The sequence below is a fragment of the Sciurus carolinensis genome, chromosome 15 (genome assembly GCF_902686445.1).
Source record: "Sciurus carolinensis chromosome 15, mSciCar1.2, whole genome shotgun sequence".
NCBI lineage: Eukaryota > Metazoa > Chordata > Mammalia > Rodentia > Sciuridae > Sciurus > Sciurus carolinensis.
In genome coordinates, this window is record NC_062227.1 from 39628626 (window position 1) to 39772804 (window position 144179).

The 144179-nt window shown below is 33.3% G+C and overlaps 1 pseudogene; it reads left to right on the plus strand.

Moving 5' to 3' along the window:
* The first annotated feature begins 137446 nt into the window (after positions 1-137446).
* Positions 137447-138553, plus strand: LOC124965366 (actin-related protein 2/3 complex subunit 1A-like; annotated as a pseudogene).
* Positions 138554-144179: the final 5626 nt, after the last annotated feature.

Genomic DNA, 144179 nt, shown 5'->3' on the forward strand with positions numbered 1-144179 from the left:
CATTTTTGACTTTGTAGTTTTTCAGAGTGTCCCAACAATGCTTTGTACAATTTTTATAGAGAGAAATTACTATGGTTTTTCACTAAGGTTTATGATGGTTAATTTTGTATGATGGTCAACTTGACTGGGTTAAGGGACCCTCAGGTATCTGGTAAGAGATTATTTTTTAGGTATGTCTATAAGGATATTTCCAGAAGAGATTTGAATCAGTAGTCTCTGAAAAGATTTGCCCTCACCAATGTGGGCTGGCATCATCAAACTGTTTGAGGGTCCCATCCGAAGAAAAATATAGAAGGAGAAAGTAATTCTCTCCTCTTAGAGGAGCTAAGACAACTCTCTTCTCCTGATTTGGGACATTGCTTCTCCTAGTTCTCAAGCCTTCAGACCAGACAGAATAACATCACTAAATTTCCTGGTTCTTCAGCTTTCGGACAGCAAATGGTGGGGCTTCTCAGCTTCCAAAATTTTGATCGTTTATTTCCATAATAAATCTCTCATGTATCTACCTGTAGCCTATTTTTTTCTGTTTCTCTGGAGAATCTTGACTAATACAGGTCTAGTAAGGTTGGACAATCTGTAAACATAGTATGCTTCCTTTGGCTGGGCAACCTAAAAAAGAAAGAGAGAGAAAGAAAGGAAGGAAGGAAGGAAGGAAGGGGAGAAAGAGAGAAAGAAAAAAGAAAGAAAAAAAGGGGGAGGGAGGAAGGAAGGAAGGAAAGAAGGAGGAAGAAGGAAAGAGAAAGAAAGAAAGAAAGAAAGAAAGAAAGAAAGAAAGAAAGAAAGAAAGAAAGAAAGAAGAAAGGAAGGAAGGAAGGGAGGGAGGGAAAAAAGAAAGAAAAGAAGGAAAGAAAGAGTATATATATAAAGAGTATATATACATATACACTGCAGGAAAAAGAGTCATTTATAGAAGTTCATACAATTCATTTTTTTTTATTTTTAGTGCAGAAAAATTCAAGGTAATAGTTTCAAATTAAACACAATATGTAAAATGCAACTTTTTAAATGACTTTATATCTAAAGCTTATTGTTGCATTTTTTGTACTATATGAAGTGATTGAAATAAGAAATGCCCGAAATAATGTTTTTTATAATAACACTGATTATTTCTGGTTGAGAGGACTTGAGGGAGGTTTCTTTTTAACTCTATACTGCTTGAATTTTTAATAATGAATGCAGTTCACATTTATAATAAAAGCATGAAAATCATTGATATTGAAACAAAAATTTGAGAAATGTTCTACTCGTAAATGTGAAGTGTATATGAATTGGTAAAACAATTAAGTCAGCAACCCCACTTGCAGAAATTTTGCTTATAGAATTTAACAGCAGTATATTTAAAAATTTCAAAATCACATTCACAAATCCTATGGTTGACAAAAGAAAAATATTGGAAAACCTGTTCATGTCATTTAATCAGAGAACAAATATATTAAATATGGTCATTTCCTACTTTGGTATACTTTGCAACCACTAAAAGTAATGAGGTAGATCAATGTGTTTTAACATGGAAGACTGTGATAGACTAGGAAAGGAAATTATAGGAGAGGATTTATTGAACATTTAAAACGTGCTAGAAATTGTTTTACCACTTTTCATGTATAAACTTGGGTACTTCTTAGCAGCACTATGGTAGCCATCAGGTTACACATGAACATGCAGAGTCACTGAGCATGTCTGTTACCCATTTGACAGAGGAGATTATAGCACCCTGATTCCATTGCCTTTTCTTGTGACATTTTACGTGTATCACCTTCAACATTAGGGATAGCATGTGCAACAGAATTCCATGTTCATGTGAGAAAGAGAAAGTGTTTGGAGACACAGACAGAGCATGAGAAGTCAAGTGCAAGACCTATTGTATGTGTAAAAGAATCTGTGCCATGTTGTCTCGAGTTGTTCAGAAAACTATCTCACCACAAGAACTTTACTTCTGTATGATAATTTGCAATTACTTTGTTTGCACTTTTTTGCAAATTTTAAATGGTAATAGATCAATAATTAAAGATTTAAGTTATTCTTTCATGGGCTGTAACAGCCAGCTGAAGTGAAACTGCTTGGGTTAGTGTTACTGAAGATTCTGGCAGGTTGACACAGGAGAGGTATTGTGTCAAAGTTGGCGAGTTGTGCCTTGCTAATCCTTTAACTACACTGAGTAAGCAACAGAGCATGATTTTGTTAGATTTCACTCCCGGTATTCCAATCTTAGCTGGGGGCATTTTCTGTCTCCCTTAGATAAGACCCCAGTGCATAACACTGAACTGTCTCAACCTTTGCTAATCTGAAATGAACCTCAGAGGAAGTGTCTATGTGTATTTATCTGCCTGAAAAGAAGACCCATTTCCAGAAATACTTTTGGGTATTTAAAAATATTTTGAGGCAATGTATCCTGAGTACTATAAAGCCTTTGAAATTATGACTTTTAATCCACCATAAAGTTAATCTACTAAAATCAAAACTTCTCCAAAGGAATATTGCACTTATTTGTTAGACATTTTAAGATCTTTAGGTATAGATTATTCTCATTATATGAACTTTTATTTCTGTTGCTAGTTAAAAATCTCTTTAGGAAATGTACTTATTCAAATACTGAGGCAGCAGATATAGAAGATGAGCTTGAGCATCAAATGTGTCCAAAAGAAGGAAATGCTGGACACACACACACACTCTCAGATGATGAAGATTATGTATAAGGGGGACAGAAGACAGCTGAAAGTGTTTACCTGGCATAGCTAGAAAAATGTGAGGAATAAATAAATAGCATTGTACTGGATTATAACCCAAAGTATAAAATAAATGTCCATTCATCCATGCTGATAGAAATACTAACTAAATGAATAATTGAGAGAGAAAATACAATTTTTTAAAGAACTCAAAACAATTTACATAGGTAGTCTGTTCTGATGGAGATAGAACATAACTCCAATCCCTCAAATGTAGACTGGGCATAGTGACTGCTTCCAATTAGTACAGTGTGAAAAAAAGAGAAGAATTAACTACAGTTTAAACCTGACAAACATTACCTCAGCCAGGTGATCAAAGTCAACAAAAAGAGTGGTAAGCCATATTCAGTACATGTGCCCTTTAGGTGACATAATGAGAATGGAAGTGTAACTTTGTGGTTTTTCCCAAAACAAACAAAAACTGATGATCCTGATGTTATCATAAAGAAAACATCAGAAAAAATCCCACCTAAGCTACATTACAAAATACCTAACCAGTATTGCTCCAAATTGTCTAAGACATAAAACTAAGATAAGTCTGAAAATCTATTAGAGCCACAGAGATTCTAAGAAGATGTGATCATGGAATGTAAAGTGGTATTGTGAATAAAACCTTGGAAGAGAAAAAGGATTAAGGAAAAGCAAACAATATTGAAATAAAATAAAGACTTAGTTATTAACAATGTAGTACTAGTGTTAGACAGAATGTATCATGTCAATGCAAATGTTATTGATAGGGTGAAATAGGTGTGTGTTATGTGAGATCTCTATTATCTTTGCCTCTTTCACATAAGCATAGATAAATCCTAAACTATAATTAACAAAAATTCCTGTTCTAAGGCATGGAAGTGTGACTTGAGATAACAGTAATGTACTATGTATTTCAGAAAAGCAAGAAGAAAGAATTTTGAATGTTTCTACCAGAGAGATTGTAAATGTTTGAGGAGATAAATGTATTTATCCTGATTTGAACACTGACTTATGTATACATGTATGGAAAACATCTAATGGTACCTGATAGTTATAACTTTAATGTATCAGTTAAATAATTAAAAAGGTTTTTAAAATTAAAAATCCTAAACCTAAAATGCATTAAGTAATAAAAAATTTAAAGTATTTGTAGTTTTTGAAAGGAGATTCCATTCTTGCCTGCCTTTCATCATTTCACAACAACTTTCAGTCAAGCAACCAACTGGCAAGCAGCCCAGCAAGAGATTCTGTAGCAAAACTACAGCTCAAGGAACGAGAAAAGGAAAGGTGCCTCTGGTTGCATTTGTGTAACTTTTTATTTTTTTTCCTAGCTCTTTGGATACAGTCCTGCAGATGATCATTTGAACAGCATGGCATACTGTCATTGTCTGATGCATTCTAAATCTTAGCATGCAATGACACAACAGATTGTGACTCTCATTCCAGAAATGCAAACAGCATTTGAATTGATGACTCCTGATCATCTCATAGTGATGATCTTTGTGTACAAAGTGTTGGCAAACTGACATGGGAAAGTAATGAGTCACTGCCACCTTCTTATTTTGACTTTAATTACTTATATTTTACCTTTTAAAATCATTAAACATTGTTTCCCTACTTTTTGTCAATCAATACTTAATAATACTTAATAAAATTATTTAACCAAGGTAAAACAAAAGAGCAAAAGTTTTAAGAGAATGAAGTAAAGGAACAATGTCATACTGTGGCTGACCTTATGGACTTTGGTGATGAGCAGAGTTGGAAGCCGGCCCCAATTCTGTTCTCAATATTTCAGTTGATTTTGGCCAACCTATATAACATTCCCAAATTTCAGTTTCCTCATCCTTAAAATGGACATGATAATAATACCAATTATGAGTTCATTTGCAGATCAAGAGACTGTTAACACATCTCAGTGAAGTCAGTTCCTATTACAAAATAAATGATACCAGCTAGATTTATTGGTGCATGTTTATACAAAGATAGGGATGCACAAATCTTTATGTATGAATGCATGCACACACACACACACACACACACGTGACTAAGTGAAGAAAATGAAAAGAAGGTTGAGTAATGCAACATGCTTGTTCATTCACTCAGCAGCCCCTGCTAGACACTACAGAAGTTAGCAGTCTTGTGAGTGACACAAACCAATAAAGAGATTTATACAGTGCAATGCTTTAAGAATCATAATAGAGTTATAATTATAGGAGAACCAAAGGAGGGATGAAAGGTAGACTTAAGTAGTTAGAAAAGGAATGCTGGCGCTGCTGGGTGAAGTTTGCCTGGAAGCATGAGGAGAGACAGAAAGAGAACAAAAATGTCAAAGGTAAGAAAAAGCTTGGGTGCTCAGGGAATTGTGTATAACTTGGTTTGTCAAGAAAGAAGGAATACTGATGGAAGTGTATGACAGAAGGGTTGGGGAAGGTAGACTTAGGCCAGAAGGTATAAAGCATTATGTAAAAATAAATTTCACTGCACCCATTGGGCTGTGGGTTTCAAACTGATAAAAGCAGAGCATTTCTACTTTTTAAAGAAGTAACTAATTAAGTATATATTTGGAAGGCTTAGTCCCAGAAGTAATACTCAAAATGAAAACTACAATGAGAAAAAAATGTAGTTTGAAAGGTATAAGGAATTCATCTTCTAGTCTTGATTTTGAAGGCTTCATCAAAAGCACAATGAGGCTTCCTAGTTTATATTCCACTGTTTGTAGCTAATGTCAGATGGCTGTCATAAAGAAGGAAATCAGTGATTTCAAAGTCAGACCTTTGCATACTAACTAGTTGTGTGAACTTAATCAAGTTTTCTTTTGTGCTTCTCAGTCTCATGAAACTATGCAAGAATACAATTTACAAAACATTGTCAAGTATTAATGGTCCTTACCTCTCATTATAAAACACAAAATTATGTTTTTTATGGCAAACTTTTCCTTCTTTTAACATTTTCTTGTTCACAGTGTATTCATATCATTACTCATTTATCCTTTTTTTTGATGTTGAAAAGCAGTAAAATCCCTTTTGTGAGTTAAAATGTCTACATGATAAAAATCTGATAGCACAAAATGAATCAGTGAATCCAGTTCCAATTTATATAACCGGAAACACTTAAAGAAAAGATTGAGAATAATCAGAGGACTGAAAATGTCACCAATAGGTTCCACTCATTTTAAAGTCCTTTTTCAAAAGTGGAGAAAAGAAATGCATACTTTTATATCACATTGAATTATAAAATATTGAACTATAAGTGAATATATTTCCACTCACTTTTCATCTATTATCATAGATTTGATTTTTATCTTCCTTTAAATATCTAAAACCTATATAAAACTCATCAAGGGTGTGACTGAACATGCTCATGGTCCTGCAACTCTGGAGGCTAGGGCAGAAGGATCACAAGTCCTAGGTTAGTCTCAGCAACTTAGCAAGTCCCTAAACAAAGTAAGACTTGGTTTCAAAACAAAAACAAAAACCAGAAAAGACCTGGGGATTGGGGATGTGGCTCAGTGGTAGCACCCCTGGGTTCAATCCCCAGAACCAAAAAAAAAAAAAAAAAAAAAAGTCATCCATATTTTGTGATTTGTTTCTTTCTATCAGTATTGAAATAAAGTGTTGCTAGATGTCCATTTAGGGATAATGATTATGTGTTGAATTAAAATTTGTCGATTTAAATTGTCAGTCTTTTGGTTACCCTCATGTAGCCCAGTTCTACATGCCCCCACTGTAATAAAATACCCTTATTTTACATAGTTTAACTGCAGAAGAATATTTAGACATCAATGTGTGATTTTTAACTTATCAAAGTGTTCATAAATAAGTTTAGCACCTGAATTTGTTTTTATTTTTATTTGTTCTTTTTAAATATACATGACAGTAGAGTGTATTTTGATATATTATATATACATGGAGTAAAACTTATTCTAATTAGGATCCCCTTGTTGTACACGATGCAGAGTTACTCTGGTCGTGTATTCACATATGCACGTAGGAAAGTTATGTCTGATTCTTTCTACTGTCTTTTCTGCTCTTATCTCTTCTCCCTTCCCTTCATTCCTCTTTGTCTAATTCAATGAATTTCTAGTCATACCTCCCCCACCCTTATTATGTGTGAGCATCTACATATCAGAGAGAACATATGGCCTTTGGTTGTTTGGAATTGACTTATTTCACTTGGCATAGCACATGAAATCTTAACACATGAAATTCTGCATGATATTATTCAAAACCAACAGTATACATAGTGAATTTGCTTGTTATTGGAATCCCCTCACTCCAACAGAGAAAGACAAAACCCACAGTCTTGTTATTTTGTACTAAAATGTATGTGGCTAGAGTCAGATGGCTGGCATGAAGAAAGGGATTCTCTAATTTTGAAGCTAGACCTTTGTCCTGGTGTATCTGTCTCACTTCCTTACAACCACCTTTATCAAAGCAGTAAATTTCTCAGATCCCAAACTTTTCCATGAATTAAATAGGAATTGAAGTGACTTCTTTCCCAACAATACAAAGTTTTTTGTAAGGACTCAATGAAATAATACATATAAAATGTCTAGAAAGTAAAAATCACTCTTTAAATGCACATACTTGTTATGAGTTATTTATTTCTAAATGATGTATTACTGATTTTGTATCATGGCATATTAATATTGGAGTAGAATTGGTAGCAAATATTAAATAATTTAAATGTTTGGAAAGGTAGGAAATATCCCTGGTCATGCAATAAAGTAGTCTTTAATTTTACTCATTTAGATTCACATCAATTACACAGTGAAATTCTGTAAAAAACATTAGGTGGCAATACACTGGTTAAGTTGATTTTTATTATGCCACTTAATTACGAGTTTATCAGAAGAATATGAATTTGAGACCACAAAAAATACAATACCAACATATTGCACATATACACTCATATATATTCAATTTTAAATTAATCTTCCTTTAGAAAATTATATCAGTTTGGCTCAAATAGTATTATATATTCTTGACTTGCCTTTTAAATTTTATTTTTCAGAGTGTATATGTAGAAATCATTAAATGACAAGCTAAAAATGAATTGAAGATATATAATGTCTCTCTCTATATAGATCACAACCACTTTACATATTCACTTACAAACTTACATTTAATTACATATTAAAATTACAATAAATATATAATGATAATAAAATAAATATATAATGATATCCTTATGTTGCTTTGAGAAACACAACATTATTCTTAAAGGGAAAATAATTGATTTGGCTATGCTATTCCTATGAAGGATTCCCTAAATTAACATTGGTATAACTGACATTAAATTATAGGCTATATACATATAGTGCTACATTGGTGATCAGAAGTATTATGCAGAACTTGATTTACTGGGTTTGAATGCATGTATATGAGTAAACGATTGTTATTAGAAATGAAGTATTTATCTGTACACGGTTGCAATTACCAGGTTGCATATATTGGTCAATTTATGTCGGTGCTGGTAATAAATGTGAAGTTTATCATTTTAAATGTAGAATCAATCTAATGTAGTATATAGGCAATTTTAGCACTCAATAATTGAGATTCTGTAAAATCAACTTGCCATTTGGATAGTGATAGATGGAACAGCATGGAGTTTATGTTTTAATTACTTCAATATCTCACTGACATTAAAATGTCCCTGTTGGCAAAGGATAGGGTTATATAGTGCACGTGTACTCAGTAATCTACCAGTTGCACAGCCAGTGTTTGGATGGTGTCTAGTATATAAGAATGAATGCTTTGGTCTTTTTCATGAAGGAACAAAGATATTCTTACCTACTTTTCTATTTGACTCATACCCTGCTGGGATCTTGTCAAAACTGAACTATGTATTTCTTGATGAAGAGAACACACTCTTTAGAGAATTTACTATTTCAATGGTAAGGCTGATACTGGGAGGAACATGTGTGTTTTGTTCCATTTCTTGGAGAAAACATTGATGACCACAGATGATCAGTAGAGTGGGCCCATACCTCAAACTCACCAAAGCCTCATGCTTACACCTCTGAGCACTTACTGTATTTGTTTATTTTGGAAAAATAAACTCTTTTGCACATGTTGAGTTATTAATCTCTGTTGAGCAGGACTATTTCTGCTGTTAGTTTGTGATTTCTCATATTTTTACAAGTCCTCCAAGAATCTTTCCTCTTTTAAAAAATAATTGTTTTACATATTTAATATATTTTCACTATTTTGAATTTTAGTTTGAAAGTTATTAGTGTGCCAATTCCATTTTCAAGTCAAATGCAGAGCTGTATCTTTTCCTTAAAACTTTCTCAGATGAGTCATGCTGATCAATTCCTTAATATCACTGAAGACCAGGAGAAGCATTGGTCTCTATACTTTTCTGCATCATAATTTTGTCTCTACATTGTCAAATGTGCCTACTCAGAACATTTGTATCTTATTCTTAGTCCTCTTGTGTTTTTTTTTTTTTTTCTTTTCCTCCTGCTTTTCTTCCTCCTCCCCCTTCTCTTCATTTTCTGTTTGTTTTGTTTCACTACCTATTGCTGGAGCTAACTATTCTGATAAGTTTAATCCAGTCTGAATATTTGCCTCTATAATTAATCCATCAAAAGAAGCTACTATTATATAGACAATTAGAAATGCAATGTTTCTTCAGTGCAATCTCTAACCTTTCCCAGAACTGGGAAAGCATGCTATTCTCTCTCATTTTCATTATTGATTACTACCAGAGAAAGCAGTTTTCTACATTTATACATTTGTGATTTGTGACTTGTCTCTCTTTTTTTTAAAGGATTTGTTTTTTAATTTTTCTTTCTTTTGATGATTTTTAGCATTTTCAGTGGTCATGAGAGGGGAGAAGAGTCAAATTATCTTTATTCTCACATCTTTAAAGAAAGCATTCATTGATATCTTTTGAAGGGTCATGCATTTGTTTGGGCTTAGAAATGTCTCTTTCGGGAATTTAATTATATGAAAATAGCTGCAGATGCATGCAAAGATTTGTCAACAAAGATGTTTGCTAGAACACTGTTTATACTAGTGATAAACAGGAAACCAATACATTGACCATATGTCATTAAATGACTAATGATTATAGAGTAAACATAAGATGAAATACTTTCCCACCATACAAATCATATTGCAGAAAGGCCATACAATGAAATTCTATGATATCATAAAATCATTTACTTGGCAGAATCTCATTTACTTTACACAAAATGAGAATATGGATATAAATTTAGGATATTAATTGATAGGTAATATACAGATGTGAGCAGTGGAAACATGAGGTTAAGGGAATACTTTTGTGAACTGGGCCTACTGTGCTGACCCCACATGCTTTCTTTTAAAAAACAATCTAATCTATCTACAGCCCTATCTGGCTTAAGTCAATAGGATGTGTTACATTTCTCAACAAACTACATGTTATCTATAGGAGAAATGCAGTCACAAAGTGCTGATGAAGAAAACAGAAGTCACCCTGAAGGGAAGGGTGATTTCTGGGACTCTTACACTGACCAGATTCCAGAACTCAGGGAGATAAGGATACTTCCCCTTAATCATAATATCGGTAAGAACAGGTTCTAATTATAACTGCATGGGCTGCAGTGACCTTGCATTGTCTTGAATCTTCATCATACTCACTGGGAACTTGAAAGTCTGGTATCATCCTACTGTCAGTCAAAAGTCAAGAGGTGGATCTAGACAGGATTCTATAGAAATTGTCATGTTTCTCCCCCCCAAAAAAATCAAAATAAAATAATTTGGAAGGCAGCAGCAGCCTGTTGTTCTCTCTGAGAGGACCTACTTATACCTTGAAAGTTTTCCCTTTTTCCTTTGTGTATCCCTTCTAATAAACTCATGCCTGTTATTCTTGATTGAAGGGACCTCTTAGAGAGGACCACTGTACCTGACTCAGTTCTGCGGTAGACCCTTGCCTTGGAATATTAATTATCAAAAATTATGTTCAGTGATGGACTACAGGATGCCAATAATAATTTAAATGAAAACAAAAATCTTATAACCATCCATCTCATGTATTTTCTAAATTTTTGTTAGAGGGTTGATAAAATGATCTAAATAAGGTATCTATAAACAGATACCATGTCTATAAGGTACAAAATTAAATTATCTCCTCATAATAATAAATTCTTCAGCTAGGACCTTCAGAAATTCATATTTTCAGTCATACATACAGCAGTGTGATCTGTTCAACTGAATGATTTGAGATGTCTGTTCATAACCATCAGGGTGAAGGACACACTCTCATTTCTCTTTTTATTTTTTCATATTCCATTTGGCTAAAATGCCAAACGAGCAGTGTGACCTCTTTAGTACCACACATATCAGAGTAACTTCCTAGGAATTAAAGTGTTGTAGACTAAAACATCTTTGATTAGAACCTGGTTTAAATATCTAGTTCCTATACCTCAACTGATAAATGAGAAAAACAAACTTTTATTTTCTTTATGTCCTCTCATTTATTTTCATTAAATAGGCCAACATCTGTGCTACCAAATACAGCATGTAGAAGTAGAACATTCTCTAACTGAGACACCAAAAGGTCAACCTGACAGAGGCCAAAGTTAAATTCTAAGAAAGGAGGCAAATGCATTAAGAAGAAAGCAGAAGTATTGGTTCTTTCTCTTCATTTGCTCATTTGTTCAATAATTTATGCACACCAGGACAGATTCATGAATACATAATTTGGCACATTTCAAGTTCCAGTCATTGGAAACCCTTCTAAGTTGCCTCCTGTGCCTGCTTTAAGTAATTCCCTGTTATTAATTACATTATTATCGAATTATGTCCAAATATATTGGTACCACAAAGGTTTCAGTCTTACCTTTCCTGTTTCTTGCCCCTACTCTAAATTAAACCATTTTTCCTTGGAACCCTTATTATTAAAATACATTTTTTTTCTGTGTTTTATTCTAGGACTTATATAGCTGCATGTTTACATTTAAGTCTAAGATCCATTTTGAATTCCCTGTGGTATAAAGCAAGATATATTTTGAGGTTAATTTTGTTTTGTTTTTTGTTCATTTGTTTGTTTCTGATTATCTGTCCTTTGCAAACCTACGAATATTTTCTTTTGTTTCTAATTTGCTGTTTAAAAAGAAAAAAAAAAACAACAAGAGTAAACATTGGATTTTTTCAAATACTTTCTTGCATCAATTGAAATGATTACATGATCACCCTCAATCTGTTAAAATTGTGAACTACACTGACTTATTTTCACGTGTTGAAACAGGCTTGCCTCCAGGTGATGAAACCCACTTGGTTGTAGTGTATTACTTAGTTTATATTTTGCTGGATTTGGTTGCTAATATTTTGTTAAATACTTCTGTTGTTCTTGAAAATGTGTGCATGTTTACTTGTATAATTGCTCAGGTCCATTTAGATTCTCTCTTCCTTGAACATCATTTTGATGGTGTATATATTCCAAATATTTCATCCAGGTCCTCAGACTTGTGAACATGGAGTTGTTCATTGTATTCCCTTATCATATTCTTGAGTGTTTGGATTCAATAGTGCTATTCCCTCTTTCAAAACATATTGTGAGATATGTATTTGAGAGTGGGGAGGTAGTTGGTATCACTGGGCTATAAGGAAAGTCTGTAAGAGGGTGTCAATTCCATATAAATACAGACTCAGGAACTTCACACTCTCATGATACTCCATATTTAATGCTTAATAACTTGTTAATTATCTCTGACTGAATGTGCTAATCAATTTACATGGTGTTTAGTGGCATTTGGTCATACTAGTATCTGATCACATTTTTCTCTATAGGTACCTGTCTCACTCCAAATTTTAATTAACTAATCAATTATTATTATTATTATTGGTATGGGGGATTAAACCCAGGGCCTTCTAACCACTAAGCCATATCTACAGCCTTTTTTAGTTTGAGACAGGGTCTTGCTAAGTTGCTTAATGCCTCTCTCAGATGCTGACGTGGGCTTTAACCTTGAGATCCTCCCATCTTAGCCTCCTATGTCACTGGGATTGCATGCCTGTGACACTGTACCATGCAGGGATTTCAATTTACTTATATGTCCTACAATTTAAGTTCTCTCAAAAATTCAGAAAAGTCTTTCTTTTTCAACCCACGCCTTGTTATAAAGGTAGGCAAAACTTTCTTTTTAACTCTATAAATCTTTTCAGGCAATAGAAATCTTTAATGTATAAGAAATAATCTGGTGATTTAAAAAATTAATATAAAACAAGAAAATTAAACATTGGTGATTTAAAAATTAATATAAAACAAGAAAATTAAACATAGCTAGAGAAATGAGGTACCATGAGGGCTCAGAGAGCAAAGGAGGAAGGTTAGGGTTATTAGACCGTAGAACTTTTGGAAAGTGGTCACAATGCAGTGAGGTTTAGGGCTCAGACTTCCAAGTTGAACACACTGCCAACAAGTGCTACTGTCTGAAGAGATCAGAGTAGTGCCTGTGTGGAGTTTGGATTTATACCGCTTGGTGGAGGCCCTGACTGGCTAGTACCACAGCAGGGCTAGCGTGTGACTGACTATGAGTACAGGGGAGAAAGTAAGAAGGAGATGGCAAACAACTGCAGATATTTTAATTACACATCCATGTCAATAAAATACTGCTGCTAGGGTGATGTTGAGAAGAAGAGTGAGCAAATTAGGAATATTATGACCACTCAAACTCCTCCAGATTTCCTGGGTCTTTGTTTCTAGTGCTTGCTGTTAGCTGAAATGATACAGGTAGGAAGCAAAAAAACAAAAAGCAGAATCCCACCCCGGAACCATCAGAGATGTACATGATGTGGAGAGAAGAGAAAATAGCTTAATGATCACAATAAGCACAAAAATGTACATGTGTTACTTTAAAAATATGTTTATTCTAGGCCAAAGAAATGATATATATATATATATATATATATACATGCACATATATGTAATTTATATATATACATATATGTAATTTATGTTTATATATAAATTTTATATCACACAAAATGAATAAATTAAAATATGTACCTTATTATAGCACTTGCTTTTAAGAGGAAAAGGGATTTAAGAGAGAAAGAGACAAAGAGAGCTATGACTAGTTCTATTTTAAATCCTGTTTTTCTTTTCTTACTGTTTAGTTTTGTTTCTTTGTTTGTCTGCTTCACCTTGACAGAGAAGAGAGCCAGCTAGAATCCACAAATCTAAAATTTTAAGACTATTAGAATGACCTACCTACTTCACCAGATGCATCCTCTGAGGGCAGGATTCTCCATAGCATAATAACGACAGCTTTGAAAAGCATATCATTAGAAATGTAATAACATATTCTCAGTACATCATGTCACATTCTGGGTACATTATCCTTCTGCTGTGTGAATTTGATTCCCATTACCACAAAGATACAAAACAAAGAGAACTAAACTTTAAGAGTTTTATTTGTTTTAGGACTAATGACTTATCATTGCTAATTTTTTAAGTCAATATTACACAGAAAGAAGATAGGACATTTACATATCTACCAGTCTTCAGTTTTTCTGGATTCAGTCAACTTTGAATTATTGTTTCTAGAACTATTTTATCATAGTTTTTTTCTCTTATGATAAATCATTTAAGTGTTACTGTATAAAAAGTTATAAGCTTTCCCAGAATATAGAGTATGCAATTCTTTATATATTGGAACACAATGTTAAAAAATAGTACACACTAGCAAAAGAGACATAAAGTATGTGAGCTGTATATTGTAGTGTTTAGTAGCTGTCTTTGCTCAGGATTTTAACATTCTTGCAGGTCATTCACATGTGTTTAATCTATAAAACTAAACCATCAGAGACAGACATGACGTGCACACTTTCTTTAAGCTGCACCCAGAAAAGGCGGAATAATCAGATTGTTAAAAATGGACATAAAGGGGATTCAAATAAAATTTTTTAACCAAGTGTTGTTCCAGATATCACAGCTGCAAATCCAACTGTGTCTATATTCATATACCCACTTATTATACCTTAAAATTACTGAGTGAATTCCTGCTGTTATGCAGAAGTAAACCTGCATACTAGATGTGTATAAGCTGTCACTTATAATTCAAAGACAAAAATCGACCAAAATTAAAACTTTATCAAACACATTTTTGGTGGTGGAAATGGAAATGCCTATTTGCATTTTCAATACAGAAACTTGACTAAGTTTTGTGGCCTAACTTCAGTTACACAACTTTATCTTAATTATTACTTTATCTTAATTATTACATTTCACTGAAAAAAAGAGTAAGATAATATTTTATTATTTTAAAAAATATGAAGAATATTTAGTAAATAATATATTCTTATATTTACATTGGAGTGGAGAAAAGTTAATCATATTTTTCTTGCTATGTGTATACATCAGTTTACATGATTTATAAATTATAGTTTGAATAAAAATTACATGAATGTGCATAATAGTAGAATTATTTTCTTATGAATCTTCTTCACTGATATGTTCCACCAAGAGATTACCTTTTCAAAAGCACAAAACATATAGGCATGCATTTTGAGTTCTAGATCAAAACCTAGGGATGCTGCAAATGCTTGAGATCTACTCAGGAGGCTGAGGCAGGAGGATCCCTTAATCCCAGGAGTTTGAGACCAGCCCGAACACCATAGTGACACACTGTCTCAAGGAAACAAAAATACATATATAATTTCATATGAAATAAATAAATACAAACTTAGTAATGAAAATGATAAATTCACATGTGTAAGGAGTACCAAAATCATTTGCAATATAAAAAGTGCATTAAAATATGGATTTTGAAATACAGGGATAAATGTTCAATAGCACTTTTAAAAATATAGAAAGAAACACATAATTAATAATTTTTAAACTGCTTTTCAGTTATGTTATTTCTCTGGAAACATTATTTGGTACTGTTAAGAGTACATGGCAAGCACTTCATATAGGCTTCTTGAAGCAAACATTTCAAAATTGGAGATTTTAAACCAAGAAAAATAATAGTACTCTACTATATTATAGACTGTTTTGAAACAGTGTAACAGTGAATAAGAGAAAATACATAATTTTATTGTGCACCTAAAGGCTTCAAACCTCCATTTGAAATATTCTAAATGAAAGCTAATTTAACAAAGAAGTTTATGCTAATACTGCTGAGTGCAATGAAAAGGAAGGAGAAGCAACATCTGCTGAACCTTTAAAAGCATTGCAATGAACTGAGATTCTGTTAATATATCATTTTCCATATATTTCAAAATTAAAGTTACAAAAAGTATTTAGAGTTAGAGAATAGAATTAGTGCCCAATATCTCAGAAAATCACTCAAAAAGTACCACATTCAACTCATTAAGTGATAATTACTGCCACTTCATACTCAGGAGTTGTCTCACTATCATGTTTAGCAGGAATTGCATTATAATGGAATAAGAGAACAAAACAGATGATGGATTTTCTGATATGACACATAAGTGAGCATTGCATTGGGTATAGATTTTTGGTAATTATTGAAAGTAATCAATAATAATATAGAACATTACATTTGAAACTTTTTATCTTGTGTTTGTAATACTAACTTTAAATCTAGTCCATTGCTTGGGACCCAAATTCCCCATGTATTCTAATTTTCCTTTTAGGACAGAGTAATTCTTTCTTCTACCCCAGGCATGCACAATGTAGGAGATCCTGTAGCCATGAAACACTTACCCCAAAGTCAGCTAATATCCACCTGACTCACATGTCATTGAAACCTGGCACCTTGCTTTTATTCACAGTTACAAAATATAACAAAATTTAAAATTGTTCAATGTGGCTTAACTGTTCATATACATGGGGAGATTTCATGTCCTCTCTATTACATCTCTAAAATTATGTGTCTTGGCAATTCTGTCAATGTCAAAGGACAAATTGCCTCCTGCTGTTCCAGTTAGTTCCCTTTCACCACCAATGTCGGAACCCATCCTGAACCCATCCTCCATCCTTCTAGAGACACTTTCTTCCCTGCAACCACTACAAGCAAGAAAGATTCCATTTAAATTTTTTAAAACTGTTTTTGAAGAAAAACAACCTGACTCAGTCATCTGTTGCCTTTGGAATTTGTTCAGCTGCAGGAGAACAGAACTATTGTTACTGGAAGACCAATGACTTTGCTAAAGTGATTTGGACAGATTGAATAGCTGGAAGGGCATGGCTTTCAAAATAGAACAGACAGGCAAGACAGAGCACAAGAAATCTGATACTGAATGATTACAGAAAGAAGGCTTCACTACCTGGACAGTCAGGTCAGACATTAGATGATTAGTCAGGTCAAATAAGTACTTATTAGGGATCTTAGGAATAGAAAGAACATTGGATGATGAGCTCAGTATAATAGCTCATTTAATTATTACAATGTTAGCTTAATTTACAGATAAAAAAACTACTTGATTTTGGATTAACAGTAAGTTTAAGGAGAAACTGTCTTTAAACCAAGACCCTATTATTTGTATTTTTAGCTATTCAGAGCACACTTCTTATGGATAGAAAATATTATCAAGTTTTTCACATATAAATAGTATATGAAATTTTCCACATAGAGATGCTATAACTATTTTTCAGAAAAATCTACAGAAACAGTAGAAAAATATAGTGTTATTTGAGAACATACTAAATTTTATCAACTTGGGTATATAATTGCTTTCAGTTGTGAAGGATTTTAAATTATTTTTCTGTTACTTCATTAGCACAACTAAAATGGCTCTTACACATTTAAAGACTCATAAGATATAATTTTATCAAATCAAAAAAATTTAGATAAGTAGGAAACCAGTTTCCTAATTTATTACACTTGGCTGAATTAATTTATGGAGTTTTAAATTTAAATTCTATATTCATTCTATCTTATATTTGTAAAAAATTGTAAATTGTAAAAAGTTTTTAAATCATATTTGTATTTTCAGCAATAGTAGAAGTGGTCAAAGTTTTTTATCTTTTATCTTTACTAATGTTGCCAAGAAGCAATACCATGCCAGCTGTGCTGGTGCATGCCTGTAATCCTAGCAGTTTGTGAGGCTGAGGGAGGAGGATTGCAAGTTCAAAGCCAGTGTCAGCTACTTATTGAGGCCCTAAACAACTCAGCAAGACCCTGTCTCAAATTAAAAAAGAAAAAAAAAAATTAACAAGGGTTGGAGAAGTGGCTCAGTGGTTAAGCACCCCTGGGTTCAATCCTTAGTACCAAAAAAAAAAAAAAAAAAAAAAAAAAACAGAAAGAAAAAAAATTCATGTAAACAGGATATTTAAACTTGATTTTAAGAGGATCAAGAATAATTTTCCAAATCTGCAATTAGTAGGAAAGAGAATGCATGCCCCTGTTGTAGACAGAATAACCCCTCCCAAAATGCCCACATACTCATCCTGATTCTAACCCTAGTGACAAAACTGACATTTCAGATGTTATTAAGAATCTGAAATAACTAAATTATCCTGGATTTATCATGGTGAACCAAATCACAGGGGACCTTAAAAGAGAAAGTAAATGAAATTGTGATGATAGAAGTGGAGTTCAGAAAAATGAAGCCAAGAGCTTAAAAAGTGGGCAGTCTCTAAAAGCAGGCAGAGTGTTCAAATCTCCTACTGAACCTCAAGAAAGAATCTGATCCTGTTAATAATTTTAGACTTATAACCTCAAAAACTGTAAGTTAATAAAAATGTACTGTCTCAAGTCACAAAATTTGCAATATTTTGACACAACAGCAACACATCCAAATGCAATAGAACATAGTATGGAAGAGAAAACAGCTACCAGCTACTAAAAAGGCAGTGACCTCCAGGAAGAGCTGGTTGTTAGCTGAGTCAAACATGACGGAGGAGTTCCACAGCACATGGTGAGAACAATGGGGAAAAACTTTTAGGAGATTGGAAACAATGGAAGTTGGGCTCAAAAAAAGGGGGCTATACAAACCTGTACAGCAATAAGAGTTCTCAGGAGAGTAAGCGTGAAATGGGCTGGGCTTTCCATACCTTACAAAATGAATAAGAGAAGACACATGAGATTCATACTGATGGTCATAGGAAGCCTTTCGATGGTGAATTAGAAAAGAAAGAATGGGCTTCCAAAGAATAGTGTATTTGCCCATGAGGTCTTAGAGAAAAAGTGAAGGTGGTTTTAAAATGAGTATCTAGGACTCTCAATCTCTCTTCATTCTACTCACTATGTAAAATTCTAGGACTTTATGTCTCATTTTTTTCTTTTTTTTTTTTTTTGGACAGCATAAAATTTGAAGGACTTGATGATAAAATGAATAATATGCAGACACTAGAATCTGAGAAGCATACGTAAATTGACTTTATCATATGAATTTAAAAGGGTGTATTTAGTGGCTTTGTGAGATTTTGAAGGAAAGAATTTTCCTGGTTACTGGAATGCCATACAGAATCTTCCTTGATAAGAAGGAGTGATAGGTACCTCAAACTTGTATTGAATATCTCTGTTTGAATTTAGTAGAGAAAAAGGATTGTATGAGGTGCTGTGCATAAGGAGAATATGATAAGTATCAATTTCAATAATAAACTGTGAGTTTTTTTCTCTGTTTTAAAAGTCAGCATTTTAGGAATTGAGATATTTCACACTGACCTTTGGGAAAGTAAAATTTTCATGTGTATTTTTGCAGGGCAAAATATTAAGTGATATGGGTTACTCAAATATAAGGTAGAAATCCAAAAAGACTTAAGCAATTAAAATGCAATTTTAACAATAGGATTAAAAAGAAGAAAACATGTCTGATGATTCCTCATTTTCTTTCCACTTGAAAAATGAATGCCTTATTTCACTGCAAGCTTTCGGTACAATATGTTAGTCCATGAATTTTGTAGAAGATGAATCCATAGGAAATTATCAGAGCAGCGATATAAGTCCCAAAGCCTAAATTCAACAGCAGTTGTACATGTATTAGTTCAGCAAGCAGTACTGGATTTTCACAAACATGCTGACTTATGATGACCAAAATGAGAAATGAATAACTAGCAATGGAGCCTGAATAGCAATAAGTGGAAGTCGGCAGATGGTGTGTGAATATCACACTGGCACTGGAAAATAGCAGAACAGACAGCCATGCTTACTATGATGACAGATTGACTGACTAGGAAAAGCTTGAATGCACTTGTGGTGTTTTCCCTAGTGTTTTAATTGGAGACATAAAAGTTCATACTAAGCACCATATCAGTTAGAAATGAGAAGTCGAATTCAACTTAGTATAGGCTTTATGTAGTGTTCAATTTTTTTTTTTTGAGGGTGGAGTGATCTATATACTGACTAATTAGCATAGAAAAAGAACTACTTTTCCTTTGTTAAAAGATTCTAATGTTTTTAGTGAATGTCCTTTTAAATAAAACAAAGTGACCTTAAAGGAGCATGAATATTATACTACTGACTTTACATGATAAACTGCTTATGATAAAATGTGATGTTTAATTATCTTTGAAGAAAATATAGCCACTGAGGTGATTTTGGCACAAACATTATTTGTCTCTTCCTTACTTCAAAAGTTTGCATTAAATCATGTGAAAAATATGGTCTTTTTCCTGGAATGATGTTCCAATTTGTCTATAAATTTGTGGGCATGTCAAATGTGCATTAAGAAATACAGAATTCCCAGGCAGGCAAACATCATGGTTTAAATGATCAATGACAAAACAAAATACATTGGAAACATAAGGAAATAGCCATCCAAGAAACATATTGATAAGATGATTTGAAAATGTGATTTACAGATGTGGAAACAATATGTTTTGTATGTGTTTTAAATATTATCACTTACCTTCAAATAATTATGGAAAAGATTTTTGACTTCATAAAATCATTGTGTTTCTTCTAGCCTCTGCATATAAACTATGAATGATGGAGAAAACCAGACCTTCAAATGTGATCAGACTAAGTATGACAGGATATCAATATTACCTAAAATGTGTTCAAGACAGTGTGATCTTGCCTCCATAGAAGCACTAACCACCTCCTGCTCTTCAGAATCCTGATCCACTCACAACTCACAGGAATAATTCCTTTCAAAAAAATTGAATTCTCTTTCCTATTTAGTAGGATATTGAAAACATTTTGAAAAAAAAGCATAATCAATGTCTGAGTCAGTTTTAAAAATCTTTACCTTATAAATCAAATTATCTAGTAATTTTTATTATTTTGATGAATTTATATGATGCTTCAAATGTTAGCATAACAATGTTTATAGCAGCTCAGTTCACACTAGATTGTGGAACCAACCTAGATGCCCTTCAACAGATGAATGGATAAAGAAACTCTGGTATGTATACACAATGGAATACTATTCAGCCAAAAAGAAAAATAATATTATGGCATTTGCAAATAAATGGATGGAATTGGAGAATATCATGCTAAGCGAAATAAGCCAAGCCCAAAAAACCAAAGGCCTGATAAGTGGAGAATAATATATAATGGGGGTTGGGAAGGGGAATGAGAGAAGAATGGGGGAACTTTAGAATATGTAGAAGGAAATGAGAGGGAGGGGAGTATGAAAAATGGTGGAATGAGACAGATATTATTACCCTATATACTTGTATGATTACACAAATGGTGTGAATCTACATTGTGTACAACCATAGAAACGAAATGATATACCCCATCTGTGTACAATGAATCAAAATGCAGTTTGTAAAAAATTAAAAGCTAAATTTAAAAAAAATGTTAGCATAAGTATGTTGATATTGCTGTCATACTAGGCAGAAATTTGAGTTTGGAAACTTTAGAGATTATTTGGTAGGATTTTCCTCTTTCAAAATGAAAATCTAAAGGAAATCTAGTCCATCATTCCAAGTGATAAATATTAAATTGACCAGTTCATTAAGGTAGTGTGTTTTTAATGCTTTTCTGAATCCCATACATTTAAATATGTGTACCTAGACTTGCACTAATCTACAAAATAAATTTGGATGTATAAAATCTGTTCAGTATTTGATGATAACTCCTTTTCCAGTGTTTAGAGATCTTTTTATCTGCAAATTGTAGCTAGCACCCAATAAACTTGTACTGGCTGTATAAAGAGTTGCCATTTTTATAGTTATTTAGTTAGACAAAGTCACAAACAGCAGACTAAACACTAAACTTTCATAGAACAAGTATAAGGACCAATGTAGTATGTGCTTTTCACTATGTACTGGTGCAGAGATGAAAGTTGTAAGCAAATGTGATTATTATGTTATTACCCTCATCTCATACTTTAAAACAGAGTGTTTTGCAAATAGTAACTCATAAAATCCAACTGTCAAATTGTCTTCATATCAGTTGCAGTTTCTACAACATATTAGTCTGGGTTACTCTTATTGACTGATATAATAACTGAGTCAACAACCACATGTATTTTACATAATTTCAAAGTAATATCAGGTGTCACTTATCTTCAATATACTTGAGACAGTTCTTATAAAGAATAAATACAACATTACAGCCAAGTTTTTCCTGAATAAAAGGAGTGGTTAGATGAATTACTATAAAGACTTGCTAAGAAGGTCAAGAAAAAGAATGTCTTATTTTATTATCAGAATTTTAAAGTATCACTGAGATCAAGGGACTATTCTCTGAACTGAAATCAGGTGGTTAAATTTTGAGAGACATAGATTTTTTTTTTTTTTTAGGAAGTAAATTAACCTCAGAACTGAGTGTTCAATCAATTCTCAAATGAGAACTAGCATCTATCTTCTTTAAATAGTAAAGCAAGTTAATAAGGAGAAGAAAAGTAAGAAAGAAAAAGTGAGGGAAGTTATAATGCTATATCAAATAGGTTAGTAAAATATATTGCATTATAACTTTAGTAAGTTGTATTTTCTTTGAACAAAACATATTAAATATAAAATCTACTGGGCAACACCTTTATTTGAAAACATGCACAGACACACACACACACACACACACACACACATGCAGTGAGGGAGAGAGAGAAACACACATTTATTTCTTATTTGGAGCACTGTAATTTGGATCTTGAATGCCTCCCATTGGTGCATGTGTTTATGATTTATTAACCAGCCTGTGGTGATTTTGAGATGTCATGGAACCTATAGGCATTGGGGCTTATTGGGAAGGAGTTAGGTCATTGAAGTCATGCCCATAAAGAGGATATTAGGACCCTACCTCTTCTCTTCCTCTCTCTTTGCTTCCTGGACTCCATGAGGTAAGTAGCTTCCTCAACCACGTGCTCCCACAGTGACATACTACCTCATTACAGGTCCAAAAGCAATGAACTAAATGACTCTAAAATGAGCAATGATTTTAAAACTGTGAGTCAAAATATATACCTTTTCTCTTTTTGAGTTGATTTATCTCAAGTATTTGTTATATAAATGAAATCTGACCAACAAATATAGAGATACAACTGAAGAGTTAGTTTCTTCCCTAGGCTCTGGATGATAATCCTAGGGATGAATTTTTACACACTTAATTAGAATCACTAAAGAAAACCAAAAGCAGAACTGAGAGGTAAGCAGGACCCAAATTGAGCCACACTGAGTGAGAAATAAACTTTAGTGGATTGATGTTCAGGTGGTTCCCAGGGAGGGAATTTTGCACATTGGAGTATTCTAACAACTGGTAGAGCCAGTTCACTCTTTATCTGGGAAGGAACATCAGTAAGATTGGAGACACCTTCAGAAGTTGTGTTATTTTTATTGTCTGGGAAAGACAATCTACCCTAAATGGGAAAGAATCCAGAGAAGGCAGACAACTGCTGACTAAGGATGCATGCACATCCTTTGTGCATTTGTTCCCAAAGCTCAACTGCCTTCCTACCCATCACAGGAATTTGATTATAAACTTTTCCTCAAATCACATATTATGTGCAAAATTCCTTTAAGAATGAGGACTAACTAGAGCTAAGGAGTTCAGCTAGGACACATTTATCAAAACAGAACCTGATGATAAAAATAGACTAGGTTAGACAAATGAAGAAGTGAAATAGTCTAGCCCCACTCTAAACACAGAAAAGGAGGATATACAGAAGAAAGATTTTGAAAATGTCATCATAAGAAATGATAACCAACTAGATATCAAAGGCAAGAGCTGAGCAAATAATAATCGCATTTACCTGGTGAGCAAAAAAGCAATGAGACAAATCACTTCACCAAAATGTTTTCAAAATAGGTAAGACATACAAGTCTACTAGAACAGTATACTAAATTAGTTTTGAAGAAGAATAAGAGACAGAGCACTATGCCTATTGTGAATAATAACATAGATATAATAATAGTAAAACTTTTCTGTATTACTTAAAAGTGATCGAGTTTCCAGTGTATTCACACAAGCATAATAACTGATTAATTGATTTTAAAGATGAAGATATGGTGGACAGGCAGAAAATTTTGTCAAAATAGCCAAACTACCTGAAGAGTTACATAGATTTAATGCACTTCCTTTTAAAATTTCAATGGAATTCTTCATAGAAATAGAAAAAGTAGTCATGAAATTCATTTGGAAAAATAAGAGGCTCAGAATAGCCAAAGTAATCCTTAGCAAGAAGAGTAAAGCAGGAGGCATCACTATACCAGACCTTAAGTTATACTACAGAGCTATAGTAACAAAAAAGGCATAGAATTGACACTAAAACAGACATGTAGACCAATGGTACAGAATAGAAGACACAGAGACAAATTCACATAAATACTATTATCTCATACTAGACAAAGGTTCCACAAACATATATTGGAGAAAAGATAGCCTCTTCAACAAATGATGCAGGGAAAACTGGAAATCCATAGGTAGTAGAATGAAGTTAAAACCTATCTTTAACTCTGCACAAAACTCAACTCAGTGTTGGATGAAGGACCTGGGCATTAGACCAGAGACCCTGTGCCTACTAGAAGAAAAAGTAAGCCCAAATTTCCATCATGTCAGCTTAGAATGGATTTCCTCAACAAGACTCCTAAAGTTCAAGAAGTGAAATCGAGAATCAACAAATGGGATGGTGTCAGACTAAAAGCTTCTTCACAAAAAAGGAAATGATCAAGAACCTGAAGAGAAAGCCCACAGAATGGGAGAAAATCTTTGCAACCTGCACCTCAGATAGAGCACTAATCTCCAGATATATAAAGAACACAAAAAAACTTAACACCAAAAAACCCCCAAATAACCCAATCAATAAATGGTCAAAGGAACTGAACAGATACTTCACAGCAGAAGAAATATGAATGATCAACAAATATATGAAAAATGTTCAACATCTGTAGCAATTAAAGAAATGCAAATTAAAACCACACTGAGATTTCTTCTTACTCTAGTCAGAATGGCAATTATAAGAATAAACGCAACAATAAGTGCTGCGGGAGATGTAGGGGAAAAGGTTAAATTCATACATTGCTAGTGGGAATGCAGATTGTTGCAACCACCCTGGAAAACAATAAGGAAATTCCTCAGAAAACTTGAAATGGAACCACCATTTGACCCAGTTATCCCACTCCTCAGCATATAACCAAAGTACTTAAAATCAGCATACTGTGAAATGGTCACATCAATGTTTATAGCAGCTCAATTCACAATAGCCAAATTTTGTAACCAACTGAAGTGTCCTTCAACAGGTTAATGGATAATGAAAATGTGACATATACACAATGGAATATTACTCAGTTATAAAGAAGAATGAAATGATGACATTTGCCAGCAAATGACTGGAACTGGAGACTATCATGCTAAGTGAAATAAGCCAAACCCCAAATCCAAAGACCAAATGTTTTCTCTGATATGTGGATACTAACACATAATAAGGGTGGGGGAAGGAAGAATAGAAGTTCATTAGGTTAGACATAGGGGAATGAAGGGTAGGGAGGGGAGATGGGAATAGGAAAGAGTAAATGAATTGGACATTACTATCATATGTGCAGATATGGCTACATGACCAAGGTGCTCCACATCATTTACAACCACAAGAATGGGAAGTTATACTCCATGTGTGTAAAATATGTCAAAATCCAATCTGTTGTTCTGTATAACTAAAAAATACAAATAAATAAAGATGAAAATATGGAGTTGCTGTGAGAGAGGTAAAAATCTTTTTAATTTACTGAATATGAAATGTGTAATTTAAATATCCTATTAGTCATGGGAGACAGAAAAGGAATTTTTCAAGAACATTTTGGAACGTGGGGCATATGTGATAGTTTTCCACATGTCATACATTTTATAGCATGCAATTCTTTCAATCAGAGACCAAGAATAGCAAAATAGGTGCCAAGCTAACTCACACTCTAAAACTAAGCACTAGACCATAGTAGTGGTGCCCTAAGAAAATATGAAGTGCAATTTAACATTTATTAATACATTAGCTTGCAAACTACTTCTAACCTCATCACAATAAGGTTGAAGTTGCTTTAGGGAGAGAGAATAGGTAGTTAGAGAACTGCTGTATATTACGTGTATTTCTCTGCAGTCTTACAGAATAAAGAAGCCCTCGCTCACACACTCACCCCAAAACAAGTGTATATAGGGTGGGAGCAGAAGTATGCCCCCCCAAAATCAGAGAGCTTGTCATGTGTCCCCTGGAATGATTTGCAGGACATAATGACATATCCAAAGAGTCTTTGGCAACTACTGAGCAAAGACATGACTATAGTTGGAGGCATTTCCAGTTTTAGTGGGAAAAGAATTCAACTTATTATAAAGGACTGAAGTCAGGAACAGTTAGTGGATGATATGCATAGGGTGGGGAACGTGCAAAGGGTGTAGAATTTCCATGTGAGGGGTCTGGGAGCATCATTCTCCCACACATCAAAATATCTCCATACCCCATGTTTAAGGACACAGGTTTCATTACGTGGACAAGATTAAATCATTGAGTATTGGTGAATGACTATCCCCAACTCCTCTTCCTACTGCAGAGGTCAGTGGATATTGAGGACAGTTCCAATCTTCTAATGAGGTTTGGTTTTCCTGGTGACCAACCCTATGGGAAAACCATCAGGATCCCAACAAGAGAAAATGATATTCCTATCACTTTTACTGGTCAGGAAATTCCTCAGGTTTTATGAGTCCTGTACCAGGAACCAGGGATAAAGACCAGATATTTTCTTATCATACCACAAATATTATAACAACTGCCAACTAAATCTTTAATTTACAATCTTCTCACAAACAAAACCTTACACCCAGAACGATTTTGAGGGGTTGTCTGTTAAGTATGCAAAAGGCAACTTCAATAGTACACAAAATTTTAAGAAATAACAAAAATGAGAAATCTATACTGATAATATTTTATGTATTTAATATGTCTGTGCTCAAACACAGAAAAAACAAACAAAAGAAATGTAAATTAGTTTTTTGTCACCCATTAACAATGAGCCAATCTTAAAATAATTTTAGCAAACCAAATCCAATAAGCAAAGACAGAAAAGCATCATGATGAAAAATGTGTTATTTTAGGTTATGAGGCTGGTTCCTCATTAGAGAATTGATTTATGTAAATTTCCACATCAAAACATTAAATTAAAAAGATGTCTGAACTTCTTCAATGTATACAATAGCAACTTTTGTTAACAGTTAAGAACATTGGATACAAATATCTTTGTAAACTAACATTAGACTTATTTAATTTGCTAAAAAGTATCAAAGTCAGCACCCTAGGCTCCAACAATTTTGCTCTAAGCATGTAGATAAAGGTGATAAAATTAAGATACTAAACAGACATGTGCACTCCTATGTTATTGTGGTCCTATTCACTATAGCCAGGTATGGAATCAACTGAGTTATTCACTGATGGATGAATAAACACAAGCTGTTTTAAAAGCAGTGGAATACTAGTCAGCCATAAACAGGATTCATAATTTGTAGCAACATGATGGACCTAGAGATCATAATGTAAAATGGAATAAATCATGCATGAAAAGACAAATGTCACATAGTTTCACTCATGTGGAATCTAAAAAAGCTGAGCTCATGGACATAGAGAGCAGCCTAAGGAGGAAGACTGAGTAAGGGGAAAATGGAAAGACTGACACATATAAAGTCACAGCCAGACAGTGGGGAAAATTTCTGATATCCTATTACACTGAGGGGTGATTATTTCACAAAAGTGAATATTCAAAATAGCCAGAAGAGAGGATTTTGAATGTTCTCATCAAAAAGAAATAATAAATATTTGAGATGATGGATAATCTAAGTATCCTGCATAAATGAGATGAAATATCACATTGTGTCCCATAAAAATATGCAATTATTACCTGCCAATGGTTAAAAACTCCTTACAACAAACAAAATACAGTATTGAGAAGTAAAAATTTTCATTTTAGTATTAGAAACAGGAAAATATCAGTAATTATCACCATTTCATTCAACATTAAACAAAAGTAATAGATCATAAGGGTTAAAAAAATCAAAATTTATAAGGATTGAAAGAAGACAATAGTGTCAGTATCTTATGATTGGTCTATATAGAAACTCTTCAAATATCTACAGAAATAAAATAAGACCTAATGAGTTAGTTTGCCAATATATAAAATCAATGTTAAATGTGGTTTACTGCATTTCCATACTCACAAAAAATGTTAAATTTTACTTAAAAATTCCATTTATATAAAATGGCAATCATACCATGCATGTGAAAATAAGAAAGGAAAATGGCTTTAAAAAATCATTCTTTCTATTGTGAAATATTAAATAAGAATATAAATTAAGCTAGCTGCAGTAGGGCAGCATGTCTGTAATTCCAGCTATGCTGGAGACTGAGGCAGGAGGATTACAATTTTAAGCTATCCTGGGCAACTTAGTGAGACTCTTTCACAAAATTTAAAAATGCAAAGTGTTGTTCATATAGCTAAGTGATAAAGCACTTTCACAGATTTCACAAATCTCTTGGTTCAATTCCCAATACCAAACAAACAAGTAAACACCAGTGAAAAGTTATACTGATGTTCCTAGGTAGAAAAGTTCAATGATTAAAAATGTCAGTTTTTATTAGTCACTATATGTATTTGTAAATTCATTCTAAAAATCATATGGAAAAGTAAACCAAAAGGAAGAACCAAATGGAAATTATTTGAAAGCACACGCTTGATAAGACTCATTTGAAAATTGTGGGAGAGTACGCTATTGAATGGACTGAGACAATCAAGCAGTGGAATTTTAAAAAGACAGACATATATTTGACATATATTTAAAAAACAAACATATATGTGAGAAATTGATATTTAATACATGGACCAATAAAATTTAGTGATGGAAAGTATGAAGTTTATAATAAATTATTTAGGGGCCTATTAAATTTAATATATTTATAACTGAGAAATACCAATTCCACTCAGAAGTATATTTCCTATTTTAATATGCATTCCCTAATCAGTTATACTACAAATTCACCAGAATAAAGGAAAAATCAGTCAGCACTCTTGATATAGTGAACTAAAGAGAAACAACACTGTTGTTTCATCAAGAAGACAATGGATTAATTCACTGATAGGGATTAATGGGGTTATAACTATAGACAAGTGCTGAGGAGGAGGAGGGTCCCTGGGGATGTACCTTTCAGGGTTTTATGTGTTTTTCCTGGTGAGTGGCGCTCTCTCTGCTGCCTTGTCGCCATGTCCTGAGCTGCTTTCCTCTGTCCCCCTGTTCTGCCATTGTGTTCTGCCTCACTAGGGGGTCCAGAGCCATGGAGTTGGCTGCCTATGGACTAAAATCCCTGAAACCATAGCACGGAATTAACTTTTCTTCCTCTAAAGAGTTTATGTCAGGTCTTTTGGTCACCACAGTGGAAAAACTCACTAAAACAAATAGTAAGCACTACATGGTCATGAAAATGATTGAACATGACACTTCTTGAAAGTGTCTAAACCTTGTAGCTTGATCACGGTAGATGTGACGGAGTTATGCATAATGTGCATCAATGCCAGCTTGTCAGCTCAGTTCACAGACTGGCCCGAGTACCTCATAGGCAGGCTGGAGAAGAGTGATTCCACTGGAAAAATGTTCATTATTTCACATGAGGAAGGAAAAACATGGAAACATTAAACTGATTGATGAAACCAATTGATGAATAAATCTCTGTAATCCTGGAAATAGATGGAAGAGTAATAACCAAGGTAACCATCATGCATGCATTTATATTCAGTTTAATGAAAAATACTATCCTTTTGATGTTGGACTGTAAAAGGAAGCTGTAAAAGTTACCCATGACCTCCCTTCGCTTTATTTCCTTTAGCAGTTGTGAATCATGAATGATCTTGATGAATTCTCCTGTTGTGAAGGAGCTACGCTCAAAACTATTTTTAAAAGCCCCTCATATTTATGGAAGAGATTCCTGTAATTTTAAATATTTCATTTACTCTTCTTAAAATCGAATTTACCAAACTTTATTATTCCAATGGTGTAATTTTTGATAAAATGGGAACATTGAAAAATTTTACCAGTCACATTATAAAACTTGCTTCTGTACTATTTGGCCATAATGGATATAAGAACAAAGTAGTTGTCTTGAATTTAAGTTTCTAATTTATTTTAATAAAAATTAAGTTTAATGAATAAAAACTAATTTTAGTAAAAAAATAGTAAAAAATAAAGTATAAAAAGTGTCAGGGTAGTGTATGTATGAATTCATTTACATAACATTTAGGATAGGCAAAGATAAATATATAAGCTTATGTACATCTATTTATCAATCAGATAACACATACGTATTGATATGTCATTGTCATATATCATAAAATACAGGGGTATGTATAGAAAGATATGAACATAATAAAAATAACCTGTTTCAATGTGTTAATACTAGCTGTAAAAATGTTGAAGTACTTCTACACTACTTGATAAGTAGCTGTTACCCTGCACACTACAAGTGTCCCTCACCCAAATCATGCCACTTACCCAAAATGCTCAACTCTGTATCCTAGGGTCCTCTGAATGTCTTCCCTTTTCACTAATACCTTCTATCAGAGGCATATTTACAATGAAACTTAGGCCTGATGGTCCTTTATTTCATGAAAGCCTCATAGGTTCTGGTTTTGCATTTAGAATGAAAGACACACCACCCCATGAAATCATGCCTTCTTCCATTCTTATACAATCAGAATGCATTCAGATACAGCCCAGAGGACCTTTAGGTCCCTACTCCAGCCCTGACTAGCTGCATCCATTCTAGCTGTTGGGTGCTATAGTTTCAACAATTTGACAGTCATCTGTGGGCTAACAAAAGACAAATGCAATAGACTAAAAGCATCAAATTCAAGATAATTAATTTTCTGGGGAAAAGGGAGGGATAGGAGGGATCTTCAAAGGTTCAGGTATATTTTATATCTTTATAAAAATCATGAATGCATAGTTATTTTACTATTACTCATTAAGTTATGCATATTTCTTACAATCTTTTGATTGTATATTTCATGATTAAAAGATGTATATAAATATCAGAAAATGGATTTTAAATCCTCTAATAGCAATTAATCTATATGGTTAATATACTTCCAAAGATATTTGGATATGAAAGCTTAAACTTCTTTTGCTAAATGAAGTACCAAAGTTTAAAATTATTTATGGATGCGGAAGTCTTGAATTCAATAAGATATTCATGTTTCCTCTGAATGTAGTCACCTTTGCTGTTTATACGTAAAGCATTTTTAAGTTGCTGCAGCTTAATTTTACTCCTAACAGAGGGAGACTTACATAGTAAAGGATAGCCAAAGCTACTTATTAAAAATACAAATCTAAACTAATCCCAAGGCCAAATGTGTAAGAATCTCTGTGTTGGCCACATGAAAATGAATATTTAATAAGAGTCTTTGTGATTTTAATGGATACTCATGTTTTAGAGCCAGTCTGTTATTTTCATAGATGACTTTTTTTCCTTTCCTATTACATTATAACACTCCCAGTTTCTCATAGTCCTTGGACATTTATAATTTAATCTGGATAGGATTGACAGTGAAATTATTTTTGTTTCTTTATTATAAAGGAAGTCATTATATAAATTATTAAAATTATGATATTGGACATAATATATGCAGCCCTATCTTTAAGGTTCTGAGCTTTTCAGAGAAAATTAAGATTAAAATAAACAGTACAAACAATAAACTTTTTATTCTAACTTTTAAAATTTTTAGATCATATTGTGATACATATTATTACACAGTAGTATTGAAACTGATCTAACACTTGTTTTATTTCAACAAAATCTTCCAAATGATAATAATGTATAATAACAATATTACATAGAGTAATTGCCTTCAAAATTACTCATTATTGCCTTTTTCACATTGCATGCATCAGAAACTATAGTCATTAACTCAATTTTCATTATGGAAATATATTCAATTTTTATCTTGGTATTATTTTTATTACACAAAGTCCCATTAAAATTAGTAATGAACAAAATTGAAAAGGTGCAAATTATTCAACTTGTATGTATGTGGTAAATTTCCTTTATGGGAATTTCCTTTATTCAAGATGTGTAGCTCTTTGATCAAGTTCTGATTCATGGGCTAGTATTTTTGTTTCATTTTGGCTTGAGCAACTTGATATTTCATATAAAATTAGATTATTGTTTTAGAAGAAATTACAGTAAATTACGGTAAGACAAGAGGGACATTCATTTTAATGAACTAATCAATCATGAGATCTTTTTAATTGTATGACTGTGATTTTATCATATGATATAAAATGTTGATTCAGCTTATTGTTTTCAAAATATTAAGCCATCAGCTTATATAATCAGTACACATAGAAGACTTAAGAATCATTTTGTACTGCTCCACTATCTTCTGACAACTCCAGAAATTTCTGAGCAAATGGATATCCACTCAGAAATTTAAGAGTTGCAGGAAATTCATAAAGCTCTTGGGAAATTGTTTCTCATCTTAAACTGTCCCTAGAGATGGCATCAGAATACGATGTATCAATCTTATGTCAGTGCAGGGAAATACAGTCTATTCTGGGAGAGTTAGAAAGGATCACATCAGTTTCTGATTTCCATTGATAGCTGTCAATAAACACTATGTGCAGAAGCTCACAAAGCAAATGGAGAGTATAATGAGCTCTCTTGTTAAACACACTCTGCTTTTTGGAACAACTCAAGTTCAAAAATAAAATAAAATCACCTGTCATCCTTTAAATCTTGTCTCTTCTCTCTTCAAGGCAGAAATTCTTAAGAAAAGAGGGAAAAGATGTATTAAGCACCTTTCATATTCTAAGATTTTGATCTAATTGCACAGAAAAGGATAAGAAAAAAAAATTATGTATAGAAGGAAGGCATGATGGATGGGATGTTTAATTAATGTTTGTTTAAAATTATACACAAGTGTAATAATGAATCCTTTATCAAATAGCCCTGCTCAGAAATCAGTAATACAACTTCAGGCAATGGGAAACAGTGAACTTGTAGAAAAACCGACATTTGCACATACTTATGCATACATATTTATATGCATATATAGAGAGAGACATATTTATACACATAATTTCATATAAATATATGTGCTTACATATAATTTCATTTTAAATTCACATTAATAATATCCTACATTATAAGATAAATCTGAGATAAAAGAAATGTTATAGAAATGATACTTAATTAAATAAAATGATCTTATATCAATATGAAGGAGTAGAGTTATGCATTTCTATTTAAAATACATTAATAATACATTAGTAATTATTATTTCCATTACTTTTTAGGTAGCGAAACTGAATGGCTCAAACAACAAACTTGTATATTTTACCAGAGTACACAAAATTGCTTACCGTCTAAATCTGGCACATGTTCTCTGGAATAAAATGAATACAAAGCAATTGTTTGTGAGATGAATAAACTGAGAAGCATTTGCTGAGTACACTTTCTTTAGACAATACTTTAGGTAGAGTTCTCCAAGATCAATTTGATTGACTGTTTACAAGTTTATCTTCAAGAAATCAATTAACTTTAAAATGGGCTAGGTAATCCATGCCTGTTAAACTACCTACAAAACCACTAATTTAATCAGACTTCACACATGTGATTTGATACATGAATACTATGGTATATTAGCTAACCAACTAGATATTAAAGCTGTCAACTCCATAATCATTATGTTTATGCATTTATACACATTGCATAACATTTACATACATTATCCCAGTTTTAAAATAAGGTCTTTGTACCAAAACAATCATTACTTGGCCTATGTAAAGTCCATAAAAGTCAACAGAACCCAGACTGGAAACTCAGACTTTTCCCTTCTTACATTTATGTATGTAGTATTGATTTATATATTTTTTAACTGTAAAGTAAAAATTGCATAGATGTTTCATGTAAAACATGTTGTTTTCAGATATTTATATGTTGTAGAATGGCACAATTGAGTTAAACATATATTATTTCACAACACATTTTATGGTAAAAACACTTAAAATCTGTTTTCAGTGATATACAAAATATAATGTGTTAAACATGGTCACCATATTGTACAATAGATACCTCGATTTTATTCCTCCTGTCATTTTGTATCCTTGGAAAAATACCTCAATATACCTTCCCAACCCCACACATGATACAAGTGCCTTGTACCATCATTCTATTCTGCTTCTAGTTATTCAACTTTTTTGGATTCCACACATAAGTGATATCATGAATGATTTGTCTTTCTTTGCCTGGTTTATTTCACTTATTCTAATATTTTCTAGGTGCATACATGCCTGCTGCTGAAAACAGCAAGGTTTCCTTCATTTCATTTTTTAAGGCTAAGTAATATTTCATTGTGTATTTATAGTATATTTTTATGCTTTCATCCATTGATAGACATTTAGGTTGCTTCCCTATCTTGGACTTTGTGAATAATACTGACATGAATGGAAATAAAGAAATCTCTTTGACATACTGATCTTATTTCATTTGGATATATACCCAGTAGTAGGGATGCTGGATTACATGGTAATTTTATTTGTAATTTTTTGAAGATCTTCTATATTGCTTCTTTTAGAGGAAATTTCATTCTATTAATTTTTTGGAAAGTTTTAATTCTGTTTTCCATAATGACTATATGAATTTACATCTCCCTCAACACGTGAAAGAGTTCCCTTTCCTTCACATAATTGTTAAAAGTTTTGTTATTTTGATAATAGCTATTCTAACAATCATTAGGTAATATCTTAATTTTTTTTGTTTTTTAATTTTTTTATTTATCTTTTTAATTTTTTACAGACTACATTTTGATTAATTGTACACAAAAGCGGTATATCATTTTGTTTCTATGGTTGTACACGATGTAGATAAATACCATTCCTGTGTTTTAATTTGCCTTTTTGAACAATAATTATATTGAGCACTTAATATACTTGTTGGAAATTTGTATTTCTCCCTTGTTCTACTCAGTTTCTTTCCACCTGTTTTAATCAATTTAATCGCTTTCTTCCTATTGAGTTGTTTGATTTCCTTTTATATTTTGAATATTAACCTGTTATCAGATATGTGATTGGCAGGTACATTTTTCCCATCTCTTAGTTTTTCTTTTAAACCTGTGGAAGCTTTGTATGCTGTGCAGCTATTTTTTAGTAACACGTAATCCCATTTAGTTTTACATTCATTGCCTGTGCTTTGGAGTCAAACAAAGTTACTGTCAAACTAAGGTCATGGAGCTTTCCCTTTATTTTTATTCTCAGTAATCTCATAATTTTTATAGATAGTGTGAAATAAATGTATGATTTCATTGTTCTGCAAGTGGATTTACACTTTTCCTGAAACCATTTATTGAAGATCTTATCCTTCTACCATAATGTGTTCTTGGCACCCTTGTTGAAAACAATTGAATATGTGTGATTACATTTCTGGACTCTCTCCTCTGTTATACTGGTCTGTGTGTCTATTCTTATGTCAATGCTATTTTGATAATTATAGCTTTGTCATATATTTTGAAGTGAAATAGTATAACAACACTAACATTTTTTTTTCCTCTCAAGATAGCTTTGGTTAATCAGGTTTCTATGAAGTATACATTTTTTTTTCTCATGTTTCTATTTTCAACTTCAATATCCCTTTTACTACATCACAATTGATTAAATATAATTTTAGATATAAAGTAACACATGAATATACATGCAGACACCTTTCAATAGAATTAAGCTAACATATTATGATGTGTTAAGTTTCTCTTTCAAATCTTTATATTAGAAATTTTAAGTGAATGTTAACACTACTACTTCTATATTTTACCTTTAAAGTATAAAGAAATCTCATTTCACAGTCCACATATTTGAAGTTAAGTCAGTTGAAAAAATTCTAGCTTCTAGTATAATGTGTTTTCTTCCCTGGGTCAATTAGAACAATAATATCAAAAAAACATTGCAAAATGTTCAGAATCCTTTTTTAAAAGGAGGGAAGATACTAGTAATTGTGATAGATAATTTCAAAAATTTTAAGAACACTCACAAGAAAGAATAGATGCTGTTCTTTTCCTTTGAAGAGGTCCAAGACTTGATATCATAGAAAGGTTAATTAAAACTCAATTGTTAGGATGATTGTCCCCTTCACTAAGAATCCTTGCTTCAGAGATAAACTTAGGAGTACAACAGACTTGTGCTGGGTATCACTTCCATTAAAGGGAGGAAGCATGATTCAGGAAGGGGGTATATCCAACCACCATGCCCTCTTGAAAATTTCTGTAGACCAATGAGCAAACGCTGGAGCAAAGACTACTGCAATGAACAAGGTCTGGAGCAAAGATTACTGTCTTTACAAGTGTACTCTTTATTTTATTTATTTAGTTAGGTACTGGGCATGGGGGTGATCTACCATGAACTACAATCCCAGCCCTTTTTTTCTATTGTTTTAAATTTTGAGATAGAGTCTCACTAAGCTGCTGAGGATGGCCTTGATTTTCAATCCTCCTGTGTCAGTCTCCTAAATAGTTGGGATTACAGAAGCACACCACCACACCCAGATTAAAAGTGTTCTTTTAGGAATGAAAGTGATTAAGCTCCTGCTTAACTGATTTTCTCAGTTGATATCTAGGAGAGAATCCAAGAAAAATGTGTTCTAAACACATTTCTATTCTTCCACACTATTGATTCCTCTCTTTAATACTCCCATGTGATCCATCCATTTGTTCTAGCTCAGATTCTGTCCATGTTTTATCCATCCCCCACCTACCAGCACAGTTCAAGTCGTCCTCATCTGTTCTAGAATTGTTGGGATAGACTCTTTATTATCCTTTCTGGTTCCAAGATGGCTCACTGCAGTACTTTCTTTATATAGTAGACCATACATCACCCCTTTGCTATCAAGTCTTACTGCTCATACCTCTAAGTCGTATCATGGACCTCATATACTCAAATTCTCTAATAGCTTGCCATCTTATTCTAACTAGGATGAACCTGACATTATTTAATCATTATCATATTATCATTATCATTTTAATTGTATTTTTACCTATATCCTATGTCCAGATCCTCTATCCATTCACTTATTCTGCTCTAATTTTAGTATTCCTTAAACATGGGTGGTGCCCACTCACTTGAAGACCTTGAACTTGCTATTGCCTCTACCTTTTAGGTATTTTCAAGCCACAGAAAGACCTTCCCTGCTACTCTGTTTAAAAGTGCAATCCAAAATACAACCCTACTTTGAAACATGGCCCTTCCTGTTCTGTTCTGCTTTATTTTTCTTCATAGCATTTATCAATAACTGTTAATCACCTTATGTTTAAGACCTAGATTATCCTGGCATTTGCTAGGTGTTCAAATGAACATTTGTTTAATAAAAAATGATGATCAAAAACTACCTTCACTCTGCATCTTATAGAAGAAAAAGTAGGTCCAAATCTTCAACATGTCAGCTTAGGATCAGACTTCCTTAACAAGACTCCCATAGCACAAGAAATAAAAGCAAGAATCAATAACTGGGATAGATTCAAATTAAAAAGATTTCTCTCAGCAAAGGAAACTATCAGCAATGCGAAGAGAGAAACTACAGAGTGGGAGAAAATCTTTGCCACTCATACTTCAGATAGAGCACTAATTTCCAGAATCTATAAAGAACTCAAAAAACTCTACACCAAGAATACAAATAACCCAATCAACAAATGGACTAAGGAAATGAACAGACACTTCACAGAAGAAGATGTACAAGCAATCAACAGATATATGAAAAAATGTTCAACATCTTTAGTAATAAGAGAAATGCAAATCAAAACTACCCTAAGATTCCATCTCACCCCATTTAGAATGGCGATTATCAAGAATACAAGCAACAATAGGTGTTGAGGAGGGAAAAGGTACACTCATACATTGCTGGTGGGGTTGCAAATTAGTGCAGCCACTCTGGAAAGCAGTGTGGAGATTCCTTAGAAAACTTGGAGTGGAACAACCATTTGACCCAGCTATCCCACTCCTTGGCCTATACCCAAAGGACTTAAAATCAGCATACTACAGAGCTACAGCTACAACAAAATTCATAGCTGCTCAATTCACAATAGCCAGATTGTGGAACCAACATAAATGCCCTTCAATTGATGAATGGATAAAGAAACAGTGGTATGTATATACCATGGAATATTATTCCACCATAAAGAATGATAAAATTATGGCATTTGCAGGCAAATGGATAAAATTGGAGAATATCATGCTAAGTGAGATAAGCCAATCTCAAAAAAGCAAAGGACAAATGATCTTGCTGATAAGCGGATGATGACGTATAATGCGGGTTGGGAGGGGGGCAAGAATGGAGGAAGGAGGGACTTTATAGAGGGAAAAGAGGGGTGGGAGGGGTGGGGGGAATGAAAAAAATAACAGAATGAATAAAAAACTATTACCCTATGTAAATGTATGATTACACAAATGGTATGCCTCTATTTCATGTACAGAGAAACAAGATGTATCCCATTTGTTTACAATAAAAATAAATTAAAAAAAAAACTATTCTCATCCTACTTGTAACAATTAATGGTGATGGGAACCAAGTATTTATACATTATTTCATGTGGACATCAGTAAGAGTAGTTCAGATAAAGACTCATCTATAGTCAGAAGATAATTAAGAATGAAAACAACAATATTAAAATTATCCATGACATAAGAAAAGTAACTCAGAGGGCTGGGGAGATAGCTCAGCTGGTAGAGTGCTTGCCTTGCAAGCACAAGGCCCTGGGTTTGATCCCCAGTACCACAAAAAAAAAAAAAAGTAACTCAGAGTACCATTTAATAAATACTTACTCTGTGACAGGCATGTGGCAATTATTTAACATTTTTAATTCTCACTATGCCCTTAAATAAGTATTAAAATTTTTTTCTTTACTGAAAGAAATAGGTTTAGAGAAAGAAGTACCTAATCAAGTTTCTCTTCAAATGTCATTCCCAATTCTTTATCATTCCATTGCTTTGTGTAAATTAAGGGTAATAATCAATTTACAGGAATTATGCAACAGCTTCATAAATTTAACAAAAAAATTAAAATTTTAATCTCCAGTGAATATCCCCCTGATGCACCTGAATTTTATCCAAGCTTTAAAGAATCAGTCTCTAATAGGTATTGATTTAACTCTGTGATCTCCAATCTGTTCATAAAACATTATATTTAATCATTTATTTATAAATCTATTTACCCATCTATCAATTTTTTTACTCATCACTCATTCATTTACTTTATTAGATATTTTCTAATGATTATATAATTTCCTCATGGTTCATTTAAAATTAACAGACAGAATTTCCACCATCAGAAGAGTTCATTATACATAAACAATTCATCTAAATAAATATGTGAGTATTAAAAATAAAATTTTAATATCAATCAGTACAGATATCTTGGGGATTTAATCTAGTGTAGAGATTAACATACACACAAACACAGCAGCAACACTTTGGTGCAGTCACTTTGGAAAGCAGTATGGAGAATTCTAAGAAAACTTGGACCCACCTTTTGACCCAGTTATCCCACTCCTTGGTTTTTACCCAAAGGACCTAAAATCAGCAAACTACAGTAACACAGCCACATCAATGTTTATAGCAGCTCAGTTCACAATAGCTAGATTGTGCAACCAACCTAGATGCCCTTCAGCAGATGAATGGATAAAGAAACTATGGTATATATACACAATGGAATATTATTCCACCATAAAGAGGAATAATATTATGACATTTGCAAATAAATGGATGGAATTGGAGAATATCATGCTAAGTGAAATAACCCAAGGCCAAAAAACCAAAGGACGAATGTTTTCCCTGATAAGTGGAGGATGATATATAATGGGGGTGAGGATGGGGAAGGAGAAAATAATGGGGGAACTTTGGAATATGTAGAAGAAAATGAGAGGGAAGGAGGTATGAAAAATGGAATGAGACAGACATCATTATCCTATGTACACACATGTATGATTACACGAATGGTATGAATCTACATTTGTACAACAATAGAAACGAAATTATGTACCCCATTTGTGTACAATGAATCAAAATACAATCTGTAAAAAAAAATTAAAAGTTAAATAAAAATAATAATAATAAAAAGAATGAATAAACCTGACATTATTTAATCAGAGATTATTCTGATCAGAGCCTGGATAGTGCCAACGAGGAAAGACTTGTTCTTACTCAAAGTAGCAGTACACATGAAAGGACAGAGTCAAGAAAGCATGGGGCCTATTTGTGGGGATGTATTATGCTCAATTCATCTTTCTAAGGTGACTGTATTTTATCCTGAGAGAAATCAAAAAACACTGAAATGAATAGGAGACCAAAGTGGCTGAAAGTGTATTATTGGAAAATTATTCTTATGGTACTGTAGAAAATAGGTTAAAGAAAGCATCTGTTGATATCTGGCACCCCATCCCATGAGAGCAGATTGAAACTATTCACACCAACGTTGTCAATCACCTATCTGTTGTTGAATATAGTTTATATTTCTTACCCCTTAACTTGCTCTGCTTTCATATCACTATATATAAACTATACACATATATATGTATGCATTTATATACAAGCACCTATATATATGTATACATAGAAAGATGGGCAGTAAACAGCAAGAGAGAAATGATAAAATCCATGTGAAATAGCAGAATAAAAAAATAGACGATATCCTAAGTGAAGTATATTGGGATCAATCCAGACCCCATCTCAACTAGCAGGACTTATCTATGATGCAAGTAGATGAAGAAGTTTAAATTTTAAACTAAGAAGATTCATTTTTTCAGAAAACTAAAATGTAACAGGAATGTTATTCTTCCTCTGACAAATGCAACCAATTCTCAGAGCATGCTTTTAAATTTTAGGATGTCTCCCAGTGACAGAGAGGTGAGAAATCAAATATCATAACTGGTAGTCCAACTATATCCTTGTGTTGTGCATTATTTGTCTTTTATACCAATTCCAAACTTCACACACATTTCACATTACCCTACATACTCAGAATATCATTCTGATTAATGTTCACTATTTTTCTTCTGCCTGAGGTAATTTTTTCTTTTTCTATACACTCTTTTCTAAGCCCATCTGTTTAGTGACAAACCCACCTGCTTCAACTGCTCCTTTGTCTTTTTAAATTTTTCTTAGCAGTTTCTATAATTGCTGATAAAAACTCCCCATTGGAACTGTGATCTCATTTCTGTGAGAATTCAAATGTGTTTGACCTCTTTTCCTTCCTACACATTTCCATATGAAAGCCCAACACTCGTAAATAATGTTAGAACTAATAATAAAACTGAGAATATTAAACAAAAGATTGATCTTCTCAAAACAGCAGAGATGCACAGAACTTTGAAGAGCACTGAATTGATTTACAGCTTAGGGCAGAAAACATATGAAGACATAGCAATGGACATATATTACATATTGTTTTTACACAGTTCATCTAGAGGGTAAGGATAATATTTGTATTTCTCTTTAAAGACAGCAACTTGAAAAGTATTTTAGATTGGGAGACTGAGGCAGAAACATCACAAGTTTGAGGTCAGCCTCAACAATTTAAGGACATCCTGTCTCAAAAATTGTTTTAAATAGGGCTGGAGGCATAACTTGGTGGTAGAGAACCCATGGATTCAATCACCAGTACCAAAAAAAGATTAAAGAATAACTTTTAAAAAATCAATATTTATAATGCATATTATTGATATAATACATAGGAAAGGATTATGTAATAATTCTATGTAATACATAGGAAAGTATTGAACTAGAATATTTCCAACTTAGTTTTGTTTGATGTGATTTTTCCATTAAAACAATAAAAATTCTGTCAAGAGATTGAAGACTTTTTCCTCACCATTATTTATAAAAATTTTAAAATAGTAATCCTTCTTTTCTGAACACATACACATATACGAGTTAGGAAATACCAAAAGAGAAATGTGATATGATTTATTTCCAAAATCGTAAAATCACTACGGCCATCTATTATGATAAAATTCACTTTAGAAGCTTATGCTCCTTAAGAACAACTTTCTGATTGTGATATGGTGGCAGTGCCATTTAAAAGTGACACTTATACTTACCAGTTGCTTAACGTTTATTATATAGAAGTCTCAAGTGTACTGAAATTTCTCTGCTACAACCATCTGGAACAAAATAGTTTCTTTTGTAGGACCAATACAATTGCATTCTCAGAATGAACAGATATAAAGCATGTTTATTAATTCACGGTAACTATAATACATAAAGAACTTCATTTTTTAATCTATAGGCAGTTTGCGAAAAGAGGCTTTGCTGAAAGATCCGTTTCAAATAGGTGGTATTATTTCACTCTCCTATGCTCAAATAGATTTTTGTGCTTCTATGATACCTCTTTTAATCTTATTTTTTGTATTAGTGTTATGGGTGCATTTATCTGCCTTTTAAAGTACATTTCAAAAATGAGACATAAAGAATAAATTCATACTCATCTTTGCCTATCCTATGACACCTTCCAGACTGTTTTGTACATAAATGCATGATTATTCAAGTGAAAAATCAACATATATCATTCTGATATTTTGTAAATTCACTGTATGAGCTTAATAAATTAATTTTACTGTATTTTGTGTTGATGTCTTTTTTACATAGCATTTTACTTGTAGTATTGGAGTTCAATGCATTACTTTTCAAATGTAAACTTGGTGCAATTACCACAGGAAGTATGTTGCCATACATATTTTAAAAATACATATTAAAATGTATATTCATATATATGACTATATATGAATTATATTTAAGAGTTCTTTAGTGAACTATCCAACTTTTAGCTATTTAGGGATTTTTCCATTAAAAGAACCATTTTACATTTCAAAGGCCAAAGCTGCCATTTAGAGAAATGCGCATTTAGCTTACAGCAAAATTCTGAAGCTCTTCTGGTGAGAAGTGCTTAGATATAAACTGTGAAATGAGAAGAAAACTATATTCATTTTAGTTAGCCTATAACATGAGAGTTCAAACGGAAAAAAAAAAAAAAAAACAGTTCTCATCCACAATAAACTGTGAAATGCACTGGAAGTTGTTAGAGGTTATGCCAGGGGATTTATGGGGGCACAGAAACTCAAATCTATTACTGGTTAATTCAAAGGTGACCTAAATCGGCAGTGACTGAATGGCATTAACATTGCATCAGCAAGGCAAAGTAAAAAAAAAACAAAACAAACAAACAAAAAAAAAAAAACAAAAGCAGTTATCCTTCATCTATATATGATGGATGACTTCTTAAAATTAAAGTGTATGAAGGTTCATCATCATCCTATCATTATAGCAGTTATTGCTTTAGAAATAACTTAAAAGAATATTTATTATTATATTTTCAGCTAAGAGAACTGTGACTATCATGAAGTTATCAGTTCAAAGGACAACTTGAGCTCATTCTTTAGGTAAGAAAACTAGATATTGTTTTTCATATGAATTTAGTACTACCTTTCCTAGTTTGGTGGAGAAAGACATTGGCATCTTGATGAAGAGTGCTTTGGTTCTCTATATCGCTTTGGGTAACACTGCCATTTTGACAATATTAATTCTACCTATTCAGGAACTTGGGACATCTTCCATCTTCTAGTGTCTTCTTCAATTTATTTCTTCAGTGTTCTATAATTTTTATTGTAGAGGATTTTTTTTTACCTCTTTCTTTAGATTTATTCCCAGGTATTTGATTTTTTTCAGGCTGCTGTGAATAGAGATGTTTTCATGATTTATTTTTCATGACATTGGGGAAATTGGAAATTCTTATGTAGAAAAATGAAGCTAAACCCTTGTTTCCCACACTGCAAAAAATTCAACTTGCAATATAGCAAAGACTTAGAAATTAGAACAGAAACATTGCAACTACCAAAAGAAAGCAGATCAACACTCCATCATTTAGGAGCAGGCAGTGACCTCCTCAATAAGACCCCTAAAGTTCAGAAAATACAGCCATGAATTAATAAATGGAATGGGGATGACTTCAAATTGAAAAAATTAATAAATGAAAAACTTCACAGCAAAGCAAACAAGAGCATAAGAGAGAGCTTATAGAACAGAAGAAAATCTTGCCAACTAATCTTCAACAGAGGATTAACATTCAGAATATAAAATAACTAAAAAAAAGTTAATACCAAAAAGCAAAGTACCCCAATCAATAAATGGGCAAATGAACTAAATGGGTATTTCTCAAAAGAGGAAATACAAATGACCAAAAAATATTAAAATGTTCGACATCTTCAGCAATCAGAGAAATACAAGTCAAAAGTACACTGAGATTTCATCTGATTCCATTTAGAATGGAAATCAACAAGAATACAAATAATAATGAAGGCTGGTGAGGACGTATGTGTGTCGGGGGAACACTTTTACATGTTGGTGGGATTGTAAATTATTATATCTATCATGATGATTATTATAGAGATTTCTCAAAAGGCTAAGAATATATCTACCTTATGACCCAACTTTACCACTCCTTGTTTTTATTGAAAAGAATTAAATTCAGCATAGTACAGTGATAATGCATGCCTATGTTCATAATAGTCCAATTCAGTTAGCCAAATTATGAATCCAAGATACATGTTCATCAAGAGATGACTGGATAAAGAAAATGTGGTATATGTATACAATGGAGTATTATTTTTCATAAAGAAGAACTAAATTATGTCCGTTTTCAAGAAAATGGATGATTTTGAAGAATGTTATACTAAGTGAGATTAGCCATGCTCAGAAAGTCAAGGTTTGTATGTTTTCTCACACCTGTAGAAGCTAGAGAAGGAAAAGGGCAGTCATGAAATTGAAGAGAAATAAGTAGACTCAAAGAAGGAGATCTGGTGAGGGAAAAGAGGAGGGAAATCTAGGAGAAGAAGGAATGAAAGAGACCGAACTGTGATTTGGCATGATATAAACATATCACGGTGAATATCCTTGTTATGTAAAACTATAATTCACCAATACAATTTCACAAAGGGGGAGAATTAAAATAGAAATTAAAGCAAAGTAGGGGTTATAACTTGCTAAAATTAAAAAATGAACATGGATAACTAAAATCAATAAAGCATATATGTATACCTTAATTACAGGATAAAAATTAATCAACATTTTAAATAAGTTCAATATCATAAGCTTCATATTCTTTAAATTTATAACCAGGATAACATGGAAAAGACACAAAATTTCTATCTTGGTGCTTCAAACATTGTCACACATGCAATTCTATGCAGACTTTAAATATGTGTAATGTTACAGAATTTTAGCAGCAGGCTTTCAAGTGATGTGTGAAAAGAATTCTATTATTAAGCATATTAAGGCATGAAAATCTTAGTCACAAAATAAACCATGTACCAAAGCACAGATGAAATGCTGTAAATATTTGCTAGCATGAAAGAAGTGTACTATATTTTAAAGACAATCACAATAATCATGACCTTTTCCATTAAATGTGGTGTATTTGACTGCTACACATCGATTATTTCAGTTGATCTTTAATTCAATGACATGATTTCTAGGAAGCTATTTTTTGTTCATTCCAAAAATACAAGAATCCATATCATTTGATTTCTCCCAGGGAATCAAATGCCATTATTTAAGAATGCTATACACCAACTGTCAATAAATTCTGAACATCAGTGTATTTTTCCCTTGCAAGGTTTCACATTACATTACTCAGAGCCTGGCATTTGTTGCCTTTTCCTTCATACTTTAAAATCATCATTTACATAAATGCAACTAAAATTTGCTAATAAAATTTACCAATAAATGCAATTTTATTAGTGAATTCAAAGTTGAAAATAAGAGTAGGTGTTTTCTTTTTTGGAAAACTAATTGGTACTATGAATATTCAGGGGCCTTGTGTAGTATTTGTGAAAGGCATTCAACAATAATTATTGGGTGCTTAACTTGTGACTAGTCTCTAAAAAGCACTGAGGATGTAAAAGAGAGAAACATATAAAGTGAATTGTGATGGGCCACATGTAGTTAAAATAAAAGCTAAAGATTTTCTATTGGATCCATTCATTAAAATATCATTAACCCCATAACTAAGGAATAAAATTTAAAGTCAACTTAAAATAAAAGAAAAAATTAATGATATCTTATACCTATAGGCAGTTTATTTTAATAGATGCATTCACAAATTAAAATCAAGGAAATACATTCATAAAACAACATTGTTCAGGTTTAATATTGACTGCTTTTATAGGATTTGGAATTCATTAAATATGAGAAAGAAAAAGCCATATTTTAAAGGTAGTGTATAATGTTGCAGTTCCACATTACTACTTTCAGTGGAATATTATATCTACCACAAGATTAAGTATACAACTAGATTGCCATTAAGTACATCCTCAATTTAGAAAATGATACTCTTCTAAATGGAGTTAAAGTCTAGATTATAGGTAATTCATGTGGCAATTGATATAAGACATTACTCTGTACATCCTGGAAAATCCCTAAGGATATTTTCATTTAGATCAAACATTTTCACCAGAACTGAAAAAGCAAAATGTGTCCAGTGGAGAAACATCATCATTTATATTCAGGGAGAGAATGGAGCAGACCTCGAAATAACAGAAATCTTAATATATATTACATCTTTGGTAAATTAGGCAACAGAAGACCTGGAAAATAAGTTTAATTTTGAAATCTTTATGAAATAGTTTCACATGATACGGATGATAGTAATTATATGCAGTGGTACACTTTCCAATCCTTGCTGACACTCTTGAGCAGGAGAGAAGAAATCTCCATGTTTTGGTGCAGAATATTGACATGGACACCAGCAACAAAGTCATCCTTACTTTCATCATCAGCAAAACTAGTTGTCAAGCATGTTTTTATAGCTATATATGTATTAACTCATTTCACGAAGGAGAAATTTGATATTTAATGAAGAGAAAATGACTGGAGACATTCTAAATAACTTGCCCAAGGCAACACACCTGACTAGTAGCAGTTGGATTTCAATCTATGATGTCTAATTTCTTCCTATCTCAAAACTCATCACAGTATTAATTTAAACATAATATTTGGAATGATTAATTTTTAGGCTTATAATAAATGGTGAAAGCATTAAACAGTGAATCAGATGACTATAATATTCAATATAATGCAGTATTCTCCCTTTATCCACAATTTTTCTACAAATGGTTTCAGGGACAGTCCAAAAATATTAAGTAGCAAATCCAGAAATAAATAATTCATAAGGTGTAATCTGCACACTGATCTGAGTAGTTTGATGAATTCTTGAACTATTCTCCTTCCTCCCACCAATGCAAGTAAATCATTCCCTTATTTAATCTATGGTGTATATGCTACCTACACTTTAGATAGTTGGTAGTCATTCTGTTTATCAGATCAATTTAGTATCATCACAGAACTTGTGCTTATGTAATCCTTATATAGTAGACTAGCACTACATCAGAAAGCTAAAGTTACACTGTATTATCTCACAGCATTGTAAGAAGAGTGAATAAGATATTTTGAGAGAGAGCATATTAACATATTTTTATTACAGTATATTGCATAATTATTTGATTTTATTATTAATTTTTGTAATTAATCTCTTACTATGCCTGACACATAAGCTAAGTTTTATCATAGATATCTATATTATAGGAAACACACTGTAAAAAATAGGATTACATGACATCTACAATTTCAGGTATCCACTGGGATCTTGGAATATATCCCCCACAGATAAAAGGAAACCAGCACAGTTGGACTGTGTCGAAGATATTTATTTTAGAATAGAGATCCCCTGTACATGGAGAGACAATTAGGCTTTGATTTAGAATTAGTTTGGAAAAATTCTTTCCACTTTTATTTTTGAAGAACTCAGCTCTAACAGTTTTTGTCAGACTGGTTTTGTGGAGATACATTCTATGAGTTTTTGTTTCTCTGGGAAAGGCTTTATCTTCCCTTCATTTCTGAAGGATAGATTTGTTGGATACAGTTTTCTGGGTTAACATTTATTTTTTCCTTCAGTATTGTGAAAGTGTCATGCCACTCTGATATCAAGGGAATTTGGGATATATGTATGTATTATTTTCTTCTTCTTCTCCTCTTCTTCCTTCTTCTTTCACTCACTTTGTCCCACCATCCCAGATATGACCACATAAAAAAATTCAAATTGAGCAACAAATATAACACTTGTAGTAACTATGAAATAATATTTCTTTGAAATTTTAGTATGCTTGCACTGAAATTGAAATTTAATTGGTTAAGAATCTTCTCATTTTTCACCTTAGGGAGTTTGAACATAATAGTCTTGGGATAGATTTGGTTGAGTTAATTTTTATGGACTTTTGACCTGCCTAACCTAGATATATATAGCTTTCTCTAAATTAGGAAATTTTCTCTATGAATATATTTTTATACTCTTTTGACATACATTCTCAAGTTGCTCTTGAACCCCTGTGACCTAAATATTTGCTTTTAAGGCTGATCCAGTTTTCCCATAAGTATTCTTTCTTCTTCATCATTTTCTCTATTCAAACTGTGCATTTTCAAATAGCTTGTCTTTGGCTTTGTTAATTCTTTCCTTCATTTTCTCTATTCTGCTATTGATGCCTTCTCTCACATTTTTAATTTTTTTCAGTGTATTTTTCAACTCAAGATTTGGTTTGATTTTTTAAAATTGTTTCCATTCCTATGTTGAATTTCTCTGATAGAGTCCTGAATTTTTCATCTGTTTTCTTGAAGTTCATGAAGTTTCCTTGAAATATCTCTTAAACTTTCCATCAGAGAGTACACTTATATTAGGTACTACATAGTTCGTTTCTGGTACCTTATTTTCACCATTAGATAAGATAGGGCTTCCCAAAAATGTTCTTGATTTTTGCTACTATGCGACATCATACAGGCATGGAAGGACTATGCATTCTTTCTAATCTTTGCAATCTAATTGTGTACCTGTCTTTCTGGAAATTCTTTTTTTTTTATTGTAAACAAATGGGATACATGTTGTTTCTCTGTACATGGCGTAAAGGCATACCATTTGTGTAATCATAAATTTACATAGGGTAATGTTGTTTGATTCATTCTGTTACTTTTTTCCTTCCCCCCCACCCCTCCCACCCCTCTTTTCCCTCTATACAGTCCTTCCTTCCTCCATTCTTGCCCCCCTCCCTAACCCTAACTCTAACCTTAAAACTAACCCCTCCCATCCCCCATTATGTGTCATCATCCACTTATTAGCGATATCATTTGTCCTTTGGTTTTTTGATATTGACTTATCTCACTTAGCATGATATTCTCCAATTTCATCCATTTGCCTACAAATGCCATAATTTTATCATTCTTTATGGCTGAGTAATATTCCATTGTATATATATATACCACAGTTTCTTTATCCATTTATCAACTGAAGAACATTTAGGTTGGTTCCACAATCTGGCTATTGTGAACTGAGCAGCTATGAACATTGATGTGGCTGTATCTCTGTAGTATGCTGATTTTAAGTCCTTTGGGTATAGGCCAAGGAGTGGGATAGCTGGGTCAAATGGTGGTTCCATTCCAAGTTTTCTAAGGAATCTCCACACTGCCTTCCAGAGTGGCTGCACTAATTTGAAGCCCCACCAGCAATGTAAGAGTGTACCTTTCTCCCCACATCCTCGCCAACACCTGTTGTTGCTTGTATTCTTGATAATCGCCATTCTAATTGGGGCGAGATGGAATCTTAGGGTAGTTTTGATTTGCATTTCTCTTATTACTAGAGATGTTGAACATTTTTCCATATGTTTGTTGACTGCTTGTAGATCTACTGTGAAGTGTCTATTCATTTCCTGAGCCCATTTGTCGACTGGATTATTTGCATTCTTGGTGTAGAATTTTTTGAGTTCTTTATAGATTCTGGAGATTAGTGCTCTATCTGAAGTATGATTGGCAAAGATTTTCTCCCACTCGGTAGGCTCTTTCTTTGCATTGCTGATAGTTTCCTTTGCTGAGAGAAAGCTTTTTAGTTTGAATCTATCCCAGTTATTGATTCTTCTTTTATTTCTTGTGCTATGGGAGTCCTGTTGAGGAAGTCTGGTCCTAAGCCGACATGTTGAAGCTCTGGACCTACTTTTTCTTCCATAAGATGCAAGGTCTCTGGTCTGATTCTGAGATCCTTAATCCATTTTGAGTTAAGTTTCGTGCATGGTGAGAGATATGGGTTTAGTTTCATTCTGTTGCATATGGATTTCCAATTCTCCCAGCACCATTTGTTGAAGAGGCTATCTTTTCTCCATTGCATATTTTTGGCCCCTTTGTCTAGTATGAGAAAATTGTATTTATTTGGGTTTGTGTCCGTGTCCTCTATTCTGTACCATTGATCCACCTTTCTATTTTGGTACCAATACCATGCCGTTTTTGTTACTATTGCTTTGTAGTAGAGTTGAAGATCTGGTATTGCGATACCCCCTGCCTTACTCTTTCTGCCAAGGATTGCTTTAGCTATTCTGGGTTTTTTATTCTTCCAGATGAATTTCATAATTGCTTGCTCTATTTCTGTAAGGTACATTATTGGGATTTTAATTGGAATTGCATTGAATCTGTATAACCCTTTTGGTAGTATGGCCATTTTGACAATATTAATTCTTCCTATCCAAGAACATGGGAGATCTTTCCATCTTCTAAGGTTTTCTTGAATTTCTTTCTTTAGTGTACTGTAGTTCTCATTGTAGAGGTCTTTCACCTCTTTTGTGAGATTGATTCCCAAGTATTTTATTTTTTTCGAAGCTATTGTGAATGGGGTGGTTTTCCTGATTTCTCTTTCTGAAGATTCATCGCTTATGTATAAAAATGCCTTAGATTTATGTGCATTGATCTTATATCCCGCTACTTTACTGAATTCACTTATGAGTTCTAAAAGTTTTCTGGTGGAATTTCCTGGTTCCTCTAAGTATATAATCATATCATCAGCAAATAGGGATAGTTTGAGTTCTTCTTTTCCTATTCGTATCCCTTTAATTTCTTTGGTCTGTCTAATTGCTCTGGCTAGAGTCTCAAGGATGATGTTGAATAGAAGTGGTGAATGAGGGCATCCCTGCCTTGTTCCAGTTTTTAGGGGGAATGCTTTCAGTTTTTCACCATTTAGAATGATATTAGCCATGGGCTTAGCATAGATGGCCTTTACAATGTTAAGGAATATTCCCACTATCCCTATTTTTTCTAGTGTTTTGAGCATGAAGGGGTGCTGTATTTTATCAAATGCTTTTTCTGCATCTATTGAAATAATCATGTGATTCTTGACTTTAAGTCTATTGATATGGTGAATTACATTTATGATTTCCTGATGTTGAACCAACCTTGCAACCCTGGGATGAAATCCACTTGATCATGGTGCACTATCTTTTTAATGTTTTTGCATGCAATTTGCTAAAATTTTGTTGAGAATTTTTGCGTCGATGTTCATTAAGGATATTGGTCTGAAATTTTCTTTCCTCGATGTGTCTCTGACTGGTTTAGGTATCAGGGTAATATTGGCTTCATAGAATGAGTTTGGAAGGGTTCCCTCCTCTTCTATTTTATGGAATACTTTGAGAAGTATTGGAATGAGCTCTTCTTTAAAGGTTTTGTAGAACTCAGCTGAGAACCCATCTGGTCCTGGACTTTTCTTTATTAGTAGGCTTTTGATGACTTCTTTATTTCATTACTTGAAATTGGTCTATTTAAATTGTGTATGTCGTCCTCATTCAGTTTAAGCAATTCATATGTCTCTAGAAACCTGTTGATGTCTTCGAAATTTCCTATTTTGTTGGAGTATAGATTTTCAAAATAGCTTCTAATTATGTGTTGTATTTCAATCATGTCTATTGTGATATTTCCTTGTTCATTCCGAATTTTAGTGATTTGGGTTTTCTCTCGTCTTCTCTTTGTTAGTGTGGCTAAAAGTTTATCAATTTTGTTTATTTTTTCGAAGAACCAACTATTTATTTTGTCAATTATTTGTATTGTTTCTTTTGTTTCAATTTTGTTGATTTCAGCTCTGAGTTTAACTATTTCCTGTCTTCTACTACTTTGGTTGTTGGTCTGTTCTTTTTCTAGGACTTTGAGCTGTAGTGTTAGGTCGTTTATTTGTTGAGTTTTACTTCTTTTATTAAATGCGCTCCATGAAATAAATTTTCCACTAAGTACTGCTTTCATAGTGACCCAGAGATTTTGACATAATGTTTCTTTGTTCTCATTTACCTCTAAGAATTTTTAAATTTCCTTCCTAATATCTTCTGTTATCCATTCATCATATAATAGCCTATTGTTTAATCTCCAGGTGTTGGAGTAGTTTCTGTTTTTTTACTCTTAAATTTATTTCTAACTTCAATCCATTATGATCTCATAGAATACAAGGTAGTGTCTCTGTCTTCTTGTATATGCTGACATTAGCTTTGTGGCATAATATATGGTCTATTTTAGAGAAGGATCCATGTGCTGCTGAGAAGAAAATGTATTCGCTCTTGGTTGGATGGTATATTCTATAAATGTCTGTTAAGTCTAAATTATTGATTGTGCTATTGAAATCTATGGTTTCTTTGTTCAATTTTTGTTTGGAAGTTCTGTCCAGTCGTGAGAGAGGCGTGTTAAAATCAACTAGTATTATTGTGTTATGGTCTATTTGGTTTCTGAAATTGAGAAGGATTTGTTTGATATACATCGATGAGCCACTGTTTGGGGCATAGATGTTTATGATTGTTATGTCTTGCTGAATTATGCTTCCCTTAAGCAGTATGAAATGTCCTTCTTTATCCCTTCTGACTAACATTGGCTTGAAGTCCACATTTTCTGAAATGAGGATGGATACTCCAGCTTTTTTGCTGAGTCCATGTGCATGGTATGTTTTTCCCCATCCTTTCACCTTTAGTCTATGGGTATCTCTTTCTATGAGGTGACTCTCTTGCAGGCAACATATTGTTGGATCTTTCTTTTTAATCCAATCTGCCGGTCTATGTCTTTTGATTGATGAGTTCAGGCCATTAACATTCAGGGTTATTATTGAGATATGATTTGTATTCCCGGTCATTTGGTTCATTTTTTAAATTTTATTTATTTATTTATTTTTTTCCTCCTTTATTTGACAGTTCCTTTAGGATGAGTCCTTCCTTTGCTGATTTGCTTCTTTGTTTTTTATCTCTTTTCATGGAATATTTTGCTGAGAATGTTCAGTAATGCTGGCTTTCTTTTTGTAAATTCTTTTAGTTTTGTTTATCATAGAATGATTTTATTTCATCCTCAAATTTAAAGGTAAGTTTTGCCGGGTATAAGATTCTTGGTTGGCATCCATTTTCTTTCAGAGTTTGAAAAATGTTGTTCCAGGCCCTTCTAGCTTTTAGGGTCTGGATTGAAAAATCTGCTGATATCCGTATTGGTTTCCCCCTGAATGTAATTTGGTTCTTTTCTCTCACAGCCTTTAAAATTCTGTCTTTATTTTGTATGCTAGGTATTTTCATTATAATGTGCCTTGGTGTGGGTCTGTTGTAATTTTGTGTATTTGGAGTTCTATAAGCCTCTTGAACTTGATTTTCCATTTCATTCTTCATATTTGGGAAATTTTCTAATTTTATTTCATTGAATAGATTGTTCATTCCTTTGGTTTGTTTCTCTAAGCCTTCCTCAATCCCAATAATTCTCAAATTTGGCCATTTTATGATATCCCATAGTTCTTGGAGATTCAGTACATGATTTCTTATCATCTTCTCTGTTTGTTCAACTTTGTTTTCAAGGTTAAATATTTTTTCTTCAATATCTGAGGTTCTATCTTCCAGGTGTTCTATCCTATTGGTTATGCTTTCTATGGAGTTCTTAATTTGGTTTATTGTGTCCTTCATTTCAAGGATTTCTGTTTTTTTTTTTTCAATATCTCTAACTCTTTATTGAAATGATGTTGTGCTTCCTGTATTTGCTCTTTTAACTGTCGATTGTTGCTATCATTCAATGCCTGCATTTGCTCTTTCATCCCATCATTCAGTGCCTGCATTTGCTCTTTCATCTCATCGTTTGCTTCTCTGATCATTTTAATTATGTACATTCTGAACTCCCTTTCTGTTATTTCTTCTGCCATGCTGTCGTTGGATTTTATTGATGTAACATCTAGATTTGTTTGGGACATTTTCTTCCCTTGTTTTCTCATATTGTTCAGGAATCAGTGGATCATTAAGATATTGCAGATTTCCTCTATTGACTTATAATGTCCCTGAAGATTGCTAGTATATGCCCTCCTCTCCTTCAGTAGCCTGAAGTCTTGGAGGAAGTTGATAATGCGGTGCTCCACAAGGAAGGTGCCTCTCTAGGGGTGGTGACCCTCAGGTGGGGTATATTCCCTGATAGTGGGCAGAGGTGCCTCCACTTGTTGACCAATGGTCATCCAAAGGGGAACTAGGCTGGGGGCTGAGGCTAGGCCTGTTTGTGCCTGTGTCTCTGGTTTTACCGTCCTTGTGGGAAAACCTCACCCAGCAGGGAAGACTCACCCGGTAGGGAGGTCTCGCTGGTCAGTTACCCTCCTAGAGGTTTCCCTCAATCTACAACTACCACCTGGGCTGGGCTGCCTTCCTCTGCAATGTTCCCAGGGGCCTGGACCTACCTCCTGGGCCTGGGAGCCTCACCCTTTGCAGACAAGGCTCCTTAGGCTGCCTCTCCTCAGAGAATCTGCCCACAGTCCTGGAAACTTTGCTCTGCCCCAGGTGTGTCTCTGTGCGGCTCTTCCACCAAGAAGCCGCCTAGGGTTGGGACCCTGCTCTGCACCTAATTGCCTGGCTATGCGGCCCCTCCTCTGAGCAGCCACCTGGAGCCCCGTACAGTCACTCTGAGACCCAGTGACCCACCACACACCTCTTCCTCTGGACAGCCGCCCGGTGTTCCGAAGCGGTCACTAGGAGTCCAAGCAACTCACTTCCTGTCTCCTCCTCCTGCCAACTGCCCCGTAGCCTTAGGCAGTCACTCCAAGTACATGTGACCCGCCCTATTCCTCCTCCTCTTCGGGGCAGCCCCCCGGGTGTTCAGGAGCGGTCGCTCCGAGACCAAGAGACCCACCGCTCTCCTCCTCCGGGCAGGCCACCGGTGTTCAGGAGCGGTCAATTTGATTCCAAACAACTCACCACGTGCCTCCTCCTCTGAGCAGCCACCAGGAGCTCTGATGCAGTCACTCCTAGACCAAGTAACCCGCCATGCTCCTCCTCTTCCTCGGGGCAGCCCCTTGGTGTTCAGAAGCGGTCGCTCTGAGTCCAAACAGCTCACCACGCAGCTCCTCCTCAGGCAGCTGCCCGGAGCCCCAGCGGTTGCTCCGAGTCCAAGTGCTGTGCTGAGCAGCCACCTCTAGAATGTTCCCAGTTGTCTGTGTTTACCGCTCCAGCGGGGGCAGGGGCATCTCGCCGGGCAACTCTACTTCACAAAGTTCCCTGCGTTCCAGGACTACTGCCCCATCCAGGACACCTCCCTAACGGGAGAGACTCACCCGGCAGCTTTGAGTTGGTCCCAAGTCTCTCACTATCTCCTCTTTTGAATCCTACATCCTGGAGCAACATGAAATGCAGCCACCCTCTAGTCTGCCATCTTGAAAACCTCTTTTCGGAAATTCTAACTGGACTGCTTATATTCTCCAATCCTATAATCTCCAGTGCTATTTCATTACTGGATGGTGCCCTAAGTCTATATGCTATGAGTTCTTTGTTGGTATAATATCACTCTTTTAGCAATAGAGAGTGTGTCTGTTGGTGTGTTCTTAAGGACAAACTGAAAGAGTACTTAAAAGAGTAATCATCCCAACTGTAGGCAGAATGAGCACTTAAGGACCAGCCCCAAGCTCCTATGCATATTTTGTCTTATCTTGAGACCACTGCAAGTCAAAATCAGTGCATCCCTAAAGTAGGACCAAGGTCCACATTGCTATGAACTGCCTATTGCTGAAGTAGACTTGTAGCTCAAGGCCAATGCAACTAGTCAGAGGTGATGCTGACCAGTATACAAGTCCAATGGACTGGAACTTTTTATGTCTTCATCTCGGCTCTTCTAGAGGCTCTGCTCCTGGGCATTGGTTTGGGGATAGGAATCATTAACACCTGACAAATGTTGGGTTTTACCAAACACTTAGTTCCAAATGAGGTCCTGTTCTTCCAATCTTGTCCTACCCTCAAACAATGGAGTTTTGCTCCACAGTATACTGCTTGAGTTGGGGTAAAGAATGGTAGAGATAGTCTACCCAAACTGACCCTACACAGAACTGAAGCTATGACCCTACACAGAACTGCATAGTTCTGGTGGGGTGCTACAGTCCTGCTCTAAGGCTGGCAATGATGCAAACAATAACTTCGGTTGTCCATCAGAGTACAGGTCTGTGTGTGCATTCTGCCTTTGCAAGTCTAGATGCTCCATCTGTGAGCCTGGCCCGAGCATAGGGACCACAAGTTTCTGCTGGGTGTAACTGTAGCAAACCTAGCACCATGTTCTTAGGCAAATGCATCTTACCACCTCCTCTGATGCCAGATAACAGGGAAGAGGCTATGGAGGCAGTCCTTTGGTCTCCTGTAGAATGTAATTCCACAGCTTAGTCTGAGGGTGCTGGTCTGGGGACAAGGATTGTTTGGCTCCTCCTGGTGCTGAATTTCACAGCATTGTACTAGGCTTCAGATCTGACATGAACTTCCTTCTTCTCCCAAACAGGAACTGTCTCTTCTATACTGTTTTAAGGTGTGGGGGAGAGGGGGCAAGTCTTTCTTCTCTGCTTTCTTTAGTTTCTCTTACCATTATACTGAAACAAGGCACTAAGATCCCTCACCTTGTTTCCTAACTTCTTGTGAAGTAGTTTGGTGCCTGAATAACCATTAAAATTGGTATGCCTGTGGACAGATAATTATTGGATGATCTTACCCAGCCCACATTGTGTTCTGTATCTTCTCTTTTGGATTTTTATAATATGTTTTCCTAAAATAAAAATAAAAATAAAAATATAAGCAAGACATCCAGCAAAATGCCCTATAAATAATATTCCTTCAGCAAGTGTGATATTCCCTCTTTTCCTATTGAAATTGGATTTACTATTATAAAGAACAGGTAAATACTTGTTTAAAAAATTAGTGTCATTTTTTTTTTACCCCAAATGGACAAGAATAAGGAAAAATAAATAAATATAAATTATTTTTAAACTAATTAATAACATAAGGTAACATTAGTAATAATAGGCAATAAACCAATAATTACTTCAATGTTCACACTTTTTAGTACTCAAGCATATTTATATGTTTTCATTTATTTATGTATCTGAACATTAAATAGATACCCTATGCAGGTCCTATGGACAAAGTTCTTGGTGAATGATTATGATCTTTACTATCAAGGACCATGTAGCATGAAGGCCAAAAATAAGGCAAACAAATATGAATTTACACAATGGATTCTATAAAATATGCATGAATATAGAAATATGCAATCACTGTGCATTGTTCAGAAATGCCTTCCTGTAGAGAAGTCTGAGTTAGGACTTGTGGATCAAAGTAAAGAGTAAAGAAGCGAGGGCAGCACAAGACAACTTCCAGACAAAATTTTGCCATAAAATGGTGATATTTTTCAAAATACTATTATGTGTATATAGTTCTGGAGATAGCAGGAAAGGAAAGAGTAATTTTCCTTAGTTCTTTAACAAATGGTTACCCCTTGTGGAGAAGGAATAATAAGTGATACTAGTGTCTGAAGAAATAGACGTTGTCATGGGGACAGACATGTCTTCTCAACAGTAGTTCATTTCTAGAACTAGAATTATAGTGAACAGAAATAGGCTAATTCAGGTCTGGGGGCATCTTCTCTTCTCTGTATTAATTTTTCTAGATGAATTTTTTTTTATTTTGGCCATTAGAAATGATTGTATCACTAGTACAGCTTGTCAAAAGCAATGTGGAAAATTAGTACATGGAAATTTTTTAACTCCTTATTTCCAGTAGAAATAACACAAACATCAGGCACTCAGTAACACAAAATGAGGTATTAGTACTCAAAGATAACACATAACAGTCACATTTTGAGAGAGAAAAATGAAAAATATCATATCTTGGAAATACATATTTTAGAAACTTGTCATTCGTTTAGACCACAACTAAAGAAACTTTTCTTGAGAAATGGTGCGTAAACTAAATGGAAGATATTTTCATGGTATTTAAGGTAGACTTTCTGAAGTCCTGCATTATGTTCTACATATAATGCGGTGTCATGTGGAGTGATCCGACATCAAAAAGCCCCTAACCTTCAGTTAGTGAACCTTTACCTTGCTTTCATGCCTAAGAAAAATTGAGCTCATGTTGGGATTTCAGAGACAAAAAAGAAATGGCAGCGCTTTATTCACGGTAGTTTTTCTAATACCAAGAGACTAAAAGCTTGGTTTCGAAGAACTAATCTCAATTCTGCTAACTCTCTAGGACCTCACTACCAACTCCTGAATATAATAATATCACACTGAATTTGTTTCCCTAGTTCTCACTTCATATTTACGTTTTATGAGTGCCTGAACTACTTTGAATCAATGATTCTTTTAAGTAATAAATCTTCTTGTTTTTATCAAACCTTAAATAAGCCACATTATTATGATCAGTCCAGTCTCATATAAGCAACATCATTATTTAATAAAATCCTTCCATACATTTAAGAACTTTTTTGTCATTTTGCTAAACTGATAAGGAAAAAGTAGAAATTTCATTCAAGTTATTTGTGTAAATGGTTGAAATTCTAACATCAAATGTCTTCTCTCCATCTATGCCTATGTCTTTCCTTTTCTTTCCTCCTTTCTCTTATTTTCAGCAATTTTACTTACTTACCTGTGGATACAAAATTTTTCCGTACTTTCTAGAAACATGGTTTGTGCAAATAATAAAAAATTAATAATGACCCCATAATGTACATGGCAATAAGATAGAGTTCCCCATTCTGTGTAAAACAATAAGAGCAATGAATAATTTTGAAAGTATGTTTATTTGAGTTCTTTGTTTTATTTCAAGTTTAGGAAAGATAAATAATAAGTGTCAGTTTTCCTTTGGGGAGACTTATCACTGTCATTCATGTGCTAGTGCCTCAGGGAAGTATTTCACTTGTTAAGAAATACGGATATGTTAGTTGTGTACTAATAAGCCTCAGTATTTATACATAATTAATTATAAAAATTTTGTGGGTATATGAAAATTTGTGGGCATGCTTTTATTATTTTTAAAAGTTTTAGATTTTATAGAACATCAGCACATAAACTCTTCCAGTGATAAGGAAGTACTTAGAATGAGACAATTTTAGAGTAGAAGAAATTAAATGGTAGCAGCTCAAACATATTCAATAAGGATATTTTGAACATTTCTGGTAAACGAGGAATTTTCACAAAATTTTTATATTGAAAATGTGTGTCCAGAAGTGAGTACATTTTTATCATTGGTCAATGCTATAGTTTATGAATGCCCTGTTGTATTCTAAAATGGAAAGATGTCTTCACAAAGGAATAAACTGCCAATGAATATAGAATTATTTTTTTTAGGAATGAGGGAAGCAAGAAGGTAAAATAATGATAACAGAAAGCTTAAAATGTAGACTTGTCCTAATTTCACCAAATGATACAATGGTGAGTGAACCTTGACAAATAATAGAGAATAAACCAGCTAATGAAAGTGGAACTCTTCTAGATGTAAATTTTTGACAGTATTTTGCCAAGAGATACTTTGCATTACCAAAAAGTCCCTGAAACACGATACCATGAACTATGTGTGATAGCTCACCTTTTATGTTATCATAGTATATCCCAGACTGAAACAGAAAATGTGACATATGCCTATAATACAGTGAAACAAGTTGTCCACTGAATTTTTACAAACCTATGCACACTAATGAGTCTTTTAAATTCACATGTATATTTATGTATTTTGTTTGATTATTTGTTTTTCTTTTTCATGTTAAATGGAATCAGCCACAAATTAAATTTGGACTTTGATGTGGAAGCAATTAAAGTAATGTGTAGATGCAGCTCATTTTGTAAAGAAATTAATGATAACATAACTATTATTTTAAAAAGGCAACAATGATCAAATATTTAACACCCAACTATCAGAGGAGTGTGAATATGCCCATGTCTTATAAAATACCACTCAAATAAGTCATTGAAGAGGAACTCTATTGGTGTGAGAGGGAGAGTCTGTGACATTTATGGTCCCATTAATCTCTACCAGGAATGGCTTGGTAGTGCCCCCTTCCTCCCTCCCAGCTCCTGTCCACTGCTCCACAAGCTGTCTACTCAGTGGACTACCCTCCCCACAGAAGAGGATGGACTTCTTCCCCTATAGAGAAGAACCCAGCCTTTGGTCACAGACTCACTTATGGTCACACTCTACTGCTAGAGCCTCCTGACATGTTCCCAAGTAATTTCATTTATGAGGAACCAGAAGCCTTATCTGAATATGACTCTGGATTATGTATATTGTCAATATGTAAAAACAAGTATATCAATGACCATTTTAATAATATTGTGTCATTTAATGTCCTAATCTCAAGAGTTACATAATGTATATGTTGGATAACCAGTTCAGAATGCTTAATGTTTTGACTTTTATTGCTTTCTGACACTATTTTATTATGGAGTAAAAAATAAATGACCAAAACCACAAAGGATACCCTAAATCAAGATCAATTGCCAGATGAAATATGCACTAGTCCATGCTGGTGGCTTACCCTGTAGTGGTGTCATCGGGCAGTCAGCTAGCATTCCCTTATTGACACTTTTCATTTATCCTTCTGCAGTAGATCTGGGATCTAGTCTGGATTAGATCTTCATAACTTTAATCTTTTCAAAATGTGTTTCCTTTAAAAAAATGTCTGGAGGGAGAAATACGGACACACAGAATCAAGGAAAATTAAAACAGAAATTGAGTCTAACTTGTGGTTTGTAAAACAATGATCACCATTTAGGTCCAAGAGAAATATTCCTTTAATCTTTCAAATAAATCTATTTTAGGATTGAAAAATGTTATTACTTGATTTTTATAATATATTTTCCTCAATACATGTTATATCGAAACATGTATTTTTCAGTGCATTTAGGTGTTTATCCATATTTCTATTTTCTAAAGAATGTTCTACTTTGAGAGAGAATTGCATGCTGAGCATATTTAGGCTTTCTCATATCTGGTGCTAATTTTAATCATTAAAGCACTGATTTAGTCACCTTTCAACCCATGCAATAAAGTAAAAGAACAAAGTACTTGTCATGTTTATGTTCATTGAAAAAGATGGCATTTGAGAGTGTTGATTTCAGATTTGTCTTCTTACAGTAAGAAAACTAAAGTTAAAAATATTAGCATTCGTAGGTGCACATCATTTCTTACATTATTTTTTAAATGTCCATAATTATCTGTAAAACCACTCCTTTGAAAAAGAAAACTAAAAGTTCAAAATGTTAAATAACTAGAAAATGGTCACATACATTTTTGTGACTTTTTAAATATTTTGTATTATAATAATTATTTCAGAAGGAAATTTAATAGTTACAGTAAACTTGCTTCAAGAGCTTAAATTTCAAATCCTCAAATATATCATCCAAAGGAAACAAATGGAAGTATAGTTTTCTGTTAATTAAAATGTGAAAAAATTTTTTACCCATGTTCCATAGTAAAAGAAAAAAAATGACAATTGATGGTGATGATCCTTCGTTCTTGCTCTAATCCTATTGTCATTAAACACAACTTGACAGGAACCTACAATAAGGTAAATAAACTATCACTGAATTTGATGGTTCATGTTTTATAGGGTATATACACATATATTGACATGAGAAAAATAAATTAGGATTCTGTTCAGATCTTCCAGATTCTCATTTAAATTCATTTAGTATCTTCTTTGAAAAACTGCCCATTTGTATTCAATCAAGTCTTAAATAGATAGCCCTGTGGACTAAGGTTTTATTTTTACACTTAAGTGTACTAATGCATTAGTTTAGACATTTGACCTGTCTAAAGTCATTTGCATAATAAGACCCATAATTTGATCAATAAAAATAAATGATTAGAAAAGTTCAAGACCTTACATAGTTTCTTGGTCTAACAAAGCTTAATTATACCTAAAACTCTTTCATCTTTTCTATTTGACTCAACTGTAGAGTCATTCAATGTGTACTTGAAGAGTTGAAGTTAGCATAAATAAGGTACATGGTTCAAAGTCATTGAATTTCTTACTGGGTCATGGAAAAGTTCATCATAAAGTCCCAAGAAATTGACATGAGGCTATTTGTGTGCTACATATACTCTTATGATTTTATGGTGAATATTATCAGCAAGAGAATTGGATGGTGCAACTTTAGTTTGTCTTTAAAGATTGTCTTTCTGTAACATATTGTGATTATAGTTCAAACAAATTACTAAAAATAAGCCGTTTCCATTTTGGTAAAGACAACCAGATAAATATATATCTCAATATGTACATGTGCTGGCAAAGTTGTATTTGACATCATCTAGAGATGAGCAGATACTTGGAATCATGGGAAGAAATATAACAGGAACTTGGTATTCATGACTAAAATTCCATGAGTGGCATTGTTTCCAGAAATAAAATTTTCTAAAATCATCCATGATTCTTGCTAAAACCACATCCAAATTTCAAATGTAATATGAGTATTTAACCTGTAAGTTAACAAAAAGGAAATTTGTATTTTATAATTTGTGCTTTGATATGTATTTTTTTCTTATCAGAATAGTGAAAACACTGCATAAAAGTAAATTGAATCTTTTCATTTGATGTGCTGATGAAAGCATATTGCTAATGATCTGTAACAGTCTTAGAGAAGAATCGTGATGAACTAGAAGAAGATCAATGGGTTGTCTTCCTCTATTCTTCTATGCCATCAATTTCAGCATAAATGGTTGTATTATACAGTGGAGTAACATGAGGAAGAAAGGGCATGATACAGTTCCTGGTCCTTTGTGTTTCCATTGTTTGCTTTCTGCATTCAAAGTCAATTACACTTCCAATAAACATGACCTGCCAGGTGTCTTGAGAAACTTAGTGCCCCTGATTATTCACTGAAGGAATTCATATCTATCAATACTCACATTGAGTCTGAGTGGACTCTTGATAAATCAGAAGTCCCTTGGAATTCAGGTTCCTAGTCATCATGAGTGTTATATGCAAACAGGATGATGAGGAGCAGTGGGGGGCCCTCATGACATGTGTCGCTACTGTTCAAGCACATACTCCATTGTTCTACTAGACTTCATATTAAAAAAAAAAAAAACTGGAAAGCAGCATGGAAATGCCTCAAGATAACTAGGAGTGGATCCACTATATGACTCAACTGTGCCACTCCTGAGTATATATTCAAAAGATTTTAAATCAGCACACTTCAGTTACACAGTCACATCAATGTTTATATAGTAGTACAATTCACAATAGCTGAGCTATGGAGCCAATCTAGGTGCCCTTCAATAGAAGAATGGATTAGAAAATGTGATTTATATACACAATGGAGTATTACTCAGCCATAAAGAAGAATAAAATTATTTTATTTGCTGGTAAATGCTTGGAAAAGGAGACTATTCAACTATGTGAAATAAGCCAGTCCCAAAAAGTCAAAGGTCAAATGCTTACTCTAATGTGTGGAATCTTATCTAAAATGGGTGGAAGGAGAAAGGAAAAAAAAATCATCAAAATAGAGGAAAGATTAGTAAAGTAGATGACAGAGATTGAAGGGGAAGAAGGGGGAACAGGAAAAGGGAAAAACAGTGGAATGGATCTAAATGAATTTTATATGTACATATATGTATATAGCACAGTGAATCCCAACATCAAGTGTATCTACAAGACACTAATAAATTTAAAAAACTACAAGTAATTTGCAGAAAGATCAGAAGAGAGAGGAGAGTGGAGGGGTATTACTAGGGATTGAATTAGAACAAAATACATCCCACACTTTTGTGATTATGCCAAATATACTTCCATGATTTTGTGATTATGTTGAAGTGTATACTAATGTTATATAGAACTAAAAAGAATTAATAGAAAGTAAAGTATATGATAGAAAAAAGTGTTCAGGGGTAAAACGATTAAGGATACCAGGTGAGTAAATCACAAACATCAAGTAAAAGATTCTTCTGAACATGGGGATTTGGATGACTGCACACATCATATTCCACAGTGCTGGGCCCGGGTTCATGTGATCAACCTTTCTTATAGGAAGACCCAGTTTCAGATGAAACAAAGTAAAGAACATAAAATTCAAGGAAAACTTTCCATGTAGACAACATAGAAGAAGTCTAAGGGAAGGGAGGGAGGATGCAAGTAGGAAAGACAATAGAATGAATCAGATATGACTTTCCTGTGTTGATATATAAATACACCATAACTGAAACTCCACATCATAGACAACCTCAAGAATGGGCTCCTAATTACAATAAGTTATCCTCCATGTATGTATAATATTTCAAAATACACTCTACTGTCATGTGGATCTAAAAAGAATGAAAGAAGGAAAGAAAGAAAGAAAGAAAGAAAGAAAGAAAGAAAGAAAGAAAGAAGAAAGAAAGAACTCTAGCTTTCCTAGAAAAAATTTGAAAGGTCAAAATCATAACGTTTAGGAACAAGAAGAGCTATCAAAAAGATAAAATTGTATGGAATAAATAAAAGGTCTTCATTTTATATGAGATGAAAAGATGAAAGAATACATGCAGGTGGCCTAATACTTTCAAGGGAAATCTGGATACCAAATTCATGAATATTCTGGGATTTTCAAGGAAGCAGATGTTGAGTAGAAACTCCATAGTGTGAAGGTATGACTCATTCTACAGTGGAGGATTGTGGGCTTATATTCCAGTATTTGAGGAAATGTGTGACCCCTGATGGAGAGGAAGCAAAGAGGGCAACTGGATCTAAATCTCTGGAGTCAAGAGCAGAGGGCAATTTAATTTCCAGGATAAATTTCTTTAAAAACAACAAACAAAGAAAAAAAAAAAAAAAACACTTCAACGATTAGATTATTTGAGGAAAGATCTGAGATCACTGATTTTCTCTAAATGTCAGCAAAATAGATCCTCGGTGTTCTGCTTTCTGAATACATTATATCCACTGTAATGGTTCATTTGAATTGTCAACTTGATGGATTAAGAGATGCTGATGATTAAGAAGCCTCTGGTGTGTCCATGAGGGTGTGTCTAAGAATGACTGGGACAGCGAACTGAAGTGGAGCCCCTCCCTAAGCCTGGGCAGCACCACCCAACAGGATGGTAGCTTGGATAGAATGAAAGCTGGAAGTACAAGGAAGCAGATGCAGATGCAAGCTCAGTTCTACTTGAATGGGTTCTTGATTGCTGCTCTGTTGTCCAAAGATATCAAACTCTCACTTCTTCACTCTTCCAAAACGGACTCTACCAGTGATTCTCCAGGGAGTTTCCAGAAGCCCTAGTCTTAGACTAGGGTAGCACTATTGATCCTTCTTGTTCTGGGGCTTCTGTCTCTTGGACTACACAGCTACTGGTTCTTCCAGCTTTCTTGTCTGCACATGGCCATTGTGGACTATTCAGCTTCAGGTCGTGAAAACCAATCTAATAAATCCCCTTTTTATAATCATACTTCCTGTTAATTCTGTTCCTCTAGAGAACCCTGACTAATCTATCCACTATCTCAGGGTCTTTATAAAAGTAAGAATAACTGTAATTTGTTCATCATGGAAGAAAGAACCTGACATTCCAAGTCTGGAAAGAATCTGAGTATTTTCTAAATTATCAGCAGTGTTCATACATTTTTTGGTAAAAGGAAAGAGAATATTAAATCCTGAAATCTCCAAGAGTTGTCTGAAAATAAATATCCACTTTCATTCTTGTACATTCAGAAACCATCAACTATGCCCAGAGTTCATAAGGAGAGCTCAAGTTTCACTTGTTGCTATTATATTATTGGTGTAAATTTAGCAATTTTGTGAAGTTAACATTTTGGACCACACATTAAAACTTGTAAGTACTTCAGAGCATCTGATGAAGAGTTAAAAAAAAATTCAAGATTAGTCAATTTTTTCCTTCTGTCTTCAAACTAATAGGTAAATCTAGATGTATATGTCAATATGGTAAAAGATAATGTTCATTTTATTATCATCTCATTTGGTTGTTTTGAGTACAGTGAGTGCACATTTATCTAGTCAGTATAGATTTATAATTCTGTGACTATAATAAGTCATAGCAAGTTAAGGCAAATTGCACTTTATCTCTAGACATTCTAATTTAATTTTTATGATTTATGTACAGTGTTATTTTAGAAAAATCCTGCTTCCCTTTTGTTTATACATTTCGTTCATCTTTTTAAAAAAACTATGCATTATGGAAAAGACAGTGGAAAACAGGATTCAGTGAGGATGAGTACAGCCTGAAATAAATTGCTCAGAATTCAAAATTTATGACTTACAGAGAAAATGCAATATTCGGCTGCTAAGAAAAAAAGTCCTGGGAAATAGCAGGATATACATGAGAAAACAAAAAGTAGAAAGCATATGAGTCATATAAATCAACTATGTCACTTCTATTAAGGGAGTTCTATGTATGTCTGAAGCAAATTAAAGGAAAAAATACAAAAGAAAGATGGAAGGAAAGACTAGAAAATAACCAAGAACTGAGAGTGGAAATTAAATCAATAACGTGATGTAAAAGGGAAAATGTATAAAGGAAATTGCAGGTGTGAATCAGAAATAAAAGATCAGAGAAATGCATTATAAACTTTTTGGAGAGTTGGAAAAACCCAAGGGAACATTTATTTGTAATGTTTCTCAGTTCCAAAAAAGAAAACGAGAATAATACATTATGAAGGAGAAAAGCTACTTAAGAATACATGTGCTGAAGCTTATGTTAAGGAGAACAACAATGAGCAGATTAAAGATAGAATACAAAATGAGAAGAAGCTGCTTTCAATTTTATAGGTATAAATACTCAGATCCAAAAATAGCATGGAATACTACCAATAATAGTACTGCTACTACTAATAGCTATATTAATTAGAATGCTGCAAGAAAGACAAATTTTGTCTACATTTACTACAAGAAATAGACCTTAATTTTTCTTTCCCATAATAGTTTAGGTGGGTTGTATGTTTTTGTTTCCATAGTTGAATGAGATTCTATGACCCAACTCTAGGTTTAGACTTTGCCATAGTCAGTATTTCAACAATGACTTCCCAATGATGGTGAAAAGGCTGCCATAGCACCTGCCATCAAGTTCTTACTCAGACATGTCCAAAAGCAAGAATAAATAGCTTGTTCCTTAAGTCTTTTCTTTTTTGTTGCTGTTAGTTGGAAGTGAGGTGGAGCTCTACTAGCAGCTAAGACCTATTCTGACTCATCCCTGTGGTTTGATTAGCAAACAAGGATGAAGGCAGAGTAAAATGAAAATGGCTGCCCAATAACAATCCACAGTTTCTTTTCCAATGGTGAATTCTGTTTAAGCATTTCCTACTTACTAGGAACACTGTACACCATGAGTATGCCTAACCTTGCAATGTAGTTCACAAAGTTATTATCCTAGTTTCACATAATAAGAAAATAAACTTGCAGCAAAAACATGCAATTTACTTAAGAAATCATGGTTAGGAATATGATGCTGGATTTGGACATACTTCGCTTTACCTGCAAGTCCACAGATATAATATCCAAGGTATAAAACATAAAACCAAATATCATAACAAAATACAAATTAGTATTTTACATAAATCATTCTGTTATGAAACATTGAACTTTTGAAGCTTTATTAAAATGGTATACCGTTATGAATTATAAAGTAAAAAATATAAATTTTACTCATTTTATAGATATCTACTAGCATTTATTATATTTCCTCAAGGACCCACTTTCTAGTGGGAAATTGGATATCAAGGTCTAAGAGACCAGCATGTGTGTGTGTGTGTGTGTGTGTGTGTGTGTGCTTGTATATCTATGTTTTTAAAGATAGTAATATTATTTTACCCAAATAAAGGAAAAAAGTAGAAGAGTGTTAGCATAAAAACAAAAAACAAAAAAAGAATCGTGGATTGAGTAGTTAGTTAAGACAGATGTGAAAAAGAAATAATAAGTTTAATGTTCATCCTGGGGTAAAATAAAGGATTTAAATATTACTTTTTGGTGTAGAACAGAGAATACAAATAGTTCTTTAAAATAAGGGGTGTTTTCTTGTTTTATTTTTTGTGAGTGTTTGTTTTTGCTTTTGTTTTTAGTTTTCTTGATTACATTAAGATATAAACTTGGTCAGACCTATAGATCTGAAAACATAACATAAGCTTTAGGGAAGGAAGTAGGATAAGACTTCTAATATACTTGTTATTTTCCACCTAATTAATCCAAACAAGTTTACATTAACACAAGGTAAATAGAGATTTGTCCCTTGTCTTCACAGCAAAGGCATTAATTTCACAAAAGTAGAGGTTGTTTTCTTCCTCAGATATTTCACATAGATATTTCAGGAGAGGGAGGATGTGATTGATAAGTCTCATTTCCTGAGGAGTCAAGAAGAGGGAAGATTCTCATCAATGAAACTTCAAAGAAAGAAGGTCTGTTTCTGGGATATAGATTTTTTACTAAATAGATGTTATATAAATGAGTTAAAATGGCCTCTGAACATTGGTCTCTGGGTTATTTATTTCTGCACAGCAGGCTAAGACCTGTTGGCTCAAAAACCTGCTGGTGTCAAACTCAAATTTTACATATCCAATTGTTTTAAACATAGCAAAGAATAAGCTGATTTTTTAGCCATCTAGAGCCTGTCTTCTTTGCATACCCTGCAAGACTGTGTCCAACATCTGGTAGCCATAGATAATATACAAAACAGGGCTATACAGCCCCAAACTCCTGCTTGGAAACTCTCTCAGAGACTTCACACCAGGCTCATGAGCAACAGCATTTAGATGTAAAGCCCTCCTCTCCAATCCACATCCAGGAGTTCATTTGTCCTACTTCCATTCCGCACATGGAGGCCCCTGTGTAGCCAGAACCTCTGGAAAGCTTCTTGCTACAAGGGACTCCCCCTGCATGCAGACTTGTCAAGCAGTCAACCAAATCAGCCCGTGTGTGCTCTTGCAACTTCTTGACCATGCCTTTTCCCTCATCAGTATCCAAATTCCTCAAAGTCTCTACGTAGGACCGTGACTCATAGACTATCCATTATTTCAGCGCCTATCTCTTCACAGAAGCAAGTGCATTTTCAGAACAGGAGATGGAGGAAAAAACCTTGTGAAGGGTAAGATGGTTTAGGACAGTTTGACTGCAGAGAATGAGATGGAGGCCTCATTATAGACATTTTGGAACTGCTGACTTGAAAATGGAAACAAAGAATTTACTGTAAGCACGGTCCACACTGGATTTTTCTTTTTCTGATTTTTATAATGCATTGTTCAGCATCCATGGTGGCAAATAAAAGATGGAAGTTTGTGAGGATGTTTGGCATTTGTGTGAATGATTAATAGCAAGAGAAGAGACTTTGCAAGTGTAGTTAAAATCTATAATGAGATCTCAGTTATAGAAAAAGCGAGTGGAGATAGAATGATAGATTGGAATGAATTGGAAAAAGACACTAGAGTACGGTAGTCCAATGGAACTTTCTATAAAAAAGGAAATGTGTGTAATGTGGTACATAATTGCTTCCAAGTTCTGTTTTGTTTTGTTCTTCTTTCTTTTCTTTTTTTTTTTTCTTCTTTTTTGTTTTGGTACCAGGAGTTGAACGCAGGAGCACTTAACGACGGAGCCACATCCCCAGTCATTTTTTCTAATTTTATTAAGAGAGAGGGTCTCACTGAGAGCCTCACAAAGTTGCTGAAGCTGGCTTTGAACTTGTAATCCACCTGCCTCAGCCTCCTGAGTCACTGGGATTACATAGGCAGATGCTACCACTCACAGACTAAAGCTTCCAACTTTTGAACATTTGAAACATAGAGCATTAATAAGAACTGAATTTAATTGTATTTAATGTTTATTGATTTTAAAATTAAAATGACACCATATAACTACTTGCTACCATCTTCAACATTATGATTCTAGTAGAGTGAAGAAATAGGTAAACCTACCACTTGTGAATGTGCGAGTTCAAAGCGTTACAGTTGGAGTGCATTTATAGGACATGTGTTCAAAAGTAGGATAGTTTAGATTACTGAAATGTGAGGGATATACAGATTTTTCAACAAAGTCGAACTGATTCTACTTAAATTGATTTAATAACCTTATGAAGGTGTAACATTAAAGCCCTTTCACAATCATACCAGGAATAATTAAGCAAAGTTTCGTCATTGACAATTCAGTCAGAAGTGAGTTTTCTCTTATGCTTTGCAAGGCAGTCAGTATAGGTGAGAAGTGACAGGATTAGTTAACACTGATTATTACTCAACATAGAAATCTACTTATAGTTGTAGAGTATATTAAACTTTTAGGAAGCAATGAGTCCTCACAAAGAATTTATTCCAGGGTTTGAAGTAAAAATAAAAACTCAGAGAGCAGTAAGGGCAAAGAAAGTCAAAAGTGAGGAGTAAGCCATGAAGGATAACCAAGTGTATGTTCCTACTGAAAGTTAGAACACTACATAATTTCATATTCTTGTTTATCATCCTTCCTAAATACTGCTTATTTTTTCCCAAAGAGTTTCTGCTTTGTAACTGTTTTTTCCAAGCCAGTACTTCCAACTTTTTTCTAACAGGCCTAATCTGTTGTTGATCAATTATCTAATGTATCTGAAAATGATTACATTAAATTCCACTTTAGTTGACTCCTTCAAACTGTTTTGGGGACCATATTTACAATGAAGGCAAAATCAGGAGGAAAATGGCAACCAGGTTTTCAGTGGATATTCGATAAGTATTGATGTGTCTGAATTTCTGTGGTCTCCTGTGTGTACATTCATGATACAAAGCAAAGCCAGGCACTTTTATTTGCAAATTCCAAAATGAACTATATCCCTATAATCTAACTTAACATTACACATTCCTAACACAAACCAATCTTTAAAAACTATTTTTTAGTTGTAAATGGACATAAATTTACTTATTTTTTTTAATGTGGTGCTAAGGATGGAGCCCAGTGCCTCACATGTGCTAGGCAAGTGCTCTACCATTGAGCCACAAACCCAGCCCCAGGAACCACTTTTATTTCATGCATTTTAATGAGTAGAGTAAGAGACGATTACATGCAATCACATTATGTTTTGCTTTCTTTTCTATATAGGTCACATAAATGCAATTTCTTTATTCCCAAAAGTTATTTCTATGATGACTTAATAAAAGTTGTTATTTTAGAAATCAGTTAATTTCTTGCTTCAACATATGGTACTTGTATTTCCTCTGAGGAAAAGAAAGAAAGTATCTTATTCAGGCTAATCTGTGATATAACTTGCAAATTTTCTAAACTTGCTGACTACTGACAATATAGTTTTCTAAACTAACTATGATACCCTATTTGGAAGTTAGGATTTTTCTGTTTTCTCTGGGGTTTCAACTGTTTTCATTTAGTCAATTCTTCATAATAACATTGTGTTATCAAAGATGTCCATTTCCATCCTTGTAAAATAAAACTTTCTACAACAGGCAGCATATTTCAGTGGAATTAAAAACTAAATCTGTATTTATATCTATATGCATACATCTATGAATGTCTATATCTCTCTGTCCATGGTCTGCAAGAGTTACTATATGAAGTCTAAGAAGTCATGTCCTATCTGCATGGTCCCTAATGATTTCAGCATGTCAGAGATGCATTTTTATTTAGCGGAATTACAGAAAGAATAATATCCTATAAATATACCAAAGAGTCTTTAAATTGTGAATAATTAACCTACTAATTATTAGGAAAGAGTTTACTTCAGGATAGTAACTATAATATTTCCATAGGCAAGAAAAATAGAGTCAAAATACTTGTAAATGAAACATTTTCAAGACAAACAAATAAATCTCATCAACTTAATTGCCTTCTCAAGCCCCAAATAAAAATAGTGATCAGAAATCCAAGGAACTAGTACTCTATCTTTTTTTTTTTTTTTAAATCCAAGATGAAAAAGGGAATTTGATGTCAGAACAAGTCTAAACACCAGGACTCCTGATGATCAACCTATTGTAACTATGTGTGTGTGTGTTTATGTGTGTGTGTGCACATCTGTGAGTGGGTGTATTTATATCACTGGGTGATGACAGACTATTGGTAATTAAGCCTTTGTCTCACTATTTCCATTCAAGTAAAAATGTACATTAGATTGACATCTGGGGAAGAATATATCAGTCATCCCTAAAGGAGTTGAAAACCAAGTTCAGTCATTCATATTCCTTCAAACTTAAAACAATGAACGTCTCAGAGCACCAGAAAAATGAACATATTCATAGAGAAATTTTTCAAACACTGATAAGTAAAATTTTTTTGAACTCTAGATTTGTTGACAATCTCAGAATGTCATAAATATTTAACAATAATATATGGTGATAAATATCACAGACCTTTGTATTCTATAACTTCCTGGAGTCTGAATTTTAGGAGGTCTCATGGTTTCTTCTTTCCTACCTGTGATGTAATGATGTCTCAAATTAGCATTACTTGAAAACTTGTATGCTGCTTTAGCACCTCTGCTAGGGAATTGATGAATATTTTTGAAATGAGATAGTCTGAAGCCATTTCATTTACTACATCTCAAGTCATATCCATTTATTATAACCAATTTTTCATACTTTAGCTATTTTTAATGGTATTTAACATTTAGCATATATAAGCAAATTTTTTATAGGAAACTGCAAGATATTCTATTAACATATACCACGTATTTTGTAAGTTATGTTTCTTTTCATTTATAATGTTTTTTCTGAGGATTAAGGAAACTGAAGCTATTGTTATAAGTGAAAAGTTGGTAGACCTTGAGAAATTGAGGGTAAAACATGGGTCTAATAAAATCACAGAACTACAGTTACACAGAAATGTAAAACAGAATGGGATAACTGGGTCAAAAGGTGGATCCATTCCAACTTTTCCCACCTTTTGACCCAGTTATCCCACTCTTCGGTTTATACCCAAAGGACCTAAAATCAGCAAACTACTGTAACACAGCCACATCAATGTTATAGCAGCTCAGTTCACAATAGCTAGATTGTGGAACCAACCTAGATGCCCTTCAACAGATGAATGGATAAAGAAACTCTGGTGTATATATATATATATATATATATGTGTGTGTGTATATATATGTGTGTGTGTATATATATATATATATATATATATACACACAATGGAACACTATCAGCCATAAATAATAATAATATTATGGCATTTGCAAATAAATGGATGGAATTGGAGAATATCATGCTAAGTGAAATAAGCCAAGCCCCAAAACCCAAAGGCCAAATGTTTTCCCTGATAAGTGGAGGATGATATATAATGGGGGTGGGGGTGGGGAATGAGAGAATAATGGGGGAACTTTGGAATATGTATAAAAAAATGAGGGGGGTATGAAAAATGGTGGAAGGAGATAGACATCATTGCCCTATGTACATGTATGATTACATGAATGGTAAGAATCTGCATTGTGTACAACCATAGAAATGAAATTATGTACCCCATTTGTGTACAATGTATCAAAATGCAGTCTGTAAAAAATTAAAAGCTAAATAAAAAATAAAAAATAAAATAAAAAAATAAAAAACACAGAATGGGAAATATGTGAAGGGCTATAGATAAGTAACTTCTGGAATAAATGTCCCTTCCCCCAGTATTTAGCCCATTTCAATATTTCTAACCACTTCTGCTCCGTCCTTTAATAACTGATCATCCTTAAATAAAATGTTTAAACATGCAAATCTGGAACCAGTTTTGCTTTGTTTAAATCTTATCTTTGCCATTTATCTGTTTTGTAAACTTGGTCAAAATTATTTGTGCCTCGGTTTCTTTTTCTGTTAATTAAAACATTATATTAGGATATTTCCTAGAGAAGCTCCTGGCATGTTGAACACTCTATTTGAAATGTTCATTATCATTGTTGTTCTGACATGTCTGGTATGAGTTATTTTTCATCATATTTTCCAATGGAAACTTCTCAGCCAGGTCTCTGATCTTCAGCAACTAAATGAGGGCACAGTCAGATTTTCTCTAATGATTGCATTCATTGTCCACTCATTGACACACTTTGTCATTGGCCAATAAATGTTCAGTAAAATAGATACTTTAAACAGTTGGGTGCATTATTAGCTAGGAGGATCCTCCAGCAGTTTGATTCTTAACTTTATGACCTATCAAATGACTAAAAGTTATTTTCATAGTGTTAAACAATTACTTCAGAATTATTATTATTTTACGAATGAGTGACTATAATTTCTCTTTTCAAGGAAGTGCTTTTTCTTAGCCTTCTTTAAAAACTCTTATTCAAATTCATAGGTAAAATATGCACTGAGATTTCCATTAACTTTTAAAAAAGGATTTGAATATTAGGAATGTAATTCATTCTAATGATTGTTTCTTACATCTCACAAATACTTGCTGTAGCCTCCTCCCTAAGTTATAAGTGGAGGTGTAGGTCCATAAAACATTTTATAAATGCTACTTCATGAATGAGAAAGTCAAAGGGAGATGTGTATTTGAAGAGAGATATTATTTTACATATATATATTTATATATATATATATAGAGAGAGAGAGAGAGTTATATATTATCCACTAATAAAATTCACCCATTTTGATGATTGCCACATTTTTACAACAGTGAATCCAGTTGGGGGACCATAGAAAAAACCTTTCGTGCTTCTATATAGTTAAGGTTTTCTAAGCATTCTTCCCCATAGAGAAAATTAAAATGGTGTCTCCTTCTAAAGACCCATAATGGCACTCACTCTTAGAAAACAAGGTAATATCCATAAAAAATGAATTATATCAGTGAACAATAAACCATAAAAACAGATAATAGGACTTTCTGAGATTTACTGGCCTGTAAACAGTTTTTTACTTAAGTACAAATGATTGATACTCAATTCCATGGATATTTGAACAAGCACTTGATTTGAAAATAAGTGTAGGAAATTCTTTGTAAGTTGCTTGAAATAAAGTTGTTGGAAAATATAAAATGTATACATAAGTATGGTGAGTTAAATAGTACAATGAAGTAATTGGTCACTTCTACAGAGCATAATCTAATACAAATAATCTAAGCTGAAAAATTATACAGTTACTTTCTATAGTAAGTGAGACTAATGGATAAAACAAGTAACATTTTTCTTCACTATTTTTCAAATTTGAATGTAATAATTAAATTACAGTTTATAAGTGGGTAAGTACTAAAAAGAGCTAAGTAAAACTGTATTCAAACCAATTTAAAACTTCTTAAAATACATTCACAGAGACAGAAGTAAACTACTAAATTTTTAAAATATTGACAATTATAAATGCTGTAGATTACTACATTAGTTTTTAGAGGTAGATATAAATGTCATAGATTTATAATTTGAGGGATCATGTTCATGATATTGAATTTCATAGACATTTGAATATAAATGTAGGAAATCCTTTTTAAGTTACTTGAAATAGAGTTGTTGAAAAACCTGAAATATATACTGCAAGAACGGTAAACTAAACAGAACAATGCTTGGTATTTGCCAACAGAAAAATTTCATATATTTGTGTTAGTATTATCAGATCTCTTTCTGAAATCACTTTTGTAGAAATTTCTAAATGATACTCATAATTGAAGATTTTGAGGGCAACATCAATCATCCTTTTGGTTCATGACTTTTTTAGTTTTAAAATAATTCTGACATATTCCTATTGTAGCTAAAATCACTCACCTGATCTTCTATGAAAGCATTTACCAAAAGGGAAAACTTAAGAAAGACTTTACTAATTGCTTGGGGAGTGTCATCTTATTTCGATAATTTCCTCAGTAAAACTGATGGGTAAATTAACTGGGAATGTCAAATTTCAATATTACAAACTAAAATTTTCTGCAAGATATTACTATTTTATTGCATTTCCAAGTTATAAGCAGTAATTTCACTAATCCTCTTTTATTTGTTGAAATTTTTATTTACAACTTAATGTCAAGTTTAAGCATTTTCATTCTCTGAAATAAGTAATGGAAATCTAATCTATATATTGCCTTTATTGGCTTTAGTATTTAGAGATTTCTATACAGGCACACATAAAAACTAATATTTTTAATCTTATTTATTACTGGCTTCAAAAATGACTTAAACATTCTCAGGCAAATAAAAATTCTAATGTTGAGATTTTAAACATTTATTTATATAAAATATTACTGAATTTCAGATTATTTTGTCATGCCTTCAGCATGGTTTCTGACCTGAACATAAGTGATTTCAACATTATCTTTTCTTTCATGTGCACGTTACTAATTCTGTTAAATTTAAGAAAAAAGAAAGGCTCCATTTCAGTACCTGTAGACTTAATTTCAGCATTTGATTGGACTTTTCATGTGGAAAAACTGAACCTAAATGTGCAACTTAAGTTTTATGCAGTTCAAGTAAATGGAAAAGCCCCAGGCCTGACACTAATCTTTTTAAGTTATAGATTTCTTATTTGGCAGCATAAACTTCTTGGTTTACTTTGCTCTACCTATAAAATGAGCTACTACCTAGATCTTAGCAGGAGACTTACTCATGAAAATATTTTACTGTAGACACCAAAGTAATTGCTCAATTCTGAATTTTACTTTAAAACCAATAAAAATAAATAATATGATCACTTCATATACTTTCCCCTCACGAGTAGCCTTACTTCCATCATGGAATTTAAATTTTTTTTTTCAATTGCTTGTATCTTTGAGAAATGTGGGAGAACTGATTTATGCATATATATTCAGCACTTTGGACAGTACTTGCTCATAGAAAGAGAGCAACTCGTTGATTCCAGGAGTTGAACTTAGCTACTTAGGAACCTGGTGCAATCACTAAAACCCTAACAGGCAGACTGACTAAAGGTAGACCTTTCATGTATTTACATAATTATGTGTCTTAATTATCAATTATGTTCTTGTTATCTTTGTTAAGTGATGCCACAGAAATGATCTAGTAATTTAGTTAGGTCAGAATATAAATCTAAAAACAGATTTGGAAGTATCCTTGGTATAATATTTCATGACTTAAAGCAAGACAAATCTGAGAACACTAATATTGCAATCATCCACATTCAATATACAGGATAACCAATGGATAAAATTGCAGTGTTATAAACTGATTCTGGAGAGACCAAGTTTTTTGCCTAAGTTGGTATACTTAATTTTTCTTATAAACTAACAAATAAGTAATGCAAACATTGTAATATATAAGATCTACAGAGATCCTTAAATTCTCCCTGTTTTTTCTTATGGAGGAAAGAACCAAGTCAGGTGAAAGGAGTCAAGAATTTGAGGCTCTAGGTCTTTATTTCATTATTGAGTGAAGGAAACATCATTCGGTGGACTTTCTACTACTAGAGTTACACAGACTCTTATATTCCATTTCTTATCATATGATAAGGTCTGAAAATGGCCTATTCACATACTAAAGTACTAGCTCAACTGGACAATCCTTGAGACATCTACTGCTTAGCCTGAAGTGAACCATCTGAGTCCCTTTCTTTTTGATCTGTGCTGTATCTATCCAACAACTAATCGGTAGATAAGGGTGGGTAAGTTTCACCTGGAAAATTGATCTTTCACTTAAGTTCTTTTTGTGGTGAGATTAAATTCCAAGGCTCAGCAGCTCTTTATGATTCTCAAGAAATTCACTAGAGTGCTACTCTATCAAAAGATGAGAGGTGATCCTTAGTGGCTTAAAATTTTGAATCATTCTCCACTCTGCCCTCTTGAAACCTTTCAGGTAATCACTTTTTTAAGGAAGAGAAGCAGCTAAGAGATGTTATGCATATTTGGGTCTTTTTTCTAGCTTTCATCAAAAAAGAAATATTGGAGTATTCAGAAATATTTATAAAATGAACTCCACAAAGTATATATACTTCTGAACTAAATTAAATGAAGACTTCGCTTTGAGCAACTGTGTATTGATTACCTGTAGATGGGCAGTACTCCACCTCTTCAAATCATCCCTTTTTACTTGTAACACCTCCACTCCTGACAGACACAAATGAGTTACATTATCATTTGAGATCACCTTTCCCCACTCACGCGCTGAAGTTCCTGTTGCCCTGACCTCTGATTTCATATGTTGCCCAAGGGTGAAGACACATTCCTTTACGTTCCTCTAATGTTCTGACAGCTAGTTTCACCTTCCAAGGAAACTTAATCTTATATTTTACCCTTTTCAGTTAGGGTTATTGAATCTTAAAATAAGGAAGACAGAAAGGGAGGCTCTTCAAAGAGATTTATGAGTTCTCTTTTATGTTTACTGGATTAAAAATAAGGTAAAGCAACCAGACAGAGACACTGAGAGTTTACAGATAGGAAACTGGGCGTAAGGAAGAAGTCACTTAAGAGATACAGATTTGCAAGTCATTACATTGAGACCAAAACCATGATCATTTTCAAAACATATTTGTAATCATTACAGGCTAAATTCCTGCAATAGAAGGACAAATTCTAATATGTCCAAGAAATAATATATAAAAATTGAGACAAATTGAAAAAAAAGCAAATAGTATTAAACTATTTTTAGACATGAGATATAAAAATAATTTCTAATAAATATTTATGCTAAAATTGTCTAATTCCAAAGTTGCTGTAGATTATATAGATATTTATTCCCTTGATTCTACATTGAAATTAATGGTGAGTTGCAAAGTAGTTTAAATTTGAATATTTAAGGAAAAAGTTTTGTTTCTAATTGTACCACTGAAAATATGCACTTTACTCGTTTGATGATCACCCACCATATATTTTCCAATAGAATACTTGTACATGTAGGCTTATTTTCTCATTTGTGAAAAGTAGAATTTTATACACAGCAATTGTGATCATTATAATGACATTCATGTTATAGCAACCATATCATATTATATGCCAAGTGGAAATTTATTTGTTCCCTTTATTTAATTTTGACATAATTTATAGACATTATTTAATTTATTGTCTTTTTTTCTTGAGCCAAATATCATATTTTCCTTGTTCCTCCACCTTCTATTTGTTAATCAACCAAATACAAAATTCTCAGGTGGTGCTGTGTGTATGCAGCCATTGCCAGAGGCTGAGAAGCTATTGATTTGATCGTTGTTGTTTTTGGATCAGTGTGAGGTTGGCACTTGTAAGGACCTTTTGCAGCCAACCCTTCTTGGCTCACTGGACAAAGTAAACTCCCAAGCCAATAAGAGAGGCCTGCTGAGTAAAATAAATCACTTGAAATGGCACAAAAGCAAGAGTTCTTTTTTCATTTTGAAGTCCCAAAATGTGTTGATCTTCTTCCACCAAATATATACTCTATCTTGGGACTGCAGGTGACAGAAGGATCTTTAAAGGCTACATTTGGGGAATAAATAACCACCTACTTCCTTAGGTGAGAATATAATGTCAAATAAGAACATGAGATTTTCAAAAAGAGAAAAGAAAAAGTGGCATTATATTTTAGGCTTAATAATATATTTTCTAAATTAATTCAGGTGGCATGTCTATGAATCTCAGTTGAAATATAACTAAAATCTTGGAGATTATTTTCCCTAAAAGTTAAAGTTCAATACACTATAAAATAATAAATATTTAAACACCATATTTTCTCCATATATCTTGTTAGAATATGCCCATTGCTTTAGCTTAAAATTATTTCATACTTTTTTTCTATTTTGAATATGATTGGGAAGTAAATATTTAGGTATGTGTTTCTTTAAACATTTGCTTCATTTTAACATGCCTGTTGGTTCCTTTTCTGAAATTTCATGTAAATGGAAAACATCCATGTTTCTGAAAGGGTAGAAAATCCTTGTTAGAATTTTTCAGTATAATTTACTGCATACTATATAAGATTACCCCTGCACTAAAAGATCAAGAGTTGTATCAAAAACACTTACTTATGAGACAGATTTATGTTTAGAACACAAGTTCATAAAAACTTTGTTGAACTGAATTGATTTACTTATTCTTAAATTAATGAGTTATGGGGATTTAGCTGAATGGTAAATAATACATTTATAATGTATGGGGCCGTGGGTTCAATCCCTGGCATCACAAAACTTCTTAAAAAAAATTAATTAATTGCTAAACAGTTTACCTTTAACTATATTAAGTTTGTTCATTATTTTAAAAATTTCAGCAGTTTTCTATACTAACCAAATGGGTATAACAACTGTCTGTGTTATTATCATTAGAATAATACAAGCTAATATTTAGAAGTAGGGCATTCTCCTCTACAACTTCAGGACTTTGTGGAAGTCAATAGTCCTGAAATTCATCTTTTTTTTTTTAATCTGTGCAGTAACCACAGTGATATCCTAACTTATCTCATCAGTGCTCTTAAGGTCACTATTCTGGAAGGGATTTTGAGCCAATGGTATAAATATTTACATAAGAGAATGTAATTCTTTTTAAAACTGTTATAAAATCTCATTTATACTTCTTTTACAGTTCAGTTTTATTTTATTTATTGTTTTTGCTGCAGCACTATTTATGTTTTGTTTTCACTTTTACCTCTTACTCATTGTTACCAATGTCTTTGGGAATCTCTCCAGATATCTTGTGTCTCTTAAATGCTTTCGTAAAGAAGTGGACATACTGCTATTCTAAAATAGATGTTAGACTCATATATAGAAAAAATATATCGCAGAATATTTTAATGTCATTATCAGTCTACTTAACATCATAATATTATTACCAAGAAGTTTAATACTTTTTAGCAGAACTATTTTAATGTTTGCATCATTTTATTTTTCTATTATACTGACAGTTACACGTTTACTTAAAGGGGCCAAGAACACAATGCTGCATTTTGAAGAATGATCCAAGACATCACAAGTTTAAGGATGCACATTTTTTGAAGGTTATAAAATAAATGATATGTTTTTAAGTAGAATTACAAGTATCAGTGAAAGTCATTGATGTAGTGACCAGCTCATAGAAGCAAATGAGGGCATTCTCAAGAACAACTCACATGCTATGCAGTAAGTCAAACAGATAGATAGTAATGCAATTCCTTAATAAGACTTGAAGAGTGCTACCGCTGGTAGGAAAAGCATGAGCTTAAACTAAGATATATTAAGAGTAAAATATATTCATGGCATCAGAAAGGTGGTATCAACTAGACTGAAGACCTGAAAACATGAAGCTCAACATCGAGGCCTAGGTGCTAGTATCACCTGCAGAATGGGGAGGAGAAGGTCCATGGAGTCCAGGTTGGTATAGGAGTCTCACAGAGAAAGGTTATCAAGTGAGAAAAACAGAGGACTGGAGATGAAGCCTTTAAGAGAACTAACAGAGGAAAAACAAACAGACACAAAAAACATAAGAGAATCAGCCAGTTAAAGAGGTAGGAAGGAATAACAAAAGTGGTTAGGAAAAAAATCAAGAATGTTTTCTGTGATAGCAGTTAAAAGCATATTGATGCAGGAAGAAGAGTTATGAACAGGAAAGAATGAATTTTAGACATTAAATGCCAAAGGACAGATGTTCTGATAATAATGCAATGAACCATTGACACTTAATTGAAATAAGAGAAATGTTCCTGTATCTAAGACACTGCTCAGGGGTGAATGAAGGGCTTGGTGAATCCTCTCCTGACAATCCAGTGATAGCATGCACAAAATGGATAAAAATAATTACTTTAGAATTCTGGAACTTAACCAAAGGCATGTAAGAAATAAGGCATGCTTATTCAAGAAGTCTTGAAACTCTGTAAGAAAAATGGGGGTCAAGAGTTCTCACCTGGCTTATTATCCTGTTTCCACTGCATATCCATTGGTTTGAGACCAAAGAAGCCCACAAGAACATGCATCTTTGCTGTCAGAGCCACCTGATTTTATTTGATGTGGGAGCCAGGAAAAATCCATGTCAGGGTGACAACTGTTGAAAATAATAGAGAAATAATTACAGAACAATAGCAAATAATCTGAGGGCAACACACTAAGAAATGCTGCAGTTTGAAGCAAGCAGCAGACAGCAGACCAACCAGAAACAGAAATTCTGGAGAACCAGACAGTAAAAGGGACCTCGCTAAGCTTTTACATAGCCCTGGTAGCTGGAATATTGTGTGTTTGTGTGAGACTCTTTGCATACTCAGGCAAACCAGAGGACTTACTTATCTATTTGTCTCCAGCTGACAAGAGGCTTTAAGTACCCAGTAACCAAAACCTTGGGAAGAATTGCAAATGCATTAACTTTCGGTGTTCCCAAAGCACACATATAACTATTATCATAAAGGAAAACTTCTGGGTCAATGATTAGAGACAAAAGTACCCTAAGTAAGTACTCCTGTGAAAAAGGAAAAATCCACATAGTTTTCTGTGACTTAAATTTACAAATCAACTGTTGTAACTTTTCTTTATTCTAAATGTTTGGAACAGTCACTTACCAACCAAGATTCAAGGACAGTGAGCATAGACCCCAGCACTCAAAAGGAGATGTATCAAAGAATTCATGACCATATTTCAAAACCAAAACAGCCTATCTTTTTTTTTTTTTTACTTCATTTACTTTCCTCTTACATGTAAAATACAAGTTTCCACTCCCAATACCCAATGCCCACTTAATTTTGCAGCAACATAACAGCATCAAGGGCCAAATTTTATCTTCTGAATTAGATTGAGGTACAAATGAGGTTCTTTGAATTTGAGAATATATGGTCTCTATCAATCTGAATATTTGTGAATTAAAGAGACAAAAGACCCTACCCCCAATTTCCCAATGAACTATGGTGAATAAATATAGGATAAGGACAAACAAAAAACTCATCCTCAAAGAGGTGAAGTGGGAGGCATAGAAGTTCCTGGTCCAAAGCAATTCTGAAGCAAGCCAGGCACAAATAACAGTTTTGTGAAATCTTATTCCTTAAGATGTGATTTCAATGTGTTAGCTACATGGGACAGAAGGGAGACTGGGAAAATCTGCAGACCCAGACAAGATAGTTCTTTGTTTAATATAATAACTTAATGAATTTCAAATACACAAACTTAATTACATGTGAAACTGACTAGGTTGCTGTAATATAAGAATATGTAGTAGTTTAGAGAAGATGAAATGTATTTCTCAAATAACAGTCTGAGCAGTGATGTAGAACTGATATGGTGGCTTGATAATGTTAACACAACTAGTTCCAATTTCTTTAACTGCATCCTTAGAGTGTTGCATGGCCCAAGATGAATCAATAGTGCTTATGAAAACAGAAAACACACATACATAATCAATAGCAAATCTTGCCAGACCCAGAAAGGACAGTTTATTGGTGATATATATTATAAAATTGTGTTTTCAAATAATATTTAGTTTTATGGAAAAGTGTTTAAACTACTCAATTAAATGGAAAATAATACATATTTGCCTTCATAACATGATCTTGCCTACACACGTAAACACACCCCTTTACATATACAAAATAAATGAAGTAAATTTACTCAAATTCATAGCTATTACTTACGGTTTGGGAAACTGCAGGAATTAAGATTTTTTATAGACTATAAATGACTAAAAATATCACAATTATTCTACTTCCTGATTTTACAAACCCCTTACTTATTCTGGGATACTGATTTTAGAGACATTTTATACTTTGATACTTTAGCAGTAATATAACTCATTAGGAAAAAAAAATTTGCAGGTATAATTTCAATTTATTCATGTGTCCTTTCTTCCTCAGATAATTCCTAGAATGCTTTAATGATGAATGACTGGAAACAAAGACTTAGTCCTGGGTGTAGATTCTCCTTTATACTATTGCTTTCTTGGTTTCCTTTGAGATCTTTTACATTTGGACTTGATTTCTAAATTAAATCACTGCATTAGTGAGTCAAATAGTGTTGAATCTCAGAATGTGACCTCATTCATTATTAGGGCTTTACAGAGTCACTAGTTAAGTAACATCTACTGGGTTGGAGGGGACCCTAAATGTAATGACCAACTTGAGGAAGAGGAAAGGATCCACAGAGACAGGAAGACAACTGCAGACATTGGAGTAGCATAACTAGGAGTCAACCAAGGATTTTCCAGAGACAACGGTAACTCGGAGGAGTCAAGTAAGGAGTCTACTCTTAATCCTTTAGAGAGAATATGCCTTCGGCAGTACCATGACTTATAACTTAGATTTCAAAAGCATGAGAAAAGTCACTTCTCCTGCTTTAAGCCACCCAATTTGTGGCAATTTGTTATGACAATCCTCAGAAACTAACACACTTACCTTTTACAGAGAGAAACACATTGCATTGAAATAAACAGAAATAAATGACAATAAATAAATACTCACCTGTTTGTAATATTATTCTCATAATGCCCAAGAAATACATAGGCTTTGAAATACAAAAAAAAAATTAGAAAGAAAGGAAAAGATAGATTAATGTGACTCCTGACCAAAAAGATACTTGGAAAAGTGTTTTGCTTGTTACAAATTGCTGTGTAAAACTTAGTTATAAAATAGTTTATGCATTTTAGCGTCTAACTCCATCATCCACAATATAAATTAGGATAATTTCCTCTTCCCAACCCACATGTTAAAGCCAATCATTAACAGAGATATGAATTATTTCACACTCTATACAATTCATCTCAATGTAGGATGATATTTAGAACTTTGAACTCATAAATCAGGTACAATGCAGGAAATATATCTCTGACTACATAAATGAGAGTTCAACGTATTCTTCTTTATCTACATTTCTCCAGGAATGCAAAATTAATTACTAAATTAAATTAATCTGAATTAATTTGAATGCATATAATGTAAATTTGGATACCAATTCTATATTGCACAAAATTTATCTTGGCTTTCTCATTTATTTAGTTAGTAGCCTTATTAGAAAAGAACAATTGGTATTTGGAATGTAAACAATGACTCCAACATGGTTTGAAGGGGAAAAAAATAAAACATTATAAATACAGAAATAGTTCTGTTAAGTCAAGATAACAAGCTTGAAATAATAAATAATTATTACATTTTAATCTAGAGAGTATAGCATCCCAGAACATGTAACAAGAAATATAGCAGCTTACTTAGACCTCATTTCCAGTAAAATGGAAATAAACTTTCCTCATGAAAGTGCAGTAGGATTAAAACACCAGTGGGTGTCTGTGACTTGTTCCCAGGTGCTTTATTCTTTCTGTCTGTCTTGTTATTTCAGAGGTGAAGCCTCTGCAGCTGTGTTTCTCAGTCTTCCTTGACCCTTGCCTTCCAGCATGGTCCATGGTACTCCTTGAAAGGTTGGAAGATGAGAGTCAGATATGGATCAGAAGATTTTTTCCCCTTCATCAACATCTTCAGAAGACCCTGTATCTCCTCTAAAGTTCCAATTCCTACTGGGCAGCACCAAGTTCCATTGGTCTTAATCAGTGAAATAATGTTTAGAGAAGTGCCATTAGAGTTAGAAATTGTTATATAAAAGATTAGTCATGCATCAGTAAAAGGGTTTTCACTTTAAATTTTATCCATAATGTAAGTGGAAAATAGTTCTCTCTCCTTGTGACCCAGGATTCTGAAACCAATCATTACTGATGGGACCCCGTGTTTCCATTTATCATTCTAATTAGCCTCTGCCCACCTTAAGGATGATTACAGATATGAATAATCATTATTAGAATTAAAATCAATACTTCAGAACTAGTATCAATATTTTAGCATCTCAACAAACTCCTAATATAAGAAGTAGCATGTCAATAGCATTTAAACCATTTTTCTACCCTTTTGCTGTTTGACCTCCTGAAATCCTGTTTCTGCTTCCTAAAATTTTCCATGATTAGACAGACATCATTACCCTATGTACATGTATGATTACATGAATGGTATGAAGCTACATCATGCACAACCATAGAAATGAAAAGATGTACCCCAAATGTGTAAAATGAATCAAGATTCAGTATGCAAAAATAAAAAAAAAATTAAAAAGATTCCATGCTTTGTCAATCTTTCTTTCATTCTCTCACTTTCTTTTCTTGCCTATAAACAGGAACTATTGCCATCTGTCCTGTCAACTCGACAGGATTTCTGCAAAGGCAAAATAAGCATTTGTGTTATAGTGCTTTATAAACTGTAAAGAATCATTCACATATTACTAAGTATTAGTACATCAGTTTGACCCCTCTCTTCTTTTCCTTTCTCCTTTCCACTGACTTTTGTGAAGGTTCATTTTAATGCTTCTTATTTAATCTTACAAAATAACTTTGAGAACACATTCAATTATGTGGATCAATTATAGATCTCTTCTTCTGGCATGATTGGATGCTACCTATATACATTTTGACTTTATCTTTCCACCATCAACTCATTCTCAGAAGGTCCAAAAGCAAGTTCATCATTCATTGTGCACACACTGAGTTCTTGAACTCTGTTGATTATCTTCACTCGCTTTGTCAATATTTTTTTTCTTTTGATCCCAATATCTAAAATACGGATGTATGCATTTACTCCATTTTTATTATATTCTTTATTTTTACCTCCAAACATATAAAATTGTTGATTTTTTTTATTCCTAATGTAACTTTTGTTTTTTTCTTCTTCCTTTGGTTACTTTTAGAGTTTTGTTGTCATTGTTATTTTTTTTCTTTTACTATTTATTTCAGTACTTGTTGATTGGTGCTATTGCTTTGCCTTTATATCAGTCAAGATCAGTTTGGAATCACTGTTGATATCAGTTTAGTTGTGTGTGGAAATTTTAGTGGAATAATAGTTTTAAGGGAACTAAAAAGACAAAGAGGAAATTGTAACACCATTTGGGAATTAATAACAGGAGGAAGTGACCACCTTCCTGGGGGACTGGAGGAAAAAAGGAAGCAGAGTTGAAAAAAGAGTCCAGCTTGTTAATTTCACAAATGAACTTTTGGAATTTAATTTTTAGGCACCATATTATAAGGCTATTAAAAGTAAAAAAGGGGCCTAGTGTGATAGTAAGAGCACTGAAGATTAATAATCACTGAGAGACTTATAATCATTTTGCCTTGAGACTAGGTGGGTGGTGGCAACAGGGGGGACATAGCAATAGTTATCTCTAACGTTGAAAGAAATATTAATAGTAATATATATTGTGATCATTATTAAATAGAACTTGTCTAAGAAAATATAAAATCTTATCATTGATTTTGTTGGATGCCAGGCAAATTTTTCTAAAAATTCATGCTGCCCAATATTATACTTTGCCTTGAAAACAATGAGTGTACTTTTGGAAAAAAAGGATGCAAAAGTATTCAACCAAAGGTTAAATTTGAAGCCGAAGAAAAATTTGCATTGTGAAGCAGTATAGGCAGTATAACCTCATGGTTTCTTAGAGACTTTAAGGTTTAATATCAGGTAGGGAAGAATAACAAATAAACTCAAGAAGTGGAGCTTAAGATTTTCACATGCTGCAGAAAATTAAAAATTAAGATGATCCAGTTTCTTTGACAAATGGCAGTTTCAGCAGTGACTTTCATGGGTGCATTTATTTATGCATTTCTGTGCATAACACCAAGTTGTCAAACAGAGTCAGTGTTGTAAATCAGTAAAGTAAGGAGAAAAATAAATCAGTACAGGGAAGAACCATCAGTGTGAAATGAGTTTTTACAAGCTGCAGAAGTAGCCAGGTATGCTTGCTTGCTGTGGAGACACAACATTGCCTTAAAGACAGAAACAAAGATTTTACCATAAAATTGGATAATCAGGTGATAGGAATAATGGAGGTAAGGGTGTGGGTAGAAAGACCTGATCGTGACAGTCAAGAGAGAGAATCAATGGAAAAGAGAGATAAGGCTTTAAAAACAAGTGTTGAATCTTGTGGACCTTAGAAGCCCTCATCACAAACAATACAAAGCAGCTAATGCACTCCCTCTCATTTACCAGAAAAATGATCAGACTTCCATTTGATTCCTCTCCAAAATGTTCCTGAAGTTTTCAGCCTTACTTCATGTGCATATGTATGTGTAGTGTATTTTGCAAATTATTCACTGAACATTTATTACTCTTAGAAAGATGTTTCAGAGTATATGTGTATATATAAATATATATATATAAAGTATATATAAATATATATAGAGAGTATATATAAATTCTATATATACACTATGTGAACTCTCTTATATACATAATAGTTATGTGTAATATTTGCACATAATATAGATTGGTAAAGACAAATGTGAATGATAGATGGGATTATAAAATGGAGACTATCTTTGTAAAACAAGAGAAAAATGCCAAGGTTTCTTATTATTATAAAGTACAATAATATGACTTTAATCTGGATGAGATGAGAAATGTAGTAAAAATGGGCTAATGGGCAGAATAATGTAATATGATTCTACAATCATTTAAATATACATTGGGGGCCAGAAGAAGATAATAGTAAGAAGTTTGTTATTAGAAGAAAAATACCTGCTTAAAATATCAAAGGGAGAGAGGTGGAATGCAAGAATCATGACTAGAGGGAAGATGTTCTGGTCGGTAGCTGGAGTCTAGTTGCCAAAGAGCAAAGAAATTGAAAACAAGGGAATGCTAATCCAGTCTAGATAAATTATGGGTCATAAGTAAAGACAGTAGAGATGAAATAATTATTCAACTCATTGCTTTCAATGAATTGTAGAGTTATAGTGAAAAGGACAATTGAATTGGAGTATACAGAAATGTATTTGCTGTGTTTAAGAATTTATACTTTTGCGTAAAAATGTATGGTTGCCTAGAATTATGGCCATGCACTAAAAGTAAGAAGCTAAATTATTTTAACCAACAGTCGTTATTTTAAATGGACTGTTATGAAAAAGAGCAGATGAGGTAAGGGAAACTCTTTTCAAAACTCATTATAAGTAAATTATAATTATAATAACTTCCATTTAGATACAAGGGTAAATTCCAAGGATTCAAAAGTGCCCAGTTGGAATTTATCTTGAAAATGTCAGACAATCTGTTATGAAACAATATGGTTGCCTGCATGAAGAATTATGTTCATGCCAACCAGCTAGTGGGCAAATCATTAACAAACAGTATAAACAGAAAGAGAATGACAGATTCCCTAAGGAGATAAAGTATTTTTGTATTTTGGCTCAGAAACTCACTTGGACTCAGTCTAACAGGTAGTCCCAAAAAAAGGGGCCATCTGTCAAATGAAATAAAACTGATTTTTAGTTTCAAATAACATATACTATAACATTTTAAACTAAGGAGAATGTATATGAATATCTCTTGCTAACTCTGCTCGTGACCTTACCTTAAAAGATAAGAAGCAATCTCTAACTAATTCTAAGGAAAGAAAAAAGTTATCTTCCTTGGATCAATTGATTAAAATGAATGCATACCTTCCCAGAGTCAAGGGACTACTGTATCAAGTTAGAACATGTGCACTATAACATGGCAAAGCATGGGCATATAAAGGAGTTTGCTAAGTAAGAGATAAATTAAACATTACTTCTTTTCTGCCTATACTGCCCAGGCCATTTAAAACCAAAACACAGATTTAAGTGATCAAATCCTCAATTCTTGATGTGATTTGAGCTTAAGCACCTACTGGATCCTCTTGAATATTAATTTGATATAATTACATTTAACTTTGTAACTCATCTCCTCTGTCACTGAAAACCATTCATATGTGTTCACATAAAAGGTATATTGTAATGTTAACACGCATTAAGGGTAATTTGTAGTTTCTTTTTATTTCTTTCAGACATAATGATCCTGAAGTTCAATCCATGTGGCTACTTCTAAATTCATTGTATATCATGGTGTTCAAACCCTATGTTTTACCCAGTGTTCTCACCTATGCTTAATACTCAATCCAGATTATACCACACTATAAATCCCTACCACAGATATCACTGCAAGAAATGTCCTTGAAGATATCCCTTAATAAATCTGTAAGAGAGGAAAAATATATGTATATATGCATTAAATGCTTATTCATAGGATATTAGATTATCTTATTTTTATTTTGACTATTGCTATATGTCTTACAAGAATGACTATAATTGTTGCCAGATGCCATGGTGAACGCCTGTAATCCCATCAATCAGGAGGCTGAGGCAGGAGTATCAGGAATTCAAAGTCAGCCTGGGAAAAAGTGAGGCACTAAGCAACTCAGTGAGAACCTGTTTCTTAAAAAAATATAAAATAGGGCTGGGGACGTGGCTCAGTGGTTCAGTGTCCCTGAGTTCATTCCCTGGTACTCCCCCAACCCCGCAAAAAAAATGACTATAATTTTTGACATTCCCCATAAGTACATGAATGGTCTTATGTATGTATCAATAGTCCCACAGTAAAATAGCATTCATTATCCAACTTACATTTTTTATGTGAATAAATATAAAAGAATATAATTCTCTCTCTCTCTTTTCCTTTCAATTAACTATTTCTCTGATCACAATATATGTTAGTGACCTTTAATATGGCAGTTAACCTTGACGTCTTATTCTTTTGTGCATCATTTATGTGCTAAACATTACAATGAATTCAGAATATTTTGGTAGTGTGAAGTTTCAATAGTAATTTTAAAGTATGGTGGAATATGAATCTGAATACCAAAGACATCATCAGTGTTAAAACAATGCAAAAATAAAAAGAATGTATTGCTTAGGAGTTATGAGTCATGGTGCCCAGATTCCATCTCTGCTGTACACCTCACTAGCTATATGACCTATGAGCACTGTGCCAATGCTTCCTCATTTAAAAAATTGTCATAATTTTAATGCCTACTTAATAGAATATTTGGTAAATTAAATAATACACAGATGAGACTAAAAACAAAATTCAATCCTACTAAACACTCAATAAGTTATTGAACTTTTTTTTCAATTCTTCCCTAATAATTATAGATTTCTCTGATTTTGTGCAGTTTTCTTTGTCATATAATCTTATTAAATAAATTAAATGTTAATGAATGGACATAAATTGCATTAAAATAAATTCCACATGTTCATATCAGCCTCTTTTCAGGATTTTGTTGTGTACATATTCAATCTTTTTTTCATAACTCAGGTGAACAAAACTCAAAAAGCCAAAGTTCTGTTCACTCAGTGGTTCTTTTTTACGATTGTGAGATGCTCTGATTAGCTACTTTTAAAGGTCATCAGTACAACAGATGTTGTCTTAAAAGTTAATTAAATAATCAGAAAGACAAAACCACTTGCCATTCATTTGTAAATTCCTGCATCACATCCTCCTTCCATCTTTATTCATTTATCTTCAGTCATTTTTCATCTATAATCAAAACTTAACTTCAAAAAATAATATTTCTCTTGTTCCTAATTACATGAAACTTATCACCTCAGCATTTAATTTAATTCTATTATCTCATGTTTTATGAGGCACAAAATGAAATATGTTCAGGGAAAAACAATACAGACTTATGAACCACCCCACAAAATCCTGTTTAATTTTATGAACAGCTTATGAAATTACAGAAGAAAAAATAGTGGACTTTTTAAGATAGATTAAGATTTCTTGCTCAGCCTTAGTGGAAAAAAATGAATTTGAAGACTTTGCCAAAGAAACATATTTTAAGTCCAACAGTTTAAACAGAAGTAAAGTATAATCTGTTGTCTTAATAACCAGTTTTATTTTAGGATTGTTATTTTACTGGAAAGACAGTTTGTTAAACATTTAACAGAGTTTCTTCAAATTAATTACACATTAACTCTAATTATGAATATGAAGGATTTCTACAAAAAAAAAGGGAAGTAAACTAGAAATAAACATTCTGAAATTATATAAATGAAGGTCCTGTGACTGGTTTGAAACCATGATCCCATTGAATACAACATGTCCTAATGATCATAAAAAATACCCTCCTGCATTCCAGAACCTGATCAGTTTTGTACACGTTTAAAAAGTTTAATAACATTGTTTAGAAATATAATTCTGTAATTTATATTGAAATCTAAATGTTATGGATGTTTAGGGTATTTTGATATTGTACATTTGTTTGTTTCTCAGGGTTTTTTCCCCTTCTTGAATGGTTGCTTATTTATAAGTCCTGTTCCCCATTACGAGTCTCTTTTCCTATATACTATTGATTTACATTCTGTCTTCTGTCCATATAGATTTAGTGTTACCTAAGTAAATACACATATGGATTTATGCCCATGTGAATGGGGAAATAAATATAATTGAGCAAGATTAAATATTTGAATTAGGTAATAAATGGAATAAGTAGAAAATGCAGGTAGGAAAGTAAAAGTAAATTTACTAGAAAAAATTATGAAATCTGGATAATATAACATTATGAGTTGAAGCACAAATTTGAATTAGATTAAATTAGTTTTGACTCCCTGATTGCAAATTAACCTGAATTTAGGGAGATTACTTCTTTAAGATTTAATATTCTCAAATGTAAATTGGTATATTGCTACTTGTTTCATAGAGATGGTGTAAAAATCAAATTATAAAATGCCTCAAAGCATGTAAAACTGTTCTTGAAATACAGTAAATGTTCAGTGAACACTATGATCACAAAGATAATACCTTACACATTTCACAGAGAAGTTGGCTTTAAGTTTTATTGTGGCAAACACCTAAATAATACTTTTATGATTCTTTTTCTTTTCATGAAATTAAATCCAACCAGACATTTGGTGAAACACAATTCTGTTCAATAAAACAACCCTCTTTAATACCTTCTCACAAATAATATCAGTGACAAGTTTCAGGGGATTTAATATGATATCCCTGACAATAGGCTGATGGCTACAAGACACATTACAATTTTATAAATGAGAATAGGGATGGATATGAAGGGAAATAAAAAGATAATTTTCCTAATATTCCAATTCACAGATTGAATAAGTTCATAGAGTAATCAAAGAGTATTTGAAAGAATGAATAAACTAATTTTTCCTCTTTATGTCATACTTGCTGGATATCAAGTGACCATATTTGTTCAAGATTACAATTTTCTGATAATCACTGCAACTATGAAATAAAAAGTTAAAATGCCTTTGTATTAGTGTTAATCAAAAGGAAGAAGGCAGTTCTAATACTCCTAATGTTTACACAAATACCAGTTTAGATTAATTAAAAAACAAGCTGTCAGACCTACCTGTCCCTGCTTTCTCCTTCCATCACTAGATGTTAATGAACCAGCCTCTCTCTTTCCTGTACTCCTCCATAACCTTTACTTCTTTTCTTGGAGAGAAAAACAAAAGAAAACAACAAAAAAGCATAAATAGACCTTCACTGAGTAATGAAACTCATTCAGAGAGACAAGTAAACCTATTAGACTTCTAGGCCTTACAAGTTCTGTGACCCAACAAAACCCATTCAAAGAGAGCATAACGGGATTTGACCTAATGAGTTCTTCCAGATTCCTTTGTGGTTGCTCTGAAATAACACCAGTGGTTCATAGGTACCAGGTGTCACATTGAAGCCATTTTCAGTGCCAGAGAAAAATAAAAGTAGTAGAGGTAGTTAGAGAATTATTAAACTATTTAGGTTGTTCTAGAGAAGAATGAGTAAATCCGCATTCTAGGAATCCACTGGTGGTAATGAATTATCATAAATGAATCTGGGGTAGTTTTCAGGACTGACTTTAATTTTTTAAACAAGGACTATGGAAAGATTGGAACCCTTGGGTTTTTATCAAGAGGAGGAATGGAATTCAAAGGACTAGACAGAATTACATATTATTAAGCAAAGAGTTTGAAAGCATTGACTCTTCAGCTCTGCAGCCTGGGTTTTAATTATAACATCCCCATTCATCAGCTTGAAACCTCAGCTACATAAACCATCTCCCTCAATTAGTATTATTTATAAAACAAGAACAATATCACAACGTAGATGAAAAACACAGAATCGTGTGTGGCATGCAGAAAATTTCACGTGTTTGTTAAATTAACAAATGCTACACATCGTGATGTGTATTTTCATGTATTATCTGGTTTAATAATTCTGAAATTCTTACCTAGGAAAGTAAGAATTCCAAGTGCAGGAATTTGACATTTAATTCTTGCAGGCTCTTCAGATATTTGGGCTAACACCTGCTTCATGTGGTTGTAACATTAGAAACATATACCCTAGTGCCACATTCTGGTCTATGGTGACGACCTTGTCAGCATTTCTTACAGAGATGTTCAGAGGTCTCTATGTTAAAATCACATTGGTGACAATTTCACAATGGCTGCTGTAGCAGTTAAAATGCTAGAAGTTCATGTCTTTGTAAAAGGAGTTTCTGAAAAAAATCACCATGAAAAGAACATCAAAGAAATAATTGTCTTTCATTGCCTGGGGCATGCTCTCACCAATCCAATTTTAAAGCAAAAACAAAACACGGGGCAGAGGGGTAATAACAGCCATGTTTTATAAGATGAAGCAAAAATGTTAGATGATTTGAAGAAAGTCTATAAATTGAGGTTTTTTTTTTTTAAGCTGGACTCAAGGGGGGAAACATAAAGAGAAAAAAAAATAAGATGAATGTGAGCAAATATCAATAGACTGAAGCCCAGCACCAAGCCAAACTGTATAGTAATAAAAACATGAAAAGTAAGTAAAGTGAATGACTGTCTAGATGGAGATATAAAGTAAGCATCACTATATATGCAGCATAACTTCAAGTTTTATCTAATATAAAGAATGCATTTATACTGGATGAATTCCCAGATTGCCAAAGCTAGAAGAAATACTCACATGAATTCTGCCTAATCTTTTCCTTTTTTTTTTGTAAATATATTTTATTAGCACATTATAATTATATATAACATGGTATTCATTATGCCACATTCAAACATGCATATAATTTGATCAATCTTCCTCTGCTTGTTCTATTCTAATAATCTTCCATCTTTTTTATTATTACTATTATTATTAATATTAATAATAATTAATATATGTATATTAATATATGTATATGCATATGTATACACATATATATACACACACACATATATACACATATCTATGGATTTACTGTTGTATATTCATACGTGGACATAGCATAATTTGGTAGGTGTTGTTCCCCAGCAATATCTCTTACCCTGTTCTCCCCCCTCCCTATCAATTCCTCTTTCTGCTCTATTGATCTCCCTTCTCTTTTAATGAGATCCTTTTTCTTTTTTTAATTCCTTTTCTTTTTTTCTCTTTCTAGCAACCACATATGAGAAAAAAACATTTGAACTTTGCTTTCTGGGTCTGGCTTTTTATACTTAGCATGATATTCTGCACCCCTCAGAAAAGGTAAATTTCTATCGAGAGCAGGAATCCATTTTTAAAAACTTTCTGTTCATTCTTTTATACATGAAAGACTATTATAGTCTTTTGCATGCCTATACTAATCTTTTAGTTTCATATATGAAGGAATGAACCCAAAAATTTTTAAATGAATCCCTGTTACAGATAGAAATTTACCCTTTTTGGAAGGTGGGGATGATAGAGTGCGGATATGATGGCCAGTGATCTCAAAGGGGTTAGTACATTATTTAACAAACTGACCACTTCTATGTATGTAAATCAACTCTTTTCCCTAGCGAATGCTCTCTTCAATGCAACATGTAAAGTCTCGGTCAAGCTGTTTTAAGTCTGGGATTCTGTGGGAGTATCAGTTTCTAAGCTTATTTGCTAAAAGTGCTTTCTCCAGATGCACTGGTAGTAGAGTCCCTAATTGTTGTTATGGTTTTCATATGAATGGTTCCCCAGACTCATGTATTGAAGGCTTGTCCCCAGTGCAGCAATGTTTAGTGATGAGGCCTCTGAAATGATGGAATCATATGAGCTCAAGCCTCCTCAATAGATTAACCCATCTGATGGAATAGATTAACCCATCTGATGGATGAATTATTTGACTGGAATACAGGGAGGTGGAGCTTAGTTGGTGAAATCTAGTCACTGGGAATATGCCTCAGGCAGCTATTATTTTTCTTAAACTGCTTCTTCTTCTCTGCCTCCACCTCTTCCTCCTCCTCCTCATCCTCCACTTCCTCCTTCTCCTCCCTCCCTCTCTTTCTCTTTCTCCTCCCCTTCCTTTTTCCCCTTCCCCTCCTCTTTCCCTTCTTCTTTCTTCTCCTTCTTCTTTCTTCTCTCTGCTTCCTGGCTGCTGTGAGCTGAAGAGCTTTCTTCTGCTATACTCTTCTGCCATGATATTTTTCTTGCCTTAGGTCTAAAGAAAAGGAAGCAGCCAGCTGTGACTGAAACCTCTGAAACTGTGAGACAGTATAAATCTTCCCTGCTTTAATTTTTTCCCCTCAGGTATTTCTCATAGCAATGAAAAGCTGACTGGCACACTTATCCTCTGGTTAAATATGGCAAAAGAACTAGAAGAGTAGGGGGAAAGGCTTCCATAACTATTTGGCTCCAGAACTTTGATCAGAGCTTTGAAAGGCAGTCGGTGACTTTGACTTCATTATTTATTGTATACCCACTGTACAACTTCTAGGCTCAGCATCTGGGGTGGGAGGCAGGGGAGGTGGAGGAATGAAGGACAGTGGATAGGAAAATCAGGTGTTGAAGTTGAATGACTAGATATAATGACTGCAAGTAACTGTTGCAAATAGAACCTTGACACCACAGATAGAGAAACAAGTCAAAAGAAATATGTGAAACAGCTTGTTTGAACTCACCTAAGCAAAGTTGGAGCTGACTCTAGAACTACAAACTTTCTGATCCTGAGAATATAACCTTGATGGATGCTCTATTTCCTTAACAAAATTTCTAGATGTCGCTTTATAGGTGGAGAGACTCAAAGGTATAATGCAAGGAAGTGCAAATAAGAAAAAAAAAATTGATTTCTCACACAGTATAAATTCTTCCTCTAAAGTCTTGTGCATTTGTCTACTCTTCTTCTTCCCAGGTTACAAAGAAATTCTTTCCTAGTCAGTGACTAGTGCAATTGCTGAAACATTCATATATTTTAGTTGAATTATATACTGCTTTTTTTTTCTTCAATAAGAAAATTACCTTCACTCTTTCTACCTCAAGATTTTTTCCCCTTCCAAAAAATTGTTGCTCGTAATTATTTGCTTGTTTGAGTGGTTGTGATGGCTAAATGTTACAATTAAAGTGGGGCACTTTGTAAATGGACAGTAATAATCAAGCAAAATAGTAATGGTGATGGTGGTGATAGTGGTGAAAGAATTGGTAACAGCAATAACAGTAGCACTGATAATAGCAGGGCTTACAATGGAAATTCTTACAAGTAGAAGAATAAAATCCACAGAAAGGTGAGAAATTTTGTCCATTCCATAAATAACATTTGCTAAACAATAGTTGAAAAATCATGTATCTCTATTAGAGCAAGAAGAACAGTTAAATAATAGAAGCTAGATATACTTAAATGTATTATCCTTATGTACACATGAAATACCTTTGCAAATGGTGGCAATAATAATGAGGCTTGAAGTTACTCCTACAACATGAAATAATATTACAGGTAAGAAAAGGTACTGATACATCTTGTAATGGTTTTACTCATTTTATAATGTGAACCTATTTTCTCTGGATTGGATGGTTATCAATACATTTATTTATATTTTTCATGAAGCATTAGTAAAAAGTTTGGGAACCAAACATTGATGGTTATAGCACAGCTTGTGATATTTACAGTACCGTTGTAAAATTTAAGTTGTGAAGTAAGTATAATGTTGAACAACAAAGTTGCTATTCAGATGATTTTTACTGAGAAAGTTCTACTTGCAAAACAAACAAAACTTTCTAAAACTTTAAGACTCTATTTAGATTTTTTAAAACTCATGGATAATTACATAACATATTCCATCCTTTTTTCCCAGTTATAGTGGCAAATTATTTTTCAAAGGTGCAAAAATATTTACTTTGGAATTCTATGGGAAACTGAAAGATAAATGCAAAAAAAACTGCACCTTTGGCATACAACATTCATATAGATATATATAGATATATATATATATATATATTTTTTTTTTTTTCGGTGCTGGGGATCGAACACAGGGCCTTGGGCCTTGTGCTTGAAAGGCAAGTACTCTACCGACTGAGCTATCTCCCCAGCCCAAAATATATTTTAATAGTGAATATTTACTCAGTGAATTTTATTGGCAAAATGCTTCCAAACCAGTTATTGGTTGACACATCAGTTCCTGTTCTCCGCATAATAACCTTTGTTCTCCACATATCATTTGATGAATTCTATTTAGAGCAGTTTATAATGACATGTGAATTTTATCCTGAAGTACCATTTAATTCTTATTTTAATATTTTCAATTTAATAAAATGATAACTCTAAGTATCTCATTATACTTTTTACTCAAGTGAGAAGTCTTTTGCTCTCTGAAGCTGCAAAACAATAAATAATGTACCAGCAAATTAAGGGTAAAAATACTGGTCAGTGAAAAATAAATATGTAGAGTCATGTCTTTAATCTAATAGGAGCATTCCTTCCTATGTAAAAACAGTATCAGAAATGCTTAACACCTGCCAAAAGATGTGGAGAAAAGCAAGAGACTAACCTGTAGATTAGTCACAGGTGTCATACTCTCTTCCTGAATGGACCAGGGATCAGGTATGTCTGCATTAAATGGCCCCCACCATCTTCATTACTAGTATGCATGAGGGATTTTTTTTTTTTTCCTGTTTCATTTTATTCTGCTGGAGGAAAGAAAGGAGGAATTCTGGTGACTGGCCCAGAAACAAAGAGTAAGTTTTAAAAGTATGTTCTCCCCACGTGGGTTTGAGCTCTACTTTTTAGAAGCACAAAGGTCAGGAGACCAGAGACCCACTTATTTTTGTAAGATATTTTGAGAGACGACACTGAAAGCAGGCTTTGTATCAGATAGAAGGATGTGGCAGTTGGTGAGGAGACAAATCTGCTAAGGTCTGTATGTTGAATTAAAAAGTTCTGGCACAAGAAATGCAGAACACATTTGTATTGAATTCTGGACATCTCCATGCCCTCGTTTCCCTTCTGTTTAAAGGGTGTACAGATAATCATAACACTGTGCTTTCACTGTTGTGCTAAGTATTAAAATAGAGCATTCTAGGTAAAATGCTTAAAGGAATTTCTGAAAAATGGTACCCTTTCAGTAAATGTCTGATTGTATTTTATCCCATCATTTTTTATTAGACCTGTAAAAATGTTGAGCTTCACCAAAATATTTGTTATAATTTTATAACATATTTATGTAAAAAGTTGATTAAAGAACTATTACAGAATTCACAAGACTGGTAATTGATAGATGCAGATTTAGAACAATGGATGGAAAATAGATAGTTTTGTATTTGCTTATTGTCTGATCAATACATGTGAAGATTCTCTGTGATGTCCAGAAAATGTCTCTTTTTTCTTTATTTTCAAATGTGCTGCTTCTAGTTAACTGTGCCTTATCCTGTCTCAACAGGAAGAAAAGAGGAAACACCTATGTTTCAAAGCTGTGGGTTTTGGGAACATGCATATATTGAAACAATACAGATTCTGGCCTCCATGGTTTCCAAATATCATTTATTTAATTCAGATTACAGCACTATCCATAATACTACATCATACGCTGATGCTGTACCCATGGATTTTTGCTTCCAGTGATGTTCTCAAAGGTAATTATTGGGCTTTCTTGAAAATAAATTCAAATGCAATTTGACCTAGTGTTTCAAAAGTTTCAGTCTATGGTAGGTTGGATCCATCACTTTGAACCTGAGGTGAAGCAGGAGATATTGGCAGTGGAAGTGTATAGCAGAAGGCTGTTCAACTCATGTCTTCCAGGAAGCAGAGAGAGAGAGAGAGAGATGGAGGGAGGGAGGGAGGGAGGGAAAGAGAGAGAGAGAGAGAGAGAGAGAGAGAGAGAGAATATGAAAGTGAGAGAGAGAAAGAACAAGACAGAGATGGAAGGGACCAGGGATAAAACAATCTTTAAGAGTATGCCCCCAAGAGCTTACTTCCCTGGTTTCTAAGTTTCCACCATCTCCTAATAGATCAATATATTATGAATCCATCAATGGATTAATCCATTGATATAGTTAGAGCCTTCATGATCCAATTCCCTTCCCAAGACCCTAGCTCTGAATACTGTTACCTTCAAGGCCATTCCTTCAATATATGAGATATTGGGAAATATTTCAGATTCAAATTGTAACCACTTGAATATGCATAGTTGTTTGCAATTAGTTTTTTGTTCAGTTTGCACAATTGTGACTGTGCGATCAGACTTTCTTCCACTACCAACTTCTACTTACAGCCCTGTTCAGGTTCTCTCAATAATCCAGTGCTAACTTTTTCTCTAATGAATTCCAGTAACATTCTTGTACCATGTTTAAGGTATGTGATACATACTTTCTTTAATATAGCACCTTATCAAAATATTTTAGCTCATTAGGAATGTTAAGTCTTAGGATTTAGTTTATCAACTATATATTTCCCCTAAGATATTGTCTTATATATATCAGTGATCCAGTAAATGTTTACAGAATTTCAAATTATGGTTTATTCCACCCACTATTAAATAATGTTAAACAATAATCAATTTGTGGCATCTCTCATTTCTTCATTAGTATCATATAATTCTGAGATAGACCATGTTCATACTTTATCTGCATCCCAACAGACTGTAATACATAGACCAGCAGATGTCTCTGTACTTTTCTCTGAGACCCTCAATATGTCTCCTCCTTCCCTTGAGCAACTTCACAATTAGGAGTTTATCTGTTTAGTCTATGATTTTAATCCACATTAAATTGTAATTAATTTCACTTTGAACTCTTATTAGCTCTTGAGACATTGCCAGTAATAAATCTGAAAGCAAACTTTGATTCAAAAAGAATAAGACATTAGGTAACTAGGATCCAGAGGAAAGTAGAAAAATATTTTCAAAATATGAATACTGAGGGTGCTAGTCTAAATTTCGGCCATAATTTGAAAGATTACTCTTTCAGTCTGATTACATAGAGAGTTTTCTCTGCTTTCCCTTTAACATGTTAATCTTTAATCCTAAGTATTTTTAGGAATCTGAATAGTGAAAAAATAAGTAAAGAAGCTTGTATTTTAGTGTCAAAATTATATTTTAATTTACGTGTTCAATAAAGATGAAAGAATTACCACACCTTAAATAATGAAATGTAAATGCAAATCCATTGTTGAGATAAGTGGCAGATAATTTCTTTTTAACATAAACTGTGTTCTCTTTACTTATTAGTCAGACTATTTGTCACATCAATTAATTTGTTGATCAAGCTTTTAGATCACTTGGTATGGTTCACTAATTTTATTTATACTATTTACATAATATACTCTCTCTCTATATATATATATATATACATATATATATGTATGTCAGCTTTTCACTACTGGGACAAACACCTAATAAAAATAACTTAGAAGGATTCATTTTGGTTTATGGTTTCAGAAGTTTCAGTCCATGATCTGCTAGTTTGGTTGCTTTGGGTCTGAGGTATGGCAGAATATCATGGTGAAAGGACATGACAGAGGAAGGCTATTAAACTCAAGGCAGGCAGGAAGCAGGAGTGGGTACGGCACAAGAAATACCTTTCCATTGCACATGCCCAGTGATCTACTTCCCAAATAGTTCCCACCTTCTATAATTTCCATCACCTCCTGGTATTCCACTCAGTTAGCAAGGGATTAATCCACTGTTCAAGTAGGACCTCTCATGATTTATTCACTTCCAAATGCTCCATCTCTGAACATTTCTGTGTTGGGGACCAAGTCTTCAAGACATGTACCTTTGGGGGACATTTTATATACAAACTATAATAGCCTCAAGGCTTAGAAATGTATGACAAACCAACAAGAGAGAAAACAAATCAGTGTTTGACAGGGGTTGGAAGCAGAAATGGGGAGTGATTACATAAAGATATGGTGTGATGAGAATATTTTTGGATCTACATAAATGTGGTGGTTATAAAATACTATAAATGTATTCAGTGTCACTTAACCATTACTTTAAAATAATTAATTTTAATTTTATGTCACCTAAATTTTGTCTAAATAAAATTTTATTTTTCACTGGTTATTTTTAGTTATACATTACAGTAGAATCTATTTTGACATAATTATAAAATCGTGGAATGTATCTTGTTCTAATTCAATCCCCAGTATCTCTTCTTCCCCACTCCTTCTCCGACCACCTGTTCCCTTCCCTCTACTGGACTGTTCTTTCTGCCATTTAGGCATAGTTATATTTTAAATTAATTTCTTGTGCATGTACAGGATGGTGAGGTTCACTGTGTTGCATTCAGATTCGTACATAGGAATGTTATGTCAGATTCATTCTACCATCTTTCCTTATCCCCATCCTTCTTCCCTTCCCTTCATTCCCCTTTGTCTACTTCACTCAACTTCTATTCTCTTTTTAAATCCCCCCTTTAAAAGCTGCATTGTGGAACTCCATGCCAAAAATTTTTAAAACTTTCTAACAAAAAAACAGTAGTTCACAGATATATGGCTTTTGATTCAATCATTATAAGGCTAATATTTCAATATATTCTTGTCAAATCTAGTCTTACTTTTCTTTTTCCAATTATGGATAGTACCATGCATTCCATTCCCCTCTCATAATCTGTATTTTCTTTTTGTTCTCCCTGTCAGATTACAGTAGTCATAATATCCTATGTATCCAATTCTTGTTGATCTCAGTGAGTAAAATTTATACTATCATTACCCCAAATCTCTCAGTTGAGAAATGAATGCCTCATCTTTGAAATTTTTTCCTATGGTACACCCAATAATGGCCTCCAAATTTTCCAGGTCCTCATCTCCAGAATCTGTGAATATGTTTCTTTACCTGACAAAGGGGACCACAAAGATGTAATTAAATGAATGACATTGAAAGGAGGAGATTTTTCCTGGGTGATCTGGGTGAACCCAATCTAACCCAGGCCTTAAAATTCTGTAAACCTCCCAACTGTGATCAGAGGAAACTGTAATGTGGAAAGTGTTCAGGATGATGCAGCACTACTGGCTTTGAAGATGGCAGAAGAGCTTTTGAGCCAAGGAGGGAAGACTGTCCCTAGAAGCTAGAAGACAGCAAAAAACAAAAACAAAAACAAAAACAAAAACAAAAACAAAACAAAACAAAACAAAAAACAGTTTCTCTCATAGAATTGCTTAGAAAAGAATACAGTCTTGTTGACACTTTGATTTTTGCTTAGTAACAACTGTGTCAAAATTTTATCCTACCGAACTGTGAAATAATTCTTTCTATTGTATTAAGAGATTAAGTTTCTGGTAATTTATCATGGCAGCAATTGGAAATAATACATTTTCCTTTATTCCCACATCATGTTATTTTTGGGAACTATCTCCTTTTCTTGCAAATCTATACATTTTCATATACTTTTATTTCCTTTGTTATAATTCATTACATCTTTTGGATAGTAACAATAAACTGTTAAACACATCCTCTTTATTTCTAAAGTCACTTCACTTTAATTCATTTTCCATACTGCTGACAGCATTGACATAGGAAGAGACTTACTACTAAACTTGTCAATCATTCTCAGCACCCACAGAATAAAGTTCAATCTGCTTGTGTTTCACCAGGCCCCCCATGGACTAGATTCTGTCCTTTTCCATTCATCCTTTGATGATTTATGGCCCAGCTATACATAACATTTCCGCAAAACATCACATTTTCCTTTGCTTTTCTCATATACACTCTCGCTAACTAGTCAATGTGTCCATTATTTATTAACATAAATGCTACAAATTTTGAAAGCCTTTTCTTAATTCTTAAAATTAGATTTCTTATCTATGCAGTGCTCTTATTCCTGAAGAAAAACTTTTGATAATGTCATTGTAGTGTATTGTACTTTAGTTTTGATTTGAAAGTAACCTTAGTTATTAGATGTTCAAAATAATATGTAAGTCAATGAATAAATGTATTTATTTTGCCAACATGTATGCATATAATAAATGTATATCAGAGTTTTAATGCTTAATGAATTTTAAACCTCTTATAACTTTAAATTTATGATTGTGTTATAGTAATATATTAATCAAAATCCTAATTCTAAAGAGAAAGCAATGCTTACAGATTGATGTAGATAATGTTCTCAGAAATACTGTCTGATATAAGTGTAAATTATATATTTTGGCTAACCTATTGCATCCAAAATAATACATTTCCTGGCTCCTGTATAAATTAATTCCCTAGGAGGAATTAACCAGATTTTAGATGTTTGATTTGAAAATCCGAACCTATTAAATGACACAGAATGTCTCAGCATGTCATACAGTAATGCAATTATCACTGACATTAATTATTACATTCTAAATTGCCCTTTTAATCATGTCTTAAAAGAGGAAATTATGATCACTTTCTGTTCTTTATCTTCTCATTCTATTTGAAGAAACATTGTCTGGGTCCAAAGGAATAGTTAAAATAAAGCCATCAATAATATTTTTAAAGTTCTCCCGAAAACTGTATAAATATTGGAAATGTTGAATACATTAGGAATTTCTTAATACTGGTGTTAATTGATTATTTTATTAATTCAAAAGCCATTATACAATATTATCTTAATTTGAAAAAGTTGAAAATATAATCAATATGATTAGGGAATATATAACATAATTATTTGTCATGGAAAAACAAGTAGAAATAGATACTGAATTTTTGCTAATGAAAAGAGTCACTTAGGCATTCGATAACTTACCATGTAGTATAATATCCAAATACAGTAGATTCTAAGTCAAAATACATTTGTTCCAATTTGAATTGTTCATGCACAAGATATTTGCTTTTAAGTACATCTTAATTCATATGGGACATTGCTTATTAATCTATAAAATGATGCTAATATTTATTTTGTCTCCTTAGGCAAAATAAATACTTTATGAACGGTAAATGGGTAATATGAATTGATTGCTGTAAGCAATGTTCCAATCTAAGATTTTTCTTTAATACCAAAATTTTTAAATATCTCCCAATTAAGTTATGTTATATGGTAAATGTATTATGCCATTTTTAAACCATGACATTTTAAAGTACTAAAACCAGATTTCATTATGTGTCAGACATTATTGTACAACATTGTTATCCATTTTATTTGTACTGAATAAAGTGCAATAACTTGTATCAATTACAAAGACAAGAATCTTGCTTGAAAGGAGATTAAAGGAAAAAAAATCAGTTCTTTCTTCAATTCCAAATATCTGATTGGTTATAAAACTTTACTTGTTACTTTATAAAGCTTGTAATAAAATATAAAGGACTAAAAAATGCAATTTGATTTTCCAGGTATACAGTGGGCATCATGTAATTTTATATGTACTACAATACACCAATGAAACTTAATTGTAAGTGGTCAGAAGATTTATCAGCTTGCACACAACTCTGCCATTAAAAAGATTCCAGTTTATGAAACTATTTAATATGACAGGTGACAAATTCTGTAGCACCAATGAAAAATGCAGAATAGACCTGTGGTCTCATAAGAGATCCTATTTGCCTAAGAAGCAAAAGATGTGTATTTGAATTTTGTTTCTCAAATATTTATTTGTAGACTTTCAGTGACTGATAAAATTTCTTCAAGTCTTGGATTCCTTCTAATCAGAAAATTAAAACCTACTCTATTATGTAACAAAGCTTAACAAAAACTGATAATTTAATATATCAAGTATTTAGAAATCTATATTTCTAGTTCTGAGTATTGGAAAAAATAAAATAGTAAAGCAAAATATTCATCGAACTCAAGGAGAGATTAAAAAATATACACACTATTTTTGTTTAATTAATTAGTCAATTAATTAATTAATGTTCTGATACTGGGGATTGAACCCAGTAGTGCTTAACCACTGAGTCACATTCCCATCCCTTTTTACGTTCTTTTTAAAATTTGAGATAGGGTCTCCCTAAATTGCTGAGGCTGTCTTGGGAACTTGTGATCCTCCTACATTAGCTCTGAGACCCTGGCATTACAGGTGTGTACCACCAAGCCTGGTTTATACATTATAAATAAATTCTCAGTGATATCCAAGAATGAAAATAAAGTTAAGTAAATTGAGAAGTTTTTGAATATCATAAAATATAAGCTTTCTATAAAAGAATCTATAAAATATCAAGGATAAGAAACAGTAGAGATTATTGTATTCAGAAAAAAATATAATACTAAAGGGATTGGTGGAACAAGTCATGAGAATATTTCTATTTCTTCCTGATAGAAGGAATAGAAAAATCAAGGTGACAAAAGTGAGCTTCTATGTGATACGTTTGAGAAACAGCAGGAAGGCCGAAGTGGTCTAGTTAGAGAGGGAGAGAAAAGGAGATGAAGTTAGTCTGACTTGAGGCCAGATCAAGTAAGATTCTCAAGGTCAGTATAGGATGTAGGCTCTTATTCAGAGAAAGATGGTAAAGTTGAGGGGTGTGAATACAAAAATGACATATATCCTAAGGTGTCCCCTTTCTAAAGTAGAATGTGAAAGGTGTTGTTCAGAGGTTTTTAGCTAAGGACAAAGCTGGTCAATGTGAGGAGGGTATTGTGAAAGGTATAAGAAAAAAATGGGTTTTGATCACAGTAGTAGTCAATTGAACCAAAACCGATGATCATATTTTGAATAAATATTGAACTTAGAGTCAGTAAAATTTGCTTGAAGATAGAAATAGCAAGCACATTTAAAATAGAGAAAACTTGTTTCAAGGTTTTTGTTGTTGTTATTGTTTTATTTCATTTGATGGCTTAATTGGCAAGGGCATGATATTTACTAAGATGCAGATAATAGCAATAAGAGTAAGTTTAGTATAAATGGAAGCTTGCTAAGTTTGAATGTTAATTTTGAGATGACTAGTAGACATTTCAGGTGAAGATGTCAAGTAGCCTGTTTGTTATATATGATTTGCTTTCAGAGCATATGTCTGACCTGGGTTGGAGATTAAACTTGTGATAGTTAGCATATGGATAATATCTAAGCCTTAAGATCACTTGGAATTGATTATAGATTGTAAAGATGAGTGGTTCCAGGACTGAAATATGGATTCCTGAAAGTTTAGAGGTCACACTGAGAGGAAGAAAAGCCAATCAATAGAAGCAGAGAAAGGTTTTTTTTTTTATTGTAAACAAATGGGATACATGTTGTTTCTCTGTTTGTACATGGCGTAAAGGCATACCATTTGTGTAATCATAAATTTACATAGGATAATGTTGTTTGATTCATTCTGTTATTTTTTCCCTTCCCCCCACCCCTCCCACCACTCTTTTCCCTCTATACAGTCCTTCCTTCCTCCATTCTTGTCCCCCTCCCTAACCCTAACTCTAACCCTAACACTAACCCCTCCCACCCCTCATTATGTGTCATCATCCACTTATTAACGATATCATTCATCCTTTGGTTTTTTGGAGATTGGCTTATCTCACTTAGCATGATATTCTCCAATTTCATCCATTTGCCTGCAAATGCCATAATTTTATCATTCTTTATGGCTGAGTAATATTCCATTGTATATATATACCACAGTTTCTTTATCCATTCATCAATTGAAGGACATCTAGGTTGGTTCCACAATCTGGCTATTGTGAACTGAGCAGCTATGACCATTGATGTGGCTGTATCTCTGTAATATGCTGATTTTAAGTCCTTTGGGTATAGGCCAAGGAGTGGGATAGCTGGGTAGTTTTCTAAGGAGTCTCCACACTGCTTTCCAGAGTGGCTGCACTAATTTGCCAGAGAAAGGTTTTGAGGAAAGGTAGAATGTGAACTGAGAGTGGTGTCCTGGAAGCCAATTTCCATACAGGCAATAAATGATAAGTACACATAAAAAATATTGATGACAGAGTGTGATAAAATCAATCTGAGTGAATCAGTGTGTAGAAATGTTTGTTTGGATCCATCCTGCTAAAATGTGCTTAAATAGAAAAAGTCATTCAGGCCCATTATATTGTTCATGTCTATTTGGTTCAGAAGTTCCTGAAATTGAACTTGAGCTCACTTAGAAAGACAGAAAATTTCACAGAAAAATTGAATGATCAAAATATAAAGTAAGAGTAATATATTTCTAAACTTAAATAATAAAAAACTCACCAGAACCAAGGACTTGAATGCCATCACCTCTGTCTTTTAGTTCTCCACCTGTGCTTTTTCTCCACCTGAGTGCTTCATTCCCTACCTCTCACTTCCAACTGATTTCTCATGAGAGGACACTTGACGGTTCATACATCTCAAGCCCTCATCTAATAATAGCTGCTCCCTTAAAGCTTGAATATGTCAAAAACTCCCAGGGAAATTCTCTGTATGGCTTAAGCCCTCTCCTGAACTAATCAATCATAGCCAGAGAGATGCTCCATCATACATCAACATAGCAGTCAAACATCAAACATAGCAGTTTTCAAAGAAAACAGAAGAATGAGGAGGGGAAAATACAAATTTCCAAAAGAAAATGCAAAAGGGAATGTTATTCTCAGAAAGGATAGTAAGCATTGGGGGAAGATGAGAGTTTCCAGTATATTTTGAGGACCATTTTCATATATATGAAAGCCTCAGGATCGAAGACCACTATGTCCCCAAGTTCCCTTCTTTTAAATTATGAAAAAGGGTTTTATTAAGTTGCCTAAGTCAGCCTTAACCTTGCAATTCTCCTGTTTCAGTTTCTAGAGTCACAGAGATGACAGGCATGAACCACCGTGACGAGCTTGTGTAAAATTATAATTATATTGATTGAATTAGGACTTATTAGAGTTAAAATTGATTTTCTTCAATTTAAGCACAATTTCAATTTAGTTTATTGAAGGAAATAATAATACTTGCATTATCATTGAAACCAGTCTTCTGAGATTTCTTGTCAGGATCTATGAGAAATAAACAATTCCTCAGCAATACTCCTATTTCTAGAGGATTTCATTGAAGGGCAAATCTTTGGATCAAGATTTTTTAAATTGATTTTTGCGAAGATAGGTTTATATAAAGCTAATTTTGTGTTTCAGAGTGTTGTTCTTTTAAAATAAATGCAGAGCCATGTCCCTCCAAACACACACATCAAGTGTATTTAATTGCAGGAAAAAAAAGTCTTCCATAATATTTATTCAGTGTAGTACAAGTTTGATTGTGAGCTAAAATATACATCCCTAGCATGTAAGTTATGATAATGAAAATCAAATTCTATATACTCTTTAAGTTTTAAAAATAACCATGTAAATATTTACAAAAATAATTGCCCATTGATATTTTAGAACATATCTTTAAGCTCTTTCTGTGACATTTGATTGCATTTTTAACTGTTAAAGTTACTTAAAATTATAGAGATAGACATATAACTTTTTTCTCATTCATTTAATATATCTTGATTTTGATTTATCAGTTTCCTGTGAAACTTAATTTTTTGTTATATCAACGCAACCTCATCTGAGCACAACATTGGATGTTTAAAATCTTACCAATAATGACCCCACATCATTTTTCAAGAGCTATTAAACTAAATTAGTATTCTCACCTCAAACATTTAATCATTGCATATAATCTCCCCCAACTTCTCCAAGATATTCTTAACAAAATAAAATTTTAAAAAATACTTAAAGCTTTTTACAAAGCTCAAATGCAAACAGTTTAGGGTTCAAGCAATTGATTCCTTTTTATCTTCAGGTTGTTTTCCAAGAATGCTCATCTAGTATACGTTTCTAATCCAAGTTGCTGATAAGACAGAAAGTTTTGTGTTCTCCCAATATTGTCAATTGTATTTTTTTTCCATTTGGAATTATCTGAATTTCATGTCAATAAGCAATAAGAATTAAGAGAGTTAATATATACCTAAAATGCTTCTCATTTTATCTTAAGCTTACATACCATAGGTTAAAGTATTCAGTAAGAATTTCCAAAAAGAATAAAATCAAATCAAAAGTACAAACAAGACTAAACATTTATCTAATGTTTTCTTTTTTTCTTCTTTTTTCCCCCAAAAGCATTCAGGGGTAAAAAAATAGGTAAACAGTTGAGTTGGTGAATCAAGATAATGATTTATTTCTTGTCACAAAGTGTAACAGGAATAGGATATGTTGTTACATTTTTATTATTGAAATTTATCTGTTATATTCTGTAGGCTAGTGAAATGCATATACCTAGAGTTAAAAAATCTAAATGTACTGCAGATGATAAGATATACAGAGGTATCAGTTTTGCATTTCTCCAACTGTTTGCAATTAAGATAAAAATATTGTCATGAGTATAGTGAAGTAAATTTTTCATACATACTAGGAGAAAGAGAAAATGAAAACTATACATAGTGATGAAATAAGAATATGATTTACTGTCTGTAGAAAGCTAGAGGATAGACTTGTTAAAAAAAAAAATCCGATCCTGACAATGCCTGGTGCAAACTACCTAAAATAGACTATTTCTCCTTTCATTTGCTAACATTTTGTTCAGAACTGAAGCTGTGAATGAACATCCAATGGTCTGTCCCAAGTAATCACAGGCCAAGATTTTCCTTTCCTATCACTTTACTACAGAGATGATGTTTCTCTCTCTGCAGAGTTTTAGATCTATGTTTCTAGTTTCACAGAAAGAATTTTTTAAAGTATGCCCCATTCCCTCCGACTATATTTCCACTGTTCCAAATTCTGGAAGACAAGAAAGCAACATAAGACATTCAAAAGATTCCTAGAAGACAGTAGACCAGATTTTTTTTTTAATGCACTTTCACCATTTTTGTAACCTTAGGTAAACTTACTGTTTCAGTTTTCTAAACTATAATAAATTATAAAATGATGTTCTTTATAGTTAAAGATTTTCTACTTGTATCAAATAAATATACTGATGTATCAGGTGAGAACCTTCTCCCTTTTTTTTTTTTTTTTTTTTTTTTTTTTTGCGGTGCTGGGGATTGAACCCAGGGCCTTGTGCTTGTAAGGCAAGCACTCTACCAACTGAGCTATCTCCCCAGCCCGAGAACCTTTTTCTTGCCATCTCTGGCATGCTGAAGAAAAACTGAAGTCTCATAAAGTCCTTCTCAAAGGCCCTTGAGTAAAGTTGCATTTTCAGTTGCTGATCCTCTGTCTTGTCTCTAGTCAGAAATGAAAAAATAAATTCATCCTAAATTCACTTTCTTTGTTAATTTCTCCTCATTAATGAATCAATGCAGCATGACTACCTGCACAGTGGGCATGACCACATAAGGACCCATGTGAGGCACTGATTTCTCCGCTTTTCCTGTTTTATGAGCCCTAATTTCTCCAGAGAATGATGAGATCTTCATTTTGTTCAGTAGTGACCTTGCTGCAGAATCACTGATTAATCAATATTGGAGCATGCCAAGTTCTTACTGAAGAAACATAAGGCCTGTCTCACAGTCCCAGAATATCAGACATAAACATGATGTGAAGAATACCTATCAATTGATTTGACCTCAAAGCCCCAAACACAAAGGTATATGTTTCTTTATGTAAAGAAAAGCACTCCCTATGTGCCCTTTATTTTCTTCCCAGTTATTTCTACACCCTCTGCAGACATGCTAGTGACAGGAAGCCTGATTGCAGTATAGTCTAACAGATTAGGTATATCCAAAAGAAATGACTGCCAGGCAGGCACTAGTTGCCACATGCTGGAAGCTCTGATTAATCCAATCCTGTCTCAGTCTTAGCACACACATCTGAAGGTGAGATGTGTCTCAGAGCTCTTAAGGTGATAAGATGTATACCTAAGAAAGAAGTAAGACTTTTTTCAATGTAAGATTTTCCATATCACAACAAAGTGAAAAATTTTAATTACTTGGTAGCACTCAGTTTTTCAGGGGAATGATCTATAATAAAATAAAGGTATTTTCGACCAGAGAAAAGTGTCTCACTTTGTAATATCACTTAAATAACATACCTTAGCTGATATAATTTCAGATTACAAATTCCTACACCTAGAGATTCTTATACATTGTGCCTATTGAGCTCAGGAATCAGCCTTTAAGAAAACATCACCAAGTGATGCTTTTGCAGATGATCTGTGCACAAGATCTTAAAGAATAAGGTTTAGACAAATGTATCACATCTAGGCTCTCATGCCCTTGCTTTTTATAGATTATTCAAAATTGCCTGTCTTGCAAATACTCCTCTGTGCAATTGTCAAGCAATATGAGCAACAAAATTATACAGTCTGCTGATCATTAAAGAGATCCTTCTTAGGATAAAAATTCAGTCCTGAAAGTGATGATCAAGTTCATACTAATTAAAGCAAAAATCGGAATCTTTTAATTTTAAAGTAATTAGTGAGCTAGTCATCATCCAGAGAGTTGAATTTATTAATAGGTCAATCATGAGGGCATACTTCTCATCTTTAGTATCTAAGGAACTGATCTCCTGGGTCTCCAATACTCTTCGACTGCACAGCACCCTCTTCCTTCTATCATCTTAGGGACTCAATTCCCTGTGGACCTCTCTTCTGTTAAAGCAATTGCCTCTTCTCTGACATATGAATGTGGCCTACTGTGTTTAAACTAACAGAATTTGACTGCAAGCTACTGTTTTTTGAGAAGTCTTCACAGAAGTACCTGCAAAAGTTGTGAAACCCTGATTGAAAATTTGACTGCTTTCCACAGGAAAATAATATGGACAGACAATTAAAATGGGCTGCTTTAAATCCATTTTGACACTCCCTAAATTTCTTTGTGTGGTATGTTTGCTGATTAAATAATTTTCATCAAGTGAATCAAGGGTGCTGAATTTATTCAGAGCCTGATATTTTACTATCTCAGATTCTGATTGTTCTACTGAAGAAAGGAATCTGTTTCTGTGTTGGATACAAAAGAGAAAGAGAAAATTTTGCCCTTAAGAAGTTTACACTCTATTTAAAAAGATAAGGTAAGATCCTCTCGGGCTTTGTTTGTTCATTTATTTATAATGTGCTTTCTATAATCTAGTAAGCACTGTAATAAACAATTTTAGTAGAAAAAAGAAAGTGAAATATAATTTGATTTTCCTTTTAAAAAGAAATAGAGAATCAATATTCAATGACCATCTAGATGCTTACATGAAATATAAGCTAACCATAAAATTCAAAAACAGAATCTGTACTTCTGTAAGACAATGTGCTCAACTGTGTATCAAGACACGGGTTTCCCTGATTTCACACTACTCCAAGTTGCAGAACTCTAATGAGAGATACATTATGATCTTGTACCTAGTTTACTACAACTTTGGTCTCAAATGCTACCTGTTTCTAGGACACTTTTTTGTCCCATTAAACTTAGATTTAGCTCATCTCAGTATTTTGTTGTTGTCATTTCTACATATTTTAGAGCTGGTAAAATGAGCTCAAGTAAGGCTGGGGCAGTAATTTAACAAAATGTAATACCGAAAATTGTTACTACTTTCAGTAAGAGTTAAATTTAACCAGGCCTTTATATAATCACCAGGGAAGGTCAAGTTTTCTAGGTAATAAACTAAAAATATCCTGAAGCCCTAAAGAGAATTTTCTAATAATCACATGAAAATAATTAAGTTGGTAAGATGGAATCATACTTAAATCCAGTCAAATTAAGAAAGACAGCAGATTTAAGAAAAGACAATGGATCACATTTAGTGCTATTGTTTATTATTCTCTAGAGTTTAATTCTAAACTTTCACTTGTCATTAAAATTTTCACTCAAACTGCTCAATCTTTAATGAGGAAGATTACTTTCATTTAGATCCTTGCATAACTTTTGAGATGTTAAAGACTAAATTGTTGCTATTATAGAAAATCTCATATGCTAATATGATAGATAAAAGCCTTTTTTTAAAATTTCCCCAAGTAACTTTCAAAGAGAGTAGTGGTTATAACAGTTCTTAATTTTTAAAATCAGGAGTGGGAAGGAGTAGTTAAACCATATAATAGGGACACATAGCCAAGCAGCCATATTGTTCCAGTTGTTACTTTGTGTTGACTTGGGCAAGGATATGTAGGAAAAAATAAAACACACACTGAGACCTGCAGGTATATATTGTATTGTTGAAAATTTTGTTTTATAATGTGAAGCCTAGTCCAGTTAGAGATTTAAAAAAAGAAGAAAGAAAGAAAAAATGGAAATCTGGTCCTTTTGTCTATTGAAAACTGCAGCCATATCATCTGCTTTCTGTTTCTTCCACACATACGGAAGAACTTCATGTGGTCTTTAGGAAAAATTGTCCCTAGACTTTGAGAAAACTAATATTAATATTTGTGAAACAAATACATTCTATGCACAATACATATTTATAATATGGATTTAAAATTCAAGATCAAGCAAATCCACAGTAATTTTATTAGTAATAAAACTTTATTGTTCGAAGTCCTGATATTACATAATTAAATATTTATTCAGCAGGATAATGATTAGAATCCTAATGATCATAGTTTCTCAGTTTGTATTAATTTAAGAACATTATATTAATAAATATGAAACATTTTAAGGGGTAAAACTTTTTATCACAGGATATGTAAGTTTCCTTACATTTTTGTCATTTTCCTATATTCTAAAATGGAGTTGTGGTTTGGCATCTCATCAATAATGAAGGAAATCTAATAGAATTTGATTGGTGGAGAAAATAATGATATTTCAGAGTTTTAAGTAACACTATTATAATTAGATCCTTGAACATGTCGTTCCTCAGAAGTGCCTCCAGGTCTGAGTTGGAGAGTGAGTCTCTGTCCCTTGATCCCTAAACGAGGAGAGGGCTGGCCTAAAATCCTTCCTGATGGTGAGGATCTGAGTGGGGAGAGAAGAATAGCCATTACCACAATATCATATTAAATAAGCATAGCCTTGATCCCTAAACGAGGAGAGGGCTGGCCTAAAATCCTTCCTGATGGTGAGGATCTGAGTGGGGAGAGAAGAATAGCCATTACCACAATATCATATTAAATAAGCATAGCCTTGATTTCAGCAGACTTGATGGAAGCTAAATTAAATTCATAAAGAATCCATTTCTGAGAAAGAATCTTAATTTGTTAACTCTCTTTTGAAGGTGGGAAAGGGTCCAATTTTTAAGGGCAGTCCTGTCCAGGTTAAATTTTTGCCAGTCTCCTTTCTTCTCTAAGTGAAAGGGTTACTGCCAGCCAGAGAGTGTCCCTGGGAGGAGGAGGGCGAAGGAATCCTGAATACCAGCTGCAGTACTGCAAGGGCCCAGCTTTTGGGAGCAGCCTGATATGGTCTCAAGGTTACACAGATCAGAGTCTCAGAAAGAGGATTTTTCAGACAAATGACTTGCTTTCTGCTGAGATTTAAATAAAAAAAGGTATCCCTTTGCCAGAACATGACATTTTACAAATTATTAAATAAATATGTATGTGTCTCTTTGTTTAAAATAAATAATTTAATTAATAACAATGTCCTTGCTCATATCTAGTTTCCTCACATACATTTCCCTGCTTTCCCTTTTGGGTTGAAAACTTTCTCTTCATAATATAAACCTGGAGGTAAATACATTTTGGAAACATAGAACTAAATCAATTCAGGTATTTTGAATTATGCATTTTAATGCTAAATTTATGATGAAAGGAGGAACACCTCAGAAGCTATTCTTCATCAAAACTTTGCAACTGTACATACTTAGCAGCTTTGGCTGCTGTATAAGGTGGCACCCTACTGTTAAGAGGCAATTTCAAGCCCTCCAGTCTCTCCTATGACAAATTAATGAGATCATACAGGGAAAATAATAAAAAAGTTTATACTTGGCATACTATTTATTTTAAAGAATGCCAAATGATTTGATTGGTGTTTTTAAAAATGTTTAAAATGATATCTTCAGGTCTTGGTGAGTAGAAGGGAAAACTAAGATCAAAGATTCAAATTAAATCATACTATAATGTCTTTTAGTCAGAAAAGTTTTTGTTGAAATTTATCTAATGCACACATAAATATGTGGTAGAGTAAGCCCCAGATTTTTGGGTTCATATTATTTTATTATTTTCAATTGACAATGAACTCAATGTGGCATTTCAATATATAATACAATGTTTAGTGATCAAACCAGGATAATTAACATAACAATAACCACAAATATTCAGCATTTCTTTAGGCTGGGAATGTTCAAATTCTTTCTTCTAGCTATTTTGAAAGATAAAATAAATTACTGTTAACTGTAGTCGCTCTCTTATACCACAGAACACTAGAATTTATTCCCCCTGACTGTATTTCTGTCCCTGAAACCATCCTCTTCCTGTCCCCCTCTGTACCTTCCCCAGCCTCTAGTGATCACAGCTCTATTCTACTTCTATGAACCTGTTTTAACTTCCACAGATGAACAGAAACATGCAGTATTTATCTTTCTTTCAAGGTTTATGTCACCGAACATTATGTCCTTCAATTTCAATCATGTCGCTGCCAGGATCGTATTTTTAATGAGTTTGAGGGTGAATAATATTCATGAATGTTATTCCACCATCACTAATACAGACAAAGCAAGTGAGAGTATATATATCACATTTTCATAATGAATTCATTAATCAGTGAACTCCTCGTCGGCTTCCTATCCTGACTACTGTGATAGGACTGCAATAAAGTTGGGAATGCAGGTGTCTCCCTGTATATTGATTTCATTTCCTTTGGATATATAACTGGTAGTGGAATTGCTGGGTCACATGGCAGTACTGTTAAAGTTTTGAGGAACCTCATTATTACTGTTTCCCATAATGGCTGCACTAATTTAAATTCCCACCTACAGTATATGCAACTTCTTTTTCCACATCTTCTCCAGTGTATGTTACTTTTGTTATTTTTGATGATAACCATTTTTTTTGTGTGTGTGTGAAGCCATGGATACTAAGATACAGCTATGTCCTCAGCTCTCTTTATTTATTTATTTTTTTAATTTCGATCTCCTGAAGTGGCTTACTTCTTCACTAACTTGTTGAGATCAATCTTGAATTCAATTTGTGATCCTCTTGCCTCAGGCTCCTGAGTAGCTGAGATAGCCATTCTAACCCAGGTAAGATAATATCTTTTTGTGGGTTTGCATTTCCCTGATGATTACGGATGTTGAGCAATTTTTCATATGCTTGTGGGCAGTGTATAGATCTCTATTTTAGATGTATCTATTCAGATACTTTTCTTGTTTTTTGATTAGATTTTTTACTGTTGAATATTTTAGTTTCTTAATATTCTCAATATTAGTCCCTTATCTAGTGAATATTTTACAAATGTTTTCTATTTGCCTATTTTTGATCATATCATTTTTTGTTTTATGTTATTGATTTTTATTTATTTGTTTTTAGTTTCTTTCATAGTTTCAACATTAGTCCCTTGTCTAACAAACATTGTACAAATATTTTTCCCATTCTTCAAGTTGTATCTTTCTTTACATGTTCATGTTTTGCTTCTGGATATAATTCTATTTTCTAGTTTAGATTTTTATTCCTTATGGGTTTTATTTTTAAAATTGTAGCCTATGTTGTTGCCTTATCTAGGAATTTTATAGATGTAGGTCGTTCATTTATTTTGAGCAGACTTTTGTAACTGGTAAGAGATAAGGGTATAATTTCCATGTTCTAAATATGGATTTTCAGTTTTCCTACCATGATTTATCGAAGAATCCATGCCTTCTCCAGTGTATGTTTTTAGCACCCTTCTTGAAGATCCATTGGTTGCAGATGCCTGGGTCATCATTCAAGGAAAGCAATAAAATAGGATGTAACATTTTAATTACATATGTTGGAGGAAATTTGTGAATTTAAGTTGTGAATGTTAAATAAGAGAAGAATCTTTGAGAAAGAATAAAAATTACTAATTTAATAGTAAATAGAAAATAAAGCATTAGGAGAATAGCATTCACATGAACAAAAGAGAAAAATAACAATACTTGCTTTCTAACTCTTTTGTAAGCAAAGTGGGGAGGGACATGTGACTCATATTTTGCTGCATTCAAGGGAGACACTCATGCAAATATTGATATACGGGAAGCAAGCATGAAGAAGAGCTTTCCATCTTGTAATATTATATAATGAAAAATTGTAAGTATAGTTATGATGAGAGGGTACTGCAAAAGGGACTTGACTGAAAAAGGAAATCTGACCACTCAGACCACATGAACAAACTAAAGAGAATTTTATATTTAATACTCAAATATTTCAGAATTTTAAAATGTTCACCCTTCTGCTGATCCAGCTAACTGAAGGCAAGGGAAAAGACATTCTCAATATATTGAAAAGAAGAAAATAATTTTAATGTATCATATGAAACAGTTCCAATTTTTATTATATATAAAGCATTAAATTTAAAATGATTCCAGTCTAAATTCTGCATGATATTAAGAGTCAGGCAAGAGTTTTCATTTTAGAGTAATAATATATTTTCACATATGCTTTAATTTAATCTAATTGATTACATGATCTCACTGTATCTGCAACACTAATATATATAAACCAACTTAGCTGTTAGGAGAAAGTTTAGAACTGGAAGCCTTTGATTCTATCATATTGTCTTTTTTGTTGTTGTTGTGAAATGTTTTCATTTATTTATTTATTTACTTATTTTAATTTTTTATTGTAAACGAATGGAGTACAACTTGTTTCTCTGGTTGTACATGAAGTAGTGGCATACCATTTGTGTAATCATACATTTACATAAGGTAATGATGTTTGATTCATTCTGTTATTTTTTCTTTCCCCCCATCCCTCCCACCCTTCTTTTCCCTCTATAAAGTCCCTCCTTCCTCCATTCTTGCCTTCCTCCCACCCCCCTTTATGCATCATCATCCACTTACCAGTGAGATCATTCGTCCTTTGGTTTTTTGATTTTGGCTTATCTCACTTAGCATGATATTCTCCAACTTCATCCATTTGCCTGCAAATGCCATAATTTTATTATTCTTTATGACTGAGTAATATTACATTGTATATATATACCACAGTTTCTTTATCCATTCATCAATTGAAGGACATCTAGGTTGGTTCCACAATCTGGCTATTGTGAATTGAGCTATGAACATTGATGTGATTGCATCACTGTAGTATGCTGATTTTAAGTCCTTTGGGTATAGGCCAAGGAGTGGGATAGCTGGGTCAATTTGCAACCCCACCAGCAATGTGTGAGGTGTACCTTTGCCCCCACATCATTACCAACATCTATTATTGCTTGTATTCTTGGTAATTAATTCTAACTGGGGTGAGATGGAATCTTAGGGTGGTTTTGATTTACATTTCTCTTATTATTAGAGATGTTGAACATTTTTTCATGTATTGTCTTTTATCTACAGTTATAATGGAGATATATAAACAACTCAAAGAATTGTTATCCACTTCCAGAAAATTTACTTAGCAAAAATCTGTTAATTTGTTTTACCCTCTTTTGCATGTATGTAAGTCTTGCAAACAGCCTGCTTGTATTCCTGGGTAACTTGTCCTACCTTCTATGGAAAGATAATCAAGACATATGAATTGCACACTCTGGTGTACTGCTTCTTCACAAACACACTTTAGACACTGCTTATGATAAAATTCTTAGTTTAAAATATTCTGATAAAAGGACTACATGATACTAGACTTTAAAAAATTAAATGGTGGTAGAATAGATTTAATGAGCTTCCATATGTACATAAATGAATAAATGGACATATCAATAAAAAATATTAAAGTATTTTGCTATTAAATACCAGAGAAAATTACCATGGTTCCTACACTCCAATTGTAAAATAAGAACAAATGCAGAAAACATTGAGATTAATTTACTTTTATCTAATTTAAATTTACCTACCTGGATTTCTTTCACTTCAGGATAAAATATTTGCTAGTAGATAAATCTATATGTTTTCTAAACTACAAAATATGTCACAATGCTGCTTATGTGAAGAGAAGATTTTTTCAATTTCATAAATACACCATTAACTTTCCTTTGGGGTCAGCCTATTGGAAAGGTAAACTCTTTTCTAAATATAGCAACATGGCCAGAGCATTATCTTTTAGCTTCTATGCATTTAAAAATAAGTTTGTTAAGTACTTTCTCTCAAGTAAGCACAGTATATACATAAATGTGTTGGATTAGTTCCAATTATCCATCAGAAATAAATGCAAACAATGACACTGCAAACAGGAATCTGGCTATTGATCTGTGCTTTATACAAATTATAAAATCCATCTCTCATGGAGGGTTTTAAAGTTAGATTTCTTATATTTGAACACATATAATTATTTCTCAAGATTTAAGTGCACGGAAACTGTAGTTCCAAAAACTCTCTGATAACTTAGCCTTAATAAAATTGTATATGAAAAGTAAACGCTGGCACATGCTGTTTATGGAAAAGGACAAGTTACTTTCAAATTGAGTTGGAGTAATTAGTTTATTCTGAAGTGTGTGATGCAAAAAGCAATGCCATAATATTATGTCTAAAGTGCTCCAATTTTTAGGTGATATTTTTATTAAGCATATGCTGCCAAACCCAGAAGATTACTAAATTTGTCTACAAATACTTGATCTCAAACTATGCCTAAAACTCCAAATGTGCAATCATAGATGTTCTTTTTAATTTTTCCTCATTTTAATGGTTTTAAAAGCATGTGAATTTAATTGGACTATAATTTAAAGTGGCCATGTGTCTATGCTCATGCAAAATTGCTTATTATTTACAAGGCACTCAAATCTCCATTAGTGAACAAAATTTCCATTCTCTTATTCCCATTGTGGTAATTACAAGATTACATTTGGTAGTCTATCAAATCAAACGTTTTGATAAAATATTTATTAAATGCCCATAGGACATCTGATTTTATTCATTCACTGCTTTGAAATGGCTAATTTAATACTTTATAGCAATGAATTTCTTGCATTCCTATAGTCTGGATGACCTGAGCATGAACACATCTATTTGGCTTTAGATTATGATGCAATAAGTTTGCTCCATTTGCCTCTCCTGACTTTCTAAAAATGTTGATTATGTGCAATTTGGAAAGAGATGACTATGACTTGATTCCTTTATGGACTCTGAACATGCTACCTATGCTACATCCAATATGTTTTCATAATTAATAATATGATTTCAGAAGAAATACTGCTTTTGTCTTCAACCAGATTATTATTCCATTGTTAATAATTTTGCATATATGCAAAATTGTGTGTATATATACATATATATATACACACAAAGGAGATAAGTGCTATCAAGATGAATAACCATCTTCTTTTATTTATTTATTCCATACACTATTTACTCCCCTATGCCCACAAATATGCCTGTCCCTTTGTCCTAGTCAGAAACATTTATTTATATCTGAAGAATCATATCTTTATACACTGATGTTCTAGATCAAGGAATTGTAAACAGTGTGATGATGAAAAGCTGGTTAATTTAATTGCCTGCCATTGGGGAAAGGAGGTATTTAACTATGCATTCCATAATGAGAATTTGGCAAGTTTACATGTGTATAAAATATGTTTTACTTACAATACTTTTCTGGACTATCCGTATGTATTTTATAAGTGAATTCAATGAATGTTTTATTTAATCTTAACTTTTCCCCTTGATTTTCAACCATAGTCCCATAATATTGCTTTGTAATATTACTTTAGTGGCATTCGTCTCGTCTATACTTCTTCTATATTACAGCTGACTTTGATTTATTTTATTGTCCATTCATCTTTTGTCAAAAATCTCATCCTCTTTATTAAGGCTCTAACTTTTTAAAAGTTGCTTAAAAGATAGCCTATATCTTACATTCTTTAATATTGAATATTTGAAAAATTCAACATTGGTGCATATTTTTCGTTTCTACCTTGTAACTGCTACATAGTTTTTATAACATCTAAGACATTGTATTTATTTATTTGGTGGGTATAAGGGCATTTCCATTACTCTACTATAACATTTATTAATCATGAGCTTTATTTTCCATATTTGAGTATTTATAATCAAGTTTCTTCTTTTACTTAAAAAAGGAACTCCTGAATGGTGCAAAGTAAATATAATAAAATATGTCAATTTCCCCAAACATTTGCACTAACCGCTGATAAAGTGTTTATGGTTTACTCCATTATAATCCACTGTTCATTTTATTTTCCTTCTCATGAGCAAAAGTGGTAACTTTTTATTGCTTTAGTTTTATCACTCAAAATTTGAGGATCACTTCACATATGATAAACCAATAAATTCCTTTCATGTGGCTTAATATTTGCCCATTTCTTCATAATGTTTACTGATTTTTTTCTTGTTACTTTTCAGGTGTTCCCTTTACATTAGATAATAATCATTTATGTTGCAAGTATTTTCACTTGATGTTTATTTCTTTATTAAGTTTTATTTATAGACAAATTTTGTGTCATAAAAATCTCCCCCTTATTTATTTATCTGTTCATTTATTTATTTACTTATTTTTGCTTAGTGTCTTCTTTAAAGAAAAAAAAATTAACCACAGACTTACACAGCTATTGTTCTAGATTTTTTTTTTCTGATTGTTTTGGAGGCTTTTACTTTTAAATGAAATCTTAATACATCTGATGAACTATAAGTCCTATGTGAAATAGATCCTATTCTTTTTCAAACAGTAGTGGAATTTTCTTCAATGTAGAAAATACCTTTTCACAGATTAATGATGCCAGTTCAGTCATATGGATATACAAAGAGTTTAACCATTAGCTATTATTCCTATTGTGTCAAGTACTTAATAAGTACTTAACAAGGATTGCATCATTTGATTCTTACACAAAATTGTGAAATATTTTGTTGTTCTTTTGTTGTCATTGTTCATTTTGCTGATGAATAAGTGATGTCTTTTGAGAAGATGATTGTTTCACCCAAAGTCACCCAGCTAATAATTAGTAGAGGTAGGAATTAGCATTATATCATTTTCAAATGAGTAAACACAATCCATTCTATTCTATACGAAAGTATAATACAGTATTTTAAAATAAAAATTTTCTGAATCCAATGGTATACTTCCCCATTACACTTCTTCAGTGTCTCTGCATCTATGTAAGAGAAAGAATACCTTGTCACAGTTTAGAGGATTTTCCTCATCTACTCATAACCCCCCCCCATGTCCTGATGATGCACAAGTTCATCTGCTTCGCCATCCTATCTCCACTTTATTTTTTGCCCAATTTATTTTTTTGTTTTACTTGCTTTTATTTTTCTACAATTACCAGTGCTTACAAACATTCCTTAATTAGCCCCATTTTAAATAGTCTCATTCTCCTTATGTTATGTGTGATCCTCAGCAAAGGAAAACAACACATTTCCTATCCAACCAGAAAATCTGTGTGCATGTCATGGACAGAGTATAGGTCTTTTCTACAACCTGTTTGACATACCACATAGACCAAAAGTTGTGTCTTTTTTGTAGTATAATGTGAATAAGAAGTGATCTCCTCTATGAAAAGGCACTGCAGAACAAGTTGCCCAGTGTGTTGAGACTCATAATTGTTTTTCAATGAATTTCAGTTTCAGTATGATATTGTTTCCTTCTCTCCTTTGCAGCTGTAATGAGTATAATAAATGTGAAAACATATTTCATAGAGAAATAAACAATCCTAATAAGTTGCCATGAACTTTAACTATTTTTATCTACAGTACATAAGTCTATATGAACAATTGAGACAATTTATCATAGAAGAGAATGGGTAACATATTTTTATCCTTTGTGGGGCTCAACTTCAGAGTCCACATGTATGTTAAACATGACAGGTGAAGTCAACAAATTTCTTATGAACTGATATCATACATTCAAAAATCACCCATAGGAGACTGACTATGAGAAGCAAGCAAAGAAACAAATATTTAACTACGAAAGTAAATAATTTAGTATTTCATTAGATGAATCCTCTCTCAGAACTCAGTTCCAAAATAACAATCTTCTATATTAGTCAAAAACTGTACAGTAGTAAATTTCTTCACGTGCTCTACAGACATCAACCTTGCGTTTCTTGGAAACAGAACTGTCTGTTGCTGATACTGCCTTGGAGGCCGGAATTAGCAGCTACTAATCTGCCATCTCTTGTGCAAAGCATCTCTTACTCCCTCTCTGGTTCTGTAATTAATTAGAACAACATTACTTGATTCACACGGCATAATGTCAAATTCTCTTAAAACTCAACTTTTCTAATACTATAAAGTCAGCTAAAACTGACCGAATAAATTTACCGAATACCTAAATCAAGAGCAAAACATCATTCTTCACACAAAGTGCAAGCAAACAGTTTTATTCCTGTTTGTGGAGCTTAACCTTCTGCAAAAGTAATTAGGTCTATAATTAAAAAGCTATTTGGAATGATTAAAACCCTGTTATCTTGTGGCATTTAAAGATAAATGCAAATGTCACAGAGGATGAATTCATTAAAATTTCTATTTAAGAGAAAAAAAATTGTGGATGGAAGGCATTATTCATTAAAATGTTACCATTTGAGGGAAAGTTTGATCTGCAGAGACAACACTGAAGATTGAAAGTATCTTTTCATTTTGATAGAGCAATCAACTGCTTTTCACAAATATTTATTTTGGGGGTTATTTTAAGCTAACATTTCATAGTATCAGTCACAGTGTTATTTTAAAGATGATGTAATTCTTCTGTGGGACTTCATCATTTTCAGTACATTAAGAGTTGTCAATGTGTTTAGTTCTGATTTAGTCATGTATACAAGAGCAGAGGCATACCTGACAAGCAATGCATGTTTTCAATCTAGATTTTCAAGGTGTGAATTCAAAGGCTAATTAGTTTGGATGAAACGGTCGAGTATTAAAGTCTCCTGTTGCCCAAACAATCTAATAAAATTAAGGGAAGAGTTCTTGAGGCACTGTGGGGACTTTTGGGCTGCATACTGTGTAATGATCATTTTGAAACAAGTCTGCTGGTGGTCCCTAGCTAAATGTATTGTGTTCTTCTGCAGTAACACAATTATTCTTGAATAAGTGAAATTAATTGCCAGTGGTAGAAGTAACTATTATCATGTGCATTTATGTGACTTTAAAATTATATATTTTAAATTTTTAGAGTTTCTATTTTCAATTCATCAATAGAAACACGAGAAAGTATATACATATAAAAATAAATTTAAGAAATGAAATGAGGACAAGGACAATAATATTAACTTTTGCCGACTGCATGATTAAAACCAACCAAAGAAAACACCAAACTGTCTTTTAGGTTTTATCCAAAATTTAGAGAGTAGATTAAGGATAAAGAAAATCAAGAACACATTAGAGTTGCCTAGAAAGAAAAAATATTGTATCCATGTAGTTGCTATTTTGATCAATAAAATCAAGAGTAAATTAGGCAAGGATTATTTAGTGGAATAGCCATCTCAAATTTTAAAACACTCCTTTCTCTAATTTGACATATGGTCTTATAACATCAGTTTCCTATGATTGGAAAAGACATTATAGTGACTGAGGATGTAGCTCATTGGTACAGCTCTTGCCTACCAATGAGCAAGGTCCCAAATTCACTACCCAATATCATATCAAATCAAATCAAATCAAATCAAATCAAATCAAATCAAATCAAAAAGGTATTATAGCCTACCTACAATACCACATAGCATGCATGATTCCATGAAGCCCCACATTCTCTAAATGTTAACTTTTTTCAAATAAACCTAAAAGAGAACTAATTATTTCTTGAAAATTTAACAACATTGTCCATGGACCAGTCATTTTCAGTGATGTGACTATAGACCTCACTCAGGGGCACTGATAATCAGTTTAATTAGAATATTTTATATAAAAGGATCTCAGACACTTGGTGTTAATGGGACTTTACATTTCTAATTTGTCATTAATCCCCTTAGTGGAGTATGTGAAGGAACTTGGGTGGATGACAGAAAGCTGACAAAATATCCATCATTAGACTAGAAATGAAGAGATAAGACCAAGAAATTACCTTGCAAAACTGATATGAACTAAATAGAATCATTCAAATGGAAAATTACTGAAGAATATCAAAAGTATAATGAAGGAGTATGAATTCCCACGCTGAAAAGACTGTTAGAAATAAAATAGTCATTTTGAAAAAAATAATGAGTCAAGAGGACATTGTACTCCTGAAACTTTCACCTAAGATATGCTCACTTTCACCACCTATTTTGTATTGAATACCTAACTTTTTTTCCCATTTATTTATTAGTTTCTACTAATAAATTTTGATTTATAATTCAAAATGACTGCATTTTGATTAACAATTCACAAATGGGGTACAACTTTTCGTTTTTATGGTTGTGCACGATGTAGATTCATACCATTCGTGTAACCATACACGTACATAGGGTAATGATGTCTGTCTCATTACACTATCTTTCATACTCCTGCCCCCTCTTCCCTCTCATTTCCCTCCACATAATCTAAAGTTTCTCCATTCTTCTCTCACCCCCACCCTTCCCACCCCCATTATTTATCATCATCCATTTATCAGGGAAAACATTTGGCCTTTGGTTCAATGTTTTTAGCAGCTCAATTCACAATAGCTAGATTGTGGAACCAATCTAGATGCCCTTCAACAGATGAATAAAGAAACTGTGGTATATATACCTAACATTTTATAATGAAAGGAATGCTCTAAAGAGAAACAATATAAATGATGGAGTCTAGACATGTGTATTTCACATATCTTTTATTTATCATTGGATAATACACAAGGATGACAAAACCCAAAATTTAAGGAATGTATGAAGCCCTTTAATAGTAGATATTTTTTCCATGTATCTAAGAATTCATAAAGATGAATGATGTAACAAATAAAAGAAATGTCACAGGATCTTTCCACATGACTCAGGACTTAGCATTATGAAGGTAACAATGGCATGAAATTTTAAACATATAAGAAATATGGATAAGAGAATAATTTTGGAAGTGCCATATCTTACTGCATACCCAATGGGTTGTGCTATAAAGAAACATTTCAAATGTAAGCATTATCATTAATATGGGGGAAATTTTTAAAAATCTGGTAAAAAATTTCTATTATAATTCAAGAATTACATTCCATTGAAGAATTCATCCTCGTGAGAAACTATAAATGAATGCAGTAGTTTTAAGACCTTAGGTACAGCTTTGAACTATCTTATCTTCAGACAATCTATACTATTTGGAAATACCATGAATTGGAGCACCATGGGAAGGTACTTTTTTTCATAGAATAACAGTGAAACTTGTAAACAATGTACAAATTGAGAAACATCTTGCTAACAAATGATTATGGGAAGGTAAAATTTATCAAGTGATCCCAACTTACAATAAAAGAACACTTTCATCATCTTTGCATATTTAAGGAGAAACATAGGTATATGAAAATAATTTAGTAAATTTGACTCCATTTTTTATAATCTATAACAACTACATGCATATCTATCTCACATACATACCAATCTCACATTTATTTTACTGTATGGTGTACATTATGGACATTGATTAATTTCACCAAAATTATCAGAATACTTCACCCATAGTTCCTTCTTTCTTATTGATTTTTCTATTTCTTGATGTGATGTTCATGATTCTACCAATTTGCATTTCAGCTTAACCTCTTTTACACTTTTGATGAGCTACCTCAAGCTTTTTCTATGATCCACTGTAATACCTTATTTTATTCTGTAAGTCAACAGTTTTAATAAACAAATACATTGTCATTAGCTTAAAATAAGATACATGTACTTTCCTTCACTCTACCCAGATATGCAATAACACAAGTATTCCTACAATCATTATTTAGAAACTTTGTTATCACCTTGAAAATTTTCCTTCTGTTTTTTTTTTTTTTTTCAGTCAATCTCATATCTCCAACCTTAGTTCCAACAACCACTAATCTAGGCCTTAAATCTTAAAATCTCTAAATCTTTGCCTTCTCCAGATTTTTATACAAATGTGTGAATAAAGCAGTTAAGTTTGTTTCAGGCTTCTTTCATTAGTTTTATCACTTAACAGCATTTTTATTTTGTCCTTTAGTGCAAATTATAACTATATAACTAATTATAGTACAAACTATAATCAGTACATTATAGTTATACATAATACTGGAGTTCATTTTGTTATATTCATAAATGCAAATTACATCTCTTACTGAGGATCTCTTTTGATCCTCAGTACTTTCCCTTTCCTCCTCTCTCCCACTGATGCACTTCCTTTACTCTACTAGACTCCCTTGTATTTATTTAATGTCTTTTAATCAGTGCATTAAAGTTATGCATAAAAGTGGAATTTATTGTAATATATTCATATGTGCACATGACATGATTTGGTCAATTTGGCTCAGTAGTTCCTCTTTCCCATTCCTTCTCCCTCCCCCTCAATACCCTTCCTCTACTCCACTGTACTCCCTTCTATTTTCTTGAGCCTTCCCCTCCCCTGGTTTTCAATTTTTTTTCTCTCTCTCTAGCTTCCACATAGGAGAGGAAAACATTTGACCATGATTTTCTGATACAGGCTTATTTCACTTAGCATAACGCTCTCCATTTTTTCCCATTTACCAACAAATGAGATAATTTCATTCTCCTTTACAGCTGAGTAGAACTTCATTGTATATGTTAAGGCTAGGATATGAGGTGTCTCATGAAATCTTATGTGTGAGATAATACAGGAATGCTCAGAGGTGAAAAGATTATATCATGAGGGCTATAAGCTAATCAATAGATTAATCCATTTGATAGAATGATGTTGGGAGTGGTAACTGAATTATGGATCTTGAATTGCCTGTGATAGAGATGATGGCTCTCCTGGGAACTCTTGATGTGAAGGTATTGATTTGAGATTGGCTGCTATGGTGTCGCCCTGTTCCATAGGAGGTTCAGTGTCAGCCAGGGAACTAGTCAGTTCTTGACCTTCAGGTTCAGACTCCAGCTGCTCAGGGGTAGAAAGTAGAAAGTTATGGGTGCAAGTTGATAATCATAATGGGGCTGCTCATACTCACAACCTTGGTTCCATTTACTTTGAATAAGCTTTCTCACAATAAATCCTTTGGGTGTTTATACCAGTAGAATAAATGTGCTGAGCATGTTGTGTGTCACTACCTCCCTAGCAGGGTTGTAGTCAACCACTAAGACCCAGCTTTTTCTCTATTTGTGTGTCTGTTTGTCTTTTCTCCATTCCCTTACTGCCCAGATGGGGAACCTGAATTAACAGCCATGATGGTTGTGGCAGAGTGATAATTTGAAAGGACTTCTGCACTGGATGATAACTCTAGGTAAGGAAGATGTGACTGGAGGACATAAGTCTTTGGGGATGTGCTTTTGGGGTTTATATTTTGTCCCTGACAGCTAGCTCTCCTCTCTCTCTCTCTCTCTCTCTCTCTCTCTGCTTCCCAGCTGCCATGGTGTGAGAAACTTTCCTCCACTCTGACCTTCTTCCATGAGTTCTGCTTCACCTTTAGGCCAAAGCAATGGAAATGACTGACTATGGACTGAAACTCTAAAACCATGAGTCTAAAATAAAGTTTTCTTCCTCTAAATTATTCTTGTTGGGTAACAGTGAGAAAAAACTGACTAACACAACGTATACATGCCATATTTTCTTTATCTATTCATCTGTTGATAGGCACTTAGGCTGGTTCCACAGTTTGGTTATTGCAAATTGAACTGCTATAAACATTGGAATGAATGTAAAATTATAGTATGCTGCTTTTAGTTCTTTTGGAAATATACCAAGGAGTGGGAGAGCTGGTTCATATGGTGGGTCCATTCATAGTCTCTCAAGGAATCTCCATATTGCTTTTCAAAGTAGTGGTACTAATTTTCAGACCCACATACAATGCATGAGTCTGTCTTTTTCCTCACATCTTCACCAGCATTTATTGTTATTTGTGTCCTTGATTACTATCATTTTAACTAGAGTGATATAAAAATCTCAGTGCAGTTTTTCATTTGCATTTCTTGATTGCTAAGGATATTGAAGAATTTTTCACATATTTGTCAGCCATTTGCATTTCTTCTTCCTCTTCTCCTTTTCCTTTCCTTCTCCTTCCTCTTCTTTTTCTTTTGGTACTAGGGATTGAACTCAGCTATGTTTAACCACTGAACTACATCCCCAGTCCTTCCTTTGTTAAATTTATTTTTTGAGACAGGCTAAGTTGCTTATTTGTGTTGAAAAATCACTAAGGATGACATTGAACTTGCAATCCTCCTTCCTCAGTCTTCCAAGTTGCTGGGATAACTCCTGCACCCAGCTGCATTTCTTCTTTTGAGAAATGTCTGATTAGTTACTTACAAATTCATTCTATGAATCCAGTATTACCCTGATACCAACCAGATAAAAATATATCAAGGAAAGAAAACTATAGACCAGAATTCCTGATGAAAAATGACAAGAAGAATCCTCAATAAAACATCAGCAATCTGCATTCAAAAATACTCTGAGGAGATTGGACATCATGAGCAAGTTGATTTCGTCCCAAGGATGCAGGGTTGTTTCAACATACACCAAATAAAAAATGAAGCCACGAAATTAGAATTAAGGCAAAAATTAAATGATTATATCAATAGGTACAGATAAAGTCTTTGACAAACTCCATCACAGGTTCATGTATTTTTAAACTGAAGAAAATAGTGATAAAAGCAACTATTCTCAACATTGTAAAGGTTATATATGACAAATCCAAAGTCAACATAATACTTAGAGAAATAATGATTAGAAAAAAACTGAAAGAATTTCACTGAAATCAGGAAGATGACTTGGATGTCCACTCTCACTACTCCTATTCAGTATAGTTGTTGAATCTCTAGCCAGAGCAATCAGGTAAGAGAAAGAAATTAAGAAAATACAAACAGGAAAAGAAAAAGTCAAATTACCTCTTTTTGCTGATGGTGTACACCCCTATGTCTAGAATTCTCAAAAACTCTACTGGAAGTCTTCTAAAGCTGATAAACAAATTCAGCAAAATAGAAAGATAAAAAGATGAACACTCACAAGTTTTCCTATACTCCCATAATGAATCTGTTAATAAAGAATTCAGGAAAACTATAATACTCAAAATAGCCTCACAAAAAGAATCAGTGCTATTTTTGACTATGTCCCATACTATTGTATGTATCAACAGTTCCATTCTAATTCTAACATTCCTTTTTATGTGTGTATCATTTTAAAAATTTACTAACCAGTAGATGAACTTCTGAATTTATTCCAGATATTGACAATGAAAAATCAAGCTTCTATAAACAATGGAGAACAAATTTTCATAAACATACATTTTATTTGTTGGGTAAATATCTAGGAATGGGATTACTGTTTGTAGATTTGTGTGGTGAGTGTATGATCATCACCTTCATAAGAAAATTTCCATTATTTTTTCCTTGCACCTTTTGAGATTCATGACCAAATGATGTTCCTCTAACATTCTATTTTGCTTTTAGTCACTCTAGAAGGTTTGTATAGGTGGCACAATCATGTTAATTTGCAATATTCATTTGTTGGCCAGTTTTACTGAGCATCTGCCATAGTTTGGATCTTAAATATTTCATAAATGTCTCTTTCCTAAAGGCATGATTCCCAGAGGCACTGTTGGAGAAGGAGGGCAGAAACTGTAAAACTAGTCATTGTTTTATTATTATTTAATAATGATTTCTTGAAATATTCAGAGATTATTTGTTATTGAGTGTTTATTTATACTCTTTATTTTGAAATAAGTCTAGACTAATGAACATTTGTAAACATAACTCAGAGATTTACTTTATCCTTTTCACTCAGTCTCCTGAAGATAATATCTTACATAATCATAGTTTAATTGTAAAAACCAGGAAATTAACATTGACACCATAGAATTAGCTATGCTTCATTTGACCTTTGTCAGTTTTCCAACTAATGCATTGTTTGACCCAGATAATTAGTCTCCTATATTTAAGCTAAAGTTTATGATTTGAATAATAGGCCATTTTCCATTGTTTTACTTCTAGCATATATTTATATATAAAGCTTATTCCTTTTTGAAAATAAATAATAAGTTATTATTCATATTTTTATCCAATCTGGAAAATCCTGCCTCTTAATTATGGTGTTCAGAGTAGCTAGATTATATTAAACATAACTGTTGATACATTTGGGTTTAAACAGATCATTTTATAATTTTCTACTTGTGGCATTGCTCTTTTTTAATAGTATTTGCTTATATTCTTTTAGATTAATTGATTTTTTGAAATTCTGTTTTATTTCCTCTACAGACATTATATTATTAAGTTTTAGTGATTTCTCCAGGTTTTTTATTATGTATCTCTAACATATCACCACCCACCTTCAAATAATATTCAACCACTCCACATGTAGATTAAAAGTTTTAAAACAGGGCACTCTCATTTCTTCCCTCACATATTCATGCTATTATTATCTTCTCTGAGAGTTATTGGGGACTAATTATCTTTGCTTTAAATTGTCCATTACACAATGATATTTTCAAATGAAGGAGTTTATTAAAGTACTTTAATTGACATGTAAAAAAATGTATATTTTATGCACACAATTTGAGGAGTTTGGGGATAAAGATGCTTCAGTAAAATAGCACTTCTAAATCTTTACACATAATTCTCAGCTTCCAAAATTTTCTCCCGCCCCTTTAATTTATTATTTTTTGTGGTAAGGATGCAATAGAAGAGCTTCCCCCTTACCAAGCTGTCTGTGTAAAGTACAGTAATGTGTGCTATGTTCACTATGCTGTGTGATACATCAAGAATTCCTTTGCTTTGCATGGTTGAAACTTTATGCTCTCCACCGTCACCTTTCCTCCAGTAGTTAGAAACCACCACTCTACTCTGTTGCTATAAGCCTGATAATTTTAGAGGTCAATATGTTTCAGCTTTATCAACTATTTCACATCACAGTTGTCCTTGACTCATTGGTGTAAATCCAAATTTCTATGTGGTTTTCATTCCATCTGCTCAAATAAGTTATTTTAATGCTTTTTACAGTGGAAGTCAATCTTTCATGATGCTATTTTCTTTTCTTCTTTAGTGTGCTATCACCGTTTTAAAAACTTTTATTGCAAAGAAAATTTATTTTAAAGAAAGTTGAAGTCTAAAGGGGACCAGTAATTTCCCTGATATCCATAGCTTCTCAGTTAAAAATTGAAATAAAAGAGAAAAGAGGAAGAAGAAGATGGAGGAGATGGAGATAAACTAGGAGGAAATGAAGGAGAAGGTGGGAGAGATTATATAAAGTATACTCATGGAAAATAATTTTTATTTGAAATATATTTTTATTGCTTTGTCAAGATTTTTACTGAGTCTTTTTCATAAGGGAATGTGAATGCTCCCAAAATTTGTAGTAGTGTCTCTGATTTTGAATTTAATTGGAGTGAATAGCAAAGACTTTTTTTGTAAGTCATATTCTTGGGAGCTATTATGTTGCTGTTTTCTAGATTACTAGAAATTCTAAACATTAAAAACTGCATTTCAAAATCGTGGACTTACTCAAACAAACGTGTAAGGAGGAAAACAATAAAGAATGCATTATTTCATAGTGTTATTGACCCAAGTAGTAATAAAAACTCTCAGCACTGTTAGGGCAGGAAAATTTTAAAAGATATGATGAAACTTGTCTTATTTGATTTTGATTTTGTATACATTTTATTGTACTTTTAGTCATATTAATAACTTATTATTATACCAAGAGTCTTGGTATTAATTTGTAATTATCAAACAGGCAACACCAATAGCCAAAGAGAATTTGTACATCATGGACAAATCTTGGTTCTTGGGAAAGAATTTAGCATGTGCTTGGCATGGTGGTGCATGCTTATAATCCCAGACACTAGGGATGCTGAAGCAGGAGAATTGCAAGTTTGAGTCCAGACAGCAATTTAGCAAGACACAGTCTCAAAATAAAAATGATAGTTGAATACTAACCACCCCTGGGTTCAGTCCCTGTACCCCCAAAAATCATCAACAAGATACCATTATGTAAACATGAGACTAGGCAACAAGAAACTGATGCACATAGAATACCATTTTTTCCCAATGTATAAAAGAAGAACGAGGAATTTAGCACCATTGAGTTGTATACAAATAAGTTTTATACAAAGAAGAACCAGAATAAATGGTACTGATGGTAGCACATAGACATTAACACAGTCAAGAATTAAACCTAATGCTATCAGCAAATTCAGAGACACATAGCACTGGGTGCTTATCATCAACTTCTGTGCTATGTACTGAACACTCAATCCCTGAAAACCTTATGAGGGAAATGCTATTATTATTATTATCTTTATTTGGCCAGTGAATAAACTGAGATAGATATTAAATAACTTGACTGAGGTACCTGTATGATAGTGGCAGCATGAGTACTAGAGTCTAGATGAACAAGAAACATAGACAGAATAACATAAACTTCAAGCCACAAGTAACATAGACCTATTATTAGACCTTCTCAATGTTTCACAATTGAACTGGTCTAAATGGTTAAATGAATCGCTCAGGTTAGGTCAGTTTTTAGGTTCTAAATTATTTTTTTTTAAATTTTTTAATTTTTTTTATTTTTTATTGTAAACAAATGGGATACATGTTGTTTCTCTGTTTGTACATGGCGTAAAGGCATATCATTTGTGTAATCATAAATTTACATTGGGTAATGTTGTTTGATTCATTCTGTTATTTCTTCCCTTCCCTCCCACCCCTCCCACCACTCCCACCCCTCTTTTCCTTCTATACAGTCCTTCCTTCCTCCATTCTTGCCCCCATCCCTAACCCTATCTCTAACCCTAACACTAACCCCTCAAACCCCCCATTATGTATCATCATCCACTTATTAGCAATATCATTCATTCGTCCTTTGGTTTTTTGAGACTGGCTTATCTCACTTAGCATGATATTCTCCAATTTCATCCATTTGCCTGCAAATGCCATAATTTTATCATTCTTTATGGCTGAGTAATATTCCATTGTATATATATACCACATTTTCTTTATCCATTCATCAATTGAAGGACATCTAGGTTGGTTCCACAATCTGGCTATTGTGAACTGAGCAGCTATGAACATTGATGTGGCTGTATCTCTGTAGTATGCTGATTTTAAGTCCTTTGGGTATAGGCCAAGGAGTGGGATAGCTGGGTCAAATGGTGGATCCATTCCAAGTTTTCTAAGGATTCTCCACACTGCTTTCCAGAGTGGCTGCACTAATTTGCAGCCCCACCAGCAATGTATGAGTGTACCTTTCTCCCCACATCCTCGCCAACACCTGTTGTTGATGTATTCTTGATAATCGCCATTCTAATTGGGGTGAGATGGAATCTTAGGGTGGTTTTGATTTGCATTTCTCTTATTACTAGAGATGTTGAACATTTTTTCATAAGTTTGTTGATTGCTTGTAGTTCTTCTTCTGTGAAATGTCTATTCATTTCCTTAGCCCATTTGTCGATTGGATTATTTGCATTCTTGTTGTAGAGTTTTTTGAATTCTTTATAGATTCTGGAGATTAGTGCTCTATCTGAAGTATGATTGGCAAAGATTTTCTCCCACTCTGTAGGCTCTTTCTTTGCATTGCTGATAGTTTCCTTTGCTGAGAGAAAGCTTTTTAGTTTGAATCTATCCCAGTTATTGATTCTTGCTTTTATTACTTGTGCTATGGGAGTCCTGTTGAGGAAGTCTGGTCCCAAGCCGACATGTTGAAGCTCTGGATCTACTTTTTCTTCTATAAGACCCAAGGTCTCTGGTCTGATTCTGAGGTCCTTAATCCATTTTGAGTTTAGTTTCGTGCATGGTGAGAGATATGGGTTTAGTTTCATTCTGTTGCATATGGATTTCCAATTCTCCCAGCACCATTTGTTGAAGAGGCTATCTTTTCTCCATTGCATATTTTTGGCCCCTTTGTCTACTATGAGAAAATTGTATTTATTTGGGTTTGTGTCCGTGTCCTCTATTCTGTACCATTGATCTACCTGTCTATTTTGGTGCCAATACCATGCCGTTTTTGTTACTATTGCTTTGTAGTAGAGTTGAAGATCTGGTATTGCGATGCCCCCTGGATTGCGTTAGCTATTCTGGGTTTTTTATTCTTCCAGATGAATTTCATAATTGCTTGCTCTATTTCTGTAAGGTACATCATTGGGATTTTAATTGGAATTGCATTGAATCTGTATAGAACTTTTCGTAGTATGGCCATTTTGACAATATTAATTCTTCCTATCCAAGAACATGGGAGATCTTTCCATCTTCTAAGGTTTTCTTTAATTTCTTTCTTTTGTGTTCCTCAGTTCTCATTGTAGAGGTCTTTCACCTCTTTTGTGAGATTGATTCCCAAGTATTTTATTTTTTTTCGATGCTATTGTGAATGGGGTAGTTTTCCTAATTTCTCTTTCTGAAGATTCATCACTTATGTATAAAAATGCATTAGATTTATGTGCATTGATCTTATATCCCGCTACTTTACTGAATTCACTTATGAGTTCTAAAAGTTTTCTGGTGGAATTTCCTGGTTCTTCTTGTGCTGATATAACTTCCTGAACATCAGCCTAAATATTAGCATTATTTTATATTGATATTGCCATTATTTGTTAATATTATATTATTTATCTAGCATGTATCATTATATATTTAATCATGTATTTAAATTTTTTAAAATTATATTAAACATACAATTAAGCATACATCATTGGTATATATTTAAATACATAATCCAATTTATTATGAACATGTCAGTCCTTGCTAAGGAAATTTGAAAATGGATAAGTGCCTGATTTTTAAATTTTGGTAGATGATTTATTATTGTACTAGCTGGAATTGACTAAGTCACTGTTACATAAATAACTGTTTACTCATTGTTGAAAATGATTGAGAAATATAATTTCTTCATAAAATCTAATGCTGAAAATATTTTCTTACATACATAGTCGTCTTAACTTTATGTCACCACACTCTGAAATTACTTATATTTCTCTATCATTTTTAAATTGTTGCTGGTTATTTTCTGAGTGCAAGGCTTTCAGAAAAGTTCTGCGTTCCTTACAAACTGTTAAAAAACAATAAACTCTAACTTGAGACAATTTTTTTTAAGATTAAGGCATTAATGTTTACAAAAAAGTAAATAATATCTGAAGATAGTAAGTGCATGTGTTTTATGTATTATTTAGCTCTACACATACTGTGTTTCAGAATTATTTCCACATGTATCCATGCAAAAATAACTAGAGATGTAGTTTTCAGCTTTTTTTAGTGGTGTCTTCATTTTCTACCCTGAACCTCTTGGCACATTCTGTATGGTATATTGCTCAGTGGCTTCTTGCAGTCTTTTTCAATACTGTGCAAGTGATCACAGTAGGCAGATGCTTCAGAGATCTCTAGTTCTGCTTAGTAACCAAGCTGCACCTAAGCGAGCTGGCTCAGCGCCACCCCAACCTGCAATTTTTCATCATTTTTCACATTCTTACTATTCAAGCTTATCGATGGTTTTTGTACATCCTTAACTTCACATGATTATGACCACTGAGTTAAAAGAAAATGATTTTTAACACCTATATCTTCTGAAGGTGAAAGATAGAGTCATAGACCTTGCTAAATTATACCTAGAATATAATCTGATTAAATTCATATGGCATATTGTTTTAGACATTAGTGTAAGTAGAATGGATTCCCCGTTTTTCTAAAAGAAAAGCATTTCACATTCTTTTAGAGCATTCAGCATAATCAGTGCAATATGGTTGTAAGTTCAGTGAAATGATTTTATGCCTGCACCTGTGACAGCTGGAGTTGATCTTCCAAATTGACCCCAGGAATTCTCAGCTCCTAACTGCTCCTGAGCTCTGTTAAACCAGTTTTTTATCCTTCGAAACCCTAAGAACAATGTTCCTGCATTGGTTTTTATTAGAGTGAATCACCCACCATGCCCGGAAGAGGGATGATACCTAGACGACCCTTAAGCCCAATAATCATGAAGTACAAATATTTAAGGAGAAATGGAAGCTTATGGGTGAAAGTTAATGAACCCAAAGGGCCCATCGATCCTCTGGAATTATTGATGGCTCTCATAGAGCAATGACATGGCCACTTGTAGGGCAGACATCAATGCCTAATTCTGGAGCCAGAAAAATAGTGTCTGGAAGCCAACACTGGTGATCCTGAGGATCAGTCCTGGAGATAATTTTGTGAAGTGCTCCATCTCCTCTAGAGAACAAATTTGCTGTGGAAAGCAGAGTACCATTCATTTCTGTTTGTTACTTCAGTTCTGGAAATGACTAGTGGTTAAGCAGACATGTTAAAAAGCCCATAGCTGCACCATTCTCAGCTTGGATTGACAGCCCAACATTTTGCTAGCAGCAGGATCACATGATTTCAAATGTAGAGTATCTTCTGCCTACAATAAAGAAGTGACTGAAAAGTCAACCAGTACGCCCAGGGGCAGCAAGATACCTTCTGGTCAGTTGATGTCCCTCAGAGTTTGGAAACAATAGCACTGGCAACGGGGTGGACAGAATCAACTTTTTTGCCAGTGGGAGGGACCTCTCCTGGTTCAGTCACAAGAGCACCCTGTCTTGCTGCCATTGCCTCAAAAAGTGTACAGGTCTCCACATTGAATACCATGTTCTTGCCACTCCTGATTGTCTCAGAGAATAGTCTTGTGACTGATGCCCAAAACTCTTTGACTATATGACTGCAGCTGCTTGACCTTGACTCCAAGCTAGACATTGCAAAGCAGAGCAACCCCCACAACAAGTCTGCCATGAACTCGTTTTGCAACATGGATAAGAGGGCCACAACGCAAGACCTAACACACCCCTGTAGACACTGCACCAGTCTAGCATCACTCAAGTGTCTATTTATAAGGTGGACAAGCAAGATTGCTGCAAATTTTGTGCTATTGACATAAATGGAGTCAAGAAAAGTTGGAATTTCAAGAACTTAGTCTTACATCCAGGGCCTTCTGAATGGAAAACCAAATGAGCCTCCACAGCCCAGCATGAGAAACATGGCTGATTGCAGCTCTGCTATTTGCCTGTTGGTAAGGAAAGTGAGCCCCAAGAAAACACTTTAAATATATCTGACAAACATCGCATGCTTTTGTTTTAATTGGTGAAAATGTTGGTGTTTTAAAAACAGAAGTGGTTTTTGTTTGTTTTGTTTTTGTTATTTCATTTCATTCTTTTTGTTTTTTGTTCTAACTAGTTATACATGACAGTAGAACGCATTTTGACACATCATACATAAACGGAGTATAACTTCTCATTCTTCTTGTTGTACATGATGTAGAATCACCCCGGTTGTGTAGTCATATATGTACGTAGGGTATTAATGTCTGATTCATTCTACTATCCTTCCTATCCTCATACCCCCTCCCTTCCCTTCACTCTCTTCTACTTAATCCAAAGTACCTCTATTCTGTCATGGCCTCATCACGTCTCCCGCCCCCGTATTGTGAATTAGCATTCACATATCAGAGAAAATATTGTCTTTGATTTTTTGGGATTGGCTTACTACATTCCATTTATTGGAAAATGCCATAATTTCATTCTTTGTTAAGGCTGAGTGATATTCCATCGTGTATATATACCACAATTTAAACTCATCTGTTGAAGGGCATCTAGGTTGGTTCTATAGTTTAGTTATTGTGAGTTGAGCTGCTATAAACATTGATGTGGCTGTGTCTCTGTAGTTTGCTGACTTTAAGTCTTTTGGGTATAAACTAAGAAGGGGGATAGCTGGGTCAAATGGTGATTCCATTCCAAGTTTTCTGAGGAATCTCTATACTGCTTTCCATAATGGTTGCACCAATTTACAGTCCCACTATCAATGTATGAGTGTACCTTTTTCCCCATATCCTTGCCTACAAAACCAAATCAATAAATGGGCTAAGGAACTGAACAGACCCGTCACCGAAGAAGAAATGCAATTGATGGACAAATATATGAAAAAAAGTTGAACATCTCTAGCAATTAGAGAAATGAAAATCAAAACTACGCTAAGATTTTATCTCACTTCAGTCAGAATAGGCAATTATCATTTCATCATTTCATTCTTGATGAAAGCTTCTCTTTAAGTACTTTATTATGGAAAATTGTCACACTAACTTAAAGGAATAGGTAAGGGAGGTATGTACATTGTCTTTTTGAAAATTAAATAAAAATCCTGAATGTGGAAAAAAGAGAAATGATGTTTTATTACCAGAGAGTTAAACATTGCTTTCAATATATGATGAACCAATCTTTCAATAAAATTTGTTTTTATGAGTTAGTCAAATGTCTCTTTTCTAAAGAGTCATAAGCAGTAAAAGTCTTATTCCCTAATCACATAACTAATAGATTGTACAGGAGCACAATATACTGCTTGCTCTCCACCGTAATTCCTAGAGGAAGCTGTTAGCTCCCAATATGAAACGGCAGGATACATGCTGTACTATTGTGCTTGGATGAGAAGACTTCAGATAGTTAGCAGAATGTGCCTGTGGGAGTTCACTATTGTACATTAGAGTGACAAAATCTTTAAGACTTGGTGAAATGACTTCTAAGCACACTGCAACTATGAGCTCATGAACTAAAACCCATGACTTATTCACGTAAAAATAAAAGCAAACAGATGTTCAAGAGAGTATTAGGTACATTCTATTAGTGAACAGCCACAAGGAAGACAAGTCTTTTAAAAAAAATTTTATTTTAATATAACTTGGAATCTTATATTAAGTAAATTAATCTTAAAACGAATTTTCAAATTCTCTCAGTAATTACAATTGCAATTAATGAAATTACAATCATTAAAAGTGACAGATAAGATTCCTGGCAGTGGCTTATTTAGAAAAAGATATTCAATTTTCTAGCTGCAGTATATTGACTTCTGAAGATAGTGTGTCTATTATGTCAATTTACTCCACTTTGGCTTTTGACCAAACTATATCCATTTATCTTTTTTGTCATTATAATGTTCAAATTCTTTGATTCTTAAAATCAATACAGAGGAGACTACAGAATCCCGAGAGACATCTGGATTTTCTCCCGGATCACAGATGGATTTGCTAACCAACTTCAGTAAGTGTCCCTAGAAAATAACACAAAGGCAACTCTTCTTGGTTTGGCACACTACTGGGTTGTTTTGCTCCAGGGTAAGCTGATACTTTTCTGTGCTACAGTGGAACTTATTTAACATGTTCTAAGCAGTCGAGACAAACTGGCTGCACTGAACAGTGAAGGAAACAATAACATCTCGGTATCATTTCAAAGAAAAAGAAAAAAAAATTGCATTTCTTGCCTTTTGAATATGTTGACTAACAAAGGACAAAGATGATATTCATTAGCTGCAAAGGGTAAGAGGAGTAATAAACTAAAATAGGAGCAAAACCGTTTTTATCATTAAAGACCATCTTGCTCTTTCTACTATAGCTTAATCGCTCCAGTCCAAGGATTGAACATGACCTAGGAATGGATAACTAGTACACTGTGATTATGTACACAGGTAGGACTTAACTGATCTAGAATATAAATGCAGGAAGCCCACACTCACAGAGCTTGTCACTACCCTTTTAATGAAGCAAAGTTGGTCACAATATTTTACAACCAAGGCTCTCCTATATTTTATGCCAAGATGGAGATGATTTAGTTTAGTTTTCAAAACAGAAACATCAAAAGTAGAAAAGTATTTCAATATTCTACAAATACTCTCATCAACGTGGAGATAAGATCTGAGAATATGGTCAGGAGAGGGAGCTCTGGGTGAAATTGAAATCTGAGGGGTGTGCCAAAAGCAGTCATCCCCAGGGTATGTCTTCCTGTTCAAATTCCCACAGAACTCTGGATTTGGCTTCATAGCATTACTAAAAATTATAAATGTTTATTGAAAAATATGTGTATGGCAATACCTAACCATCTGCTAAATTTTAAGGCAAAGTAGAACATAATTCTTCACACAAGTTTTAAATAAATATTTTCAAACGAATTATAATTTGAATGCTTAGGAACAATAATTTGAATCCAAATAAAATCTAATCACTGTTGTAAAAAAATTTTTGAAGAAGGTTCTTTCTTAAAAAAACAAAGTGCAAATTTTAATGTGGCCACTTATCTGATGACCTTTTGCTAAGTTTTATAACTTTACAGACTTCACAAATCTGAACAAATAGTTCCTAAAAGCACCATATTGAGAAAGTAACTTTTTTTTTTTTTTTTCTGGTGCTGCTGGAGATTGAACTCAGGGCCTTGTGCTTGCAAAGCAAGCACTCTACCAACTGAGCTATATCCCCAGCCCCCAGGAACATAGCTTTCAAATTCAGTCATCTTTCAGCATCTATGGGGAATTGTTTCTAAGACTCCCATGGATATTAAAGTCTGTGATGGTCTAGTACCTTACATAAAATGGTCTAGCATTTACATATAAACCTAAAGAAATCTTCCTATTACTTTAAATCATATCTAGATTACTTTAGTATGTAAGGCAATGACAATGTTATATAAATAGTTGCCATACTTTATTTAGAAAGTTTATACCGGTTCTATATGGATGCAACATTTTCTCAAAATATTTTCCATCCACAGTTTAATTCATAGATGTGATGCTTAAGAATATGGAGGATTTACTGTATGTGCTTTCTTGAGTTTTTGGGTGCCTTTAATCAGAAACTCATTACTGTATATCATGATTAAATGTGAATGTGAAAACACAAAATCAGAAATGTATTGTCTAACCAAAATCATTACATTCTACAAGCATTTACCAACTAGGGGAAGATATTTCTATGCTACTTTTGGAGTTTAATTTGACTTATCAATGAAGAGGTAGGTAAGACATAATGTCACACACACACACACACACACAATATTATTTAGCCTTGAAAAAGAAAAGAACTTTTGGCATGCTAAAAAAATGAATCAACCTTAAAGAGATGATAAGTAAAACAAATCTATCACAAATAAGTCTATTTTTTTTGTCAACTCTGTCAATTAACAAAGACAGAAAGGTAGAGTAAGTGGTTGCAGAGGTTAGGGAGAAGGAAGACTGGGAATTTGTAGTGTTCACTAGATAGAGTTTCATTTGAAGAAGAAGAAAAAGTTCTGGAAATGGATGGTAAAGGTAATTGTGCAATGTGACTGATCTCTGTCTCACAACTGTACTTTTAAAAATTGTTAAAATGGTGAAAGGCCATCTACGCTAAGCCCATGGCTAATATCATTCTAAATGGTGAAAAACTGAAAGCGTTCCCCCTAAAAACTGGAACAAGGCAGGGATGCCCTCTTTCCCCGCTTCTATTCAACATCGTCCTTGAGACTCTAGCCAGAGCAATCAGACAAACCAAAGAAATTAAAGGGATACGAATAGGAAAAGAAGAACTCAAACTATCCCTGTTCGCTGATGACATGATTATATATTTAGAGGAACCTGGAAATTCCACCAGAAAACTTTTAGAACTCATAAGTGAATTCAGTAAAGTAGCAGGTTACAAGATCAATGCTCATAAATCCAATGCATTTTTATACATAAGTGATGAATCTTCAGAAAGAGAAATTAGGAAAACTACCCCATTCACAATAGCATCGAAAAAAATAAAATACTTGGGAATCAATCTCACAAAAGAGGTGAAAGACCTCTACAATGAGAACTACAGAACACTAAAGAAAGAAATTCAAGAAAACCTTAGAAGATGGAAAGATCTCCCATGTTCCTGGATAGGCAGAATTAATATCGTCAAAATGGCTATACTACCAAAAGTGCTATACAGATTCAATGCAATTCCAATTAAAATCCCAATGATGTACCTTACAGAAATAGAGCAAGCAATTATGAAATTCATCTGGAAGAATAAAAAACCTAGAATAGCTAAAGCAATCCTCAGTAGCAAGAGCGAAGCAGGGGGTATTGCAATACCAGATCTTCAACTGTACTACAAAGCAATAGTAACAAAAACGGCATGGTATTGGTACCAAAATAGACAGGTAGATCAATGGTACAGAATAGAGGACATGGACACAAACCCAAATAAATACAATTTTCTCATACTAGACAAAGGTTCCAACAATATGCAATGGAGAAAAGATAGCCTCTTCAACAAATGGTGCTGGGAAAACTGGAAAACCATATGCAATAGAATGAAATTAAACCCATATCTCTCACCCTACACAAAACTCAACTCAAAATGGATCAAGGACCTCGGAATCAGACCAGAGACCCTGCATCTTATAGAAGAAAAAGTAGGTCCAAATCTTCAACTTGTTGGCTCAGGATCAGATTTCCTTAACAGGACTCCCATAGCACAAGAAATAAAAGCAAGAATAAACAACTGGGATAGATTCAAACTTAAAAGCTTTCTCTCAGCAAAGGAAACTATCAGAAATGTGAAGAGAGAGCCTACAGAGTGGGAGAATATCTTTGCCAACCATACCTCAGATAGAGCGCTAATTTCCAGAATCTATAAAGAACTCAAAAAACTCTACACGAAGAATACAAATAATCCAATCAACAAATGGGCTAAGGAAATGAACAGACACTTCACAGAAGAAGATGTACAAGTAATCACCAGATATATGAAAAAATGTTCAACATCCCTAGTAATAAGGGAAATGCAAATCAAAACTACCCTAAGATTTCATCT